The sequence below is a fragment of the Neolamprologus brichardi genome, chromosome 22 (genome assembly GCF_056152115.1).
Source record: "Neolamprologus brichardi isolate AB-2024 chromosome 22, ASM5615211v1, whole genome shotgun sequence".
NCBI classification, from domain to species: Eukaryota; Metazoa; Chordata; class Actinopteri; order Cichliformes; family Cichlidae; genus Neolamprologus; species Neolamprologus brichardi.
Window position 1 is genome coordinate 30,318,680 of NC_142124.1, and position 144,179 is coordinate 30,462,858.

Sequence of the window (144,179 nt, forward strand, 5' to 3'; positions counted from 1 at the left end):
AGTCAAGTCTAATAATTAGTCTGGATTGCTATTTTTTAAACTCATAAAACACTTTTACTAAGGAGAAGTTTTTTTAAATCTTTTTTTAATGGGTATTAAATGTTGGAACAGCTTATTGTTACTTTTAACCCATTTTAACTAATTATTTTATTAATTTTTAACAAAGCAAATATTCTGGTTTTATCCTCTTTTAGGAAATTGTTTTGGTTCTCCAAGTGATAGACCGAGCCGAGCTCCAACTAAGAGCTGAACATTGCACTGAGAAGCAGCAGCCTGCTTCTCTTTAACACGTCTAACAGCACACTGTCTGTCTGCAACAAGCAGATACAGCATAACTTTGTTCACTTTGTCACTTGCCCCTTTGGTTCTGTCAGTAGTGCTGTGCAATACTGCAAATTGTGTTATTAATCCAATAACAAATAAATACAAGGTCACTGTTGCCAATACCAATATTGATACTGGTGCTTTTAACCTGTAAAGGCAAATTATGTAGAGGAGACCAGTGTGTGATGATTTATGAGATGAGTCATCACACATTTTAATGGCCACTAAATCACTTTGATTTTACTTTCCACAATTATTAGTTAGCACAGTAATACACAAAGGCTAAAATGCCTAAAAAATAATCAGAAAAAAATAGTTTTTCATGTATTTAGAAAGTGGATTTTTTTAGAGACCTGGAACGTGAGTGTGCATGTCTCTGAAGCACTTTGGGTCGACTTTCGTTGCTTAAATGTTTAAGTGTGCTTTTGGCAATAAACAAAATAGACGTGACAGTCAACACTAAAAGGTTCAGACATTTTTCATAGTCCATGTTTGAGGTCTATTTGAACTTACAGGATAGAAACAATGTATCATATCGCATTAGTATTAATCTAATACCAATACCGGTATCGATACTATTAATATTGATACTCCCACCTCTTGTTAAGCTGATGAATTGGTGATTGTCAGCCACTTCCAAACCATGAGGTGGACATGATGTTTGACATTACAATTATTTAGAATAAACCCCACTAACCTGCTCCTGCAAAGGGTCCATTGCAGTTTTGTCTGCATTGTGTTGCAGCTTTTTAAAATGTATTTTATTTTATTTATTGATTTTTATTGAGGATGCTCAGTACACTGCCTAGGATGGCTTCCTCGCCTATTCTCCATTTCCATATGACGAAATATACTGTTTAAAGAAAACTATATATAAAAGACAGATGTAGCATCTGGCTCCAAAAAGTGATATTGGCATGTTTTGTATGGCCAGCAGGCAATGACTCCTCTGGATGCCAAAAAAGAAAAGATGGGAAAAAACAACCCGAGGGCTCAGTTGATCTGTGACCTCAGTAAATGCTTCTATAATTTATGCATCGATGGTTCTACCAAGCAGGTTATACTTAGCTTTTGTAAGTCACTACCATTTGAGCAGGCAGTGCTTCCCAGTTTATCATGTATCTAAAATACTACAATGATGATGATCAAGTTGTTAAGTCCAAGATTTCAAGATCTACAGCGGGTCTCATAGTCTAGGTCTGCCAATTACAACCACCTGCATTTTGACAAGCATCTCCTGTTGTAGTATGCGTGTCTGCCAAACCACTGGTACTTCCATATAAGTGAAGAAAAAAACTAATGCAAATGGAAGTTTGAAACCGTTATGTCCATGCACAAAGGAAAATGTTGGAAAAGTAGAATGTGGATGGTAACAAAGTTAACAAAATGCAAATGCTTAACTTTTATGTCCAGCGTGTCTAAACATTTTTCCAAGAGTAACATATTCATTCATGGAAAATCCCCCAGGGCCCAACAGTCCTTCTTGCTTTTTTTTTTTTTTTGAAACATAAACATTTATGGTACTGCCACCATGAGATGAAAAGAGAAATTACACTTTTTTAACAGGAGATAAATAATACATTTTAAGGTAGTGTATAGAGGCCATATAAAATCTGACCTAGGGCCACGATCAGCCCCTGGGCCGGACTTTGAACATTCCTGTTCTGTATGGTCTGGGCTGCTGGGTGGAATCTGGTGGTTTATAGAGTCACATAACAAGCAACAGATCCCAGTTCAGTCCATACAGGAGACACAAATGCCTCAGGGTTTGCTTCATGAAGGGCATCCAGTGTAAAAATCTGTCAGTATCAAACACAGATCGACCTGCTTTGCTGACTCTTTTGTGAGTGCAGCCAAAATGAACATTTTGTCTCACTAGCTTTAGGTACATGAAGGTGTTCAATGTAAAAGCCTTTGTTAATGTGATTACATATAAATCTGTAATTTTAGCTTTTTATTTTGGTAAGTGCCAAAAGTTTACATTTCCAACAAAAATGTTGGCATTAATTTGTGGAGTGTTTTCCTGAACGGTGGTTAGCACTGTTGCCGCACAGCAAGAAGGTCCTGAGTTCAATTCCAACATGTGTGGAGTTTGCATGTTCTCCCCGTGTTTGCGGGGGTTCCCTCCGGGTACTCCGGCTTCCTCCCACCATCCAAAGACATGCAGCTTGTGGGGATAGGTTAATTGGATAATCCAAATTGTCACTAGGTGTGAATGACTGGCGACCTGTCCAGGGTGTACCCCGCCTCTCGCCCTATTACAGCTGGGATAGGCTCCAGCGCCCCCCACGACCCTGAAAAGGATAAGCAGAAGCGAATGGATGGATGGATGGAACATGAAACCGAGCTTACAGATTTCAGAGCTTATTTTCTGAAATAATCCAAATGCCTTTGAGAAAAACCCACCAGTGTTGGGTTGGGGGGACCAGGGCTATGCTAACAAACTGTAGCACTTTATACACTTCCTACTTTGACTGGCTTTGCTAGGTTCTGCTTCCAGATCTACTGTAAACACTCACACCAGAATAATCAGAGAAAGCTTACCTGCTAATAAAATTCCTACTATATTTACAACATTCAGTATAGCATATTGCATATAATGCTAAAATGTATTAATTAGTATTAAATAGGGTTTATAGTTGAGGGGGATTGTATTGCAAAACGAAAAGACATAAAAAGGAAAGTGAGGCCTTCATGCCCAGATACTTCCAGTGTGTCCAGGGTCTGCCCTGGGGTCTCATCCCAATTGAACCTGGCTCGAGGCGCTAAGGAGGCACACTAGTCAGAGGCCCAAACCAACATAACTAGTTCCTTTTGATGTTGGAGAGTAGCGGCTCTACTCTGAGCCCCTCCCAGACAGTAAAGCTCTTCACTCTGTGCAAGACACCCTACAGAGGAAGTTCATTTCTGCTACGTGATCCAGTAACATGTGGTGAGTTTTACAGAAAGGCAAGCAGAGCCTATTCTATATGTAAAGAACACGTAACTACATCTACTTCTTGATTTTTTTTAACAATATAACAGTGTGTGATATGGCTAACTGTCAATATCTACAGGGGTGATTCAAAGTAATAATGAAAAATGAAGTTGGAGTGTTGGCAAAACAACTTGTAAAACATATCTGATTTATTTAATAGATGTCTTATTGGCGTCTGTCTCCTCTCCGTCGTCATCTGCTAATGTTCTAAAGGCGCGATTAAAAACTTTTTCACACTCTGTCTTCTCTACATCACATATGTTGGCCAAGGCTGTTAGCAAGATGCTAAATAACTGAAGCTCGTCGACTTGCTAATGCTAGCTGTGCAGTGAAAACAGGGCCACTCTCCTATCAGCTTACTGTCAAACAGCTGTGGTTTATCCACAATGCCATGCACAAACCAGAGACAAGCTGCTGGCCTCACTCACTATGTGTTAACAGACCTCTCTGTATTGAATCGTATCTGTTATTAATCTCTGTCTCTCTTCCACAGCATGTCTTTTATCCTGTCTTCCTTCTCTCACCCCAACCGGTCGCAGCAGATGGCCGCCCCTCCCTGAGCCTGGTTCTACCGGAGGTTTCTTCCTGTTAAAAGGGAGTTTTTCCTTCCCACTGTCGCCAAAGTGCTTGCTCATAGGGGGTCATATGATTGTTGGGTTTTTCTCTGTATCTATGAAGCGCCTTGAGGTGACTTTTGTTGTGATTTGGCGCTATATAAATAAAATTGAATTGAATTGAATTGGCCTCTCAGTTTGCCCAGTTCAAGTGATTATTAACAGGAGGCTGATAGAAGCTTTGTTACAACAAGGAAATAATCAAACAAACAAAACTTTTCTTGCTTTTTGTGATAAGTTTATATGTTGATAATGATGGTACCCTAGGATCACCAACCATAAAGTAAGTAGCAGGGGTCGGCAACCCTGGGCAAGCGTGCCACAGTTGGCACACGAAGGGTTAACTGATGGCACGACCATAGCTGGACTGGCCATCGGGCATACCGGGAATTTGCTCAGTATGCCTCGGTATGCTTCCACAGATTCAGTAACATTAGCAAGTGGTGGAGGCCAGCAGGTGGATGAGGGAAAGGTGAAGCAAGAGGAGAGACCCGAGGCGGCCGTCGGTGTTGTGCCAAAAAGTGATTTCCGGTATTTGCCAAAAACTGATTGCTTGTATTTAAACTGCTATAAGTAACTTGTTGGGCTATAATATGTGAAACATATGTCAAATGCATCCCTCATGGATCACTTAAAGTTATCTTGAGCCACAAACAACATTCGTGTAAGGTAGAAGCCGCAATCAGTTTTTGGCAGTGACTTTTATATAACCTTTATTTATGCAGTTAAAAAAAATCTCATTAACATTAAAAATGTCTTTTGTAAGAGTAAGTGGGCCAAGAGGACAGAAGAAATGGCAGCAAATATTACAATAGTTCTGTAAAAATATTTTAAGTGGGGACAAAGGACCGGATTGGTTATAATGTAAGTACAATAAAACAGAGTTATAAAGATACTTGAAACACAGATAATTTTTTTAATTGTATATATAACCCCTTTGTAAACCCTGTTCACCAAAGTCTATTTACCAACATACATAAAGATATTACACATAAAAAATGGACAGAAACATTGGAAATCCGTTTTTGGCACAACACCTGTCCGAGTGTCAGGTGAACTGAGCCTCAGGTAAGTTATGACCTGCAGTCTATCTGGGTCAGATATAAACCAAGTTTAGGTGGAGTTTATTTTCGTTGTGCTGACTTTTTACAGTCAGTTACAATAACTCGTACTGTGTGAGCTAGCATGACAGAGTTTCTATACAGCTGGGTGCTATGATGTTACTGATAGTGAACTTTATTTTATTCATAAGGTTAGTTAGTAGAGTTGCCAACCGTCCTGTAAAAAGACGGAATCGTCTCGTATTCAGAGAAAATATTCCGTGTTTCGTATTGAGCTGAAAAGGAACACAGTTTGACTTCAGCTAGAATGAAAAAAGACACAAAGCTGGAGTTATTCTGTGTCTTTGCTGCACAGCTGCCTCTTCTTCTCTCATTCTCCCCCCTCTCTCTCCTGTTTCTACTTCAATCATGAATCTGATCAATGATCAGCTGATCTCTCTTGTGTGTTTGTCGCCCACTTTGCGCCAGAAAGAGGAAACCAGCGGATGTCGCGCTAAACAACAGCAGCACGTTTAAGCTTGATCAGCTGTTGTTAAATTTATTTAATATTAATTTCTAGTATCAGCTGATGTTTTCTGGAGCCACAGCTGTAAAAAAGCTGCTGGTCATGATGTCGGTTTGGTTATCTGGTGAGAGGGAAACATGAAGATGAAACCAGGAGATTGAATCATCATCAGAGCTGAGCAGGTGATGGAGAAACAGGTTTACCTTTTAAGTGACATGAATGAGTTGAAGGGAAGTTATGAACTGTTTCTGAGAGACAAATAACACCAGGATCCTTTTTAGGTAGCTGACAGCTGGTAACTGTGCAGGGGCGGGTCTAGCAAAGTTTTGCCAGGGGGGCCATGTAGGGCATTAACAGGGAAAGGGGGCCACAAAGAAAGACTTTTTTATTTTCATTTAAAATGTCGAGCTTTTAATAAATAATTATCTGAAGCTTACAACCAAAGTTTTTATTTAAATTAAAAAATATTAAAAAAAATAAATTGCACCAGTGCACATCGCAGATTAGCTCGCATAGACACATTAGTTGTGCCGCTTCTTAATGACGGTATCTTAGCTAACAACCCTAACAATCAGATTCAACTTGTAATTGGGTTAAAATAACTTAGCCTACTGGTGAGAGGGACGTTGTTGGCTTTCCATATTCCGACGCTTCAAATGCTTCAGGAGCTTTCCGCTCAGCACAGCATCAGCACCACGGAAATACACGGATACATCCGTAGACTCGAGACACAATGCATTTTTGGGACTTTCAGGTGTTTGGACCAATGTTTTATTTCCTGAACAAAAAAGAAATCTTTAATGAGCAGCTAGATTTGTCTCACATTAACTGGCATTAACTGAGTTAATGCCAGTTAATGCAACATTGAAGCAGCTGGAATCCACAGCTGTGTGTTCATGGAGCTGCATTTTCACCTGCTGGACATCACTACCTGACAAGTTTAACTGTCTTCAGAACATTGCAGAGGCCTTATTGACAGTATTTGGCTCTACATATCTGTGTGAGCAGATTTTCTCTCACATGAGTCCTCAGGTAGCCTCTGAATGCTGGACACTCGGAGACCAGTGTCTCTGAGTGGGAGACCAGAGATCACATTAACATGTGTGTCTCTGTATTAACAAACCTGCCATATTGACCCAGTTTATTTTTCTTATCATTGTTGTGAGGAGGCCATAGATAGCATTTGCATTTTCTGTTGTACAGTTCATTTGCTGTTATGGATAAAAAGTCTTTTGTTGTTTCAAAATAGCTGATAACTATTCGCTGACAGCTGCCAACATCTGCAAACAAATATAATTCTATAAAGTGGTTCTATATAGTGTGTAACTGTTAATATAGAGCGTTATTAAATTTATTGCTAATGTAGTGATATGGCACACTGACCTCTGAGGAAATTTCAGCACTCGTCATCAGAAAGGTTGCCTATCCCTGGTATATAGTAAATTTTATCAATTGATTAGTAGAAAGAGTTAGGGAACATACATAAATATATTTATGTCCTATGATCATTACAGTAGGATATTGAAATGAGATTAAAATTTGGTGAAAAAGGCCAAGATTTTCGTGAAATACGCTGGATGTCAAAGTAACATTTTGAGTCACTTATGTCGTCAATGCTTTGCTTAGACATGAAGAACTCAAAATCAAGCTGAACTAGAAGAGGATCGCATCTTTAGTTAAATGCACATTACAAAAAGTGTTTATATAATCTTATTATAAGATGCTGTATTGAGATAGCTGTGAGTATGCGCAGGAGTGTGTTTGTGATAGTGAGAGAGAGAGTTGTGTTTATGCCCGTATGAGTACATCGTGTTACTTTGGCGAGATGAATCACAGCTGTGAGTGTGACTCATCTCGTCTCGCAAGTCACACAGCAACATGAAAGACACCTAATGTTCTCTGACCAAGACAGTACACACACACAGTGCAAACACACACAGTGCACATTCATTGTTGGTCACAAGTTGTTCTTATCATCATGTTTGTTCTGATCACATTTGGCTTTTAGTTTAGTTATTGTCTGATGTATGATTTTTTATTAATTTTTTGCATTTTATTGTCGGACTGCCACACTCATCATCCGACAATCTGCTCTTGATAAAATATAATATTTTGTTTTGTTTGTTTTGTTTTGGTGGCTCTGTTATAATGGTTACATTGACCACTGCGCTACAACACCTCTTGTATTCTAAGTTATAACCATAAATGAACTTTTTTTCTTTAAAAAAAAAAATAAAAGCAACTACAGGAATTGCATATTGCGTGTTATGTTTGAAGAATATCTCCCTTTCTTCCTTTCTTCCTGTGGCAAAATCATTAACACATCATGCCTGCATGTAACATCCGTGCCATCACGGGGACTATTTTCTCCCCCAGTTGTCAACATGCTCCTTACACCTTGAGCTCATGTTCTAGTGGCTGATTTGAGCATGCTAGGTTTATTAGCAAGTGCATGTATGTGCATAATGGGATAGAAAAGTGTGAGCTGCGCCAGCATTTCCTGTGAAGATGGTAGGCTGATACGCTCCACTGGCGGCGGAGCTCGGAGTGTGAGTCACACTGTTGTTACAGAGAGAACCATACAACCGAGGACTGGGTTGCAGGCCCATCCATCCCAGCGCTCGTGTGTGTGCGCTTTATCTCTACTTGTGAGTCTACAGATTTGATATGATAGTGTAGCATCTCATCTGCTATGGAGTACAAAGCTGGGATTTCTTTTGAATAGGGTGTTGGCAGAGCTTGGATCAAAGCAGCTTGCTTGGCATGAGAAGTAAATTTAATAAATTCTAATTTTATATTTCATCATAATTCTCCACAAGTAATAGTAAAAGAAATTCAGCATAAAAACAAGTAAAGTAACCATTATACAGAATAGTTCTTTTCAAAATCATAAATATTATATTACCAGATCACAATTATTGGTTCATTAATGTGTCTCGTCATCTGTAATAACACTGCATATTTTACTAATAGATTTATATTTTAAACCCAGAAAATCAGAAAGCTGTTTCTTTTACATAAATCATTTTAGATATATTTTTAAATGGGTCTAAAACATGTTCAGTGTCTTACACAGAAATAAAAACCAGGCTAGTTGCTCTGCAGGCTTCAAGCACAGAATAATGCTATTACTCGACATGTGGCATAATAGCACGTGGATGCAATCATAAAAGCATCCACGTGCTATATTAACATAACTATAATATTACCATGCTGATATTTTCACCATGCTGATATTTTCAGGCATGGACATTTTAGCAGCTTGAATTAGTGTGTTAGAATTCGCCCAGCTTTGCTAATCGTTCTGTTGATTATCGAATAAAACACGCTGAATTTTAAATATGCTAAACAAAAACGTAAGAAATCCCTAAAGTTGTAACAGTTTGCCCTGGGGCGATGATGAGTGTGTGCATCATGTTGGGTCGGTGTCCTTTTAGAAATTAGTGAAGCACAAAAGTAAACATGGAGCTAGATTTGAAAGGTTTTCTTTAAAGGTCCAGTCAATCATATTTTGAGGATGTTTAAGAGAAAAGAGACTTAATTAGACACAGAATAGTGTGTAATTATTTCTTACAATAAACTGATGGATTATGATAAAATTCTTATTAATCTATTAAAAATCTACACGAGCAGGCACCGGGTACTGGAATATGTGGCTAGAGACCAGCCACATGTATAGCACACTAAAGGCAGAGGAGAAGAGAAGTGGTAGGCATTCACGTGTCATCGACAGACATTTAAATTCGTGCTTGCACCTCCAGACTCAAGACGTGAAGGATGATACCTGTTTAATCATTAGAGAAGGGGTTCCCTGCACCAAAGAAATGAAAACACAAAGGAAAGAGACAACGCCACCAGCATCTTAATAAAATGTAATCCTCTACCTCCTTACCTCAAAAGCCTGATCTGCTAAACTGAAGTTGGGGTTTTAATACAAAAAACATGCATAAACATGCTCATTATTCCTGATATTGTCATAATTTGACATCAGCCTTCATCAGGAACCCAGTGGGGATTTGGCAAATGGCACTAGAGGCCAACTTCAATCCGATAGCACAGATCACCATCAAGTGTGGGATCTACCAAGGAGATGCTGTGTCCCAACTGCTGTTCTGGATCAGTCTGAACCCACTCAGTGAGATCATTGACAAGACTGTCTATGGAATGGAGCGGGTGAGCGGCTCCAGCAGATCCCAGAACAAATAACTCTGAGAACTCTGTCCAGAAGAGCACAGTTCAAGTCGTAGAGGACACGGGGTTGAAAGAAAGACTGCCCTGGGGGTGAGAGACCATCAGTGCAGTGAATATAGAAAAGCATGGCCTTGCCTCACCATTACCTATACAGCGCTGACCTTACAGACAGACTCCAGAAAGATGTGACCAATGTGAAAAACATAGAGCTGAGGATGGGGAATGGCATTCATGTGAATTTCAGCGGAGGGGGAAAAGACAGCAATGCAGCAGCAGATAGAGTCTCTCTTCCACTTTCATTTGTCATTACATGCCCTCAGGCTGAAATTAACATTTGCTTCTAAAAGTACCAAACATGCACAGGGCTCCATTACAAATGAAGCAACAGCAGGCAATCACATTGCCAATGAACCCATCAAAATTTTCGAAATGGTTACGGTTGACCACGCTCGTGTCTCACCCATCAGGACATAAAGAGATGTTATTTCCCTTCGCAACCACAACTCAATCTAAGCATTTGCAGTGGCCACATTCTTATCTGAGCAGCGCAATATACAGCCCATCATCACCATGAAATATTCAGCTGCAGCCCACTGTGTGCTGTATCCCTGCAGGAAGCTGACAGATTGCCCAGTATTATGAAGAAAGTCATGTCAGTCAAATGTTTCTCTTCACTTCATTTCTATTTTAGTGAAAGGAAAGTTTTGCTTTCTGGCAATATAGTACAGTGTGTACCAGTTTAGACAGAACTAGCCCTCACATGCACTCGCTGTACTTTCGAGATGTCCTCTTCCACCCCCAAACCACTCGACCTCAGCTCAGAGGCTCTGAAGATGCAACGAGGTCTGCTGGACAGTCCAACACCGCGTTTCATCAGCCAAAAGTCTTCGTTACCAGAGGCCGACCTGCGAAAGAAAATCCATAGAGAATATGAGGCAAAGGAAAGAAAACAAAGATGAGTAGAGGTATATTCTCCAATTAGACACTTAATTTACAAGATTCTGAGTGGAAATTGCAACAATTAAATCACAGAATACTGAATCGACTCAAAGCAAATGAACCAAAAAGCCAATGCTTAATAAGAAGCCTGATATATTCAATGAAAACAACCAAATTTAGAGAACATTAATGATCATTTGTCACATCGAGAGGTCTTAGGCTAACCCTAATCATCACTGTGGTTATTTCTGAAAGTGATGTTGCTATGGTGCTGAGGTAATTAAGTTTTCTTATTAGAAACGCTTGAGGTAGTATTGACAAGAAAAGAGAATGAGGCGTTCTTCTATTTATAAAGTTAACTGATGAATCTGAATAATTGAAGCTCAGTCAATCATTTTCTGAAACACTTCAGTGTTTTCTCTTCAGAAAAACTAAAGAATGTTTTTCTGAACAATTTCAGCTGATCACATGTGCTATTAAAAAAAAGAAGTATTTTTAGGGTAAGCACAATTTGTATGGTTAAAGACCTAATTGTTCATTATTGCAATAATGCCGAAAACACATGAGCTTCTTATATTTTAATTATTCTCATGTTTGGCTAATGTTGCTTTATCATTAGAGATTGCTTGCAGTCTTACATCACAGCCCTCTGAACACTTTGAAACAACTTTGAGTGCTGGCAGGAGGTTAACAGGAGCTTCTACTGGAAGAGAACTAAACTTTGAACTACAAAGTTTTATCAAGACTAGTTTTCAGTTGAAGCAGCGGGGATGTGAAATTCCAAACCAGTCAACCAGGAATTCTTTGCTGCTGAGTTTAGACACTTTGAACGAGTTTGAAAACATGGCTTGAGGCTACTATTGTAACTGTTGTGCAAGTAGGCGCTTAGCAAGCGCTAACTCAAACTTCAGTTCACACTTAGGTTTATAGTTCACACTTTAATTCTGAACAAAGTTTGCAGTCCTCAGAATGACTACACTAGAACATCCTGACCACCTGCACACAGAGCCTTTAGCCTGTATGGTGGAAGGTGGGGCCTCCATGGATCCATCTTTTTTGTTCAGCACATCCTACAGATGCTCAATTGGGTTAAAAGATAGAGGGAAAAAATGAAAATAGCAAACAAATCAGTGCATTTCATTTTTTGGATCAGGATTAGTTGCCCCCTGCTGAAAGAATGTAGGCTTAATGGTCTCTAATTTGACATGAAGTCATGTTCCACTTCGATCAATACTCTGCTGGTTGAAGCCTGCCCTCAGCTCCGGCCTTGAGCAGTACGAGTATTCTATTCAGATCAGTTCAGTTTTATTTATACAGCACCAAATCACAACAACAGGTCCTTTAAGGTGCTTTATATTGTATTAATAAATACAGAGAAAACCCAACAATCATATGACCCCCTATGAGCAAGCACTTTGGCAACAGTGGGAAGGAAAAACTTCCTTTTAACAGGAAGAAACCTCCAACAGAACCAGGCTGGAGGTTTCTAGTACACAAGTAGTACAGAAAACAACTCTGAGGACTAGGGATGGGTATTGATAAGATTTCCACGATTCCGATTCCATTTTCGATTCTGTTTAACGATTCGATTTTTTATCGATTCTCTTATCGATTCTTATTTTTTAAAAAGGAGAACACTAAGGTTGATTAGTTTAGAACTTTGTTTTATATCTTCTCTTTGAACAAGATAGAAATTTAGGAGTAACATGGCCTTACAAACCCAACAGTGAGATCTTAAGAGATCCACAGCCTACGGCTCTTCAATGGGGTGTCACAGGGTGCCCGGGGAAAAAAATTGTAAATGTAGCAATAACAAAGTATAACATCAATTCTTCTGTAGCAATTACACAAGAATATCCAGTAATGTCCCTGCCTACAATTAAACACATTCACTTACTGAAAATCATCTGCTGTGGCAAATGGGTTCAAGCCTTTGACCACAAACTTAGTCACTGCTCGGTGACATTCGTCTATCCTGGCCTGAAAGGAGACGCTACCGGTAGACTGCAGCGAGAACTGCCAGCATCTGAGCCAGACTCTGTCTCTCTCATCATGGTCACCTAAATGCACAGTAATGGCAGGTTTTGTAATAAGGCAGATCGCGCTAACATAACATGGAGCAGGGATAGCTCAGTAGGTAGAGCGGTGGCCCCATGATCGGAAGGTCGGGGGTTTGATTCGCAAGTTGCCCTGTTGTCATCCGTTCTCGTAAAGTATAACCAAAGTTTTGAGCGTTTGAGCCGCCATGTTTCCTGCCAGGTAAATGACGCTCCGCAACGTGGTGACGTCATTCGGGGCGACTGGAATCGATAAGGGAATCTTTTGAAAAAATGGCAAACAATTCCAAGGAATTGAAACAGTGGGAACCGGTTCTCAACAAGAACCGGTTTTCGATACCCATCCCTACTGAGGACCATGTAAGGGTTAAGAGTTTGCTGTGTTTGTTCACAGAATTTCTGTAGAGCTTAAGGTTTCACGCCCGGTAATAAGAATCCCCGAAACAGACAATTTATGCAAAAGTAACAGTTTACACAGACACGAGGTGTTTACTACTTTCATTTTAACAGAACTCATAAGACTGCAGAGGCACCGGAACAGAAAAATACGTACAAATCCAAAGCTTGTGGTCTTAAAAACACCCAAACGTCACATGAAATCTTATATTTATAATGTTGTAATATTAATACACCTGCACGCCCACTTTGATTGGAGCAACTACTCACTGCTTCCCTGGTGGCTGCTGCAAGTCCTTCATGCAAAAGCAGGAAATAACTGAGTGAAGAACGAGGACTGAAGAGCAGACAAGCTGAGGGGAGCAAAAAAAAAAATTAAAGCACTTCATCACAGGATAACTTCAGGAATACATTAAACATTAGATATTGGTGATATATAACTCTGTTAGGTGATTTTGGGCTGGATTTTAATTTCAGTTTTAATAACTTGCGAGAAAGAAAGAAAAAAAAGTCTTTCTTTCTTGCCCAACAATTTCATTTACCGTGTTGATCCATCTTGGTTAAGTATTTATGAGGGGAGGGTGATAATAAGGTGGCTAAATTCAAAGCTGCAGGTGTGCAAAGGCGGATCTTAATAAAGAGGTAAGTAGCATGTTGAATTATTATACTAGCTTAAGAATAATGTGCTGTGAAATAAGTGGGAATGTGTGGTGCACGCTGTCATAACAGCGCATCTCAATGAGAATTAAATCTGAGTTTAAATGTAAATGTGTATGTTTAAAGGAGGGGGCAGCATATAAGATTACCCGACTTAGTGAGGCAACTGTCATAGCTGATAAGAGTGATGAATGGCAAATAAGGATTTTTGTGTTTAGAAGGTATCGTGGTTGGACAGTGTTTTCTTAAAGATTATCTCTTTTTTTCCCTTCCCTACAATGTCAATTTAAAGTCAATTGACAGGAGAGTCCAAACACGTCGCTCGGGCTAATCAAAAGTTTGCATTGTGAAAAAATGACCCCCCCTCCCTCACACACACAGAGACCCGCCTTTGTCTGAAACCCATCAGGAGATTTGGCACAGTCAAACACCTCTGCGTATTTGCAGTCACCACTGGTTTGTTGAGCATTAAAAATGTTAATTGGAATTTTGAGAAAAAAAAAGGAAAGAAAGAAAGAAATATATCGCATTGCCATCCCACCTCCTCCAGTCACAGGCTGTCAAAATGCAATATTCCAAATTAGATTGTATTTGGATAATCTTTTGAACTGTAATAGGTTTCCAGCCTGCAGGCATATTACTATTGGCACATCATTATTAAACAAAAGTGACACCGAACCATCACTTTGCAGGCGGCGCCAGATAAACGCTCGACACCATGCAAATAATATTAGTTCTGCTTCCAGAGTCACTGGCTTATCTCTGGGATGCTATATTGGGTTCATATCCCTGTCGGCTGGCGAGGGCCTTCTGACGGAAGTGTCTAAATTTATGAGTAGCCCGTATGTGTGAGGTGCATGTATGAATAGGCTGCTGTGTGCGTGCGTGCCCGTTTGTGTAACGTGTGTATCCCACATTAAGGCTTTTATATGTAAATACTGTGTGTGTGTGTGTGGGTGTGTGTGCAAAAAGCAGCTCCATTCATATGTAAATAGGCAGTGTATGCGTGCCTGTATGTGCAGCGGCGACCCATATCATGGCGTAATGAGATCCGCCACTGTTGGTTACCCTCAGACAGCGGTAATTATGGCTGCAGTGAAAAGGAGTGATGCTGAAGGCAGGATGGACGCTTACACACTAACAGATTGAACCACACACAGGGCCCCGGTTCACACACTGACAGTCCGGCTCCAGGCAAAATGACGACCCGTCCCGTTTGGCACCGGGATGGCAATATGACTCGGTTAACCACGTATGATAAATTAGACGTGCGTCCGCTTTCTAATCAGCTTTCCAAAACCTGCATACCTGGTCGAATATTCAATTCCAGCGAGACAGAGGACATTCGCAGACATGTCGTGTCAGTAAAGAGTGGATAAGAGGAGACAGCGTGACGCGAAGAGCTGCCAATAAAAGACAAACCAGCAATACAAAAAAGAGAAAAGGCATTTGTCTTTTCATTCAGCCATATCGTGGAACTCCTTCAGTTTGAAAGTGCATCCAGGAACGCCAAATTGAACATTACACCTTTCTAACGGCGAGTGAAGTGCTCTATAGGTTTGGTGAAATGGGCCAAAAAAGCGCATTCTTTGTTGTAATGGGCGAAAACCTGGTTTGTAAAACAATGAGCGGTGCATTCCACAAAAAACATCATCGTTTCCATGGAGCTATTATACTCTACAATAAAATGTTAAAAATAATAACAGCAAGAGAGCGCAAACCTGCTCCGAGCAGCTCGCTCTCTGGGCAGCATTTACTTTTAAGGGAACAGCATTATATTTTGAATATATTCATGTTGGTTTCTTTTACATCATGACAGACGTTTACTTTGACAACACAAACATTATGTAGAAGTACGTCGTGGATAATATGTGTAGATTTCTAAATAAATGGACGTGAATAACTTGAGCTTATTATTTAATATCATACTGGAGGAGATTTCTGACTAACTGAGCAGCTCATTCTCTTTCTCTTGACAGGACTTTGTTAAAAGATGAAACACGTTTTGGGGACAACTTGAAAGAAAGGCAGATTTGAAAAGTGAGGTCAGAGGTCAAATGTGACATATTTGCAAACTATAATGCAGCATTTAGAATCCCCATATATCAAAATCATTTCCTAAATGCTGCAGATATAAACAAAGGCAACATAAATGTAAGCATAGTTTTAAAGTAAAAGACATTTTATGAAATTTGACCTTATTTGACCTTACTAATGCGATATTTAGAATATGTTGTCAATACAAACAAGACAATACAAACTGATATCATTGCATTCGTGTTGTTCTTGGATCACCAAGAACATTGGTTCAGGTTCAACACTGCAAGTGACCAACCACAATATAGTGATGTCATAGTTTTGAGCACCATCACACCCTGATCGACTGCAATGGTGATCTTGGAAAAATATTACTATGTTGATCCAAAAACAACAACCAAACAAGGATATCAGGTAGACCATCACCACATATAGTTTCATGCTTTCCATTTTAGAATTTGACTGGTTTGGGAACACTTTAGAATTAGATAGTTCAGATGGGAATTAACTTGGGTGGTGACTATCGTTTTTAAAGGCAATTTACAGGCTATATATATCCCCTATGCTATATACTACTGCCAACAATCATCAACACACCGTTCAGATTTACGATTTGTCCAGCTTCTAAAAAAAAAGAACTCCAGTAAAAACCCAATTCATAACTAAAGGTTTATTTAATCCAGGATAGCATTAATGCAGGCAAGCTAGAAAGCCAAGCTCAGCAGCAATCCTGGCAGATCAGCTGATCTTTATACCAGATCACATCAGCTCATGCACATGGCTCAGCTGACGTCCTTTCACACATTCAACTGGTAAATGTCATATAGGGTATGCCATTTAAGCTGCTTTAGCGTGCTTGCAGTTGCTGCACATCTGCAAACTGCTGACTTAAAGTCTGATCAATTGTTGTTGATGCCTGCTCTGCTCTGTGTTGGGTGTTTTCATGGTGGCTGCTTCTTTCCTGGATGCACATGGAAGGATCAGGCAGTCCCACATGGAATCATGCTGCTAGATATAAACTACATCTTCTTTTGACCACAGTGTGCCTGACTGAACGAGCTTTTTTTCCTCAGATTTTCAGTTCTCACAACAGCATTATGCTGTAAAAACTTTCAGCAAAAACTCCATAACTCACTTTGTAACAATCACTGGTATTTTCACAAAGAAAGCTTTTCATCTTGCTGTTCTACAAATATAGATGCAAATCCATCCAGTGGCATAAAACCCACAGGAAAGGTTTCTGTGTTGTGCTGTAACACTGCAAAGGAAATCCAAAAGAAAAGATATATATATATATATATATATATATTAAAAAGTTGTTAAAACTTATCTAACAAACAGCACAAAAAGGAGTTAAAAGAGCATGAACAGCTCTAACAGACATTACATATTGCAACCTCCTTTAGGTAAAGGAGTACACGTGTAGTGTATGGGTATATTTTACACAGCCAGCATTCTTCTCCTAACCGCACAGACGTGATAGAGCAGATGTTGAATATTGCTGATGCTCAGATCTGTTAATGACTGCAGCTGTGGCCATTCAAAATGCACATGCCCCTGGTCTTTGTGTGGGAGGGGCAGATGGGGGGTCTTTCCCTGACACCATGGTTAAAAGTAAATTTGCCTTTCTATTATAACTGTTTATGCTGCGCAGATAAAATCCCAGTTAAAGCAAAATGATTATTTACTGGATACATTTTTAATATTGAAATCAACAATTGGAGATTAAATGTGATGGGTCATCAAAGCTTATAGGAAATAAACCTGAAAACACTTTTCAGTGCGGTCAGCAGTAATGGAAAGAACTCATGATTGATGGTAACACTATAGAGAAAAAGGCGTGCTTCTCAAACAGCCTCACTCAAAGCTCCACAATGTCCCATCTTCCATTTGTAACATTTGTCATCACTGTAAATGTCCTTGTCCTACTCTTTCTCCTCCATAGAGCCCCGGCTCCGTGCTCCGATGCTGCTGACAGGCTGTTCTACCTGATAGGTGCTACATCCTGTTTACACATTGACAATCACGCTAGGCGAGCCCTGATTTATTCTCTTGGTACTTGCCTTGAACCTTTCAGCCACAGTCTCGTTGCATCTCTCCATCTCGTAATGCTTGTGTTTTGTCCCCGCTTGTCTAAATGCCTAATGGGCTCCATACAGACACGCGGTGTCTTTTATGGCGAGGGTCCCTCGATCAAGTGCACGTTTCCATGGCTCATATATGCAACACAGAGGGGGAAACATAAAGGATGCGGCAATACTCTATGGATGCAACCCATCGGCCATCAATATGTAGCACTCAGAGTAGCACACGCGCATTATCCACTTTCTACAGCTTTTTACTTCCATTAAATGGCAGATATATAAAAGGCTTTTTTTCCCTCCAAATTGCAAAAGCTTGTCAATACAGCTAGCTTAGCGGTCTGCAATCAAAAATAGATCTAATCACGGTAGCTATAATGTAAACCGAAAATGAAAAAGCAATGCAAAGTTCTTTAAAAAGCAGCACTGCCTGTGGTGCTCGCTTCTTGGCATGATGTGAATGTAACAGAATCACTGTGACTCAAACAGCAGGGTGCCTGTTCCTTTTTCTAAGAAATACATTTTATTCTTTTTTTAGCAGTTTGCTTCTGACATTTGACGTGTTAAAAACACACACGCACACTCACACACACCTTCGGATATAACATAGAGGATGAATGTTCAAAAGTGAGAAATTTGGACCATGAAAACATGAAAAGTGACTCAGAAGAATTTGCTGCATGCATCACTACTTCAACACCTACATCACTTTGTTTTTTTGGGAGCAGCCACGGCATGAAGCCCTCACGAGGCAGAAGAGGAGAGTACGAACTGTGGATGCCAAACAGGCCAAACGAGGAGAAGAGTGTTAAACCTCCACAGGCAGCCCACAGATGTCGTGCCGCTCCTTACACCCAACCGGCGTGAGTGGATCGAACTGGCAGCCAATCAAATAAAGCTGCAATGCTGCCTACTTTTATTAAATCCACAGTGCACCATTGACAAAACAATAGATAAAGAGAAATATGACACAAGGAGTGGAGGCATCCCAGCTCTGCAGCAGGCATAAGGTGTTTACACTGGAGATGCTCATTCACTATTTTCAATCAGCAGTGACTATCGAGTGATAGTTTTATTACATTCATAGTCCCCAGAAGACACTGTGCACTCTATATTGTACAAGTAATTGTTTGATATCTTCTATGTATTTCAACAGCTGCTGTCTGTCTCAGAAGACACTCCCAATTAGCTTGCAGTGTATGCTTTACTTAAGGGAAACCTATGCAAAGAGGTTGCTCCATATTATTAAGCACACCCACTTTTCGTGCAATAGAGAGAGAAAGATCTTGAGAAGATGAAAAGCGTGGAAAAGATCAGTGTCTCACAAGAGGCATGAAAGCTGAAGAGAAGATAACAGGACCGTGAAAACATTTGCGAGATGAATTTGGTGAGATAAAGGCTAATTAAGGAAAATCAACAGATGATAGTCCTGTGCACAGATGTGAGTTCATTCATCATCCCGGGCGCCAAGATAAAGCAGGAATAATGCAGCTTCACGAGGTTCACTCATCACACAAATGTCGCACCATGAGACTGGTTCGCTCACAGATTTGTAACCATGTATGACTTTTGATAAATGAAAGCCATCTAGACACTCTTGGGATGTCCTTGGATTTCTGTTGAACGCCTCTGTCTCTAAACTACTAAAGAAAGTTCCCATCAAGCAAATTAATCGACAGCTTTAAAAAAAGAAGAGAAGAAAAGAAAAGCAGCAACTTGTTGTTTGAGACTGCTGGTCTCAATCTCAACAACCTCTTCATGCACAATCCTCTAAAGCCTGGTAGCCACTGCTAACCAAAGCTTACAAAGATGTTTTCAGTATTGTGATGCTGTGCTTGGTGTTCCAGGTGGATGGACTTTGACTTGGTAAGTGAGCATAGACTGTATATGTATGCAGCCAACCTCATACATGCTATTTTGACTCCTAATTTTAAAGCCTTAATGCTAATCTCACAATGTTGGCTTTTTGAAGCTGTAATTGGAAGAAGAGGGTGACGTGCTATCAGCTAATAATGCTAACAAGTTTGGTCATGCACTAGCATTCATTTACAGGCATAAACTTGCTCATTTGTGCTAATTAGCAGGTGTGATCACCAAAACTTGAGCACAGACTTCATGAACACGGCTAATAAGTCACAATATTTGTCAGGTACATTCACAGAGATGCTCTAAAAGATACCAACGCCTTATTCCTAGTGTTGAGAATCTTGAGCAGAGAGAAAGCTGAGCAGATGGTGACTGTCACCTGTGTCATTAAACAAATAAACTTTAGTTTTTGGAACAAAGAATAAAACATGGATGCAACCTCAGGGATGGAAACATGAAGCCAATCCAGAAGTACCTTGAATCTGCATTCTATGTGAAGGTCACCAGATGGCGATAGTTACAGTTAACGTCTATTAGTCCAGTAGAAGGAAGATGGCTTCCGTTTTGACGTCTTTAAACATCTTCCAGGTGAGGTTTTGTGCTCATTTTAGGTCATAGTGATTAAAAAAAACTTGAGTCTGTTTTGTAAATCTTGGTTATGCCATATTTCAGAATTAAAGATTATCTGTGGTGTGAAACCACAAGGTCTTGAATAATCAGGCCTCATCATATCTTAATGACCTTTAAGTACCATATCGCCCCAATACAGCATTCAGCTCTTAGACTAAAGAAAAATAAAGAAAAACCATTAAATGAGAGGGTGCGTCCAAAAATATGTGTTGTAGGTCTTCAGAAATCAGTGGGCGAGGCCCATCTTTTATACTGCCCCAAATGGTCATCAGAGGAACTGCAGTTATTGACTCTTCTGCACTGGCTTCAATTTTCAGCCCTTGAGGTTTCCACTTAGTGTACCTTGCTCTACCAAGGTCAGGTGGGGAGGCAGAGTGGGGATGTGTGCAGAAATAATGGGGACCAAGATGGTCAGTCCCTTTAGGATCCTCAAGGGTCTCAAAATGACCTCTATGAGGTATGTGGAGTTCTTAACTGACCATTTCCTGAGAAATGAGCTATGTGGAAGGAAATCATTTCCATTCTGGGCAAAGCACCATCCCATGTTACACAGAAAGCCACTGACTCATAGGTTGCTATGGGAATAAAAAGAAAAAAAAATGTCATGGTGTGGCTGCCACTATACTCTGACCTTAAACCTATGAGAACCCGTGGAGACTCCCTAAAACAGAAACTATGAGGGTGGGCAGCAGTAGACCTCAAAACAGCAGGTCTGGGAGGCAGTGCTGACTATACATGAACCAAAACTTCCCGGGATGTTAGGAGGTGAGACAGACATTCAGAAACAATTAAGAGGAACTAGGAAAATTATCCTTTCATCTTAGTTTTAAACAACTTAGATATTTTTAAAAATGAGTCAACACTATAATGCTTTTTTCCCTGACAGGCCATTGTGTTTCTTTCTGTCGCTGCCAGCTAAGGCTACGCACTGAACTCTGTGCGAACAATTGAAAATGGGCAAACAATTGTGTAATTAGTTGTGACATACTCTATGTTTACTTTCTATACTTACGACTTCTTTCTTGAGCAGAGGAGCCAAACTGTAAGCTGGTGACGCCTCGGCAGAAAGAAAATTTCACTGGTGATGATTTCATTTATTATTTTTGTCAGTGAACTCCGTGGGCAGATAAGCATGATGAAACCAGCACGCGAAGCTGAGTGGCAGAAGCAGCTGACATGTTTGCTCAGATGTGTCACTGCCCCAAAAAACACATTTCACTTTAGCAGTGAATAGTTAAGCAGAATGAGGTCGCAACTAAACCCAGCTGAAATGCAGGGTATTTAATAATGCCAATTGAAGAGGAGCTCAAAAGTGAAATCAAAGCCAACACGTAGCTACAAATGCAGCTTCGATTATGAGAGTGGGAAAGACTGACTGACAGCAACAGAGATTATGCTACTTCTACTTGGACCTTAAGACAGAGATAACTATTTTTCAATGGCCTTCAGATGTGGCACATCAGTGGTTCCAAACAATTCTGTTTGATGCACCCCCACAGCTCATCAAGTATTTATCGAGTACATTTAACATGTACTCAATCCTTTTAGCTGCCAGACTTTAGTTCAACTGGATTTGTCCAATTGTTTTTGCGCAATGAAAAAGTATTCAAGTGCCTCCTGATTCTTTTTTTTCTCCAAACTACATTTTCAAGGATCTACTGTCCAAAAATCCAGAGAAAGACAGAAAATCTATAAAGTACTTTGAACCTCAGCCAACCTTTCCCTTCATTTCGATTAATTCAGTTTCATTTATATAGCTCGAAATCACAACGACCGTTGCCTCGAGGTGCTTTATATTGTAAGTTGTGCTGTCAGCGTTAATCTCGTTAAAATGACGTTAACACCACAACCGCATTAACGTGGCAAATCTCCGTTAGCGAGTTAGCACGGATCGCCCTGTGCGTGGGGCTGCACGGCGCTAGCACATTAATCAGCTAACCGTGCTAACGTGTTGACAATATCAGAGGAATCACTTGGCAGTGGGAAGGACAAACTCCTTTTTAACAGAAAAAAAACTCCAGCAGAACCAGGCTGATTGCACAGCAGGCTGTCCTTTATATCTGTGTAATGTTAGCAAAACTGGTGATGCTGAAAAACTCATTACTCCATGAAAACCTGCTCTTGAGTCTAAACACTGCATCGAGAGCACTAACAGGGAGTTTCTCCCATATTAGCTTCTCTTCACTGTCTTCCTTTGAAATCCAGAATTACATTTCAAATCTTTATATACCTTCCTCTCATGTACAAATGCTGAGTGATTAGACCCCATCTCATCTAACAGCCACTTTAACCTGGACCAAAAAAGAACCCCTATGTTAAGAGGGCCAACTCAGTACAAAGCAGGTTTTTAGCTGTTTAGCTGTATAGTGGGTGATTTTTTTCCTCCCCCTAATTAACTCACTCATTTGAATGTTGTTAAAGCTTAGAAATTGGGTCATGATCGCATTCAGTGCCAGGTGTGCCATTTCCTAAGCTTGACATCTGCTAAACCTGTGTTTGAGATGTTGATGGCTTCTAGTATCTAAGAAATATGGTGTATATTATGTGTTATTGGCTGAAAGTGCAGTAATTCATTACTCTTATTTAGCAGGTGTCCATGTCTGCACATTGGCCCTGTAAAAGCCCTAACCAAGCTTGCTAGCATTAGACCATAGCTTAGAACTACTGACAATCATCACTTCTGCCTTTAAAAAAAGAAAAACAACCAAAACAAAAAATGCTAACACTGATGTTTAAAAATTAACATGCAATTTTACATCTTTTATGTACAGGCTATGTCCTGAAGTATTTCCCAGCTTTCACATTGGCCTGGGACCTCTGATCGTGCAATGAGCAACTGTCTTTTTCCCTCTTTCCCTAACCATGTATTTATACACTATTGCACGTCATTAACTTTGTGTTTCCTCTCTATAATCTGCCTTTTGCTCCATTTGTTATCTCTATATACTTTTTTCCTTCTTCTCTTTTCCAATTCTCCCATCCAGTGGTGGCACTGGGCTGCCTTCGTTGCACTTGGTTTGCCAAAAGGGAGATTTTTCTCCCCACCCACACAGTTTATTCTCACAGATGATTGTTGGAACAGTGGGTTTCTGTCTCTATTTTGAGATAACCATTTCTATGACTCGTATAAAATAACTGGATATAAGAATGAATGCAGGAAGTCACCAAAATCTAACCTCTTTTCAAATATTTGCAGTCACACCTCCGCTGTGTGAAAGACACTGGAGGCTAACAAACCATTAAGGGCAAAAGTTACAGTTTTACTATTTTTATGTCCTATGAGAGGCACAGAACACACATGTAAGGTAAAAAAAAATCTATTAAATGTAAAGAAAAAAATCCAAATCATATATATCAGGCATCGGGGTCCTGTTATATTCCACAAAAAGCAGCAGCACAATGTTGTGGGGATGCTTTCCCGCTCCAGGGTTCAGGCAATAATTGAAGGAATCCCACTCTCTAACAGAGAGGTCTGGAGAGGAAAGCATCAGCCCATCAGTAGGTGTCAATTGAAGCTCAAGTGCCACTGCAGCATGACAATCATCCTCAAGCATATGAGTGAGTCCACCTGTGAACGGAATGAAAAATAAAAATGGAAACTGACAGAGAATAAAAAATAAAAAAAATTCAAAGTCTGGACCAGAACCCTGTTAAGATGCTGGGGAAGTGCCTGAGAAGAGGAGTTCACCCTCTGATGAGGCTGCAGTAAAGAACTTCTGAAAGAAGAATTGGATAAAATTTCATCACAGCGACGTCTGAACCACATCAAGATATTGGACGTGGCACTGTTCGCAGATGTTTTCTGAGGTGTGGGTAGCACAGCCAGGTTTGATTGATGATTCTCGTATTGGATAACCGCGTAGCTTCTTTAAATGCAAATACGATTTAAAATTTGTATTTTGTATTCGCTCAGGTTGCCTTTATGTTTCAGATAAAATGTAAAGAGAAACTTAATTTATCTCACATTTATCCATCACTTTATGCAAGTGGATAAATCGTGGCCTGTGATTGGTTTGGTTTGAATAGAGGAGCGGATAAATGCTTGTTTATTCAGATACAGATCCCAGAATCAAAAGATATCTGGGATATAGGAGTAAACTGGGCATTTTGCATCACAAAATCAAGCATTTAAAAAAAAAATTATTAAATAAAAAAGTCAAGTTCAAGAAAATGTCAGAAATGAATCCAAATCTAAACATCTTCCTTTATGCAGGAGCCCAGTTCATCCACGGTTTGTGGAGGAATTTTTAACCTCGGTGGATCTCTGCTCCATCAGCTGTACGTATCACCAGAATAAGGTACAGCATCCTTCCAAAACTGCATTCATTTTTCACTTCAAAGTTCTAAACACAATACCCCACAATGACAAAGTGGAAAAACTTTGCTTTCATCAACTTTATTAAAAATAAAACAAAAACATGTACAAAAGTATTCACAGCCTTTTCCATGACACTAAAATTTAACTCGGGTATATCTCGTTTCCAGTGATCATCCGTCATCTGCTTCTACAACTTGAGTGGAGCCCATCTGTGGTAAATCAGTCTATTGGGCATGATTTGGAAAGGCCACCTGCCTACATCAGCTGTAGTTGACAGTGTATGTCAGAGCACCAAACCGTGAAGTCCAAAGAACTCTGGTCTGTAGACCTCCGAGACAGGATTGTATCGAAGCACATCATCCGTAAATGGAAGAAGTTTGGAACGTCTACCTTCTTATTGAAGCAAGTGACCAACCACCCAGTTTTCACTCTGACAGAACTACAGTGTTGCTCTGGGGAGAGAGGAGAAGAACTTCTGCAGCTCTCCAACAGTCAGGGTTGCATGGTAGTGGCCAGACTGAAGCCACTCCTCAGTAAAAGGCACATGACAGCCCAGCTGGAGTTTGTCAAAAGGCACCTGAGGGACTCTCAGACCATGAGGGAAAAAAATCACCAATCTGATTAAACAATGATTGAGCTCTTTGGCCTGAATGCAAAGTGTCACGTCTGGAGGAAACCAGGTACCGCTCATCACCTGGCCAATACTGTCCCTACAGTGAAGCATGGTGGTGGCAGCATTGTGCTGGGGGATGTTTTTTGGCAGTGGGACACTAGTTGGGATCAAGGGAAAGATGAATGCAGGAATGTACAGAGTCATCCTGCTCCAGAGCACTCTGGTCCTCAGACTGTACCTACGAACATGATATATTTTTGTTTTTAATTTTTAAATACATTTCCAACAATTTCAAGCAAATGTTTCTTTCAATACTTTCAAGATGAACTGTGGACTTTTATTTTATTTATAAACCTTTGATTCTAAACATTATAGCTGGCAGTAGAGCCATCCACAACCTGAGTCAGAGGACCACGAGGATCATCCACTTTGTCTCTACGACAAAAATAATTAAATGTTATGTGAGCTTTGGCCCTGCAAAGGATACAAAGGATCTCCAGTGGATGCACTGTGATGTTTCCCTAGTCACCTGGATTAAATCCAGGGTTGTGTTTACTGTAGGGGGGATTTTTGCTTGGCCAGCATGAGGGCTGGTGATGGATCCCCAAATACGGTGAACAGATTCCAGCCCTGCTATGTGGTCGGCTGCTGCTGCTGTTGTCTTTCATGGCATATTCCTTTGAGGCAGGAGTATCTGAAGGAGTCTGCAGTGAGGCGCTGCTCAATGAGCAATTTATATGTCCTCAACAAAGCTTCTTCTCTAGACCCCGAAGGCAGGTCTTAATTGTTAGACGTGATATCTCCACTCTCCCTCTCTGCTTTCTTTGACTGTTTTTTCTTCTCTCTCCTCCCACCCACCCTCCCTCCCTGCAGCTATTAGGAATTGGATTTGGAGCAGAACGATCCATTTAGTTTCTCTCCTCCGTTTCTATCCCTCTCTCCCTGCTTCCACACCTCCTCTGTAGGTTTCTCTCATCAAAGCCCAGGCTTAATCTGTCTATTTTTACCTCAAGGAATGAAAGCAAGGGATGAGGTAATGCTTTTGCTGTCCATCAGGTGGGCAGTGGTGCATGAGCTCTCTGGTGTACATAGCATACGGAGCTAGTGCCACCACGTGGACCGAGATGAGAAGAGGTCTTACGAAAGCAATAGGATGAGCATGAACAGAACTGCCTTTTCATTAACTCGCTAATAATGATCAAAAGAAAAACACAGAACATGACAACAGATAAAGATGGACAAAAATCCACTGATGATAGCTTTAAGGTAAGCGTGACCCACTGCATTGATTCATACAAACACTGTCAGGCAGTTTTAGAGAACTCAAAGCATCTTAAGATACAACTATAAAAGCAGAGCTCCCCCTAGTGGGTAAACACAGTAAGTGACTATGACAAAACAGAAGGTTGTATTTATAAAATAAAAAGCAGAAAACTTTGAATTCTGCTTTGAATTTTAAAACATAATGGAAACTAGGCATAAGGCATGAAATGTGACCATCACAGGTCAACTTTCAAACTGCAGAAAAACAAACCAAAAAAAAAGAGATCGATGTGTGAAAGCGAAGACATGTTATTTATCAAGTTTTTAAAGATATGCTCATCCAAACACCGAGCCGTCATCCTTTGCAGTGTTTTACGAACTGTTTAACGCAGAGGTGGAGAAATTGTTTTGCTCATCATATAACTGTAGGTTCATGCACAAACGAAAGTATGAAGGTAGTTGCAGGCAGCAGTCTAACATCTGGGCCCACATTCATTAAGACTCTCGGAGCAGGAAATCAGACAGCTGTCACGCTGGCACCTCTTTAGTCGTGCTTTTGAAAAGCAGGAGTGAAAGCACTGAGGGAGTGTTTTAACTTCAGACTGGGTAAATGCAGACATTTCATCCAGATTCTCACTAATAACTAAAACTCCACATGAAAAATCATCTGAAATGTCATTTAAAGCTGAGAATTGTCAGTAATTTCAATCATGCTCTAATTTGTATATAGTTTTCTCTTATGGGGAACCTTTTGGATTCTAATCTCTAAGAGCAGTTTTTGAACCCGAGAGTACTCTGAAAACTTTTTTTATTGTGGAGGAAAAAAAGAAAAAGTAACAGATAATCCTGCTATTTACTAGTGGAACGCATCCAATCCTGCTGTCAGGAGAGCGGGCAAGAGCCGATGCATTGTGGAAGTTTCCATGTTATTTCTGCTGGGGAGAGAATCACTGAAGAGGCCCATGCAATCTAAACACAGCACCAAAACCCCAGTGGTGAGGCCCAACGAGGAGGAGGAGGAGGAGAACGATGCTGGTGCTACAGCTCAGAAACCACAGCTGTTATCTCTGACTTTGCATAAAGCGGACACGAAAATGAACAAGCTTGTTGTTGAATGTGTGGTGAGATGCAGTAACACCCTCAAAGGTACTTGTACAGTAAGCAACACACAGTCTGGATATTGTAATGCAAATGGTTATGCAAATGTACTGCAATATGCTGGTGACGCGTGAAACTTTAATGGCAGTAATCTGGGACTATAAACACATAAATATGGGCCGAGATGCAAAGTGTCAACACTTATTTTTTTTGCCTTTACCAACACGTAATGCTGGTTTGAAATGAAACCATACAGGTGCAACGACAGCAGGTATTGTGCTAGTGTCCATTAGCCTGAGATAACAACAGTGCTAACCTTCCAATACATAAGGATACATAAAATCCTCCTTTTTCCAATCTGTTCTTTATAAACATATATATAAATATTTGTGGAGCACACAAAATGTATCTTAATATTATAGTGGGCATTAAAAATAAAGGCAAAGAAAGAAATAAAAAAATAAAAACATTATCTGGATCAGGAATTCACACTCTTCCTAAAAGTTTTGCCCTTTCTCTACCTGCACTTGAAGGCACCGTTGTGACAGCATTGATGGGGTCTGATAGAGAAGGTAAAAAAGTAGCTTGAGTCTGTGAGTTAGTCGTCTTTGCTGCGGCTCTGGCCGTTGCAGCTCGGAGATCGGCCTGTGCAGAAATCCCGTGGATGGTCTTTAAAGTGGAGGCAGTCCAGAGCAAAGTGTGGAAACTGCTGGATGTAATGAAGAAGATCATCTGGCAGAGATGGAGTGTGAGATTAAAACAAACGTTAACTTTACATTTTTACTAATCAACACACTAAACTTAAATATAACATGTAATATGTGGCATCTAAACAGCATATGTAATTAGCTCTTTTGTTTAGCAGCATTAGCATAATTACTCTGATCATTCTAGATCGTTAGAGATCGGACTGAAAGTGGCTATTTTGTGCAGATGGGTTGTTTTATGGTAAAAATAAAAAGGTTCTTTTATTGGACAAGAAAAGAATGCTCACAGAGGCTTTGACAGTTTCTAGAAAAGGCAGATGGTGGATGTAAAATCTCGTCTAACAGATGGTATTTATTTTCTTCAGTAAAGCCGAGAAGAAATCAAATGTGACGGTGACAGCACAGACGAAGTGGGGAACACACTGACAGATGCTGTCAATCATCTCTAACGTGGGCTCATTACCACAATGGTCCTATAAATAATTTGACATCTCTGTCAATGTGTTAAAATGCTTAAAACATGTTACAAACAGAAACAGGGTCTTACCATAAGTGATCTTTCCTGTGTCGGGTCCGAGCGTTAAGCACACACTTGAAAGTCGCACTTCCTTCACTCCTAACATGATTTCCAAGATGCCGGCTAGCTCCTCCTCCAGGATTTCCCCGCTCTCCTCGCTCTCGTACATCTGCGAACCCGGCACGAAGCGTTAGCGCAATGCTAGGAAACCTACACTGGTACACCTGTTAAACTGGTTAATAAGCACAGGTTAATCATAGCGCAACAACTCCATGCATTTAGGCCTGTAGACACAGTCAAGGGGACCGTCTGGAATCAAACCAGCATGAGAATTATCAGGATGTCCAAAAAACTCACTGAAAAGCCTTCAGCTAATCCAAAGTGCTGCAGCAAGAGTCCTGACAGGGACTAGAAAGAGAGAGCAGATTTCTCCTGTTTTGGCTTCCCTTCATTGGCTTCCTGTTAAATCCAGAATTGAATTCAAAATCCTGCTCCTCACATACAAGGTCTTAAATAATCAGGCCCCATCTTATCTTAATGACCTTGTAGTACCATATCACCCTATTAGAGCACTTCGCTCCCGCTCTGCAGGCCTACTTGTTGTTCCTAGAGTATTTAAAAGTAGAATGGGAGGGAGAGCCTTCAGTTTTCAGGCCCCTCTTCTGTGGAACCAGCTTCCAGTTTGGATTCGAGAGACAGACACTATCTCTACTTTTAAGATTAGGCTTAAAACTTTCCTTTTTGCTAAAGCATATAGTTAGGGCTGGACCAGGTGACCCTGAATCCTCCCTTAGTTATGCTGCAATAGATGTAGGCTGCCGGGGATTCCCATGATGCATTGAGTTTTTCCTTTCTAGTCACCTTTCTCACTCACTATGTGTTAATAGACCTCTCTGCATTGAATCATATCTGTTATTAATCTCTGTCTCTCTTCCACAGCATGTCTTTATCCTGTCTTCCTTCTCTCACCCCAACCGGTCGCAGCAGATGGCCGCCCCTCCCTGAGCCTGGTTCTGCCGGAGGTTTCTTCCTGTTAAAAGGGAGTTTTTCCTTCCCACTGTCGCCAAAGTGCTTGCTCATAGGGGGTCATATGATTGTTGGGCTTTTCTCTGTATCTATGAAGCGCCTTGAGGCGACTTTTGTTGTGATTTGGCGCTATATAAATAAAATTGAATTGAAAAATTGAGAATGAGGAAGAAAGGTGGCTGCTGGTGCCAGTCAGGCTGATCTGAGAATTTCAGATTAGCTTCCAGTCAAACCATCTCAAACTGGTTTCTTGAACTTGACAATGAGTTCTCTGTACTCAAATGGCCTCCACAGTCATCAGATCTCAACCACGAGAACATGTTGTAATGTGGTGGAACAGCAGAGTCACACTGTGGATGTTCAGCTCACAAATCTGCATCATCATGTCACTATGGACCAAAGTGTCTGTGGAATGGTTCCAGCACCCTGTTAAATCTATGCCGTATAGAAGTAAGGCAGCTCTCAGGGTGAAAGCTGATACTAGCAAGGTGTACTTGCTCAGCTGTTGGTCAGTGTTTGTTAAACCGGAGTAAGCAGTATAAAAACTTACCTTAAAGGCCAGTTTGAGGGTTTCCATGGACTTTGTGGGTCGACGAACGGTCGACAGAGCGATAACGTAGCGCCTGACGTCTATCTGTCCATCTCCATGCTGGGAACAAAAACACATCGGTGAACAAAAGGAGCAGGTTAAGGCCCACACTTACAGCACAAGTATCCATTGATCTAACCATGTTATCGGTTGAAATGGAGGACTGTGGTGTACATATGAAGTCTCTAGTATATTCACCTACTAAGCACTAACCCTGATTTTAACTTTGTGGCGGTGTCATCGCTCCCATATAGACAAGGTTTCAAACTAAACATAGACCACTTTTAGCCCAAGCACTTTAATTATTTCATTTATTTAAATATAACATGTTTGTTGTGAGGCCATGGTCCTCAGCCGGAAAAGGGTGGAGTGCCCACTCCGGGTCAGGGACGAGACCCTGCCCCGAGTGGAGGAGTTTAAGTATCTCGGGGTCTTGTTCACGAGTGACGGGAGAAGAGAGCAGGAGATCGACAGGCGTATTGGTGCGGTGGCCGCAGTGATGCGGACGCTGCACCGGTCCGTTGTGGTGATGAGAGAGCTGAGTATAAAAGCGAGGCTCTCAATTTACCGGTCGATCTACGCCCCTACCCTCACCTATGGTCACGAGCTGTGGATAGTGACTGAAAGAACGAGATCGAGAATACAAGCAGCGGAAATGGGCTTCCTCCGAAGGGTGGCTGGCCTCTCCCTTTGAGATAGGGTGAGAAGTTCAGCTATTCAGCCGCTGCTCCTCCACATCGACAGGAGTCAGTTGAGGTGGTTCGGGCATCTGACAAGGATGCCTCCTGGGCGCCTCCTGGGTGAGGTGTTCTGGGCATGTCCCACCAGGAGGAGGCCCGGGGGCAGACCCAGGACACGCTGGAGAGATTATATCTCGCAACTGGCCTGGAAACACAAGCTGGAGGAGGTGGCTGGGGAGAGAGAGGTATGGGCTTCTTTGTTTGGGCTGCTGCCCCCGCGACCCGGCCCCGGATAAGCAGAAGAAAATGGATGGACGGATGTTTGTTGAGAGGTCAGCATAGACAGAATCTACCCCGCTAACTATCAAGCCCAACCAATTAAAGTATTTTATCAATATCAAATAATTTTTATTATTTTAAAGAGGCTATGATGGTATTTGACTGCATTTAGGACTAGATAGCCACACAAAGTTCAGTCTACGCACAAAGACGCCCAAGTTTTAAATTTAAAGTGGACTCATTACACTTTTCCAGCTGCATATTTTTATTCCTGAAGAATTTTACTAGAGAAGCTTTGGATGACTCATAGCTCATAATAATCCTTATTTAGCTTATACTGAGCCTGTGAAATAACTGTTTCGGTTGCCTTTCCCCTTCCTTTAAATTAGCTTCTTTATGGTTGGCTGCTTCTTACAAACAGATGAAGCTGCTGAGCTCACAACTAGCAAGAAAAACATCTATTTGTTGATGCCTGTGGACCATCACAACGCCTAATGTTCATGCCTCCATATTAACGTCAGACTGTAACTGTGTGATTGTTCACACAGTACAGAGAAAACCATCTAGTCTTAATTTAAGGATTCAGCTCATTTTTTTTAAGAGTTTCTGGAAAATTGTCGTGGAATGTTAAAGGCAGCAAATAAGACCTTTTGTGTGTCCTTGCAGATCTGGTTTTAAACTATGCTCAGTTTAAATGGTCACAACACTAAAAACAGATTCAATGACAAAAAGCTAAAACTCTACAACTAGTTTCTATCAAAAATACAGGAGAAGAAAACTTTGCAATTTCTTCCAAAAGCCTCCAAACTTCCAAACATTCTCCTCATATCCTAAACATTCCTGTGGCCCGTCAGTCCTGCTCAAAATGCCTCGCCGCTTCCCTTCACCCTGCAAACACATTAACTCTGAAGTAAAATTCATTAACTTTACCTTTTTTATTCTCTGCTATGAAAACTTTATTTTATTTTATTGTGACTTTCGTGAATTTCGAAACAAATTTTAAGAATTTTAATCGTTTTTATATTTTGCAGAAAGAAAGAAAATAACAGATTTTTATGCATTTTTCTGTGAAGCTCATTTTATAACTTTGTGTGATTATTTGAGCATAGCTGGATCTTTAAAAAATAATAATTTTATCAACTTTTCTTAACATCAAATCCACGTTTGTCCATTTCCCTTTGCTATATCTTGCACTTCCTTAATGTTTACCTCATCAAAGAAGCTGTGAACTTCTTTAAGTGTGTCTGTAACAGGGAGGTTGAGGAACTGGGCAAAGTCCTCCAAACCCAGTTTGTCTCCCTGCAGCTTCCTGGCTCTCCTGGCCTGCTCTTCAAGCACCCCGTCTGTTGTTGCTGCTCTCAGTCTGTTAGGACGAAGCAAAAAAAGGAAAAACCTCAAAGAAGCCAGATTAAATATGAGTAAGTCGTCCTGGAAACAACACTAAAAAAAGACAGCACAAAGTGTGGAGTTTCCTCAGCCTTTTTTAAAACAAATCCAGGGGGAAGAAAATTAAAAAAAAAAGAGGTCCAACATAGTTATAATTATACTCATAAATTGAAGTTCATTGGGGTTTTTTGTTTTGGCTTTTGGTTTTGGTGTGTGTGTTTCTGCTCAGCCACCAATAGGTGGCAGTGTTTACACACTTTTCCCAAAGTGTTGACTCAGCACCCATCAACCAAGCAGTTTAACTAGTCATTCCAGTCTCCCACCACTTACCCTAAACGACATATTAGCTGGTTGAACTCTAGGAGGCTGCGATAATCATATATGCCCAGAGGGCCGCGCGATAGGCTGATCTCAATGTCATCAAAGGACAGGTCTTTGAGCGGCAGGTCCAACGCCCTACGAGGACAGAGAGAAAGTTTTGAGTCAAGAACATCCAAAGCAAGCGTGCGTTGATCATCGCACACTTACTTGGCCATGAGCTTTCTGACGTTGCTGGCGAACAGCGCGGGGTTTTCTTTCTCCTCGTTCGATGGACTGTAAACAGGCAAGTACTAAAGAGAGAGTTCAACTCAGACTTGTCGTTGTGACACTGATCATGCTGCTCGGCAACATAATAAATGCTGAATTGCAATAAGTCAGTTTGCTGACTTCTGTCATACGAAACCGCTCACCTCAATCTCAATGGAGTTATGAGGCTGACACAGAGTGAGCCACAAAATGTGAAACCTGGAAGACAGAACAGCTTCATCTACACCCTGATGGAAACAAACAGCTTTTAACTTTAATAACACAGAGTGGGAGACTGTGCGTGTTGTTGTTTTGTGTATATTCTATGTAACCCTGGGAATGCGCTGGAGTCGATCACACCCGACGACGATGTTTGCTTTTAACCAGCCTGTTACACATGCACCTCTCTGCTCTGGTCGGCTAAAAAAACAGCACCTGGTCCCTTTTTTGGTGTGTTTTTTTGTTGCATGCTGTACAACAAAACGCTCCCTGACGGAACAAAAGTGTCCTGGACACACAGCCTCGCAGACATATCCCCAGCGTATTCCCACAGTGACTGCAAAGGTGTGTGAGAGAAAGAAACACTCACGCTCCGGGACCTTTCCACGTCCATGTAATGGTATCCTGTGGAGAGAGAAACAAACACCCCACGAAGCAGTTTTATACAAATCCACAAACTCTTTATGTATCCATAATCACTGTGAGGCACACTTATTACAGTGAAACATAGCAGAGATCCTCGCCTGTATAGAAAAACCACCTGTTGGTTTGCAGAATATTGTTTTTGAAGCCTCAACTTTGCTTTGTGAAAGCAAAACACCTCACTTTATATTTTATAAGATGGAAATAGTCTAATATATTGTTCAAGGCCATCACATTTAAAAGTCAGACACAACAGGCTGCAATTCAAAATTGCATTAACCAATAGCGATGCTCCCTTGAAGGAAGGACGACTGAAATAAAGCTGTGGACCCTCTGCTCACCCCCAACCGAGAGAAGAATAAAAAAAAACATAAAACCCCTTAATTCCACAACACTTCCTGCGTGCTGCTACTCCACACTCAGTCTCATAACGTGAGAGCTGCCAAACATGACCTGACTTGACCTCGCATCGAAGAAGGCGGCCATCACTAAATTAACAAATGCAAAGAGACTGAATGGACGCACATCTTGTGGTGCGCAGAGAAAAAACAAACTAAGAAGCAGTCACCCTGTCCTTTATTTTCACCTTCTCTGCCTCACTTAACTGTCTTGCGGTGCCACGGTGTCAAAGACGTCAGCGCGGTGAGTACACCGAGCACCACGGGAAACAGTGACAAAGGCTTTCGAGGGAATGAAAAGAAAAACGAGGTAACAGGAGCTGCATGTTTAATGAAAGAGCGGGGAGAGGTGCTGCGAGAGCGACATGACACCTCTGTGTGCATGTGTGCATGCGCACGTATGTACGATGCGTGTGTGCGTGAGAGACAAACAAAGGATGAAATATCATCCCACTACAACATGAGCTCATTCAACACAAGAGGAACACACTAATGCGAAGGAAAGAACTCACTGCATCACAGGCGTGTCAGTGTGGGTGTGTATAGTGTACGTGGAGTCACTATAGACGTGACCTACGTCTAAAGCTGCAGGTACGGGAGGAGCCACAGAATAGGATCAAAAGGAAGAGGACAGGATTTATGGTATATACCAGTTTGTTTGGGTAGCGTAGTATCACTGGCTGCACTGGGAGTCCTGGGATGAAAGCACCTGAGGAAGACAAGAGGAGGAGGAAGGTGATGAGAACAATCAAACAAACCCAGCTCAAAGCTTTTATTTGAATCCTGTTTCTTTGTCTTGTGTCAGGCACGTCAAATTTATTTGTTTTTATAGAGTCAAAGTAACTGTGAAATTAGCAGTATGTGATGGAAAATGATGGGGAGGGGGTTTCCAAATATATTTTATGAGTAAAGAAAAAGAATAGAGTTGGACTGCATCAACTGGTTTAGTCAGTGATGAGATCATAACCTCAAAATAACATCGGGAACAGGGACAGAGCGTTTCCATTGAATTCTATTATATCTTGCTGATGATGGGCAGGCTGATAAAAGCTACATACAATATTTATCACTGGACAAAGACCCACTCAAGCTATTCAGCAACTTATGAATGGATTGCAAAGGGTTACAAATATTACACATGAGCATCAGGCTCAGTTTACCAACTTTGTGTATCTGCTGTTTAACGCTGGCCACAGACCATACAATAGGTTTTTAGAGTTTTGATGAATAAAACATCTGCCTGATGCTGCTGTGAATGAAGCTGCTTATATCACAGCAAAACAGTGAACATGTAGCTCAAGCTGAAAGTCACCACCAGTAAGTAAGTAAAAGAAAACCAGATGCATGCATCATGAATCACCTAGCTCAGCGTGTATTTGAATAACAAGCCCTGGAGGCAGGGCGAGGAGGATTTTAATAGTTGTTTAATATCAGCGATGGAAAGGCTGATGAAACAGAGCTGGCATATTAACTCGGGTGTAAATCAACAAAGAGTCTCCTCCAACAAACACTGATGAGTGGCTGAGACCTGCATTTAAAATGAATAAAGTTATAATTAATCGGGTTTCTCGTGAGACTGTGAGAACGTGAAGAGGAGTGAAAGAGATCTGCAGCATCTGAATGATAGTGATGGACTATAGTAAGAGGAAAGAAACGCTCTATTAAGAGACTGAAACGAGAAAAGGACATAACTGCAGAGCACATTAACACACACACACACAGTTTATCTGTTGAGCTGGGAGCCAGTGATGAGATGTAACAAGAGGAGACACATCCAGAGAGGACCGGTAACACATCGCACAATGATCTAACCAGACACACACACACAGTGAGTGAAAGCAGGACAGAGTGTGACCCACAAGGCTCACTGCGAATGGCCGAATTATGGACTGGAAGCAAGGGGATTAGACAGAGCAGGCAGGGAACAATGGCTGACAACGTCACGCATCATATCCACACCCACACCCACACCCACGGGATGTGAGCAGAAATCAAGACCATAAAGAGATGAGTGCAACAGTTCTGTGTCCTGAAGCAAGTCACTGAACCTCCAGACTCACTGTGTCAAAAGAGAAATTCATTTAACCAGACACCTACACCTCGAGCTGACAGCCATGGAGTCAGCCTCATTCATAAATAATCGTTTACAAGTCCACGCACACTACGTGAAATGTATACCGAACAAAGCAAACACACCAAGTGTCTCCATTAACAGACACACCCACTATTAAGAACTATAACCAAACAGTCCTCAGGCAACAAAGGCAACAATGAACCTAATTGTCACAAATGTTTTAAATACATGAAGTTATTCATGTATTTGTTTCATCCTGTTAGAAAAAGTCTAAAGTAGAAAGATACAAAACAGTCTGATCACTTAAATGTTTATCAGAGAAGACAAGCAAAAGGAAAAAAAGGGGGGGGGGTTCAAACATAAGGTGCGGGGGCCAGAATCAGGCCGGCCAAGACTCCAATCTAGTCCACTAGACAGCTTTAGAAAATGTGAAGGAGCACACAGATTTTGAACTTAGCTGTATTTTCACTTCCACCCCCCAGTGCCATCCATACTACAACATGAGCAATGAGCTAACAGATAAACAATTACATGTGAAAAAAAACAAAAAACCCAAACATCGGATTTTAGCAACTATTTGGGGTGTTTTGTTTTTGTTTTTTTTATCGACTAAAAAAAAAAGATTTTTCTGTGAATTAACGACAACTTTCTATTTTGTGATTACACGATAGTCTGCGCAGTGAACTACCTGAACTTTTTCTGAAATTTTACACATTAAATCATGTAGTTTCACCGGTCGGTCCCACTTACGCTCAAAGTCGGCTGTAGGTAAAATGAGTTTACTCGACTACGCTGCTTGCAACTAGTCTGGAGGGGGAGATGGTGTATGTGGCGGGGCATGGTCTGTGGTGCCATGCCTGCCATAGTTCATTTAAAGTGGTGCCGAAACCCAGCAGGCGGCATGGTGAAACTGCAGCCGGCGGTGTCACGCTGCCAGCAAGAAGAACTCCCGGACTGGATTGAACATGGGAGGCAGAGGATTGAAAATCTGGCAGCTCTGATCGGGTTCTGGCCAGCACCGCTGCCACCCCCACCGGCATTCCCCGATAGCGAGGGAGTGGAGGAGGTCCAGACTGTTCTGGCGCCCATCCTGACCACCAGGGTGAGGCCAGGCAGGATGCAGCCAGCCTCCGCGCCCATACCCACTCCACGGGTGGGAGCGGCTGCTGCCAGGCAGGGGACTACACCCGTTCCTGCTCCCCCAGAGGAGAGCCTCTGAGCAACCTCCACCACTGACTCATGCACCTGCCCAGCCATAGGTGGAGGACGAGGTGTGTGAGAGATTGGCGCAGCCAGAGATGGAGGTTGAGGCGCGCGAGGCTCCGGCCAAACCAGAGGTCCACATGCTGTCCGGACTTCCACCAGAGGCTGGTGCATTGTGTGATCCTGTGCGGCAGCCGCCCGCCAAGCCGCTGCTGGACATGCAGGCGGTCCCCAGACCCACCTCGTCACCAGCCCCACTGGATACGTGGGTGGCCACCTGAATGGACACCTCCCGGTAGCTGGGCCGGGGGTGCCGATGGTCAGGGCTGATTCGGCCAGATGGCTCCCCGGCCTCAGTTGGGCAATGCGGGTATGTAGCGGGGCGTGGTCTGCAGTGCAGCTACAGGGAAGGCGGACACACCTGAGCATCATCCGCAATCACACCTCAGTGCCTTAAAAGTCTGTTTAATGTGTTTGTTGTTGCTGGTGTGTGTGAGGCTGGTGGCTGGAAAGCCGCAGCCTAACACTGCAGTGTTACAGCACCAACAACTGTGGAAATAAACGTAGATGCTGAAATGCAAGCAAACATGAACGGGTCTGCCGTGGTTCATTTACAGTGTAATAATGAGCCTTTTACCATCGAGTGAAAATTTCTGACAATTTCTGGGTCTAGATGGAAATGAATGAGATTTTATCAAAGTAGTTTCCATGCATGACGAGTTCAGAGCAGTTTTATTGAGAACCAGTAAGAATAAACTATCTTTACAGTCAGGCCAAAGCAGGAAGTGCAATGAATACATACCAGCCTTGAATAAGATTAGACCCGACCTGTTGGTGCAGGTCCCCTCCGGGAATATCATGATCTGCAACAGACACAAATCGCTCTTCATTTCTTGTTCGAATTTGCTCTCGCTTTTAATTCATCACCTTTAAATTCCCAGGTGTCAGCTGAGATCAGATCTCTGTGTCCTTATGCGTATATGCATGTAGTTTACCTGAGGCCACTTCCCTCCAGAGCACGCTCTCCGCCTGATTTCCTCGACAGTTTTTCGTCTCGAGTCTTGGTCTGACCGAAACACGAACACTGGCCTGATGTAGCTGATCAAAGCTGGGAGAGGACGATGAAGAGGTGGATTTTGGAAGAAAGCCACAACAAGAGAAATAATAATAAAAATAATAATAAGTGAATTAATGTTCAAAACACTGAATAAAAGAAAAGTGATGGAGAGTTGACTTAACAGAATGCACAGTCTCTGTCAGAAAGACAGAAAGAAAGAAAGAAAGAGCTCAGCTAAATAAATGTAGTTACCTGTCTGAATGCATTCTGTTACATTGTGCATATGCTGTACATTAGTATAGGAATTTCAGTAAATGTGCACTTACTACCCCAGACTGGGATGCTCCTGCTTTCCAGTTTGGTGACTATGGAGCACATGGTCATAGTGACTGGGATGGCATCAAAGTAAGAAGAATGTGGTGCCACAGTGAGGATGGGCGCTTCAGAGGGTTCTACCCGTTGTCCCTTCACTTTGATCCAGTGGAAACCTCCGCAAAACCACATGGCTCGCATGATCGCTCTTAGACACAGGTCTATAAACCTGACGAAGGACACACAGACAGATGCAATGCTCTATAGATCAGAGGTCGGCAACCCTGGGCCCTCGTGTCACAGCTGGCACACGAAGGGTTAACTGATGGCACGACATGCAGTGAATTAATCTGAGAAGGTGCATAAAAAAATAAATATCTACGGTCGGGCCACCAGTGCACATCGCAAATTAGCTCGCATAGACACATTAGTTGTGTTGTTTCTTAATGACGGTATCTTAGCTAACAACCCCAACTACCAGATTCAACTTGTAATTGGCTAAAAATCACTTCCCCTACCGGTCAGAGGGACGTTGCTAGCTGGCAGAGTTTTCAAGCGATGTTGAAATGTACACTTCCCGACACTTCGAATGCCTCAGGGAGCTGTCCGCTCAGCGCAGCATCAGCACCACGGTAGGGCTGTGCGATATGACCAAAATCTCATATCCCGATATAAGAATGCTATCGTCCCGATAACGATATAAATCACAAAAATGTAACATTTTCTGTAAATTCTGTGACTCTCGGGCAGCTCGACTTGCGGGAAGTGTTTCCAGCTGCACGTCATGTAGCTGGAGTCGAGTGTTTTAACTGATGCATGAAACGATACATTTTTAGACATAAGTTGTAACGGCCGCCGTTTTCTTTGTGAGGATTTATTACACGGCGTGCTGCGGGGAAAAGCCTGTTCTAACGTTTGAGTCTAAGGTTTATTTTTTGGCACCTGGCGGCTCTTTTTTTACTTCTCATCCGTAAATAATCTGCTCTTTCACGTGATTCCGTTTATTTTGAAAAGTCTCAACAGGATCTTGAGCTTTATTGTGAAAGGTTTATGTGGAACATAAACAAGCGGACACGTGATGCTGTTACCGTCGTTGTTGCTAACGACAACACATAAAAACAGGCGCTTGTCCGTCCGTAGTGTGGTTATATTAAATATAAGAGAAAGAGAGAACTTTAAGAAATGAATATAGCCACTACAGTGACCATCAAAACGATAAAAAAATATTGCCGTAACAGTTTATTTTGCGACACCATGAAACAAACGATAGCGTAAAATGAAACGATAGATGTTTTATATCGTCATCCGATATATATCGTTATATCGAACAGCCCCACACCACGGAAATACATGGATACATTCGAAGACTCGAGACAATTCACAATGAGCTTTTGTGACTTTCAGGTGTATGGATCAATGTTTTCTTTTCTGATCAAACCAGAAAGCTTTAATGAGCAGCTGGATTTGTCTCGCATTAACTGGACACAGAGGACATCGAAATGCAGCTGATTGAACTGAAAAGCTCGACTCTGTGGGGTCAAAGTTTGCAGAACTACGGACGCAGCTGGAATCCACAGCTGTGCGTGTTCACAGAGCTTTCATTTTCACCTGATGGACGTCACTACCTGACAAGTTTTACTGTCTTCAGAACACTGCAGAGGCCTTATTGACAGTATTTGGCTCGACATGTCTTTGTGAGCAGATTTTCTCTCACACGAGTCCTCAGGTAGCCCCTGAATGCTGGACACTCGGAGACCTGTGTCTCTGAGTGGGAGACCAGAGATCACATTAACATGTGTGTCTCTGTATTAACAAACATGCCATATTGGCCCAGTTTATTTTTCTTATCAGTGTTGTGAGGAGACCATAAATAGCATTTGTATTTTCTGTTGTACAGTTCATTTGCTGTTGGTGTTCTTGTTATTGATAAAAAGTGTTTGTTTGGAGTTTCTTTCAAAATAGCTGATTTGCCAACATCTGCAAACAAATATAATTCTATAAAGTTGTTCTGTATAGTGTGTAACTGTTGATATAGAGCGTTATTAAATGTATTGCTAATGCAATGGTTGATATGGCACTCATCATCAGACCCCTGCTATAGAACACATTTATCTTCAGATTGTGAGTGAGTGGCTAAATCTGTCCATGTTTTTAGCAACAATTTTTATTAATCCACAGTCTTTTTCACTAATGTTGTGTTTTCTGTGTTTTAAATACAACAATGGGCTCAATGTTTTATTTTTTAGAGGTTGTCAGTAACGAAGAACCTGTAAAAATGACAGAGCGCTGCATTCTAATTATTCACACAACTAACATTTGTATAAAAGCATACCAGCATGCTGATGTTATACTGAGCAGACAGAGGGCAACAGTCAGCATCTCAATTTATAATTATATATTGCAATACAATTTACAGGATGCTGAGATTTTTACACATTTCTCTCTAATCCCACAAGTCTTAGTAGCACACGGGTGCTTTCACACAAACCCACCTCCTCCACCACGACTGAGGCTCGATCGCAAACTCCGAACGTCCCAGAGAAGCAGTGAAGGCGAAGGGCCACGCCAGCAGCATGAGGAAAGAGACCAGCAGCAGCCGCACCGGAAAAACTGTAACTGACATGAGTCCTATCTGCAGGGACGAAACACACAGAGACACAAACAGTTACACTGCTGCTGCACTTCAACAACCTGCTGTTTACTGTAACATCCCTGCTGTGTTTTAGCCAACTGTCAAAAAAACAATAATTAGCATAGCATACATTCCTATAGAGCTGAGAAACATGCCATTACATTTTACAGTGTCAACACTCCATCTGTGCCTTTAGCAGAACACAAAACCACATAATTAACACTCACTGTGCTTGTCTAATCGCGCTTTAAAGGCCCAACGCAAATCAGCGGTTTGCACTATCAATGCCGATTACCTAGAGTAAGAATAAAGGGAGGATATAGGCTCAATTGTGTTTGCATCTAAACAATGTTTATTTCAATATATTAACAGCAAATCATCCTAAAATATACTCTTATTCACACACAGCCCTTTCTACAGCTGGTGTCGTTTGAAACCACAGACTATGTAAAAGATCCCATTATTTGTGTGTTTTTGGGTGTGGCAAGCCAGTGACTCGCAATTTGCTACTGAATGAGTATACACGGCATCCTCAGGTTCTCAGTCAGATCCAGCGTTTGCTTAATACATCTTTGTTCCTACAAAAAACCTCAACTCCAACAGCTACATTGCTAATATCAAAGCTTTGAAGAACAGCAGTCCACAAATCAACCGATTGAGCCATGCTGACTAAAGCCATCTTCTACTTGCAGTGAAGACTGAAGAATCATTCGGTATACAGGAGAGTTCATGGTCGACTCAATGATGACAAGGTGTCTAGATCGTGTGCTTTAAATCAAAACGATGTGCTTGACAGTTGGTGTGAGGTATTAGGTGTGCTGATATACTGTGTTTGATCTAAACCAATTGGTCTCATCTGTACAAGGACATGGTTGCAGAAGTCTTGTGGTTTGTCCAGTTGCATCTTTACAAACCTGAGATGTGCTGACATGTTTGTTTTTAACATGCCAACTGAGGCCTGTAGCCTGAGCACTCAACAGTCTGGTCTTTGAATGCGGTGGGATGTCCACTCCTGGAAAGATTGTGCCGCACATCCTTTTTCTGACAAAACCCCTGAAAAATTCTGTTTGTCCACCAGAGTTCATGACTACACATCAAATCTCCGGGATTACTCATGAACTACCTTAAATAAGCCTCAGATCTGACAGTTAGTTGCTACTTCTATTGCCTAATGTTATGACCATAAAGGATTCTGTTAGTGTTTCTGTTTAGTAAAGGTCACTCATGGTGACTGGATGACTCTCATTGGGTTTTGCCAACAAAAGTTCACGTGTGTTGGGTTTAGTTCGCAATAATTTTACATAAATGTGTAATGACAGAGATTTGGCGTGTTTGCACCAACAGCGTCACAAAGTCACGGCCTCAAGGTCAAATTCAAACTGTGTAACATTTACAAGCTCCTTCGTTTTGCTCGTATGACCTCTATTTAATCCCTTCATTCTACACATTTATTGCGCTCCCCCTCTCATTGAGCTCCAATGCCTTACAGTGATCTACAATCATGCTTCTCGCGTATCCATCCATCAGTCTCTCACTCTCTATTCCAAGTCGCTCAGCTGTACCTTCATTTATCTTGCTGTTCTTCCTTTTATAGTTTTCCTCCTACTTTGCACTGGTGTGTTTTTTGTCACCCCTCAAGGGAGTCATATGTAACCTCCCCCTCCCCTCCTGCTCCATCTTTCTCTTCTTCCCTGTGTAGTTGTCTATCTGGAGGAACCCAGGTGCACTCTTCAGGGCTGCATTAATAAATAAACAGCAATGGGGGTGATTTATAATGCTCGAACGCCTCTCTCCACCCATCAGAGCTTGTGCGTCACCATCAGAGCTTAACAAGTCCATCTGGGAGGATCTGCTGACATTTTCTCAAGAGGTGGCATAAGAAAACGCAGGGGCGGGGCAGAGGGGTGCAGTTTCCAGTGTTTTAGGAGAACGCCGGCTGATCCTTGGCTGAAGATTTGAAATTTGCAGTAGAAATGCACTTCAAGAGCGCTGAGCTCACTTACAGCACACTGAATAAAAGTGACTACAGATCAACAGATGTCGATTTTTTTTCTTATTGTACATTAACGCTCAATTTGTTCAATATTGAACATTTTAATCTTTCACCCACTAAAAATTAAAGCAGTCACTGAATTTCTTTGTCACGTCATAGTAACTGATGAGGTTGCTCTGTTGTACCTGATGCTAAAGAGATTCTAGGAATCTACAATCTTGACACACATACGTGTACATCTCTATGTATGGTTGCGTTAACACTTTCAGGAGACATTTAAGGAATGTAGTGACTCAGTCTATCTTACTTCTGACTACTTTCACTTTCTACACACACAAAGAAACAAAGCAAAACATCTGGCACGTACCTTAAATGTGACAAAAAACCACACAGGGGTCTGGCCAGGCAGCAGAAAGTTAGCTAGAAGTGATGGAACAGTATTCTCCCATAGGTGTTCACTTAGGTTAAGATCTGGTGAATGTGAAGGCTATAGCATATGATTCATGTCATTTCCATATTCATTAAACCAGTCAGTGACCTCTTATGCCCTATAGATCGGGAAAATGTCATCCTGGTAGAGACCACTGCCATCAAGATTGAACTATTTTATTATTTCTGACCTAAAGTCCCTCGACCCCTGGCTCTATAGATGCACAGCTACAATATTTATGTCTGCTTGCATGTGGCAAAACGTGTCATTTGTAGTTATTGGCTCCCCTTTGTACAAAGAAATATTAAAAATTATTTTGAGACCATGTTCTACAGGTTGTGCTGCACGAATTGACATGCAGAGCTGCAGATGTGCACATTTTGTCTGTACCTCACAGCGCCACACTTTTAAAAGTTTCACTACTAGTGGTTGTTAGCAAATATCTGCAGACCGGTCAGTGTCTTCGATGCAGACTAGTGGCATCCGCAGCAATCTGATAGTCCCTAAATCAATCACAAGCAACTTTTTGGTCTAGCACCCTCTTTGTGACCAACTTCACACAGTAGCCAGAAACCCCAAGACACCACTTGAGGGGAATATGCAATCTCAGGGCTCGGCCTCTGGGCCTGTATGATTGAGGCCATAGGAGTGACTGATACTGGGATATCATGATGGGTATTTCAATTTTTAGAGGTTCAACAAACCACCTATTTCAGAAAAAATAATCCTCAAATGGTAAACTTGATGACGATTACAACGGATCAAAATCCACTAAAATATTTTAACACTTCCGCTGACAAACCATTTTCCCAAGATACATTACTCCCCTGTGTATTGTGGCTCGCTACAGTTTTAACCCGTTAGGAAGGTAATTGCTCTTGGCTAATTGTTTTCATTGAGGCAGTGAATGCGTACCCAGGAAGCACTTAACCTGTCCTACCATTTGTCATATTTCGGCTGCCGTGCAGCAGGAACTGAAGCCAGGCAGTAGCAGATCAAAGCCAAAAGAAACACAACTTTATACACACACGCACTGTTAAAGCCGTGTCTGGTATTAATTCCCATCCATTCGCCGGACATCGCAGCTCTGTTTAATGTCACAGGCATTTTGTTTGTGACCTTGAGAGCTGGCAGCTGTTGGCCGTTCAGTAACGTGTGACTCAGCTGGAATGAGCTTCATTTGCTGACCTGGTTGGTTTACGGTGCTGTGATCGTGTTTGCTGGGAAGTTAGAAAAGACATTCCAGGAAGAGCAGCACCAATCTACAGTCTATAGCAAACAGATTCATAAGCATTAAGCAACCATGCAGCCATATCTCTAGAATCAAAAGCACTGAGGAAGTTGCGTTTTGTCGCTTTCCTTGTTTTCCTTCAGGCAAAACGTGTTTGTTTACACGAGCGTATAAACCCTTCACAGGTTCTGCAAGTGGAAAAGCGTCCCTCTGGAAGCAGAGCAGCAGGAGGTGTGAACCAGACACAGACACACACATGGTCATGTTTACCTTCGATGACCTGCTGCGGTCATATGGCACAGACACGCTTCCAACCTAAAGCACACGCCGACTGAAAAACTGACACACTCAGGCACTAATAAGAGGGGACGGTGGAGGTAAAAGCTTTCAGCAAGCCAATGTCAAGCGGTTGATAATAAACACACGCAGGACTTTTTTTTTTCAGTCATCTCGGTGGATTTGTTAATGGTTAGGCGGCAGTGAACCAAATTTCATACCCTTGTATGTTTTGTTGAGCATGAAAGCAGACACCTCTGGGCCCTGGAGCTATGGGAGAGGTAACCTGAGGGGGTCGATCAGGGCTCTCTTCATGTTTTCATATACCTTTAACTAGATAACATGATTTTCAGTTGATCAGTAACTTTTAGGACACTGGCATGCTGTCAGCAGACTCTAAATCACTTAAGTCAGAAAATCTGCTGAACCGCTTGATTAATAAGGAATCATTTCAGCCATACTGCTCTCCTCCAGCAGCGAGCCAACTGATGCAGGAATGAAGCCACAGCTGTCCTGCTGAAGAGTCTTTTCAACATTTCCATGCTTTAGAGCACATGCCTTATTTAAACTGTACTTTTCCCATCTTTGCTTTTCCTGCTGCTGTGCAGGCTTTCACCACTCCGGCAGCCTAATGAGGACTATCTGAGTACACATTAAACTTGTTTAGCTGTCAGCTTGTTTAGCCGTCGGCTAAAACTCAAGCGTGAACACAGCCCAACTGTGTGTGCACTCAGTGAAAGGAAGCAGCTGGAAATGCAGAACTGTGGCCTAACAGAAGTGAAGTGTATGTTGGGCTGATTAACATGTGTCACTGTGCCAGCTAATCAGGTCAATATGATAGTGAACGGGGTTTTGGTCTTGCAAGGTCTTCCCATCCACAGTAGGCGTGTCATTAAACAAAACATTAAATAAACAAACAATGCAAATTGTCTTTTGCATTGTTTTGCATGCAAAAGACAGTCAATTAAGATTCAAGACTGGCTTTACACACCCATCCAGGAAAATGTGAGGAAAGTGGCTGACTCCACAATGAACCCACAAAGCTTCAGATAACACCAACAATGCAGGAAATGGGTCTGCATGGCAGTTACTGCTGTGTGGGTAAGACTGAGCAGGTGCTGCTGTTTATCTCTGAGAAAATAGAGTTCATTCAAACGTTTTTTTTTTTAAAAAAAGACAAAAAAGGACTACGTTTTCTATTAGCAGCTCTTACTCTTGCATGATTTTCCTCAACACTGAATAAATTCACAGCATGTTTTTAAATCCGCTATGACACAACTTTTGCTTTTTAAAGGGGAACAGAAACTAGATTTGTCACCACACGGTTTTTGTCCTTTTAACCTGTTTGTCGTCATTTCAGCTGAGTGTCGGACCTGAACCAGAAAACAACTTTTTTCCTAGACAGTCACACAGCATTACCACACTGCTGTCGGTTATTGAAACCCTATCCGTGTTCTGTGTTTTCCTCGGCTGTTTTTATTCCAGTCAACATTACCGAATAAGAGTCATGAAAAACAGCGTCATTAAAGCGTCGGTAAAGTTTAGGTGTAGGAAAGTCACTAAACAAGCAGCACATTGTGGTACGAGGACAGAGGAAGATGTCTATCTAACATCATCTTAGACAAACACAGTTTATAACTTGTTATTACCTTTACTGTCTTACCTTTATTTTTTCTGTCATGGTCAATTTGAGCTCGTGCACGAAGGGGTTTTTACCCCCTTCTGAAGGGCGACTGTTTGAAGGCTCCATGGTGAACGACCTAACCCGCAAATAATAAAAGAAAAATGGTGCCTCAGTGTGTCCTGTTACTCTTTCGCTGATTTTATTCTGCTGGAGAAGTCTTCCTCCTCACTCTGTCACGGACACCGATGATGCTGACTGGGTGGAGAGGTGTGCCGCTCACCTCAGATGAAGCCAGCTAGATGAAACCGGAAGAAGCGACTGTGTTTGTGTTCCCGTTGTAGGTTTCAAAATAAAACGAACGCAATTCCTCCTCATTGCAATGACGCTAAAGTGAACAAAAAAAAACTGAACTGAGGTGAACACCATGCTATTTACCGCACATGAAAAAAATCATTGCTTTTTTTAGTCTTTTAAGCTGGAAGCTCACATCGAGCTTGTTATTTAAACCATCGTGTTGAAGCTTTTACTTTGAAAGCAACGACAGTGCAGGGCAATCAAATTTGAAATATCTGCCTTCTTATAATCGGTCTATAACAGAAGACTCTGAGTTGGGCCAAAAAACGTGATTGCAAAAATAATATATAAATATTTAAACTGTTGTAAATAGGCCTATAATCTGCCAAGCATATCTCACATGAATGAAAACAGTATTTTTCTTTAAACCAGTCTCACATTTAAAAAAAAACGTGAGATCTCGTTAAGAGGACAGCATAAATTGCAACAAATATGACGAAATAGTTCTATAAAGATATTTAACTTAAAGGACTGAATTGATTATAACGTAGTAACAAACACAAAGAGTCATAAATATACTTGCAAAAACATGTGATTTCTTTATTTCATATATAACACTTTCATAAGGCTCCTTACCAATATAACGAAAGATATTGCACGTTACCTCTACTAAAACTAATACAATACACCAACATGATTTTGATTAGAGGAGTATTGAGAATCAAAGCCACTGCTTCTTTGAGGCCCACCAACATGTCAGCCAGATTACAGCAATCGAGCGGCTGTTGCTTCAATAAAGAACTAAGAAATTAGTAGTATGATCTAGATGAAGTGATGTGCAAGTGATTGTAGCATATTAATTTATTTGGTCAGTTATCAAAATCAAATTGACAATCATAATCACAGTAGCGAAAGAAATCCAAGATCATCCTTTTCTATGAACCTGAACCTGCTGTGGGGACGTTTGAAACCGTCACTTGCTGATGCTCGCACACCGCACGGTCTCACTAGCTGTGGAATGCGCCTCTGAGATGCTTCGGGTGATTTGCCTTCAATGAAGTCCAGTAGGCGTTTGAAGTCCTGTTTCCTCCGTCTCTATTTGATCCACCCATCCATTTCTGCTGTCATTTATTTTCTACATGCCAGCAAATGCCCGTGTAAACAGACTCTGTTGATCTTCAAAGCCACAGATGGCTGATTTACATTGTATCCTGTGGCTGACGCTTTGCATTAAGACTCGTTTATTGACCCACAGCAATCACTAGCTGAGTCTGTCAGGTGAACTCAGACTTACCTATTTGATAACCTTCCACAGCTCACACAGAAACAAAGGAAACATTTAATCTGTGTTTCTTTGACCAAATGCTTCAGTGGAAAGCCATTGGTTCCAAACACTGGATCAAACCTTCCTGCCGTGCTTTTGAGAAATTAGAAGTGTTCAAATAATATACGTGCATGTACACACGTTTTCCGAATCCCTGATCCTCCATCAGCAAATATTAACCTTTAGTTTATTCGAGCAAAGCCAGCGTACACTCAGTGTTTGTTGCCAAACATCTTTCAACCAGTTTGGTTTCTTCGGCACTTGGGACTGAGTATTGCAGTCAGTCAGAGCGTTTCTCTGCATGGCCCTTTTTCTGGCCTTTAGTAAGCATACAGTGGCTGAGAATTTGCCCAAAGTTTTGAATGTGACTGGTTTTAAAAGTGACAGGGAGTTTGAAAAGCGACCATCCATGATTCACACTTTGGCTCCCTCTTGTGGAAGAATGATGGAACTCAGCCTGATGTTGTTAGAAACTTCAGTTCCACCAAAGGTGCTCTGTTGGTTGAGATCTGGTGACTGTGGAAGCTGTTTGAGTACATTGAACTCACTGTTCTAGAAACCAGTTTGACATGATTTGAGCTTTGTAACATGGTGTGTTATGCTGCTGGAAGCAACCATAAAGGTCATAAGAGGAGCGACATTGCAGTAGATTGGTCATAATCTTCCAGGATTGTTCAAAATGCAAGAAAAAAAGGCATGAACATTTGCATACTGACAGATTTGAAAAAAAAAATACTTTTCCATTTAAAAACATGACAAACAGTTTTGATCGAAAATCAAAGTCCCCATCTTCTTCCTGTTATTGGCCGCCATAAAAATAAAATTATTAATGTTGCATATTTGTCCAAACAAATACATGAAATATCTACATGTTGCTCACACACAGCGCTCCGACCTCTGGAGAGCCCTCACAGCTGAATAACCAGCATTGTTTGGCAGAGATTTTGATCACTTGCAGTTTGTCGGTTTGCACTGTTTTATATTTTATGTGTAAAGGCTGGGATGTGTGTAACGGATTTTAGTCCTTTGAAACATTTGTATTTTTCTTTTGGGGGGGTGCTAAATGTCAGTAAGTGTAACCATAAATGGGTTTTCAATGCCCCTGTAGGTGTTAACTGGTTAATTCTATTGCATTTAAAAAATAAATGATGATTTTAAATTGTATTCATAAAAATAAACCATGTTATCAGTAGGTCTATGCTGTGCAGTGTTCATTTTGTGTTTTTGTTTTAGAGATTTTTTAAAAGAAGACGGTGGTGGAAGTTTTGGTCAGTTCATTTGGGTCCTGATTTTAAAGAGCATAGAAAAACCTAGTGCACAAATCTTCCTGTTTTTTTTTTCCTTTTTGTTTGTATTTTTAATGATTTTACATAATGTACTGCCCTGGGTGGGTTGTGGTATTTATACTTAAGAGTCCAAGAAAACATATCTTACACCGTCACTGCCAGCTAGAACCAGGATGGAGCCATGGTTTTATTTTGTTTATGTTGAATTCTGACCCCACTATCCAAATGTTGCAGCAGAAATGGAGACTAACCAGACTTGGCAACATTTCAACACAATCTTCTGTTGTCTCATTTTCATGATTCGATGTGAACTGTAGTCTCTGTTTTCTGTTCTTAGATGAGGAATGGCACTTGATGTGGGCCTTTGCTGCTGTAGCCCATCTAGTTCAAGGTCAGACTTAAGGGAAATTGCTAGTGGACCGCAGTTTCTGAAATACCCGCCTGGGACCAACAACCAGGTCATCTTGACAATCTCTACATCGCTACTTGCCGCTATGTGATTTTCTGACCATTGTTACGGATTCAAATATTGGGGATGGATACAAGAGGAAAACCCAAAATAACAACACTGGTCCGGCCGGGTCAAGTCAAACAATGATTTAATGAACACACGCGTGGGAGATGGACACCATACAGCAGACAGCATCAGATCTCAAAATGGTGGAGCCTTGATCAAACTCTTATAGCCTCTAGTGGCCCCCACCTAATCATAAAAGCCTAAACATTCACATTCTTTCTCACACGCTACGACCTTGGCTCCCTGTTTATCTGCTCCTGCTGAGATGGGGCAGTATGCTCTGTTCTCTTCTAATCAGACAAATAAGGTGATGGCTTTCTGTGAACAGTATTTCTTATAACTCAGCAGTATAATGCATCATAAAACAATATCATTCATTCACAATAAATCAGCAGTCTAATGTAATGCAAATCAGTTTACCAAATGTAATAGTTATCACCTTCTTCTAATTCAGGAGAATAATGCAAACTAAAACTACATAATAATTCACAATCTTTAATTAGGGGTCTAACATGGCATAAAATAATATCATAATCCGACACCATCTACAGCTGAATCACTCTACCTAATAAAGTGGCCATTGAGTATGTATGTATGTATCTATCTATAGTACTGTGCAAATGTTTTGAGCAAACCCTCATTGATTTATATTTTCTTTGGAAAAAACAGGAAATAGGTTCAAAAATAAATGTAAATACAGTATATAAGGCAATAACATTGTTCAATTCTCACAAGCTTTAAAATCAATACTTGGCATGACCATGTTTATTCTTCAACAGAGCCTGAACTCTTTTAGGTCAGCTTTCTTGTCTTTCTTGCCTTTATTTAGTCATTAGGAATATTTCTCCAGGGTTCTTGAAGGACATTTAAAGCTCTTCTTTGGATGTTGGCTACGTTTCGTTCTATTCATCCATCAGGATGAGCCCACGCTGCTTCAGACCTTGTTGATGCAAAAATACTTTTCTGCTCCTATAAAACTTTGTTATCGTTGGCATTTTTTAATAGACTCAAGATGAGTTGAGTCAAGTTCAGACATAATTACTTCTCATTTCTTTAGTTGAGTCACGTACCCTAAAGAAGTGAGAATTATGTCTTTTGAGACGGGCTGCTAGTAACAAAGTGCCTAAAGACACAGTTTACAGTTTCTTTGCTAAGTTGTCTGCTATAGAAGCAACACTTGTGCGTTTTTAATGGTTGAATGATTGATAGGTCGGTGTTAAGTGTTTAAACAAATAAAATAATAATTCACCTAAAAATGGTCAGGTACAAGAACTGGACTGAAAATAAGTGAAAAACGAGGCCACTGTCTAAAGAAAAACTTTTGAAAGACCTTCAGAAAGTCTGATAACTATCGCTCAAGATCACATTTTCTTTTTACATGACAAAAAAAACCAAACAAAACAAACAACCCCCCAAAAACCCCACCTGGCTTTAGAATCAAAACATGCAGAAACAAAGGGCGGCTCAAGAGTTTTGCTCAGTATGCGTAAAAAATGTGTCTTTTTTGTTGTTAGGAGAGGAACTGTAGAGAGGTGAGAAGACTTCAAAGTATTTTTCAGCCAAACAATTTATTACTTCAGCACAGTTTTCGTAAATATCCACACCTTGGGTGCAGTCACCCCCACGCTCGTACAACACTTCAGCCCTGCCTCTGCTTGTGTCTTGGATTTGTCTTGCAGAACACAAACAATCGTCCCCTCCTTATAACAAAGAAGCAGTCCTTGCAGCGCCTCTTCAGGGCAGTTTTGGTTTTCATTCCCGCAGAGGGCTGAACGCAGGGAACATGCCGACACTGTCCCAACAGAGAGGTTTCACGCCGAGCCGGGAAGCCAAAAGAAGGGAGCTGGATGGAGCTGATGCTGGCCGATGATGGGAGAAATGCATGAGAACCGCCGGTGAGCGTAAAGAGAGATCTGTGAACAAAGGCTGCCGGTGAGGAGAAGGTCAGACGCCACTGGCTCATCTGGGCCACTTGCCTAGCTAAGGAGGTAGCCAGATGCTTCAGCAGGAGGGGGGCCATGGCGGAAAAGCTGCAAAGAGAATTCCAAAATGGATATTTTTTAGTTCCTCATGTTGTGATGCAGAGCTGAAAAGATTAGTTAAGTTTTTCACTAGGCAAGTATTAGCCATTCATCAAGCAAAAACTATTGAAAGTGTGACAGTTACTGAAGCTCCACGTTCTTAATTGGGTGGATTCACCAGCTGTTTAAAATAAGTGCATTAAAATCTTTTGGTCAGGTGAAACAGGGCATCCAGAGAGGTCATCTTAGTCTAGGAAGGTGACATTTCATTGGGAATCAAACTGTCACACAAAATCACAAAACATTAATTCATACGGACCTATCCTGGGGTTCTTAGTTTCTCATCTGTCTAAAACATCCTGTTTTGGCTCCCTCGCCCCTCCCTTTGAGCCCGCACTCTTCTAATTGGCTGCCCCTCACAAACCTAAAGTTTTGACAGGAGGCGGAGCTGCGTGCCTGACATGACCACATTTGGAATACCTGTCCTAACTGACATCATACAATGTTTAGAGTAGAAAAAAAAGTATCAAATTTGAGTTTTTTGGTCAGAGTAAATTCTTGCACATATGCCGACTTCTTTACTTAAAACCTCGGCCTTTATAACACAAGCATCACCCATTGCAACACGACATAAATGAGAGGAAATAACAAAAAGCACAATACACCGCCTTAAATAACGTTTTAATACTATTCGAGATGAACAAACTAGCCTGGGCTAACAAAGGTAATCATATTAACATGTTTTTTAAAATACAGTCAGCAACATATTGCAGAATAAGCACTACTCATGAGGCCTAGTACGTGAAACATTAACCAGCTACACACCAATTTAATAAAGTCTTCCATGGGCCTTTAAAAATGATATATTTAAAGGCTACTACCTTCCTTGTACAAAAAATCTCTGTACATGTAAAAATTACCACCCGGTGTCCACACAGCAGAGCTACGTAACGGCCAAGGAGACGAGCATGTCAGAGCTGACCTGCTAGCACTAGACCAAATAAGCATTCACACAGTCTTGCGCGGAAAACATTACAAAGTCAAACAACACAAACAAACCTTTCAGAAATCACTAGAAAGTTGAATTCATGAATTCATTAATGCCCCTGTAAGTACGTGTTAATCGCCACAACAAGAACCACACTGCTTTCTTGCTTCAAGTACATACAACAGCTTCCGGTGTATAGGAGGATAGTGAAGCCCTTATTTTTGCCTTTCAGGCAGTTTCCTCTCGCTAGTTTTGTGGGAGAACACATCCCCTCCTCCATACTAACAGTCTCGGATTCCGTCTTTTTAAATTTGAATTATTTTACATTTTATAATATATGTCAAAATAAATAAATGCACCTTGCTGACGCTTGCCGGTAAAGGTTCTTTGAGCCTGAAAAGCCAAACTCGGGGCGAAATTAAATTCGGTATAAGCGTCCTTTGCGAGGCAGTCTGGGAAAGCAAGTTGTTGTAAACATGGCGGCCACAGTGGGCAGAGTTCTGTCCTTCAGTAAAAATGTTAAGCTGCTTGTTTCGCCTTTGAAGCTTTCTGCTGTACCTGCTCACCGTTATAGTGTAGATGTTTCCACTACCGGCGAGCCCATCACTCACACCGGACAGGTGAGCTGAAAACTATCTGTCTGTTACTGTTATTTTACCCGATGGAGCAACGTTAGCTAACCTTAGCATAGTGTTACTGACGCCTGCAGCTCCATAGCTGTAGCTCCAAATTACTCTGCTTATAAGATGTTTGATATTTGAATGCTGGTCACTGATTATATTGCATACACAATATGCAATAAATCTAAATGTTTCATTTAGTTCCGCTCTTAAAACAGTTCTCATATTAGGACCACAATGTTAAATCACAGATAAACAAAATAACAGGATGCCTGTAAACTGCTGCGTGTAACTTGTGTTTTTCTCCTAGGTGTATGATGAGCATGATTACAGGAAAGCCAGATTTGTTGGCAAACAGAAAGAGGTAAGAAATAAGCACTTAAAAATTTGTTCATTTATGTATTTATTGGCTAAGCTTAGTGTAACCCCTGCTAACTGGGTTTAGGGCCTAGGTCTTTCAGATCCAAGGCCAAAACTGTGTGAATAACTTAACCAAATCAAGAATTGAGAAGTGTAGTCTCAAAGAAGACAAGCACTAGGATCCTGAATATACTGTGAGGTTGCAGACCAAGAAAAAACTTCAGTTTTTCAGAAGATACAACTTTAAACCAGACTGAAGTATGCTAAAGACAGCCTGGAGAAAGATTAATGCTTACTGGAAGCACGTCCTTTGGTCAGATGTGGGTCGTCGCTTTGTCTTCCAACATGACAACGAGTCAGAACATATGTTGCTCCTGGTGAAGAACTGCCCCCAAAATACCAAAGTGAATGTTATTGACTGGCCTGCACAAAGCCCTGATTTGAATCCCACTGAAGACAGAGGTCAATGCCAGTTTTTGTTTTTTGCAAAATAATTGTTTCTGTGTGCAAAGTAAATTAATGTAAGCATCCAAAATAAAACTACGATGTTTGGAAAAGCTGTTTTAAGTAGCACTTGGAAAATACTTAAACAACAACAACAACAATAACAACAACAATAAAAACATGCACATCAGTCCCCATACCACACTTAGCGACTTCCTCGCCGAGTTTTGGAAAGTACTTACACAATTGCTTTGTATTGTTGTTTAAAGGTGAATAAGAACTTTGCCATCAACCTGGTGGCAGAGGAGCCAGTGTCTGACATCGAAGCCAGAGTGGTATCTTGCGATGGGGGCGGAGGAGCGCTGGGACACCCCAAAGTCTATATCAACTTGGTAAGACCCTGCAGACACCATTAAGATAAAACTCAAGTGCTTGGTATTCATATTGCTGGGATAGGCATCAGATGGCATGAATCTCCTAAACCTAGCAGCTTTGTGCAGTGAGGGATCTCAGAAAACACAAAGGTGCTGTTGCACTGATGAAGCTGGCAGCATGATGGTTGGCACCATCGCCTCACAGCAAGAAGCTCCTAGCTCTGAATCCTCCTTTCTGTGTAGAGTTTGCCTGATGCCCCTGTGCCGCCTCTCACCCTCAGACAGCTAAGACAGCCTCCAGCCCAACCAAAACCCTGAACTAGATAAGAAAAAGAAAATAGACAGATGGAACGATGAAGTTTATTTAGCACTGAGGTTGAGTGATGACTCCAAAAGACTGTCAAACCCCGTTTCCCAAAATGTTGGGACGCTGTATAAAATGTAAATGAAATTCAGTTTAATATTTGGTTTAATATTTGATTCATGATTGTATACAAACCTGGGAAAAATATGATTTTATCTGAAAATAAAATTGATCAATTTCATTTTTCATGTTTTTTCTTTCTTTCTTTCTTTTTTTTTTGGGAACAAAGTTGAAAAAGGCCAAACAAAAGACTTGAAAGTTGCGTAATTCTAAAAGAACCAGAAACCATTATCTCACAATGGCTTTTACCTGATTGGCCATTTCTGTAGGCACAGGACGAGGCCATAAACTAATAGTGAAGATGGCTCCGTCTCTGGAAACAAAAATAAGCTACCGATGCTATCCAGACTTGTAAGCAGGACAAAGTGTACATGTATTCTAGCAGCATCGCTTTCTGAGTCTTTCTTACACTTACCCATTTCCTGGTTGGGGGGGCTGAATCCTATCCCAGCTGCTACAAGTAGAGCGGCGGGTACGCCCTGAACAGGTTGCAGGGGTCACACAAAGAGGCTGACAACCATTAGTGCTCACACACACACACACACCTATGGTCAATTTAAAATCACCAGTTAACCTAACCCCACTAACATGCCGCATGGATTGAGGGGGAAAAAAAACAAAGTAGGGCTCTTGAGCTGAAATCTTGTTTCAAGCAAGGATTTCAAAACTAGAACAGCTGCTCTCTTCACTTCTCGAATGTGTACAGTAGTGTGTTAAATAGGGTTTGAAAAATATGAAGATCTTCTTTTTTTTTTTTTTTTGCTTTATAAATCATTTGTATGTTCTGCAATGTCCCCACTTTTTACCAACAGTGTGGCATCATTGTTAAAATGGATAAACTCAGTGAATTCTATGATTTCATTTGGCTAACAGTAGGTTGGAGTAGAACAGTAGGAGAGATTATAGCCTGACTGCACATATAATCTGTAAAAAGATCATCTAAGATCTAGATCTAAGATCATTTGATGTAATGTTCCCAAACTGTAAATGCTCTTGTTTTTGTCTTCAGGATAAAGACACAAAAGTGGGAACGTGCGGCTACTGTGGACTGCAGTTCAAGCAGAAGCATCATCACTGAAACATTTCCTCTTTGCTTCTCTGTGTAAATCGCCATATTGCTCAATAAATTATATCTTGTCTGAGAGTTCATTCTTTGTAATTAAGCGTCCTGGAATAAAGACAAAGACTGCACTACACAAAGTTTTGTAGACAGTCAAATGTGTACAGGCAGTTTCTAATTATTGCTCTTGTAGATTTGAAGGCGAAGCTCTGAATAAGTTGCTGCTCTTACTGTAGATTCCCCGATGCTGCTGTACGTTTGGTTAATAGGATGCAGTTCCACCCTGTGACAGCCAGAGGTCAGCAGAGTCCTGCATATGTGTTTATTCTGAGGCTGGAGACAAAGACTGAAGGGCTTTCTTTCAGGAAATAAGACAAGTTTTACGTTTTCTTCTGTGGACACAGCAAAGTAAATTTTTTTCTAATATAATGCATTGAAAGGTGACGCAAACTTGTAATTAAAATCAATGAAAATACAAGTAGTGCACCAAAGTGTTATCTGCTTTAAAGTTATGATTATTTCTTTAGTACATGAAAGAGATGATAAATAGAGGACTTTTGTCAGTTGTTTACAATGAAGAGCGCTGAAAGGACCTTAACATTCCTCCGTCGGCTCCCGACGATCCGCGCTGGAAGGTCTTGCTCTGCCAGGATACTGTTGGGTGGGGGTGGAGGGGCAGTCTGATAGGACACAGCAGCGCGGAACAATACATGTTTGAAGAAGATCATATATATATTTCATCAGGCTTATTCTCCATAGACCTCTGCATGCCAAATTGGCCTGCGCTTGGCTCGGGCTCCAGACAGCACTAGCCTGTTCTGTCCCCAGTGATGCAGGCAGTGGAACTGCATTTTCCACACCATGGAGCTCAGGTTGGGAAGAGTTGTCAGGCTCATATAATTGGCCCTGGTGACTCCTGGAAGTGAGGCTTACGCTGTAGTTAACCTCATCTATAGTCAAGACCACAGTGGATGATTGAAGGGGAGAGAGGTGCACTGTTAAAATGAGGCAGGCGAGCCGGGTCAGTGTCAGAGAGCTGACTGGTTGGTCTTGCGGTTGGTAAGTCTGAGTGGTTCAGAGGCGGTGGTTGGATGGGTTGGAGGCATTGCCGGGGGCAAAATCTTCAGATGAAACTGAGCGTGTGAATCGCACAGTGTTTTAGTCCTGGGTTTGACTGCACTGCTTCATTATTCAGCGCCTTTAAATGCGCTGCTCCAGCATAATGTAATATTCTTCAGCATCATACATATATATATCAAGGAACTCCAGATTGCAAAGGTGGATTTAACCAATTTGCAGACTAGCTCATTCATAGGTGCTGTTTCCAACTGTCAAATCAGCGCGGGATTGAACGCTACATCTACTTACCTATTTTCCTTCTCCATAATATTAGATCGTAATTGGAAATATAACCCTTAAGCATATTATGACCTACAGTGTCGGGTCAGACCATGCAGACAAAGATAAGCTCAAATGAGACTGTAATCACACTGAAAATGTCCCCACCACCGAGCCTCACAGTAGATAATGGAGTTAAATGCCACAAAATTCCTTAGCACGGCGTCCTTCCACAACAATCACTCACTCCACACAAAACATCCTCCTCATCGCTGTAATTGCCCTATTAAAATATTTCTCCTTGAAGATGTGTCACATTACAGACCCCGCGGCTCATTAAGGAGCTCCCTGCAGCCAATTATCTGAGCCTCCATGTCTGGAAGCCAGTGTGACCAAAAGGGGCTCAGAGGCAGATCTGGGAGCAGCCTGTCCTCCTCAAATCTACACCTACTGTATGAGAGTCAAAACAGAAAACTGACCTTTGGTCATTGTCTCGGGGCGACTCCACTCAGCTCCACTTTAGAGTCAGGTGACAGAGCGTCTGACCTTTACCATGGAAATAATGACTTGTTCTTGTGCCAGGAGCTCAAAGGGTTACCGCAGGGAGCGAGACACCTCTGGCGACATGTGACAGTTTTTGGAGGAGAGAGTTTGCACTCAGCACTTTGATAGCCCCGGAAAACCAAAGTGTGTGTGACAAGACACAAGCGACTTAGAAGTGTGTGTATATCTATGCCTGCGTGTGTGTGTTTGAGTGCGCACCAGAGACATAGTGTTGAAAGGAAATAGGTGTCAGACAAGAGGTGCAGAGAGGAGTAATTTAAAGTTGTCAATACTTCCTGTGCAGACATTCCACCTGAAATTTTAAAAATAAAAGTGATTGTGAAAAAAGGGTCTGATTGTGAAGGGAAGAAGAAAAGAAATAGAATCTGAGCAAACAATACATGTTGATGAAATTCGGGCAAAACATTTGCAGCTTACTTTCCAAGGTCACAAAAAAAGCCCTTCGCACATGTCTCTGTGTCAACTATCCCTCGAGACACAAAGAGCCCAGAAACTCCCGGTGCTGTGAGACAGACAGGTAAACAGAGAGTCTAACATTCCCCGACCTGTGCAGCAACACACTGAGTCTTAATCACATTATATGGCCCAGGGAGCAGGCCTGCGTGTCAGACTGGCTGTTGAGTCGTTCGACTGTGTCGACAGCAGACAGAGGAGAGGTGAGACAAGTGGAGGGACAGAGGGAGGGAGAAGACGGAGGAGGGAATATGGAGAATGGGGGAATAAGTTCGGGAAGGAGGTAAGAGGAGACACGACATAGCTGGAGCAGTTAAAAGAGAAACGTGAAAAAAACAGGCTGTTAAAAAAGGGATACAAGAGAAATGTCACGAGGAAAAGATTCATGCTCAAAACTTTAGCTGCATTTCTAGTTTTAACATTTTTGACTGGGATTTCACTCAGTGTTAAGTTTACACACGATATCCTCCCCAAAAGCATTTATTTGAAAAGAATTTTGGTCTGATTTGATACTTTAACCATTAAAAGAAGTCTTCATCTTCAGTCATTCTTCTGACTAAAATGTTTCATTTTTGTAATAATTTAGGTGTTTAAATTCTTTTCATTACCATAAAATTAAAGAAGATTAAATCTAAAGCTGATTTATGTGGTTTTGCTGGTGAGAGTTGCGCCACATGGGTTACAAAACAGGGATCTGGTTGTACCGTTTCGCAAAAAAGTGATCCCGTTATCCCCTTCTGACTGGATCACTTACAAACTAGTCCCACCTCTCTACACAACTTAATTGGTTCTCATTGGATCTCATTTCTCCAGAATATCTTCATTTAATTTTTAATCGCTGTTGCAAGTTTCAACATCTTTAAGTCATAGTTTTTGCCCTTGTACCTTAGTTTTTAGTTAGTTATAAAATTGCTTTTATCAGGAAAAAAAGGTTGTTGATGAAAACTGTGACTTAAAATTATTGGTCAACAAAATGAGCACTGGTTAACAGCAAACTTATTGAAGTTCAAGCTGAGATTTTTAAAATGTCAATGTCATCAATGTCAACATTCATTGAGAACCTTTAGTTAGCTTTAGCTAACAACAATACATGTTAGCTGCAAATGTTTTGCCCAAATTTCATTAACATGTATTGTTTGTTCATATTCTATAAGTGAAGTTGTTTTCCTCTTTTTTATTTAAATGAAGCTAACATGGAAGTGTAAATAACTGCAGTTCCTTGGACAGGCACTTGAGGCTGGCTTAAAAAATTTAATTAGTCCAATAGACAGCATAAAAGATTGATGTAGCTACCTTGCTGATGTAACTACCTTGCTGATGTAGCTAACTTGCTTTCCTTTTGGAACCTCAAAAAGTGCGTTTTTTTCTTTTTTCTCTTTTTCTGACTGTGAAGCCGTTCCCTCATTGACAAGTTGTTAGCCAAAGAAGTTCCAGTTTCATATCACAAATAATTCTCCATTTTTTAAAAACATAGTATGAGTAAGATGTTGTCTGATTGTTACTCGGGTGACTCGGGAGTGACATCATTCCTGAGTTAGTGTGTCACAGAGGGCACAAAAACCTTTTTTACTTCTTAGCAAGGTAGACCAATTCAAGCATCACTAGCAAAGACAATAATATGTTTTTGAGGGTGGGGATTAAAAAGACTGCTGCAGCACATCCATGGATAGAGCCAAGTCAATGCTCTGCCTGTGGCACAAGTCACAGATCCACAACAGATTAAAGGTTCAACAGTTTTACTACTGTTTGCATCTGCTGCCTCCGTTTAGGAATGTAAACTTTAAGTTGCTGCTCCAACTTTCCAAACTGGAAATCCCATATCATTGAATGTTCCAGATGAAAATATTTACTTGGCACTTGGAACTCAATCTGGAACACATCAACAGAGCTGTTTGTCCGCTATTCAGAAGGTCGTTGACTGAATCCCTGAATCCTCTAGTTTGGATCCTGATGCATTTTTCGGGAGTAAATGTTAGAAAGTGCTTTGGAATATATAAAAGCACCGCATGAGTTTGTTTGTCACTGTGTGAATGAGAGTTGCCCTAGAAAGCCTGACTGTTCAGCTGAGTAGAAAGGTGCTATAAGTGGTGAGTGCTATATGGTGGTAAGTACCATTCCATTTACCATTTGCAGAATGTTAATTTTTAATTTTTATTTTTATTAAATCTGACCAAAAAAGAGTGAGCCCATAAGCTCCGCAGGAAAGTGTTTACCGAGATCAAGGCTGAAAGCTTTTTTCCCATAGATTCTGTAGGACCATTGCTATCAGAGAGAATGCAGATTTAAGGCACTTCTGCATTGGCTTCATTTTCCTAACTTGGAAGACACATCAGTGTTTTATGGTGTCTGTAGTCAGTCCTCATAGACTCCTTTTTTAAAATGTTCAGATATACCACATTAAAACTTTGCTTACATGTACAAAAAACAGTTTGTTCTCTATAGCTAATTCTTTTTCTAATAGCTAATTTGTTCTTTCTGGCCATTGTATGGGGGATGAATTTTCACAGTTCAGTCCTCTAACCCACAGGTGTCGAACTCCAGGCCTTGAGGTCCACTGTACTGCCCTTGTAGCTTCTTATTGGCAAAGCACACCTGATCTACGTATTCAGCAGCTGGTAGGGCAAAAACAAGCAGGATGTTGGCCCTTGAGGACTGGAGTATGACACCCCTGCTCTAACCTGTTTTATGCTTAAAGTTGTATCTTATCAGTTGTAACTGCATCTGAGTGACAGTTGTTTTTTCTTCAGCATTTAGTCATCGTAAGACACACTATGTTTGTTGTTCAGTCTCTCCAGTTCCTCATTTAGTTTGAAAGCTGTTTTCTGCTAGCCAAAATCAGACTGCCGTCCAATATGCTAGCACTGAATTACCGTAGTACCTTGCTAACCAAGCTAATGTTAGCTAATAGCTCTCCAGAGCTACTCTATCGTTCAAATGTGGGTGAAAATGTATTTAAATTAAAAGAAAAAAAACCCCAAACAATTAGAAAAAGAAATAAACTGGATTGTAACACCAAAATTACCAAAGGCTTAAAAAAGGCAGTCTAGAAACCAAAGTATGATGGCTTCAAGTCTTTTTTTTTTTTTTTTTGTACTAAGGTTATGCTAATGCAATCAACAGAGAATTATAACCAACAGATTGTTCACTTTCCAAGAGTTGGACTATTTGAAATGTTTTCCAGCTCTTTGATTTTGTTTTTTAAGATTATAGCTCTAACCTACTATTTTGGTTCTACTTTGAGTAACAAAGAAAAAAATGAGCAAATTGTAGTGAGGCAGACTTGCAAACAGCTAGTGAGTACAGTGGAGTGTTTATCAGCAAAATTGATTAATCATTTTCTCAGCAGTTATTTTAGACCACAATAGGAAATGAGTAATGCGCTCAGTTTCTGGTGGCCGTAAATTTCCACTGAGTGCTAACGTTGCACAGTGATTGAATGTGTAAGTAAGCAACCTTTAGCCATGTCAGTTTTAAGTGTACATGTCAGTACTGTGGTCACAGCTTCATGCTGCTGACCCTTAGTTGACAATAAATGTGTTGTTGCTTGTCTGAATTTTACAATAAGTATGTTATTATTCATGAAATTATATAATGAAAACACAGGCACAAACACTGTATTAAAAACAATTCCCAATTAACATATAAAGGGAAGCTGGACCTTTTCCTAACCAAAGCTAAGTCACGTTGACACAACTTGATAAAATGCATACTCCTCTCCCCGTACTCCCCGTTCTCTCTACCAGAGGAAAAACGTTTTTTCTCAAACAGCTAAGGGTGAGAGCAAGTATACCCTTATATCTCTTTCCCCACTTAGCACAAAGCCAACCTCTTATCTGGCTGTCATTCCGCGTCCTTCACAACACTAGTACTTCTTCTTTTGAAGTCAAATCTGCCTCAAGATTGTTTTTAAGCCAGAAACAAAATTGTACCTGTTCTGGTTCATTAAATTTGGATTGAAAAATGTAAAAATTTGAGAAAAAATATGAAAGATATATCTGCAGCCTACCAAAATAAGATCCCAGTCGCCAGCAAGCGGGAGAAAGAAAACTTTCCAGAAATAAAAAGTCAGATGTCATTATTTATCATCTTAGATCTTACTTATTTATGAAGCAGAAACAGAATGAAATTCTCGGTTGAATTCATCCTGAATTATTTAATTTGAAATGGTTAATTCCATACAAAGCCCAGGAAGATCCCTCCTCTGTTCTGATAAATACTTTATCACTGCTCCTAAATCGAAAACAGGATGAGCAGAAATATTGTTGGGGGGGTGAAGGAAAAAGACAACAGCTCTTCACTGTTTCTTGTTGTGCTTTATTTGTGAAATTTGTGGAGGTTCCTTTAATAATTAAAGTTGATGAAAACGCATTTTTTCTTGAAAAAAAAAAAGTTATTTAGGCTAATGATAACTGCCTGATTTCTGTTTATTATAGCAATCTTTTCTATTTATTGCCTGCATGAAAAAGAAATCACTAGAGGGGATAAAGACGTGACACTTAGTTAAAATTACTTAAGAGCTTTTATGAAGCATTTTGCTTGTGGTGGATTTTCTTGCAGTCCCAGGTTGACAAAGTCAAAAGCCGCCTAATGAAAAGAGACGCATCGCTGATTGCAGCTATATCTGGAGCCGAGGTGGAAGTGGCATCGATTTAACAATTTAGCAGCACCCTCCTCTGTGTGTTTCCATTAGTCACGGCTGAATACCACTCACATTCCCCCTTTCTTTCCTTCAAAACACACACAAATACCCTGTCTGTGGCACACACACACACACACACGCATCCAAAACTGCCGAGGTATATTCCCTTTCCCCTGAACTGGATTTATATCAGCTAACGTGATTCTACTATTGGTTCCAGACAGCGGGCAGCTAATGTAAGGGCACAGTCGGAGAACTTTGCCATGCTAAGGAACACGCCTTTTATTTCTGTGACTCAGTGCATGTGCAGGCTATAGTGCAAGTGTACAACACTGTATTTTTTCATGTGTGTGCATCATACAGCCTTGGAGCAGAGAAGTGTGCAGTGACAGTTGATCGTTGATGTAGTTTGCAACAGTCTGTAACTTGTAGGAGAGCATTGAGGATATCAAATTGCCACATTAGGATCATACACCGATAACTGACTTCACTAAATTCCTTCAATAAAATAAACTATTTTCCAATCATATCTTAGCAACTGTGACTATGCAGAGCGGGTCTGCCGGGCTTTGGATTTCCTGAAGCAGTGTGCATGGGCCTTTAGTAAAAGGAATGTCTTTTTTAAACCATTCTCTGAACGAGGAAAAACAGTGCAACGGGGGATGACACTGCTTTCACTTAAGCTTGTTAGCATGGCTCAATCTGGATTGTGAGCTGATAAAGATACTAAGATTTTACTCTAAGCATGACATTTTTACCCACTGTCTTCAAGCCCGCAAAAACAGTTGTTGAACTAGAACTGGCGGTCCTGCCTTAAAACAAAATGGAAACTTCAACAGGCAAACAGGGAGTGGCTCTTAGTGAACGGTCAGCTGATCAAGTCACACAGTCAAAATATCGACTTTCACTTTAAGTCGAGTTTAAGTCAGTCTCTCCCAACGATGGCTTGTTGATGGACTACAAAGCTGAAGCAGACCGTCCAATTTCAAAGGACTGTCCAGGTGTTCTGCTCTCTATCGTAGCTTCGTTTAGGCCTTTCCACACCTCAGCCGGTTTGGGCTGTTGGAAAGGAGGGCCGTGGAAAACGCCATCCACCCATTCTCTGAGTGTGGCGACTGGAGATTCCTGTTGCCTTTCTGTCTTGGTGAGTGCCATGTTGGTCGGATACCCGGGTGACGAGGAAGTACCGGTTGATGACAGCATACACGGCGGGTACTCGGACTGCAAGCTGGCATCCAAAGACACAGCAGTGTGAGCGATGGACCAGATTTTGGGTTTGGCGTCTGTGCTTCGAAGGTCTGCATTAAGATAGAAGGAGCTGCTTTGGTGCTGGACCGGTGTGAGTTTGGGGCAGTCAGGGGACAGTCTCTCTTTTCTGTGCAGTGTATCTGGGTTGTGTGCGAGATGCACGTGGGGTAGCTCTGTGTTTGGGTTCACTTCATTGTCCTCAGGTAGAAACTGTGGCTTCGGATCACAGTCAGAAGCATCAGACTCCAGCAGATCGAAGTCCTCAAGATCACTCTGCAGGTCTGCGCACTGTTGCTCTGAGAAAAAACAAATGACACCGACAGTAAAGAGTCTGTGCATAACAGTCAAAGCTTGGGAAACCATGAAACAAAGCAAACTTTGCTGGCAGACTGATTTAGGACTTGCATACCAGGAAGCTCCTTGTCACTTTTAAGTGGCTTCTCAGCTTCATCACTGTCATCTTCACAGCCTCGGTCATCTGAGCTTTTACAAGCCCGTGGTGACCACGTCACCTTGTTCTCCTTTTTCAATCTCCTGCGTGCATTTGCAAACCACGTAGACACCTGAGGGAAAGAAGGAGAAATCAGAAGCGAACGTAAAGTTAGAAAAGGAGGAGAAGGAAAGTCGAAATGTGGAAAAATGTACTATTTGTATGGAATTAGGAAAAGGTGAAAATCAGACACATTATCATGCAACAGAACCAAAAAATTTCCCGATAAACATCAAATATTTTACAAGAACCCACTTGCGTAAGCGTCATTCTGGTGATGATGGCAAGCATTATTTTCTCCCCTTTAGTGGGGTAGGGGTTCTTCTGGTGCTCCTGCAGCCAAGCCTTCAGGGTGCTGGTGGTCTCTCGGGTGGCGTTTTTACGACGCGAAGCGCCGTCTGAGCAGGAATAACTGAGCCAGATGATGAGAATCAAATAAACAGTTAGCTCATACCAAAAGTAAGTGAAAAACAGAGGAAAAGAAAACTCGATATTTGTAAGAATGTGGTATTATAAATTACAATTAAATTTGAGTAAATTACAATAAAACACTATAAATATAATAAATCTTATTATAGTATAACACTGACTCCATAAACCTGCTACAGACTGTTTTTTTCCCATCATTCTGAAGTAATGCTGACACCGATATTTTACAGTTATCATGTTAAAATATGTTTTAATTTAAGCATGAAAGCATTCTTGTTCACTTACCCATATCTGTCATAAGGATATTGTCCAAATGTGTATTCATAAGGATAATAGGCAGGAGTCTGAGATGTCCCCACATGCACAGATGCAGCTCCTTCTTTGTGATCTAGTGGCCCCTGAAAATATTGAAAAAATGAATGCCTAATCAAGGTTAAAACTTTTATTTATTTATGTGTTTTCAGAAATGTTCCTGCACAAGAGACAATCTTTACACGTTTTTACCGTAAGGGCAAAACGAATAAGAAAAAAAATCCGGAAGTGAACACTTTGAAAGCCGAGAATTAAAGAGTTAGAAGTGAAGTGTGACACTCACTCTGGAATAGAGAGCGGCGTCCGTAGCGCAGGTGTTGTAATAGCTCTGGCTCTTTGGATAAGGGCCGCTGTAGACGCCGATGCCTGCTCCTGGGGTGAGCTGGTGGCCCGGTGAGCGCAGCACCGGGTGGGACGGGGGGGTTCCCGGCTCCAAGCAACCGGCCAGGGAGCCTGAAGTCATCAGAAACTAAGGAAAAATGTATGAAACGAACTCAAAGATATCCATAAAGGAAAGGGAATCTGGTGTGTATAGAAACTCTGTTACGTACACTGGCGCTTAAATGTCTCCTTACTTTCACAAATGAGCAAATGTTTAATCTCAGTTATTTTCTCAAAAGCAAAGCAAAAGCTGATTTAAAACAGCACCGACGTGCTGATTTTGTCACATTTTCTCCATAGTGGAGTTGTTGATGGACTATTTTTTGACCAGTTAAAATCGATTTATCCTCCTTATTTAGCTCAGGTCCTCGTCAATAACATCAAAGACAAAACAAAATACTACCCGTACCTGTGGCGTGGTGGAGTAGGAGTATCCCAGCTGAGAGTAAGCCATGGTTCAAATGTGACCAAAGAGGAAATAAGTGGAGTGCAGATGTGGAGCGACTTCCAGCAGCATCCGTACCAAACGCAGATTTTAAAAAATTATTTTAAATTATTTTGCCCTGACACTAGTTCAGAGATACTTTCCGGTCAACTTTCCAGCTTTTTTTAAAATGAGAATTTCATCTACCATCTCGTCCAAAAGTGGACACGCGGACATTTACGCAGCGCTTTCATTTTACGCACAAGCGCTGACGGACTTTCAAAGTAACTTCTCGGCTTCACCCGCAGTTTCCACCTCATCCACTAGACTGCTCCTGCTCTTTAAAGTGTCCCTGCTCTCTTACAATCCAACGCCAGTTTGTGTGTGTGATCAAACCACGCATCTCTCCGTGATGCGCTCTTTGGTTTTTAAGGCGCGTCTGTCTGACGTCAGCCTGGACTCCGCGCGAGTATGTGTGTGTGTGTGTGTGTTACTCGGTGTTCATATCAAGATGAAGAAACTCACTCCTAATTAATTCCCTCCCAGTTTCCTTTCGCCTCTTATCCAAGAGAACAGCTCTGCGCAGCGATGCTCCCGAGAGTCCCCAGGCGTAAAGAGAGTTGTGATCAATTCTCCTCTCTCAATAAACACAGGCGCACAGCTGCACACGTCCACGCACGCATTTACACTGGCACACATGGCCAGAGGGGGTGGGATCGGGAACGTGATGCGTTGACACCACATTGACACGCGATGATTGATGACTACAACCTGATATTAGCATAATCGTTTTGCCCTGTTGTTTAGATAACTTGTCACCACGGAGAAATCTCGCTGTCACCCACATATTCATGAGTGGGGGAATTTCAGGTCTCCTCCAAGCAAATTAATCAAAGAATAAACATTCCATGCATTCCCTTGAGTAAGCACCTTTAGTGGCTGAATGGGTTGTCATGTTTTTAATAACAAACTCTTAAGCTGCCCCGACGAAGTGGAAACGTTTTTCCCCTTCCTCTCTCTTTCTCTCAACCCACTTTAAGGTTTTCATCATATGGGAGGAGGAAAAGGGCAGGTGTGAAAGGGCTGCGAGGATAACAGAGAGGCTTATTGTACCAAAATATGTGGGTACACATTTGTGGCACACCGGCAGAACAGAAGTTTTGTGATGTATAAGAAAGAAAAGAAGGACAGATATTAGGGACTGTATGCAAATTATTAGGATAGGACTAGGGGCAGAAAGAGTGGTGACTTTGTTTTCTGTTTTCTTCTTTTGTTTCTATAAAAGAAAATGTTGGAAATGATCATGCAGTGATATGAGACAGGTAGACATTTGATGTTGAATCTACCTTTAATAAATGCAACCAGTATAACCATCTCTGCAACTCTAGGACTTTACAGACATCACACATATAACATCTTCTTATGTAATTGATAAATACATTTTTATTTTAAAAATTGCAGAACCTGACTAATTTATAGGCAAGCAGATATTATTGGACATTTGCCAATCCACTGGTATCTGCATTTGTATCAGCCGATAAATTAAAAACGTAAAGAAGAGATGGAAGAAACACCCTTCAGCCATGTTAGTAATGATGATGTTGAATATTCCGGCCACCAGATGACCTCTTCAACTTCCCTGTTAGCAACACGTATTTGGAACGCTTTAATCACAACAACCAGCTGACCTGAACCGAGTCGGGGTAAGTGAGTAAATGGATAACTGCACATAACAAATATTAGGGTTTATTAGGTTTATGTTTTGTGTGTCTGAAAGAAAAGAAAAATATAATGGTGATTATATAGGATCATCAGCAACATCATCAACAAAATATAAATATATTTGCTGACATATCGGAACACTCAATTTTAAAATCACCAAATAATAGTATCAATACCAGCCTGAAAAAATATCACTCTACCCTCCTCACATAGTCCTATATAAGAGGGTAATCTTTACACAACCTTTCCAGGGATTTGTGTCCCCTCCCATTCTTGAACCAGGGATCTCTGGTGTGTTAGACAACTGTGCTAATCCATTTATCATCACATGAACGCCCAAGATTTTCACTGTGATGTACAAATTAGCATTGAACGAGTCCACAAACTGGTCAGGAAAGTGTTTGTGAAGGCTACATAACAAGATAGCTAGGTGTCACTTTCACATAGATGAATTTTGTGGTGACAGGTGTTGCCCCCTTCTGGCCATCAGAAAGAGTACAACGTAAAAGCAACTGCATTGGTTTTCAGACACAAAACTTATGTCCACTTTTTAAATACAGATTTTTACTTCTACCCACATTAACTGCTTTTAGCCAGACTGAAAATTTATAGCGACATTTTCAAGCTAGGAGATTGACATTCTCTAAAAAAAATGATTCAGTATATCACCTTGCTTAAACTGGGTCTAGAGTTCATAGCAACAATAACAGAAGCAGCTTTTCATACAAAGTTATGTCTCATTTTTACTTCCTTGTGGACGTACACATGCAGCTTTATGGTTTGCTTGGAGCTACTTTGAAGATTTGTTCTATGCATGCTGAAAATTATATCTTAGTAAATCAGGGTGAAAAATGTTGCAACAAGAGGGTCACAGATTCAGATACAGATTGCAAGAAATGTCAGCCTAAATCTAAGAAGAAGAAGAAATTGGATTCCCTTTAAAACATATTTGTTGTGCATATTGGTTGTATATGAACATATTTTCTGGATGTCAACATCTTTAGTGCCGATCTCAGGTTTTTCACCTTTTTTGTCTCTTTTCCCACAGTCTCTAACACCGGGAGAAATGAGAGGTTTTAAAAAAACAAAAACTTTCCGTGCAAAAATCCAACATGAAAAAATGGATGTGGAGAAGAGGAAAAGCCCGAGGAGGCAAACTTGGAGAGCTAAAGAAATCGTTAATAGTCAGGGGATCTGAAATGGAGCGAGGGGATGTGGAGGGGTAAAAGGACAAAATATTCCCAGTGCACCCAGAGTAAGGCTGGAACAACAGAGCCGCATCACCAGAAAGCATCTCAGTCCCCACAAGGGAGAAAGCATCTGTGTACCGGCTCTTGATTGACATTCCATTTGTCCCATGAAAGGTGCTCATATACTGAACACGGACTAACTGTCTCGCCCTCATCTGTGCTCAAAGCTCGGAAATGAAGTTATCTCCCTGCTCTGGCGTTGCACGTCTTCACACAAAACATACGTCACTCAAGGAAAATGGCAATTTGTTTATCCGCTGACAATGAACACGGGTGTGTTTAATGTTTGTTTGGGATGGTACACGAGGAAATAACTTGTACGTTTATTTGAATGAAGAGACTCTGCAGAGCCTGAATTAAACTTTCAAAGCTTTGTACCAGAGTATTCCACAAATAATGATTATAAAGCATAGCCTGCACATAGATAGATAGACACAACAGATTCTGTTATTTCAAACAGCTACTTATATATTAATATATGGTCTGTTTATAAATTCATGGCATTCCTGCGGTATACATTTCTTAAGGCTCTGCGTTCGTTAGACCGTGATTATATCTTTCTGATCTCGTTCCCCTCACATCAATCATTCATTCAAGATGCTCCGCAGGAAAAAAAAAAAGAAAGGAAACATTCTTATTTCCTCCCTCCTGCATGCAGCTCTAGCTATTATGCAGTAGGTGGGGCGTGGGGGTTAATGATAGAAGCATGTTAATGTGAGAGGAGGAGGGCTAAGTACAGCACAAAGTGTTTGCAGTGGAGGGCCAAACAACTACAATCACAACTTCTTTCAATCACAGCGCGTCCCATTTGAACATTTTCCACCTTAAAGTATGAAATCTATGCAATTTTAATCGCTGTTTAACATGTAGATGCTTTTTGAGCCTTCGACTTGGTTTTAGCTCTCAGTGGTTGGTGCTGAAGGTCCCAGAATGAAATCAGAATCCCTCTAATCCATTTTTTTACACCACAGTGAAAACTAAAATAATTAGTTTGCAGGGTCATGAAAATGCATGTAAATGCCACACCAATTTTCATCATTAATTTTCTGTGTTTATCTCAAAATATTATTCTAATATATATATTTTTTCCCTCTTTGTTTATGTGAATTTCTGCATCACAAACAAATTACTGATCCCAACGGTTTTTGTGTTTCTTTTACTTCAATGAAATGACAATAACGAAGTTACATGGTGTAGACATTACATGCAAAAATGTGCCAGTTGCCACCTGCAGCTACATAATTTCATCATATCCTTTAAGTACATCCTGCAAGTACACACACACTTTTTATAATCAAGGATTTTTACCAAAAATCAAAGATGTGACAGAAATGTAGACATTTTAAGTATAAATCTATTGAGTTTCCATATTTTTAATACATGGATCCTTTGCAGCCAATGAATGCCTAAACGCTAGAACTCATGGTCGTCACAACAAACTGTGTTTCCTCCCATGAGATGCTCTGTCAGACTATTTGTTGTTTGTGGAGCTCTCTGCCTTCCGTTTTGTATTTAATAACTGAAAAGCTGCTCTGTAAGTTTGGTATCAGGTGACTGACTTGCCTTCAGAAACACTCGGGTTGCTTTCGCGGTATCTGTTTGGACTGTGAAGTGCTGTTTAATCCGTTTTGCCATATTTGGCAGAATCTGAAGAGAGAATATTGCCCTGGTGTAATTACCTTTTTGTGTTATCAACAGTTAATGCACAATAATTTTAGCAACCAATCGAATTATTTTAATCAGCTCCAAGTTACATGAAAATGGTGTATATGAGTCTTTATAGTGTACATCAGTCATGCTTGCATGGCCAAACAATGAGAGTAAGTGACCACATGAACAATTTGCTACATAAACATGCTAAGTAGCTAGTTAGAAATGTACTTGTAGGCACATTTTTACCACTGGGCTGTGGACAGAGCAAGGTTAGCTGTTTCCCCATTTTATAGATTCTAGTGTTTTTGTTAGGCTAAGTTTACCAGCTTAATTGTTTTAGTTAATAGGCTAACATTTAAGGGGAAAAAAAACAACTCATTGAATGTTAGGCTGTTTATTTTAACGCCTTTTTCACAAGTTTGACAGAAAAATTGAATGTTTCTTTACATCAGTGACTTTTACAGAAAGGCAAGCAGAGATAATAACTTAAACAAACCTTTTTAATGATTTTGCACTGCATGTCTTTTATTTTTTTTCTTCACCTTGCTGCACTCCTTGGCTTATTTACAATTAGCTAACAATGGCAAGTGCTAAGGAAAAAAATCATTGAGTAAAAGTAACTACAAAACACAATGAAAGAATTCACACGAGCAGTGTGTGTGTGCATGTGTGTGTGTGTGTGTGTGTGTGTGTGCATGTGTGTGTGTGTGTGTTAGATTTTACTGGGCAAACGCTGCTGCCTTGCTTGCCCTGACAGAAGGCCACTGCTGCTTTACATACTGTTTGTATCATATGATATGTTTTATCTGAACCACTTTTAAAAAAGGAAAACTTGAGATACTGTAAGGTTAAGTAAAACATAATAAAAATAAAATAAATTTTCCTGTTAGACTTCTTTGTCTCACAGTGTTAAACCAGCAAGACCAATGAAAACCAGGGTAAAATGAGGTAACGTTTCCACCTCACGTTCATGCTACTGCTCTTTGAGAAAAAAGCAGGAATGTTCAGGGAGGAAGAAGAGGACAAAAGAGGATAAGCAATAAATGGATCATGAGGAAAGAAAATAGCCCTTTCTTTTCCACCACAAGACACTGTCTACAGAGGCTGCCTCTTGTTAAGCACGATGGCACCAACCAAGTACAAGTGCAAGCCAGGCTCGATCTGATCCACAAACAAGGCTGCCAACACCAAGTAACCTGTCTGACCACTGAGTAGCAGCCATGCTATCGCTGCGTGCTGCTTCTCTGCTCCTGTCTAATAAGAGCCTCATGGAAGATCTGGAGCTGCTGAACTCTGAGTGGGATACTATAAATGCCCTGGCCTTCCTCATCAATGATGTAAGACAGAGGAACAGAGACAAGCTAACCCTCTTAGCCAATGTGCAGTGTGTGTGTGTGTGTGTGTGTGTGTGTGTGTGTGTGTGTGTGTGAGAGAGAGAGAGAGAGAGTCTAAGAGGTAGACACGGACAGACACAGGCAGAGAGCGAGACAGGTTTAGGCTACAGGAAGCTCTTAAGAGTGTGTACAGTTTGCGTTGAGCCCTGGGAGGCCAGCCGTATTCCTCCCTATCACTTCCACTTCATTACTTCGGGAGCGGACATACATTATTCAACTCCGCAAGCCTCAGTCCACAGGGACCGATAGAGCCTTTAACAAACACTTTAACCTGCCTTAACTCGCCCATTGATCCTGTATTTATTTATCCATTATCTCTCGTGGACTGCTTTGGTTTGTCTTCATTTATATCCCCCTACTGGTCTCAAAACAATTACTCAACCTATGTGACCGACAGTATCATCTGAAATAAGCTTTGTATTTTCTAAAGACGGGCTTTACTCTCTCATTATTATTATTTGGTATTATCACAGATCTCATAGTCTGTATCAAAGTTGTGAAAAAAGCAAATATTTCAGTTTAAATATTTCGGTTCTCTTTCTTTCTTTTGAAGGAAAGATATTTCATGTGATTTTTTATCCAGCTGTGTGTTAGGTTGGTTCAAACCAAAGTGGGATAAACTTGAATAATTAAAATATTAGAAGCATTTTTGAGCTGCTACACAGAACCTGGGATATTGGTTATTATTCCAATGGTAAACAAGATAACCGAGGCTAAATTGCAGAATGAATCAGAACATCACAGAGTAATCAGTCTGCACCGATGTGCCCACCTTAGAATCACAGATGAGGGGGAATACCATGATAATAGATTCACTATTTCACATTTTCCCTGGTGTTTCGGCTTCTGTAGTTCCACAGCTTGGACCTCAGCTGCCATCCTCTGGCAGTCTAGAGAATTACACCCTTATGACAATGCTGGTGGTGCCTGTGTGTGTGTATTTGCTTGTGTGCGGTGGTGTAAGCCTGAGGGTGCAGCAGGCTCAGTTTGCAGTTGTTATTGACCAGGGTGAGGAGGTCAGCCACAACTGTGTGAGTGACTAAAGATGACACAGTAGATCTACTTGTCTGCATGCTGTTCACTTGGGTGTGGTTGCAGATTTCATGTTACATCCATGGATGGACCTCCCAAGAAATTTGACCACCAGCAGCTTCTACCCAGCTGAGCTCACACCAGTTTTTTTTATTATTATTATTTTTTGTCCAATTAGCATATCATGCTATTAAAGTGCAGGAGGCCAAACACAGTAAGGATAATATTAAAAAAATAGTCTTCTTCAGTAATGACACTATCTTAGGTTTTTATCCACATATCAAACAGAAATGTGGATTAAGGTAGACAAAAGATATTAACTAAGGCATCAATCTTCATTTCCACTATTTCCCAGCAAATGCTGCTAACTGTCTGATCTCTGCATTCCACATCTAGAGAGCTCAGCAGCTCCCGTGAGAGCCTACTGTGTGCCATGACTGATCACGTGTCATCAAACGCATTTCACTAGTATAAATCCACACCAAATGCCTCAAAAACCTATGCAATGCAGCCAACAGAGAAGTCGCATGTGATAGCAGTCGATTAAGTGCTTCTTTCTGGAGCGCTGACACTCCCCGGAGAGGAGCTGGGCAATAATTTCCTCAGATTGCCCCTATGGGAACAAGGCTGCTGGTTTTCTATGTCCACTCCAATCACATCTCTAATGGAGAGGCGGGTAAGCATCTGTGACAGTGGGAAACCAGATCTGTACTCCCCCAGTGTGTGTGTGTGTGTGTCTCTTGCAGATAAACAGTTGGCAGGTTTCCCCTTTCCCTGTGCATGTGCGTGAACACACACACACACACATCTGAGGAGGGGAAATGCAAGCTGGACAGGGTTAATACACTCCATTAAGCTCTATTACCCTAAACGACTTGGGCAAATGAATGAGGACTCACATTACTCTGCAACTGTTTGTGTGCGTTTTTGTGTGTGTGTGGTAGAATGATACAGTGTATGTACATGCACGTGCATGCATCTCAAGTGTAATTAATCTGTGAAGATATGTGACCCATGAGCCATCTATCATTATTCACAAAGTAAAGACAGCGGGGGGAGGGGGCTTCACCCTGTCTTAGTGTATCTTACCATATACCATGATATCATTCTATTATGAATTTAAATGTATTTTTAAGCTATTTTTTTAATATGTTGTTTAAAAATCTTTAGATACCTCCAATTTAGAGGTAATGGAAAGCTTTTCTATGCGTTTCCTTGGCAGTGCCGCAGTTTGAGGTAAAACATGCTAACATGTTCACAGTGACAATGCTAACAATGCTAACAATGCTAACGTCAATATCTTTATAACAGGTAACTTGTCTAAAAGCAGTCTGAACAAATATGACTGATATATGTTGCATTCAGTGCACCAACTACACTTGCTATGTTTCTTATGTTATGTTTGAGGGTTAGTTAGGGTTGTGGCAAGGGAGCAACCAGAATGTAGCTTTTTTTGGCTACAGGTTGGCTAAGGTTAGCTTAGCTGACTAATGCTGCTAGCATTAGTCAGCTAACCTTAATTAGCCATAAAGTGTGTTGATAAGCTGAGGCTGCTGTGTAGTGCTGTAGTCATTGAAAGGGATGTAAGTCACAGTAGATTATATTAAATCACTGGTTTTTCATGTTTAATTCCCATGGTAATAACACCTCTAATGCTAATGTTTGCCAGGTAAATATTTTACAGATTAGCGTGTTAGTAGAGTTTTTGTTTCTCTTTGATGCCAAGAGCTCCACTGGGAAAAATGAATGATTGTATAAAAATGCTGGCCACATTAGCATTGTCTTCTACAAATGTGCCACAGTAGTATGGCAAAAGCTGCCCAAGGTTGGTTGACATGGAAAGCAAAAAATCAATGTTCACCATACTCCAGGTTTCAATTATTTCACACACAGGTGAGTGCGCCACTGCTCTTATCAGTAACATTTATAAAAATCCAGCTAAAGAGGAAATTATGGTTCAGCTGTCTTAGCAGCTCATCTGTTCATTGGTAGCTACAGAGTGCCCATTTACCTGCAGAGAGTATATTGTCAGCTAGAGGCAGGGTTAAAAATATGTGGCACAACTGGTCTGTGGGGTACTCAATGCTCAACTCAACTCAAAAAATTAAAAAATCCCAAAACTTCACAAAACATAACAAAAGTGATTTCAGAGACAGAAAGCATGTCTCAGTACAAACCTTTGATTATTTTGGCCTCTGTCACTTCAGCTGTTCCATCACGTTGATGAATTTCCAAAAACACTTCTGTTTTATTCAACTTCTGTTGTGTTTTGTGTATTTTTCCAACATTTTTCTATTTTTGCTCATGTGCATTTGATCTGCCTGGGCCACCGAACTAATAGGTCCCTTTTAACCAAATATCTGGGTAATTAAAACTGATAAAGATGCCTTTTTTCTGTAGTTTAGTATTAGACCCATTTAAATTGATGCTGTGTCTAGAATATGATACACATAAGTTGTTTGTATTGGAATTTTTACTTTATTACTGTCTCTTATCAAGTACACAAGGCTTTCATGGCTTAATAAACAAAAACTGATTAGTATAGTTTTCTAACTGTTTCCATGCTACAAAAGTAATTTTTCACTAAAAAAGGTCAAATCATGGGTTAATGGTGTTCGCGATATCCAGTCAGTGAGTCCATAGACCCTCAACAAGCATTCGCGGAGTGCATTTCCCGCAACATTTTCCCAGATATTCTGAAAACGGTGGCACAAATTACAGAAATCCCCAAGATCTGATATTTGGGGCAGCTTCTCCGCCCCTCTCTAACACACCAGCATGCCTCAATGGATGCTGAACAAAGACGCAGTGAGTCCTCAGCCCGCCTTTAGGACTCTCCCAGCAGTAAACTAAGCTAAGTTTCGACGCTATAACAAACCCGTGGATAAACATTGTTTCAAAATGGCTGAAAAGAGCCATCGATGCGAACACCCTACCGCAAACCTCCCCTTCGCTCCTAATCGGCTTCCTCTCTCAGATTATTGCCGTGAATGGGTAGACAACAAGAGAAAAGACTTATCACTCCCACTCTTTCATAGCATTTGTTGTGTGTATTTTCCCCCTGTATATTAAATTTGTCTGCTTTTTAAAGGCAGTGGCGATGTTTGCTGTTTGTCTGTACCGTACTCGCAGCTGCAACGCGACAATAAAGCAGGCTAAGCAGCAGCACTCTGTAAACTCAGTATTGTGGAGCTTGTTGAATTACCCATGAGTTTTGATACTTTGCTTTTGTGCCTAATTCCACTAATCCCTGCGGAGGAACAGTGAATGGTCTAAATTCCCTATGATATCTTGTCTAGGCTAAACATTTGCTCACTTACGTATACACTGGGTACAGAAAATTATTCTTTTGACAACATTACAACAGATTTAACCCAGTGCCCCGCTTATCCTGCGATGACATGCATTAGCTTCATTGCATTGGGAGGTACATTTCCATTTCAAATTACAGCTCAGCAGTTAGCATCCAGACACACACACACCGTTTTGTTTTGTGTTGTTTTTTTCTGTAGCTTGGTCTTGAGCTGCAGTGTTAAAGAGTTTTACGTGCAGAAAGTCCATTAAAAATTCCACAAATATTAACTACCATGTTAATTATTACTTCTCCAGGGACTTTAACCGCGTGTCAGTCCTTTTCTTCTCCAAGCCCCTTGAGGTCAAGCTCTGTAAAGCCTATTTGGCAATCAAACACTGACCCTCCCTAACTCTCATTTCTCCCCCACACACCTCTCTTGCCCTCTTTTTCTTCCCATGGCCTTTTTCTCTGCCTCATCATCCCCCCTTTCTTTCTCCTCCCCTGCTCATGTCCCTTTCTGTCCGGCTGGCCCTCTCAGTGGGGCTATAGAGTCCTAACTTGTCTACATTTACCCCCTGCGTTGGATGACCAATGGGGCCGTTGAGCAGAGAGTCCCTCCTTCGGCGCTTCGCCATTCTCCGCAAGTCAGCTCATGCTCTCTGTTTTCACGACCTCTGACCCTAGGCCATGGCAACTGTGGCAGGAATGTCAGGAGTGATTGGCAGGATAAAGAGTGCAGGCCCTCTCTCCTGCACAAGCGGATTTGAGACACTTTGAGGGGTGAACAATGGCGGATTTGGGCTCGATTGGATCACTGATGAGCTGATGACTGTCAAAAGAGCACGTCGTCTTTACATAAGCCCGATTATCTCTGCGTGGCGGAGGAGCAGAGGGGTAACCGCTGTAGGAGGAAGGGGCAACCGGTGGGGATTTCACCCCCATGCCGAGTCCCTCGAAAAGGGGATAGACCTGCACACGAGGGCCAGGCTTCGAGGCTTGGACCTCTCTCATCCACTGGGGGCCTTTAACAAATCTATTCAGGCGACCGGGAGCCCTCATACATGTGGGCATAATCGCAGGAGGATGGCAAAAGAGTGATGACGGGGGGGCTGTGAGGGGGGATGACACATGGAGGCGATCATTGTTCAATCCCTGAACATCCCATCAAGACGACAGAGGAGCAGAGAGAAAGGAAACGCGAGGATATATATAGAGAGAGTGAGACGCTGACAGAAAAGAGCAGTGGGACACGCAAATCAAAGCCAAATCCCTTCCATAATCTGCCTTATTAATGGGGATTAGAACTCACCAAAGAGCCTATATCAGAATACCAAAGCACCAATAAAGACTCTGCTCACACTGAGAGTTTGAGGAGTTGATATGACTCTAAAAACTCCACACAGAGACTCTTGTGTTGTGTTGTGTTTCTTTTTATAAACTGTTGGATTCTACCAGTCGAAAAGTTTCAGGACAATTTGGACCCTAAACTCTGATGGAGTTTGCTTTGGCACAACAACAAAAAAGAGAGAAAAAAAGAAAAACCTAATCATATTTTGGATCTGCTCTGCTTTTTCCACTCCTTTCATAACGCAACATGTTTTGGACACGCCGTGTAACAGATATAAAAAGGCCATTTGATGTCATTTTCAGCCCCATCATGCTAAGCTCACTGATTTCCAACTCTGACAGAATAACATATTGTTCGAAAGAGTGAAGGGGTGCGAGCGAGAAGAGCGGCTGATATTCTCCTCAGCGGTGCTCATGGCAGTCTGTCAGAGCTGGCAGAGGAAATGAAAATGGCCTCAAGTGTCTGGCTCCCTTCCACGCCGCTCTCACATCAATGACAACCCTCGCTGCATCATCTCTCCCTCCCTTATTTGCCTTCTTTAGACTTAAATTTGCTCTTTTCGTCCCTCGTTTGCTGACACTCTGGGTACGTTTGTGGGAAAGCAGAGGGACAGACGAGCACCGTGCTGACTTTTGAGAAAGCGTCACCAGTCACGATGCTCCTCTTTTTTTCCCCACACCTCTTACGCACGTCAGATTTACGGCGAGGTTCCAACATCGTTATGAAACCACACTCGGCAGCCTTGTAGCTTACCTTAAAAAACAGGTTTAAAAGAATGTCCTGTCTTTGTCCAGGAGTGGCAAAATTTGCCTGCCAGCATCTCTTTGAGGGAAATAAGCACTTTATAATTTTGTCCACAGGAAAGCAAAATCAGGAAAGATGTTTTTTAAGGGAGATTTTGAGTCAGCTAACGGCTAACATATTCCTTTAAGACTGTTTATGGGGAAAATGCATAAATTTGCTACATGTCAGTTTAAAAAATGAAAGGTTTAGGTTTTTTTGTGTTTGTTATATACATATAAATTTGAGTGATTCTTATTGGAGGATTATGTGTGCTGTTTCATGTTGTTCTTTGTGGGGATGATTTGTCGGGAGCCAGCCCGAGAAAGCTTCTCGGCGGAGACAATAGAATAACTGAACTGGACTGGACCATTAATATAATGATAATTGTAAAAAAATTAATTATAAAAAGAGCTAATGTAAAATCTCAGATTTTCATCACTTGTGCCTATATTGTTTTTTTAAACGTGGATCAAATTTTTAGGATAATCGATTAAAAGTTAGACGAGACAAACTGTGATGTTTGAGCACAATAGATCAAATGTAGGATTTTAAAATTATAATGTGATTATAAAGTATTTTACTTGTTTTTTTTAAGACAGTCTGACTTCGAAAAACATATATATACCATGGCGATGGGCAATTTTGGTCTTTGTTCAGATTGTGGTCCTAAAGATGAAAAAACTATAGTGCTTGTGTTTTTGAACTGGAGTTCATAATAAGTAGTATTTGATGCCTGGCTTAGGGTTACTCCTCACTGCTTTGCATCTAAGTCCAGTGGAGAGTCAATTAAAAAGTGCATCTTCATATATTTTATATCTCAGATAAAACCTTTCCAGTTTATCAAAATAAAATTAAAAAATGACCAAATTAGTTCTTTTCGCCTCCGATTGGATGGCTGTCAGGATGTCAGCTCTTTGCAAACAACAGTTCCAGCAGCTGCTCGGCTTTCAAAACCTGATCCCGCAGCAAAGGTTTGCGTATCGTACCTGAGAGGTGGTGCAGACACCACCGTGGGGGCAGCCGTGCTCTTACTTTCTCTGAGAGTCAGGTGGCAGCATTGAGCCAATCTCCAGATTCACAAATCTGGTGGTTCTGATTTTATTCTCCTCTCCTTCCAGAGCATGATTTACATTCAGATCACCATCTAACTGTAGTTTTGCTCGATGCCCAATCTGGACCTCATTTAGATTAATTTCCATTCCACAAAACAGTTTAACAAAGAAATCAAAGTTAATGCACAAGCTGCTGTCCTGTTATCAACTGTTGATGTTAAGCTACTGGATGGCAGAAAGCAGCTATCTAACATATTGCCACATATAGATTTTTCCACCTTTGAATATATGTCATTTTTTAAAACCAAATTTACTCCCAAATTTGTACTTCTATAGACTTCAGCAGTACTTCACTGCTTAAACTTCATCACACACTTTACAGGCCACATTTTAACAGCACCTCGCTAAGGCCACTTCCCTTCTTCCATCTAACTAGTAAGTGTTAATAATTTTAAATATCAGACTTTCAAAGACTTTTAGCAAAGATTTCAACAAACACGTCAATCTAAATTTTATCTGCACGTAAACCTGGAGCTGTCTGGGCCCCTTGAGAGGCCCCAAACTGTGCCGCTAAACCAAGCACCGGACCACAGCTTTGAAAACAGTCGCCGTTAGCAGCTCTCAGACCCCCCACCATCTTCTCTCTCTCTCTCTTTTTCTCTCTATGCACCCCCCTGTCTTTGGGCCTGTGAACGTCAAGGATGCCACAAAGTGACACACAAGCCCACCACCACCGCCCCAACCCCTTCTCTCGCCTCCCCCGTGAGCTGCTGCCCCCATACTGGCTTGCTGGCCTTTCCTCTCCGTCTGATCCATATTTCAGAGGCGGCAGTGGTGGCACCGAGGGGTATAATCCAACATTAAAGCGAGGAGGCCTGGGCTGAAAGCACAAGCGCAGGTTCACAAGGTCCTGGAAATCTTCAATTTTCAATTTCCGCAGCGTTTGCAGTGGCTTCCAAGGCGCGGGCATAAGTCTTCGAGCTTTGTTGGCGAGAGTGCAGGTTTCAATAAAACTGACTTTCCTGGTAGTTTAAAAAAATAAAGGAGCTGACACTGCATGGTTCGTGTGAAACAAACTAGACACAGGGACGACGAGGTCAGCTGCAGATTAACTGCAATACTTGTATTATATGTATATTAATATAGATATATAATTACCTTTAAAATACCAAATCCACTTGAGCTCTTGAAGGAGAATTTCTCTGCATACATTAATTGCACTCTCTGTATTGTACTGGTTACTTATTGTTAATTAATATTATAAAAATCCTAAATTCAGGCACTAAAAAAAAATAATAACAATACTAATAATAATAATGGGTGCTTAGTTTAGGAAGTTTACAGTGCTTCTTAATCTGAATTCTGCCCTTTTTTCTTTGATTTCTTTGGCTGGAAATCGGTCCTCTCTTATTAAATACAGGTGGTGGGATTTTCTTCAGTAATAAAGCGCTATAATGACATTTATTTAGTTCCCAAAAAATATATTCTTTAAAGACAAATTCATATCCTGTATTTACAATTTTTTTTCCAAGGTTTCCATTCACAACAGAGGAACAGAGGGGGGACATAAGAGGACATAAAAGAGAAATACAAGTGATTCAGAGACTAAAAAAAACAAACAAACAAAAAACGCGAACATCTCTTTTTCATGTGGAAGCTAAACAGTAATACTACAACAGGCCTCCCAGTCCAAAAAATATCCTTCGTTAAACTGTTCTCCATTAAATAAAATTATTCCTCTTTTTCTTTCTCTTCTCATATTGTTGTTGTCAGAACTCGCTGTGCTGCTGTCCCGTGGTGAGGTCTGAGGAAAGAGAAGAAGAGGAAACTATTGCTCAGAGGTGAATAAAGTCTAGACATTATAATTATATTATCTGAAACAAATTTGGCAATTTTACTCATAAAAAGAAATCCTTCGTTTAAACTAACGAAGCAACTTTTTTAACACTTCGAGTTTGTTTCCTTCAAACGGTGTTAAGCTGTATTTATGCAAATTAAAAACCCCACTATAGGTAAATTGTTTTATGTCTTTTCACGCTCTGCTTCATTCATGATGTTGCCATCAGGGCTTTCTTTGACATACATTAGCTTCATTCACGGGTGGGGTGGGGGGTGGGGGGGGGGGGGCGTGAATAAATAGCGGCAGATTATTTAAATGACATAGGTGGCGATAGCTCATTGTTGGAGGATGGGGGGGCAGGCTGGGAGGGGAGAGAGGGAGGGAGAGGCGCAGAATATATCAGACTCCTGCCTGACGAGGCGTTAAAGTGGGGACTCAATCGTATGATTTATGTGCCGAGTTCTGCCTCCCCGACCAGTCAGGTGTAACAGTGTTTACCTCTTGCTGTAAGGTTCATTTAATCGAGGCTGATGGTGTTATAATGCCAAAATTGATTTGAAATCACCTGTCAGTGATCATCTGAAAGGGGGACTTCAGGGAATCGGGCCTGTGGTCGCTCTCTTCATCTGCGGAGGGAAAGAAAACAAACTAGTGAGTGACAAGGTGTTCGTGAAATTACCTTTGAAAATAAAGTGAAACTGCCCTGCAGGAAGGAGAGCTGCTGTTGTCGCCATTTGAGTAATTCAACGGAACAAGTCCTATGAATAATAATAATAATAATAATAATAATAATAATAATAATAATAATAATAATAAGAAGAAGAAGAAGAAGAAGAAGAAGAAGAAGAAGAAGTAGAAGAAAAAGAAGAAGAAGAAGAGACGTTGAAATCAGGCCCATACCATCTCTTTTTGGACTGAAGCTCCCTGATGACTCTACATCGCTGTCGTCTTCCGTACCCGACGTTCCCGTGCCGACCGCTGCCGGTCGTGCGTCACGACGCGCAGCCGGCACTGCGCCGTGGACGGGCAGGTGTCCGGCCGGCGCCCCTGCCAGGAGCGACCTCATGTTCAAAAGAGAGTTGGCATTCAGAAAAGCTGCGTTGGCCCAGTTGTGCAGCTTGCCAATCTGGCACGTATATATTCCGTGACCCGGGAGTAAGGCCGGGTGTCCGGTGGAGGCCAAAGCCGCGTGGTGCGCAAGGGCCGCGGGGGGAGATTTGTGAGAGCTGTCGGGCGCCGTGGCGGTCTCAGCCAGAGACCAGATTTTAGGTTTGCTCTGTGCTGGTCTTTGGCACTCCTGCCTGCCGGGCGAATGATCCGCGGGAAGCTTGACACTGGGCGATTTACCGAGAGAAACACCCGCCTCGGCTCCTCTCAGGGCCTCCGCAGAAAGCGTCCTGCTGCTCTCCGAGCTCTTCGACTCAGAGGCCTGCTCGGCGGCGGACAGGCAGGCCTCGGCCTCCCCCCTCGCGGAGCCACGCTCCCCTTCGCGCTGCTCCTCGGGTCTCTCGATATCGACGGTTTCCAAATCTATCTCCTCCTCTTCATCTTCGTCGTCGCTGCCGTTCTTGCCGTGCTCGTGCTCGTCCTCGTTGTCGCTGCTGAAGATGCGGCCGTCCCGGTCCTCAGCGCTGCGGCCCCAGGTGACCTTGTTCTCCTTCTTCAGGCGTCTGCGGGCGTTCGCGAACCACGTCGACACCTGTAAAAGAAAAGCGCGTTTTTAAGCATTATTACTCAGATGCTGTGGTTTGAAATCTGTAGATGGGGAATTATAAAACATTTAAAAAGACATCTGATTTTATTTATTATTCCTGAGCTCAGATTAAAAAAACTGAACTGGGTTTTTTTTTCTCTGCAGGTGTATTAAAAACAGTCATATGTGGGCCAACTGAGTTCTCATAACAAATAGCAGTGCTATTGAAGGACATTAAAATGAAGAATAAAACCTTTAAAATAATGATTAGTGATTTATTTTAAGTGGGCCTGGAGGCTGATGCCCACCAAATTGTGCTTGTAAGGTGCCAGAAAGACCACTGAACTGAAACATTTTATACAAATTGAGCTCTGAAAACATATCACGCTGCCCACCTGTGTGAGTGTCATTCTCGTAATGATAGCAAGCATGATCTTCTCTCCTTTGGTGGGGTAAGGGTTCTTCTGGTGTTCCTGCAGCCAGGCCTTCAGGGTGCTGGTGGTCTCCCTTGTGGCCGTTTTGGCCCTTGACGGGTCTCCGTACGGGTACTGGCCGTAGGGGTAGAAGCCTTGGGCGGTGTGAACAGGTAGAGAAGCTGGGTGGGACCCCGGGCTGTCCTTCAGCTCATACTGTGAGCCCTGGAATGTTGTTGGGAGAAAAAAAATGGGGGCAACTTGTTGAGCAACTCTAAAGATATTTGCGCCTCAAGTTCAGAAAATTTGTAAACAGGAAAATACAAATGGAAATTTGGAGCAAAAACTTTTTGCGTGACAAAACAAAACAAGTTTGAAAAAAATCAGTAATCAGACACAGATCACAACAAATATCCCTCATTTTAGATCGCTTGCAAAATTCTATGATCTAGGCCTACCATATTATTTTGTTTTGATTTTTATTTAATTCAATATTGATAAATGCCTTTATGCTAAAATGTGCAGCCTGTCACAGCAGACAGGTCCACATTTGTAGAAAAAAAGCAAAAAAACAAACAAAAACAACAACATTATGTTCAAGCTTTCAAAAACCATGACCTCAAATTAAATTTGAAACTGAAGTTTAGTGTCACGCTCCCAGAGATCGTTAATTTGTGTTATGTGGCTATTCAGTTCTTTGCAATTCACCCAAGTATTTATAGCTCCAACACACAGACAATTAAATATTAATTATTAATTATTAATTTATCTCAATACAATTCACAAAAATTCTCTTAAAAAACAAACAAAAACAAAGCGAACAACCCGCGCATTTAAATGGTTCAAGTTGTATTTACGCATTACAGTGAAAAGCTCAGCCTCACTATTTTCTTATGAACACCTGAACGTATATCATCTCTCACCATCTGGGATATGAGGGCGAGGTCTGTGGCTCCGCTGTACGGCAGAAAGGCACTGTAGTTATGAGCCGCCCATGGGCTTCCGTACATCCCCAGCATGGAGCCGACAGCCGCGGCGGTCGCTGATGAGCTCACACCGCCCTCGGTGGTTCCTTCCCGGGCAGAGCCCGGCCGCTCGCCTCCGTACACCTCATGGGAGGCGCTGAGGAACTGGGGATACCCCAGCTGAGGCAAAGACATGTCCGGAGTACGCGTGCAGTAAATCTCTCCCAAAGTCACAAGAGCGAAAAAAAGAAAGATGATGCAGGAAAAAAAAGAAAAGAAAGAAGGAATCCCCAAAAAAGAACAGCAAAAGCGGGACAGTTAAAAAACAAAACAAAACAGGATGACCCCCACTTAAAAAAAGAAGAATCTGTCAGCCTTCCCTTCCACCGAGTTGTGTCTCAGGAGCAGTTTGGCACTTTCGAGTGCGGAGTTGATGCGTATGTCTGGCCGCAGGAGCTTCTGGATGTGGAGCTGAGTGACTGATTGGCAGCCTACTTAAGCACCAAGCTCCTCCTATGCCCGGGGCAGGCGATTAGTGCATTGGTTAGCCCAGGTCGTCTGCGTGTGCGCGCGTGTGTATTGATGTGTGTGATTTAATTTCGACAGTCTTCACTGTGTCTACCGAAAAGGTAACCTGTGTGTGTGCGCGCATGTGTGCGCAGTGTATGTGTGTCTTGCGCAATGAATTCATTAATTACTACTACTACAATAATAACAATAATAATAATAATCTCTCCGTATTTTGGTGTCATTTTTCGGTGCTTTGACTGCTGACTCGTGGGGTATGCCCGGACATTCCTGGTCCAGCAGATGGGCCGGGAAGCATTGATATGGTCGGACAGATCCACGAGGAATGTCCGTGATTATCGACGGAAGTCAGTGGAGCATATTTTTTTAGAGCTGTGGAGATAAAGGAGAGTGGAGGTAATGACAGAGATCGAAGATGATAGGAGATGGCAGAGATACGGAGCGCACGGGAGCTGTGGAGTGGAAAATGACAGATGTTTGCTGAGAAGAATAGACTACTGTACTCTGCTAGGCCCTTGGTATCAGTTGCAGATGTCGCAGAAATGTTAAAGCTGCTATTTGAGGTATGAGATGAAAAGTGGTGGTGGTGGGGTTTTTTTTGGAGGGGGGGGGGGGGGACCATATTTACGTGGGAGAAAGTGTAAAAATGGACCCTCACGTGTGGGAGGAGGCAGGCTGATGTGTCCTCATTGACAGGCTTAACCATCAAAACACACAGCAACTGTGCTTCTTTGAACACACACACCTCCTTTCACACACTGTGTCACACACTCTATCACACACACGCACACTTGGGCAGTGCTAATGAGGTTGAGCACCCTGCACCCTGCTCTGTGGCCCTGTGGCCCTCCTGGGTCCCCTCAGAGGTTAGCGCTGTAATTACTCCATCCCTATAAATACAGATTCATCATTTCACACTCTGAGCTCCTGATGAGCTTGGCTGAGCCGAGAGAGAGAGAGGAGAGAGAGGAGAGAGAGGAGAGAGAGGAAGGGGAGGGAGAGGGGGAGGGAAGAGGGGTCTAATGATTTAATTACAGTGCTTAAAGCCCACTCTGGCTAAGTGATGGTCCTCTCTGTCTCTCTCTCTGCTCTCTTCCCTCCTCAGCGCTGGCACCTAGAGGGCTTTACTCATGAATCTCAAAGCTGTTTTTCCTAAACACATATTATGACGAGCCCCGCCGCCGCCACTGCTGCTGCTGCATATGTGTGTGTGAGAAACAGAGAGCGGGAGAGGGAGAGAGGATGCTTAATCTCCATGGCATTTTAAATGGCATTCATGGAGAGCGCCTCTATCCTCATTGCCAAGGTAAATGGAGCCAGGGGACTCTCCATTTCAGCTCGATAAAAGAGCAACGTTAAAGACCCTCACCATCTACCCCTCAGCCCCCCCACCCCCTCTCTCTTCCCCTCTCTCTCTCTCTCAGTCTTTGCCTCTCTCTCCCTCCCTTCCTCACTTAAAATTAATGTTTTTCTCATGACAGGGGAGGGAAACGAGACATATCCACCATCTAATAGGATAATATAGCCCCATTCACCACCACCATCACCCCTCCCTCCCTTCTCTCCCTCTTTCTCTCTCTCTCTCTCTCCCTCTCTGCCTTTGTAGCTGCCTGATTTCCATAGTGTCTCTGTGGAGAGGCAGTTAATGAATTCCTCTGAGCTGGAGAAAGGGGGAGAATGGTTTGGCGGTTTAGAGAGAGAGAGAGCGAGAGAGAAAGAGGGAGGGATAGGGGGAGGAAGGCTTTGAGCTATGCCATTCAACTTCACAGCCTCGGCCTGCTTGTGCATTCACCCCGTGCGTTTGTGTGCGCCGTGCATGTGCGTGTGTGTGTGTCTTTTAACATGAACCTGCTAAGACTACCAAATATTTAGACTGGCCTCAGACCTCTTTTTATGGCGACGGTGGATTGAGGGATCTCAGGAGGCAGCTTGACTCTATTTGAATCCCATTCCCTGCTATTAGCTCGGCCCAGACAAAGGAATAACTTACCGCAGGAAACAGACGAATAAAGTCCCCACAATCCACTCGCACTGGCCATTTCCTCTTGGGTAATTTGCAGCGGGGAAAATGAAGAAGCCTCCAAACATCACAAAGCTGTTTTTTTTCTGTGTGTTTGCTAACAGTTCAACAAAGGAGAGGTGGCAACAGTGATGCAGAAATGTTTGAATTATTAACTTGTTTGGCATTCGTAGATACTGTTTGACCTCAGATTTGCTGCTCACACAGTCCTACATTTGCAACAGTGACGGAAAATTAAAGGAAAATAATCTACAAAAGTCATCGGTCTACAAGTGTGGGGGAGCAGCAAAAACAAATGTACACACACTGAGTGTAATATCAGTGATTGCACTGCAGTATTTTACGCTCTGAGGATCTTTGGCAGTGGCACAAAGTTGACTTTTCATGCACTTTTGCAACTTCAATTTTTACTTAATTTTTAAAAAATGCTTTTTTAAACATATTTCTATGATATAATGACGAACAATCATGAGGATTTCACACTTTTCAAACACCATTATTGGCCAATTAGTCAATTTGGCAGTGAACCTGATGCCATGACTGTATGCTGTCATTACTCATGTTTGATGGTTAGTAACTTTGGCTGATCTACCAAAACAGGAGAAAGTCCAAATTTCTCTGTATGTGTGTCTTAAATTAGTACTTTAAACCTGTACATATCGGTATTATGATACAAAATCCACGTCACCATTTTATTTGGAGCAAAATGTCCTACAGTGGAATAAACTAGTAGTAAAATTATATTTACAGTATGTTTCAGCTAAAAACTCCACAGTGTTATTCTCTGCCTTTTATATAATCTGTATGTAAAAGTAAGTCGTCACTTCCTGGTGTCAAACCTGCATTCAGCCCCCTGCTTACCAGGATCTGGCAAGCAGGGGGCGACTCCTCGGCTTACAAACAGCGGTTCAGTTGAATAGAGGTCTATGGTAAAATGCCAGTTGAGCTCCCTTGCTCTATGACCTCATTAAATACATTTCTGATGGATTCATGGTCTCATTTGCTAGTTTTAAGTTTTTCCAAATAAAACTCCACAAGAGTAAACACAGATGAAATCAGAAATCCTGACTTTCCAGTTAGAATTTTAAACTGGAATGTTCCCTCAAATCAGATTTCCAACTCAGAATGTTTGAGAGGCTCCAGTAACCTCTGGTTTCCCAATACATGTTGCAGACAGTGTGCACAAAAAGCAGCAAAACTGTAGAATTTGTCATCTGTAGTATCACTGCTGTGTATTTGTAACGTGCTAAAAAAGCCACACACAAGAACACTGGCCAGCATGTCTGCAGGAACACGCGGTAGTGATGTGTTTGTATTGCTAGGGTTGCAGGTATAATGACAATACTTTGCTGAGTACCCAAACAAATCATGTTTTTCTTTGATTTTCCAACTACCAGTACTAGAACACAGCCAGCTCTGGACTGGCTGTGTCGCTGACACCTGACTTCCAGTGTAACGGTGGAGCACAACGTTATCGTGTGACTGACAAGTTGCTAGTCAGCTTGAAGATTTAGCTTGATGCTTCAAGACTTGAATGAACTAACCTGTATGTCACAATCCAGCGGCTAATTCCATCTTTTATAAGATAAATACACAAATTATAGATGTGTGACCGGAAATGGATGATTTATAAATATATAAGATCACAGTTTGTAGCTCACAGCATGGGGCGTGTTTATAGGCTGGTAAGATGTTCATATACTAACTACTTACATAATACAATCAAAGCTCATACATATTACACTGTATTTAATCTCAAACCCACATGTTAATACCAAGAATATTCCAGTACACGCAAGTTCTCCATAATCTACACAGAAAGTCAATAAAGATCTTATTGGCTTGTATGCTAAAGTTAGCCGCTGGTGAGCTTACATTGAAAATTTGCCTGGTTTTAGATAAGAAAAAGAAATAATTATAAGAAAAATTTCACAACAAATAAATTCCACTATGAATTACTAAGTGAAAAATTTTTTTCTTGTACACAATATTTACATTATTTATATATTTATGTATTTGAGTGTGAGTGTTAGATAGAAAGCACTTAAGCACAGAGAAAAGAGTTTGCATGAATGCTATATAAGAACCAGTCCACATGTCTGTTCACAGCTACAGAACACTGGTTTTTACTAACATTGGAACAACCAGCCTGTTCACAGCTAAACCTTTACAGTGTAGTTGACAATGTAAACACTGAAAAACCACAAACTGCACAGGCACAAGTATCAAAGTCTCAACACAACACAACTGGAATAATAACCCCAACAGAATTAATGATTTAAGGTTAAGCATTAACCATCCACTTGGCAACAGTGGGAAGGAAAAACTCCCTTTTAACAGGAAGAAACCCCTGGCAGAATCAGGCCCAGGGAGGCGCGTTTACAAAAATAAAATTAAAAAAACAGTGGAACTTCACTTTTATTATTTTTACTTTTGCTATGTTTTGTTGCAAAAATGAAAAACAAAGAAAACAGAACAAAAAAAAAGCACTACATGAAAGATAACCCATTCACCATTCGTGCAAAATGTAAATAAGAAACCTCTTTCCAGGGTTATCTTCTTTCAGTTCAATTCAATTTTATTTATACAGCGCCAAATCACAACAACAGTCGCCTCAAGGCGCTAGGCAAGGCTTTCAAGTAGATTTATTCCTTGAAGAAATGAGGAAGGATACACTCTCCAATCACATTTAAGCAAAAAAAAAAAAATGACACAATGAGGGATGATATGCTTTGGAAATAAATAAAAATCATGTTTTTCTTTTTTTCATCTGATTACATTTCTTCATTCGGCTTGTTAGTTTGGCTAATTAGTTAATCTTTTGCTGACTTCATAATCAGTTTTCAGGATGTCGGAGACTGCAGAGAATGAAGAGGGAAGGACAAGCTGCAGGTAGATAAAGAAAAACCTGTCCTCACCTACTTGACAGCAAAGATAAGCAGTGATAGATTCAGCTCTGACCTGATGTTAAAACAGATGGATCACTCTGATGCATAACAGATAAGCCTGCCAGCCTCGGGTAATACATCCAGCAGTCAAATGATCCCTCACACTGAGCTCGTACTTATTTTTTACTCTGTAACACTTTCCCCCCCCCCTCATAGCGGTGATATTTGACATACAGCACAGGAGATGTCATTTCTTAATGGCTTATATCACCTATTATATCAGTGGCAGTTTGACCTGACAGCAGCTCGCCTGGTGATTGAACATTTCGACCCACAGGGGAAAGCCACGACAAAAAGCCTATCATTAGCAATTAACGGGCGAGCCGGCGTTTGTTTGTTAACAGCTCCTTTAGAAGTCCAATGGGGCTCATTTACAGTGGATGGCACTGATAACAAACCCTGACCTAGAGCGGGCCGGGGTCACTTTGAATCCGTCAAAACTGTTGTCTGCTTGGGAAACTCAAACCTTGTTGTCTTTTTATTCGCTGAGAGCTGCCGTTAAAAACTGTTCCATCATTCCCTATAGAGAGTGCGATAAAAACAAGCCATGTTCAACAAGATTGCTGACTGAAAAAAAAGGTGAATTCCCTCCTCCTCCTCTTTACAGAAAGACTTAGCGGGGGGCTTTTCTCATGGCCGGGGATCTGATTGTTTTCTAAACGGATTATTAACTCTTTTGTTACAGTAGGGGTCACTTTAATGCTTCTTAGGGCCCATTAGCATTGCTTTAAAGCGTGCGCGCACGCACACACACACACACACACACACACACACACACACACACACACACACACACAGTTTGCTGTGTTCTAGGATTTGGCGTTTCTTGTCTTTGTTGTTCACGGTGGGAGAGGAATGATACCGTTATAATGCTGTTAAAGACAATACCTCAACTTAAAAGGGGGAGTTTGAGGGAAGGGATGTGTATGTGTGTGGGTTATGATGAAAAGGTGCCCTTAGGAAGACAAGTGAGCTTAATGCAATAGTGCTGACTTCAATGGATACCTCAAAGAGAAGTGGCATTACACAGTCTTCTCTGCTGAAAATCCCCTACAAGTCCTTGAGTGAAAGAAGGATCAGCCCAGTCTTCATTTAAGAACTGACAGATCACTGAGCTGGAGGAGTTAGGATCAACTCAAAGCACCCACAGCAGATATTGTTTATCCAGTTTTTTTTTTTATTCTTTGCAATATTTGCTTTATGCTCATCCAATAAGGATCTATTAATGGCAAAAATAAGCTACCCTCGGGAAAATCAAAGCTATTCAGTTGAGGTCAAAGCATCACAGGGCCACAGAGGTGTTTGCTCTTTGGCTCATATTGACCGTATGAATGTGAGATTGTGAGTTGGGAGGGAGGAGGGCTAGAGACCCTGGATCCTGGCTGGGTGCCTCCCCGAGCTTTGAGCTGCTGTTCTGGGGGAAGGATAAAGAGGGTATCTCTTACAGGCCTGACCTCCAGCCACCCTCTTCATCAGAGTTAGAGGTCAAAGATCAGATCAATTGGGTCCCTATGGCCCACACAGCAACACAGCTTAATCACCCATTAACTTCCAGCAAAGAAGGAAAGATGTTGGTCTGGCGTTATATTTAATCCATCTGATTTCAAATGTTTAGGCTTACATAATGTTGTATTATGTCGTGGTTCAAATGCATCACATGTCAGATATAGTGTCAAAGTCAGTTTGCAGATATAGCGACATATTAGATGTATTACAGTGTAATTACTGTGTAATTACACCAGCATTTGTGTGACAGGCTAATACTGGCCTATTAGTACAAGTTAGAATTGCTAAATATATTCAAAGATTTCTTAAGGATTCAAAAAAGATGTACCATGTGCCATGTTTTATTTTGTTTTGTAAATCATTTACTTTTTACGTTTGTAATTCAAAAGACTGAGAGCTAAATGTCAACTTTGCATCGTAGCTTGGGCTCATTCATGCTCACGGTTCTTGCCCTCATTATCGGCACATGCACACCAAAAGTGCTGTCAAGTGCTTGTGCAAGCTATGCTTTGGTGTCATTTCAGCTGGTTGTGTAACTCTCTTTTTCCAACCTTGTGTGGGTGTCACTGCTGCCAGGGTGAAGACTTACATGTCGGATTTTACCGCTAACATCGGTATCCACACCCTAAGTACTGGTATAAACGGTGACGGGACTGCGGTAACGTCATTGTTTTAGTGAGGGACATGACTAACGAAGTGACCATAATAAGCCCATTGGATGGTAAATTGATTGGTCCACTCATTGCAGGTTTGGCGCTTTGACCTCCTGGCTCCGCCAAATGCTAGTATGTCCTTGGGCAAGACACTGAATGCAAAATAGCTCCTGACAGCAAGCCAAAACCTTGCGTGGCAGCTCTGTCATTAGTTCGTTACTGAGTAAACACTGTAAATTGTTTGTAAACGCTATGCAAAAAAACCAAAAGGATAATATAGAAACCAGCACAGCCACAGCCTATTTACCAATACTTTTCTAATGAGCTCATTATTCTTAAAGGTAACTTTAACTTTGACTTTAAATCCTCTTCCTCCGTGCCCCATCTTCTAAATTAAAAAGAAAAATGTTTTAAAAAGGCGACCAAAAGCCATTCTAACCATTCTGGCTTTGAAATGGAGCAAAAAGTTGTACGCTGGCTACATTTCTCTTTTATATGGGTAAAAAATAACTTAAAAATGGCTCACCCCACCAGTTTACTTCTTTTATACAATCTAGTCATTGTTTTAAGCTAGCAAATACCAAACCACTTTGTCCACTAAACTCACACAGGCCAAACTGGTATTTACTGGTGATTAAATTTTTGGTTAACAGGACTGTTAATGCCCTGTTGTTATTTTTGGGCCATGGAAATGACTATAATTATTTCAGGTGAGATCAAGTTTTAATCCTAGCTAGCCACATAAATGAAAGATTTAGTCAGAAAGCAGTTTCAGCACGAACATGCTCTTCATTAGCTTCAAGTCTTATTAGAAAGGAAAATCCACCCTCAGTATCCACACCATCCATATCCTTGTCACAAATATCTGCACACTCCCTGAATAAACCAAAGGTACAGTAAAGCAAACAGATACATGATCTTGAACTAACTGCAGAGATGTGCCGCTGGGTGTGCTTCCTGCTTTTAAGCTCTATCAACTTCCTCCTAAACTCTACACCCTGCGAAACACCTCCACCCTGCAGTGAGGTTAGTCTAACCCTACTAGCTCAAAAAAAAAAGATACTATGCAGTGAATCGCTTGCAGCACACGAGATTTTCACATATTTAATAATAAGTTGCTTATTTGTAGAGGCAGCCCTCAGAATGGATCAACATATAAGTCATATTATTACACCATCATATCCATATAAAGGCATTTTTCCATAATCTCGATCAAGATTGATTGGTTCTAACGCAGACAAGAATGAAGGTTCAATCGGCAACATTTCATGTGTATAAATGTTTGTTTGCAAATAATATAATTCAGCTTATACCCACTTTATGAATCTTTGCACTTGCTAATCTAAACACCTGGCGTCTGGTAGGCTTTCCCGGGCGAAATCCTCTGGCACGCAGGGAAGTGATGGGCTTTATCTGTTTGTCCAGAATCAACAGAAGAAGAACTGGGTAGTTTGCATCGGTACATCTAAAGAGATGGCAAGAGCAGCACACCTGCACAATCACCTTGCTGAATTTTCAAAAGAAGGATGGCGACACGACTGAAATGCATGATTGACAAGTGCACACTGAATGGAGTGGTGATGATTTGAACCTGAAATATGAATGAAGTTATATATGAGAGTGAGGAAAAGAGAAACATCAAAGTGAGGCACGGGGGCTATACGGTGACTGTGGGGATGTACACAGTGGAGCCCAACACAAGGCCAGGCTGTCACATATCTGCGCAAAGACTCAATAACAGAGAGTCTGTATTGCTGCTGTCTGTCAAGCCTTTGAGAAGCAACAGTGGAGGTGGGGAGCATGCATTCCTCACAGCGGCTCCTTGCAGCTCGGCCAATTAGCAGCTGAGTGGTTTGTTTAAGTCCAAGTGATGATGAGATGTTGTGCTGGGAGGCAGCCCAGTTCATTAAGCACACCGTTGTCTCTGGTTTACTCAGCTTGCCGGCTTTAACAGCCTCTCAGTGCTTGTTTACCAGTCGCAAATATGACAGACTGTATGTCTATTTGACCGTCTGTTTGTGCGAGTGTGCATGTGCGGAGGTGACGGAGGAGGTGGTGTGTTTGCGTGGGGGAGTGCGTGTGGGGGTGCGTGCGGGGGTGCATCTGTGGCGCTTTACAGGAGGTGGACACTTGTGCGATATATGCAATTCAATGTAAAAACTCTGCGAAAACACCTCAAGCATCATCCAAAAAGTTTAACCAACAGTTTTGTGACAGTGTCAACAAAAATTAACATTTCAACTTAACTTAGGTGAGGAAATACACTCCTTCCACTCATTTGGAGTGCTGGATGGAAAAGATTGATGCAGAATTGTTTCTTTTTTCTTAATGACAGTTTTATATAGGTAGGTTCTTAAATATCTGGACAGTGACACAGTTTTGGAAATTGTGCTTCTGTACACCACAACAGTGCATTTTAAATCAAGCGGTCAGTATGTGAAAAAAGTACAGACTTTCATCTTTAATGCAAGGCTTTACAAAAGTATTCACTTTCAGTTATAGTGCCCAATAACAAGAACAGTTGCCTCAGTTCACTTTATCTAAATTAAAGACCCTACAACAATCCAGAGAATACCCCAACAATCAGATGACTTATGAGTAAGCACTTGGCAACAGTGGGAAAGAAAAAAACCCTTTTAACAGGAAGAAACCTCCAACGGAACCAGGCAACAAGGAGAGGTTGCAATTCCAGTTGGGAATGAAGGGAAGGAAACAGACCAAAAGACACGCTATGGAAGAGAGCCAGAGATTAAGAGGTAATGATTAAATGCAAAGTGCTGTATAAACACAAAAGAGGTGCATCATGGGTGATGCAATACACCTATTAAACTACTCAACCCCAACCAACTGATGTTTTTATCGCCCATTTTTAGAAACTCAAAAGCGATTGGACAAACGAACACAAATTTAAATTTAAGGATTGTTTAAATATTACATAAAATCTCCTTTGCAGGCAGTGACTTCCTTAAGTTTTAAATATCTGCAAATACTGCCATCCCATGTGATGCTCTGCCAGGGCTTTATTTTTTTGCTTATTTGTAGGTCTCTGTGTCGTCAGTTTTTGTATGTAATAACTGAAAAGCATGGTCTATTGGGATGAGATCAGGTGACTGAATTTGCGGTTGACTTGAGAAACTCTTGGCCTGCTTTTGCATTGTGTTTGGCTCACTATACGTTTGCACTATGAAGTGCTGTCTGGTCAGTTTGGCTGTTTTTTTGGTGAATCTGAGCAGAGAGTTTAGTCCTTCACACTTCTATCAGCAGTCACATCAACCAGAAACAGGAGTGGCCATAGATGCCCAGGCCATAACATTGCCTAAACCTTGCTTGACGGATAATGTGGCATGTTTTGGATCAGAAGCCCTTTCTGTCTCCATAATTTCTCTTTTCATCATTCTGGTCTGTTACTGATTTATTTGTCCAATTAATTTTTTCAGAACAGACTGCATTAGATTTTTTTCTGGTCTAATCTGGCCCTTTTGCTCTTGACTGTGAAACCAATGGTTTGCATCTTGCTGTAAACCTGTATTTCCATTCATTAAAGCGTGTCCTAAATTTAGACATTGACAGTGATACGCACACTTCCTCGCTAGTGTTCTTAATTAGGCTACATGTTGTGAAGGGGTTCTTCTTAATCAAGGAAATACATCTTAAGCAATAAGCCTCACCTGACCACAAAACTGCTTATTATTCAATCGTTCAAGCATCTTTAAGCTGCTAGGCTAACCTATAACTGGCACCAGTTCAGATTTAAAAGAGCTGTATGAAGGCGATATTACTTGTACACAGTTAACTTCACTTTAGGGTGTGGTTAAATAACACACCTTCTGCACTGCAACGAAACTCTTTGAGATGGAACAAAAGACCCTGTCTTGCACATTAAAGTGAGATATGTTACATCCACCTCCCAGCCCTCCACGCCCGTAAGGGCAACACACACTAGCAACATTCAAAGTTCAAGACCTATTGTTTTCTGTGTACATAAGGCAGCAGAGAGGCACCATCTCTGGGGTTCTAATTTCATGTTTATGCATGTTAACGTATCACATTATGCCACTGTTGTACAAAAAGGATTAGTGTGTAACACCTCGCCCTTGAGCTAGCATTGGGCACATCTTTTTTATGCATGTACCAAAAAGGTATTTGTTTACAGTGGAGCCACCTACTGGTACAGCGCTATTTGCTGCTGCCATAGTGTGCTGTATATTTACTTAATTACATTATTCACCAAGCAGTCTGTCTGTACTCGAGAAAATGATATCACACAAAATGATCATTCACTGGATAAGAGGGGCCTCGACTGTCACAGGCTAGCAACTGTGGCAAACAGCAACTGGGATACAAGTTTTGAAGACTTTAACACGGTTATGAAACTAATAATCACCCTTTAAATATTGACATTAGCCTTAAGAAAACTATTCATGTGTCTGATTACTGTTAGGAATTGGCTTTGCAATGTTATCCACGCAAGTAAGCAGAAGGCTCTCCTATTTGCCAACAGAGCAGCACAAAGCCACCCATTCATTTGTGAATGACCATATTAAAAACTCCAGGCTAGTTTCGTTTTAATCGACCTTAATTACTATCGCAATAGTCTAGCACTGGCTAGCTAGCTTAATTAACATGGTTAGTAATTCATTCTGATAATAATTCAGATGGTAATCGTGGTTAGTGAAAAACAACACATGCAAATGAAAACATGAAGATTGGACCAAATAAAACAGAATATTTTTCTCAAAACATGGATGCTCATAATAACGCATAACTCTATGCTACACTCAGACCATAGCCTTGTTGGCTTTGAAATGGTTGTTTCAAAGACAGGTACCAGGTCTGTGACCAGTTAGTCAGCTGCAGTCTTCAAAGTAACTTTGGTTTGTCAAGACGACAATAAAACAGAGTCGGTCTGCTATGAGTCTGCTGTAAGTTTGTGAATGATGGGGTAAAGATGGCAATTACAAGCAATCTATTTGTAATAAATCAGCAAAAATTCTATGCACAGAATTTACATTGACTACTTACCTTCAGAGTCTAGCCAGAACCTCATAAATTTGAAAAATTTCTCCTCAAAGTGAAGCAGTTGCTGCAGGATGGTGAGTTAACGGCACAATTACGTAGGTAATTATGAGACGAGTTCTCTCAGAAAGATACATCGCAAACAAGTTGTGCTCATTGATGCAGAATGACTCAGACTGATTGCAACATGTACTGTACTATACCGTCTGAACTATACAGCAGTTATTTGCAAATCCTCACCAATCCATCTGAGAGTGATTGCAGTCAGTCCAAGTTTGACCTTGATTTTTTGGAGACAGGTTGCTTCGACCAGGCAAACTGTTTAATTTCCTTGCAAAAGTTGTTGAAAGCGATTGAGGGAATTGCACACTCAACCTCTGTGCAACCAGTTGGTTGCCCTAATTGCTATCAGTCTGTGACAGCAAAAAATGAAATAAAAATCAACACAACCACTAGGCCACACCCATATTTCCAAGTCACAAGCGGGTAGGGATGGGTACCAGTATCCGGTGCTATGATGGCAATCATAGCCAATCATTTTATGTTTCCGAGGATAGTAGGCGGGTCCAGGTTTGTACGTTCTTTTAGAGCAGAGCTACAGATTAAAAATGCCCAAGGCGAAGCGGTCAAACATCTGGCTGTACTTCACAGCAAAATATGCAAACTCAGCAGCCTGCAACAAGTGCTTTAAGCTGATACTGTGATACTGTCAAAGGAGGTAACACCTCAAATCCGATGAAACACCTGGCGACACATAGCGTTTTTTTTTAAAAGCTGAGAAATGCGCCGTATTTGATAGCTTGCTGCGAGACCTCACACCGTGCACATCTACTGCGGGTGTAGCCGTAGCCCTGCCAGTGTAACAGAAATGATGACGGATGATGATGCAGCAGCAGCCGTTCTTCTCTGCGTGAGTAGCTTAATGTTGTTCGTGTGTAATTTACGCTGAGTAGGCTAACCACATTATTACATTAATGCATGTAAGGTGAACTAGCAAACATCATCATAGCTACATGCGGCTGTCTTCTTGTTTGATGGCAGATACTCCCTTCACCCTGGCCAAAAAGGCTAAAATGACCAAAGAAAAAGTGGAAAACAGTTAAACATGAGAGGTTTTCGGACAAAGTTTGTGTTTTTTCCATTGATTAAGCACTGCTTCCAGCCAAGAGTGATACCATATATGCCCTATAGTTGCAGAAAAGTCTAACATTGTTATTTTTACAAAAGAACAGCTGAACATGAGAGGTTTTTGGACCAATTTTGTGTTCTCCATTCTTTAAGCACCGGTTTGAGCACCGTTTAAGCACCGGCACCGTTTCAAAAGTACCGGTTTGGCACCGGTATCGGATAAAACCTAAACGATACCCATCCCTACAAGCGGGGTTGTATCCTATTTTTACTCTAGTCTGACAATACACCTATTATAATACTCCTCCCCATAGTATTATCAGTAAGGAGTAAATTAGATTTGAGAGAAAGAATTAATTTGCTTTTCTTTTGTGCTGGGCTCTATACATAATTATATTACTAACATTGGAGACTCTGGGCGATGACCTTCTTGTGGTTGAGTGTTAGTTAGAGGAACAACAGATCAGTCACCTTTATTCCCTGGTACTGAGGAAAAACCCAGCTATTTCACTGTTTACACAACTTTTCCACAAGAGTCTCTATTATTGCAGTAAAACATAGAAATAGGGTGTCACATACTGATAAAGCACTTAGAGTTAGATATGCAAATAAAGAATACAGTGATGCTGAATGCCCTTACTTGGTAAATATAAAGGTTTTATCATTCTATGCCCAACATTCATCCTGCATGTGTAGCCTTTTAGCTCAGCTTGCAACCACACTGTCCAGTAATCAATGTGACTGATGCCTCTTTGCACCACTTGGACAAATATTAGGCCAATAGTAGCAGTTAAAGTGCAATTATACCTCCCCTCCTCCCTTTGTTTTCTCATTCAACACAGTCCATCAACCAAGTCAAACAAGCAACAATATAAGACCAGAGGATGTTGACCTAATGAGACCCAAGCGCACTCTACTCTTACTGATAAAACAGAGTGAGAATCACCCACTTTTCTCGCCGCAACACTCTATTTCTGTGTAGACAAAGGCTGATTATGGATGATGGAAGAGAAGAAGAAGAAAGACTTGCAACTTCTCCTTTTCCATTTTCCCCCCTTCCCCCTGAAATTTTTTGAAGGGCGGTTTATTCAAGATGTCACAGCTGCCTGCGTTTTAGTTGGAGCGTTCAGGAGGGTCACGGCTTTCTGCCTGCCTGTGTGTGTTTGCGTGTGTGTGCGTGTGTGTGTGTGTGTGTGTGTGTTGGAGCAGTTCTTAAAGCAGTAATGCAGTGTCCGATGACAGATCACTTCATTCACGCAAGACGAGGGCAATTACTTCAACCATGACAGATTGCCTCAGCAGAACTGAGTTTAGGATAAAACCTCTCCCTCTCTCCCTTTATATCTCCCTCACCCCTCGTCTCCCCCTGTTCAATAAGGAATCTTGTGGTTTTCCCAGCTAATGACTTCCTCCTCACTGTTACACCATTGTGCGTGTGTGTATGTGTGTGTGTGAGCAGGGGGTGACAGTACCATCTGTCTGGCTGCTGTAGCCCTTGCCCCTGCCCAGCTGGTGGGCACTGAGTAATGGGAGAGGACTTCCTCATCTCACCCCCCTGAGACACACACTCTACATTAGTATGCAACACCTACTGTCAGAGTGAGCCAGAGAATAAGAGAGAAGAGACAGAGTTTTTTTTTCTGTTTTAGAATTGAAACCCGAGCTACTCAGAGTGTCAAGTGATGAGAACTGAATGCTCCGAGTCTTGAAAAATTGGCACATACAGCAACAATTTCACCGCGCGTGTTGGCTTGTGAGTGGCAGTTTGAGGAATGTAAATGAGCGCATACTCAAGCGCTGGATTGGCTGGAAGGTAGAGAAAAGGTGAGAGAAGTTAAAGAAAGAGGAGAGGTGTAATATAGGTCAAGGATAAGGGAAACAAGTGCTATGCTGCTTCATGTGTGCTATGATTACGAACATGCCAACATACCAGAGACTGTGATTCTTACCTTGAATCTAATGTACTGGAATCTACTAAGGTATGCTGTGACAGCCAGAAATGTCTAATTATTAAAGTATTCATTAGGGCAAACTAGGACAAAATAGTACATTTGTTGGTTCAACAAATGTATAACAGGTTTACGTTACACAAGTACAAAGTAACAGAGTCTGATCTGAGTTAGCTAATACTGAAACTATATTCATGTATTTAATTAACAGATGCAGACAAACGTTACATTTTGATGAGTGTAAAACAGTTTGGCTGGAATCCACATTTAAAATGAGCTGTTACTCAGCTGTTCAACTGCACGATAAGGCAAATATCTAATCAGCCAAACGCATGGCAGCAAGTTGACACGGCCAAGATGATGTGCTGACGCTCAAACTGAGCATCAGGACGCGAAAGACAGATGATTTAAGTGACTTTCAAGGTGACATGGTTGTTGGTGCCAGACGGACTGGTCTGAGTCAGAAACTGCTGATCTACTGGGATTCTCCCACACAAACACTTTACAGAGGATGGTCCAAAAAAGAGAAACTGTCCCGTAAGCAGCTGTTCTATGGGCCAAAAAACCTTGTTGATGCTATAGAACAGAAGACAATGGCCAGACTGCTTTAAGCTGATAGGAAGGCAACAGCAATTCAAATAACTACTCATTACAACCAAGGCATGCAGAAGAGTTTCTCTGAATGCACAAAAATGGATAACTCTGAAATAGCAGAAGACCACACAATCCAATAGAGCACCTTTGGGGTGTGGTGGATTGATGGAAAAGGAGATTCTCATCACGGATGTGCAGCTAACAAATGTGAAGCAATGGCCGATGCTGTCTTGTCAGCATAGTCCAAAATACAAAGAATGCCTTCAGCACCACGTTGACTCTATGCCATGAATAATTCATGTGGTTCTGACGGCAAAAGGAGGTAAAACCCACCAATGATGTGTAACTAATCAAATGACCAGTGAGTTTATAATGCACTTGTTTCATTAGTGACCCATGTGTTGGTGCACACTGCCAAGATGTTGACTGAACTGTAAGTGAACCATTTCATTTTTGACATGTTTTTTCGTGGGTGCAATCCGCATAGATATTGTCAAGAAGCATTGTTACAACAAAGAAATCATCGAACAAACACAAATTCCGTTACTTTTTGTGCTACATTTATTTAAAGCAAAACATAAAATTTACCTTTGGTGGAAAAGTTTGAACACATTTATTTTCTATATGGGTGAAAAAGTGAAAAAGACAAAGTCAGCAATGACTGACTTTAAGAAATTGGAAGCTGACATTATTTAACAAAAAGGAAATTCAATTAAAGGTTTATATATCTCAGGAAATTGCTGGAGTGGTTTGCAGTGCCTTCTGTGACTCTTTGGGGAAATAAAGCTCAAATCTGAGTGACAATGGCACTGATGATGTCTCAGCTTGAGCTTGGAGAGTTTTTAATCACACAATACCACATGAACAAGCTTTGGGCCAGAGATATTTTGAGAGAGCAAGATGGAGGGAGAGATGGCACTCAAAGAATTCTGAATTCAAACCTATGGGAGAATTCCTCAACAGGAAAAGTGGTGATAAAACTCCTGGGGGGAGGGTAATACCTTATTTATTAGATTTGACAGGTGACGGGCACTTCTCTATGTCCTGCTGACCAGTAATGTTAATGCTAGTCTTACATAATTTTACATGACGGTTCCAAATAATTCATGTGCACCTCACTAGAAATGCAAAGAGGGAGCATGCGTTGCTTTTAGTCGTATATATCTTTTTCCTTTGAAAAAAAAAAGAAGCTCACCACAACCTCAAGCGGGGACAGAGCCAATAGAAACACCGGGATATGACCACATGTTAATTAACATGTAATGCACCAGCACAAGCACAAATGCTGGCATTGGCCACTTAACGTAGGTTACATCATAGGCTCTGCAAATATTGCTTGCAGAAGTCAAAATCAGGCCTAAGGATCTTGGAGGACTGCACAGGAGCCCCCTCCCCAACGTTTGAACGGAAACGTGTATGCAGACGGACACATTTGCAGGACCATAAATTACGTTTCAGACTTGGACTGGATTTGATCCAGGAAGACACTGAGCATCCATCCATCCATTTTCTTATCCAGTTCAGGTTGGCGGTGAGGCTGGAGCCTATCCATGCTGTCGCACGTAAAAGGCAGAGTGCACCCTGGACAGGTTTGCCAGTCTGTTGCAGGGCTTGATAACGAACAAGACACACAAAAATAAATATAAGAGCAGCTGGAATTAAACATGTTAGTTTGGCATTTGACAGGAGGTTTAGACTCCTCCAACATGGCTGATTAATGTTGTTTCTTTATCTCCACACTGGCTTCATACACCGGCTTGGATCTGCTGTGTGTTGGCCAACAGAGTGTAATGCTGTCCCCCTCTTTCTAAATCTATCTCTCTCTGTTTCTATTTCCCTTCCTTGCACGCCATCCAGCCCTTTCTCTCGCTCTTCTCCTCCCCCATCCCTTTCTGTCTCAGTCTTTCTCTCTCTCTCGCTCTCTTTCTCTAACCCTCTCTCTGTCTCTGTTTCTTTCTCCTTTCAAGCGTGGAATCATTTAATTATCGCCTATAGCTCTTTTGGCAGGCTGTTGAATGCCCACCTCTCAAAGCCTGGAGGAAACAATTTACCCTGGGATATCACACACACACACATGCATGCGCGTGCACACACATGCAGACTTCAAGGAGAGGATTTATTACAGCAGGTCCATCCGCAGTTCACAGAAATCTATCACCAATCCCAGATTGAGGAAACATTTCAGGGAGGGAAAAAATAACACATTAGCCAGACCAAAAAAAATGTTTGGGGCACTGCGAGGATCCGGAGATACTTTTGCATATGTCCAGAAAGTATTTTATTTATTTATTTATTTATTTATTTATTTATTTATTTATTTATTTTTTACAGATGAGGGTTTCGGGCAACAGTTCACGTGTGGGGGACTGCGAGGTAATGATTAAATGTCGTAAAGCATTTAGAGCGTTTAACTCCCCATTATCAGAACAGTAGGAGGTGATTCATTTAGGACGCTTGCCTTGTTGTCCGGGTGTGTGTGCTTCTGTGTGTTTCAAATGGGAGCCTGGTTGGATGAAAGAGCCACATCGCCCATAGAGGAGAAGGTGAACAAAACGCAGAATGGAAAAAGAAAGGGCGGAAGACAGAAGAAGAGGGGAAAACAACTGGGAACTATTGAGAGGAAATTAATGGCCCATCTCAGACTGTCAGCATTGTTATTGTTTAAGGGGCTCTGGAGGGAGGGGAACGCTTTAAAATGATGTCTGCCGAGAAAAAGAGCACTAAAAAATCAAGACAAGGCTGAGAGAGGGATGAAAGGGAGAAGAGGGGCGAAAAGGCTGTAAATTTTCGACAGAGCTCTCAGTTCATTACAGGGTGATCAGAGATGAGGCAGGGCCAGACAAAGGGCTTCAGTGTTGTTAGCCAGCTCCGTCGGTGTTACACCGGGGTCAGCTCTTTAACTCGCGGGCAATGAATAACCGGGCTTTCAACTGGGACAATGGCATGCCAGCTTTCCCCAGCTCTGGGTAGGACCTGCCTATTGTTGAGGACTTGAACTGGGGAAGTCACCAATCTGTAGGAACGCTGACAAGCCAAATGACGCGACGGACAAGTCGAGGAAAGGAGCTGCAAAGGTTTAAGTTGTGTGTGTGCCTGTGTGCAAACCTGAAGGTCAAGAGTACTCCATCATCACCGTGTCATTAAAGATTAAAGTGTGCAGCGCACGGGGACCTCAAGAATTCCAAGGCCTCAGTGCGCTAGTGCTTACTGTGGTTTCTCTTACAGGTACCCGCTCAAAACTGGGACTGAAACAATCCCAAGAAACCCCATGAATGAGTCAGCTCCTGTTTAGGCCAATCAGTAACCACATTGTCCATTTACTAAACGTAATGACCTGTAGTAATACAGCTACAAATCCTGAGTAGCCAGTCAGCTGTCAACCAAGCAGTATAAAGTTAATTTTGCATGTGGTTAACTGGTGATTCTAAACTGCATGTAGTTACAGTGAATGGTTGCCTATCCCTATGTGTTAGCCCTGCAACAGATTGCCTGCCTGCCTCGTGACAGCTGGGATGAGTTCTGGCCCCCCATGAGCCTGAATTAGATAAGTGGAAGAAATGGATAAATTGACGGATTGACTTTCTAAAATCATTTGTGAAAGTGGGAAACTCAGGTATTTGACTTATGGATCCTTATATCCTGGTTTTTCATTTAAATACAATCCAAATTACTGAGGGGAGTTGTTGAGTATATCCTAAACTTTTCTGTCAGTTAGCGCTCCTGTTTTTGCCGCTGTTGGCTTCTGTTAGCTGTTGTTAGCCTCTGTTAGCTGCTGGTAGCCAGCATTAGCTGCTGTTAGCTGCCATTAGACTTAGACTTAGACTTAGAGCTTTTTATTGCCATTGTGCAAACTGCACAATTGCACGAAATTGGGTAGCTGAACCACAAAGGTGCTAAAGTAAGAAGAAGAGGAACCAATATACAACGAAGGCGGAAAATAAATAAATAATTAAATAAATAGAATAAAATAAAAAACAGTGCATATGTATACATATGTGAGTGGAACTATATACATGGTGTATGTGTAGGAAACATTGAAACAGACTGGGACCAAAATAATTGCACATGAGCCAAAAATATTGCACAGAACATGGAAAGACTGAGATATTGCACATAGATGATCAACAGCAGTGTCAGGGTGGATGTGTTGGGGAAGTCTTTACACACTCTTAGTTTGCATTAAGAGTTCTGACAGCCCACGGGAAGAAGCTGTTCTTTAGTCTGTTGGTTTTGCACCTGATGGATCTGAGCCTTTTTCCAGAGGGCAGGAAGAGGTGGTGGTTAGGATGGAGGTGGTCCTTTATAATTGCCCTGGCTCTGGAGAGACATCTTGAGCTGGCAATTAAGTCCAGGGAGGGGAGTGGACAGCCGATCACCTTCTCTGCAGTTCTGATGACCCTCTGTAGTGTGTTCTTGTCAGCTGTTGTGCAACCAGCAGGGATGGCGTGCACCAGCACACTCTCGATAGTGGCACGGTAGAAGGACACTAGGAGTTCAGTCTGCAGTCTGTTCCATCTCAGAACCCTCAAGAAATGGAGGCGCTGCTGGGCTTTCTTTACTAGGGCTGATGTGTTTGTGGACCAGGATAGGTCCTCGGATATGTGGGTGCCGAGGAACGTAAAGGAGGACACCCTCCTGCTGTTAGCCGGCGTTAGTGAAGCTTTCTTTGACGGGAATCAAACATTGTTCGTTTTCGATAATGAATAAACTCTCATTTGATTTTAAGAAAATGATTTGTTAGAGGAAGAGTGTGATTATTGGGACACTCAAGCCTAACATTAACTGGTATAACGTTCACTTGTAACCAGCTGTTCTTGTTGGTTAGCCAGCTCGTTGTCAGCTGTCTGGAGATGGAAGGGTTGCATGTCTAATCTGCTGACATTAACTAGCTGCAACAATATCAGGAATAAAGAAGCATGTTTATGCACGTCTTTGAGCCCTGACTTCCCTTCACGAGTTGTGCTTTGGGGTGAGAAGGAAGAAGTTGATGTTTTATCCAAAACCGGTCAAGTTATCTATTTCCTTCAAGTTTTTGCAACCATTTCCCAGATAATAAAACATGTATATTCCTTTATATGTTGAGACTAAACATGCAGAGACAAATTAAAATTTGCCTCCATATCAGGCAAGTTCTCTTCTCCTGCCATCAACAATGCCCATCTAAGCCACTGTTTTAAAGATGGTGGGGAAACAGTGGCTTTCACAAACCAAGGTCTGCTTCTGTGTATTTTAATAGACTAATTGTACGTTTTTGAGAATGTATCAATTTGTTGGAAGATGTAATTAAACACCAATTAAATACCCTCAAAAAACTACTGACTGCACCTTCAAGTACAATGCAAATCATTAAAGGACCCAGTCTTAATGAGGTTTTATCCAATATAACATCAGTGATATTCAGGAACGAAATATACAGAACACTTTTAAGGTTAACAGAGTAACCTGTTTTAAATCTAGATGCTGTTTTAGGCTGATTCAGTGATGTCAACTGTGGAATGGGAAAAACATTATTTCAACTAAATAAATAAATCACAAATCACATTGTTCAATCATACAAACACACACATACACATTCATCTTTTTAAAAAGTAGCCTAATGCGAAGCCTACAGCTTGAGTAAAACTGGATTCAGCACAAATTTTTCAATAACACATCGGCGAAGTTGTCCAGTCTTCCTTTATCCAATAACCCAAAATTAAATCAGTGCTCCCAAACTACAACCTGAAGACGCAATTAATATTTTTACCTTGTCAAGGCGAGATTGTTGCGATTCCTTTCTTTGTGGTATGAAGGAAAAGCACTCTCTCACCTACATCTACTGTAGTTTAGGATACATTATCTCAGCTCCTTACCAGTTTTAGGAGCCAGCAGCAAATAACCACAAACGTCTCTCCATTACCTCCCTGGTTTAGAATTGATTTTAAGATTTTACAAATCACTTTTGGTTCATCTGTGGGTCTGGTCCCACGCTACACAGCAAATAAACGGACGCCATGTGAGACACTTTGCACCTTAGATCCTCAGCTGGGGCCTTTCTGGCTTTTCTGAAATCAAGAGTTAAATCTAAAGGCCATCCTTTCCCCATCACGACCCCTTGGGTATTGCAGAATCACTTGAAAACGCTTTTAAAAACATGTTTTATAGATGTTTTCATGGGATGCTGTTTTTTTGCCCTTTTATTATTTTATTTGTTACTGTATTTTTGGTTCAGCTCATTTTTTCCTTACACTTGCTTTATTGGTCTTATTCTTTTGTTACTGTGCATTAAATATTTTGACATTTTGCATTTTTACTGCGATGTTTTCATCTGTCTCGATTGGCTTATTTTTCTATTTTCCTTGTTTTGTTTCTGGCACTAATCTCTGGCTTCATGTTTTAATATAACATTTTGGTTTTTGCTCATTTGTGATCTAAAGCTATTAAAGTTAGTATTGCTGCATTTTTATTATTGTCATTGTCATTTTAAAGTTTTGCTGCTTGCTTACATTTCCAAAAACACGTCTTTCCCTCTCAGTTTCAGCTCTAAGTCTCGACTAAAAGGACAATTTTTTTCCTCCTCTAAAATGGAGCTTTTCCAAAGCTGAAAATGCCTGCATGTGGTTTCAGTGTGTACGGGGTAAACAGAGCTTTTCCAAAATGATGATGTAAGCCAAGTCACTCAGGATCGGGGCCGTGTGCCACATTGTCAGTTAAGTAAAGAATACAACCTTTTATTGTTATTGTTCAGTTTAAATGTTAATTTAGTCAAATACACAGCAGAGAAGTTGCCATTAAACAGCAATTTTAGGTGATTCTGTCAAATATTGTTAGTTTCTTTAAAAAAAGAAAGAAAAAAAAGAAAAGGAAAGCACTGAGGAACATGCAGTGTTTACTGAAAATATATCAACATGAACAACAGTGCTGTGAATTTAGCTCAAATAAAACAGAGGGAACCATTAATGGGAGGAGAGAGTAGTAACAAGGCTAAGAAGACACATTTTTTCTTCAACTGTAGCTTTGTATACTTTAATTAAACTGTAACTGATATTTCAATTTAATATTATTAACTAAGATTTGGTGTTTATTTAGATTTACCAGTCCATCCACTCTTCAACTCTTATCAGTGGTCGTAAGGTCTCAGTAAGAACCGAAAGAGTAAGGTTGTGAATACAAGTGGCCGAAATGAGTTTCCCTCTGTAGGGTGGCTGGGCTCAGCCTTGGAGATACAGTGAGCAGCTTGGGCATCTGGAAGGATCTTATAGTAGAGCCGCTGCTCCTTTGTGTTGAAAGAAGCCAGCTGAAGTGGCTCAGGCATCTGGTATGGATGGCTCCTGGTCGCCTCCTCTTGGAGGTTCTCTGGCACACCCAACTGGGTGATGACCTGTGTGTAGACCGAGAACCCACTTGGGAGATTATACATGTTGTCTGGCCTGGAAATGCCTCAGGATTCTTCAGGAGGAAGAGGAAAGTGTTGCTGGAGGACATCTTGAATACTCTACTTACCCTGCTGCGACTGCAACCTGACTTTGGATGGTGTGTGGAGGTGATCCCAGTACTATTCCAAATCTACCTTAATTCATGCCTGGATTTTGAGTCTACTGCAAAAAAAAATTTCGGCACAAAAATTAAAGCTTAATAAAAAGAAATTAAAAGGTTTTTCACTCTCATATTCAACAGGGCACTCTCAAAAAATCCTAAATATATTTTTGCAGAGTTTCAGACATATGTCTGATCTTCTACATCAGAATCCCTCACGAAGGTGAGATCTGAAACATCATTTAACTTATTGAACTGCAGTCATGCACGGAGAACTACAAATCACAGCATTCTGCTAGAAAGCTTGATATGCAGGGCATCTCTGAAGAAGTGTTTTCTTGTGGCTTGTGGGCTTTGCAGCTGATGACACAGCTGCTGTAATTGGCTGATAGTCCTAAGTGAAAAGATCCTAACTTGACTGCAGCTCACTGCATGAATCAGAAATTAAAAGACAGTCCATGATGCTGTGAAACATAAGAAAGGTGAGCTGTTTCCAGATATTTATTGAAAGTCTGCTGTTCATATAGGTTTGCAGAGATGTGAGAACACACAGATGATGAACCCTTCACAAGAAAGCAGACAAAGCAGCCAAAAGTCCATCATCAACACAGGCTGTTTTCTTAGTTTGACAAGCAGAAATATACTGTAGCTGCCTGTTTATTTATTCATGTATTCGGTTGACAGCATTTTTGTGATGTTGCATTTCGAGATTATTGCATATTAAATATTTAAGTTGAGTGGCATGCCTCGCTGATGGTCTTATTCAAACTAGGGATTTATTTCTGGAATTAAAAAGAGGACTTGACCGTTTGCATATTGAACAAAACATGGAAATCTTGACCATTTTTTTATTATTTCAGAATGTTTTTAAATGTTCTTGTTGGTTAAAAATCAAAATAATTTAGTTTAAATTTGCAATAAATCTATAAACATCCTATTAACACAGTAACAGACTTCATGAATATAAGCCAACTTTGGTTCCTGAATTCTTTTCAGAAACATCTCCCTTTATGTATTTATTTTTGAAATTGATCACAGCCTGCAGGTCAGAAAACTTGCCTGTGCCTGAAAACACACAAAGCCTTTAAAAACTGCAAACCAAGGTCATCTTCTCAGGCGTGTCCAGAAAACCTTTAGCATCTACGTTCTCTTCAAAGTGATCGAGTTTTATCGAAAGGATAATAACTAGAGATGGGCGCCAGATCTCTGGCTACAAGGTTACCACTAGGGATTTTTCTGGCAACTAATTTGATCACTGTGGGCTATACTTTAAACAGACAACCAAAATTAATTTGTTCAAAATAAACTGATGTTAAATATGAAATTAAAACACAAAACAGCTAAAGATGTTCACATGTTTTTAAAATATAACAAATTAACATGTAAAAATAATAATAAACTGCGACTGAAAAGTGTAGCACATTGTGCTGCACATGATGAATGATGCACTACAGTTAATGACACCCAGCTCTATAAAAGTTATATAAAAGCTAAATGATAACAATACAATAAATCATCCATCCTTCTGGTTTCTTTTGCCCACCGAAGGCCTAAGCAGGAACCCCAGACATTCCTCTCCCCTGCCAGCTCATCCCGGGGAACACTGCAGCGTTGCAGGGCCAGCCGAGATATAACATCTGCAGCATGACCTGGTCTACCACGGGCAGTGTTGGGAAGGTTACTTTTAAAATGTATTCCATTACAGAATACAGAATACATGCCCCAAAATGTATTCTGTAATGTATTCCGTTACGTTACTCAATGAGAGTAACGTATTCTGAATACTTTGGATTACTTAATATATTATCATGCTGTTTACAACTACGTGAATGTGATTTATTACTGTTACTGAAGGTCCGCGGCTCCGAATCGTAGTAAAGGGACCTCTGGCTAATACGTAGGGTTCTGTGTCGGGCTCGTAGCCGAAAACTAGCCTTACTTTGTTGTTTGGGTCAACTTTGCTAGCGAGAGACAGAGAGAGGCGTTGAAAGGCTGCTCCAACTGAACTTATTGTTTTTGGAGGAAAACACGAACACGGTGTACAGTCGAGTCTTAATAGCTTACTTACAACTGGGCTCGTCAGGCACTCTTCTTGGCTGCAGTGGTTATTATTATATTTACATGCTTCCAGCTCCCGTTTTTGCTCGATGACAGCTTGTACTCGTACCCTCCCTCGCTCACAGACACATAACGTGTATGGCAGTCCATTCTCCCTGCAGCACGGACTACACTGCCTATGATGCTACATTCTTTAGAGCTATACCGGTAGCATTCTACCTATTAGCTTAGCACAACAACAACAAAAAGGCCTCTCTCACCCAGGAAACATGCAGAGAGAGAGCGTCACCCTGTAACCGTGGCAACTGCAACGCTGTCACCTGGAACAACAGAACGTAGCTGTCAAACAAAACCCAAACAGGCCTGACCCGCCACAATATGAAACAGGGAAGTACCGCCGTGTAATCCATTTATTTCAACAAAGTAACTGTATTCTAAATACCACCTTTTTAAACGGTAACTGTAACGGAATACAGTTACTCATATTTTGTATTTTAAATACGTAACGGCGGTACATGTATTCCGTTACTCCCCAACACTGACCACGGGCCTCCTCCCTATAGGACGTACCCAGAACACCTCAGGAGGTGACCACATCAGCTGCCTCCTTTCGATGTGTAGGAGTAGCGTCTCTACTCTGAGCCCCTCATCACCCTACGCTGAGGGAAAGTCCATCTAACCTTCGGAAGATGCCCATTTGCGCCCTTTAAATCTCATATCTCATTCTGCTGCCTTCAGAATAATTAACAGTAATAGGCCTGATAAACAGATCAGGCCTAGATTACCAGAATTATGATGTCTTTCTACAACAGTGTCAGGGCTGCAGCTCCATCTGGTGGAAGGACACAACAATTTCCCCGTATTGTGTATCAAATACAATGACTGTAAACCACCTTGTAGGTCTGGTGCCGACTAGTGACATTATCCACAATTAGTCAATCACACATCCCTAGCTACAACCAAGCAGTTTTTGGTTGAAGAGTTAGATTCATGTGAGGTACGGAGTGAGGGTCGCAGCTTGCTCGTCCAATATTTCTGGTGTTCCCTGGGCTGTGCACCATATACCATACAACTGCCAGGGTGAGAGTGTTGAGAGATCTAAAAACAGCAGCTAGAAGTGAACGAGAAGCCGATCTTCAACAAGAAATTGGCCCAATTTAAATTAAGTAAGCTTTTTACGAGCCGATTTTTCAGAACTTTTTGATTTGCACCTCGTGTGTCTTTCCAGTCTCAAGCTGGTTATGTTATCTATTGGTAAATAAAGAAAACATATCCCAGCTGCTTGTTTGTGTTTGAAATCTATTCAAACATGTCCTTCTGTCAATATTGTGTTCTGTTGGTGATGGACACCTGCCTGCTGATTATTAACTGTCATTCAGGCGGCGATATTTACAGCCCAGCATCGGCATCCCACACATAGACTCCAGTATATTAAAGAACTCTGTCGTAGTGCAGCCCTCTGACTGATTGACTGCACACTCCAGCCTTGCCTCTTAACACTTGATTCAGTCCATCATCTTAAACCCGGAGTGTTCAAAATGTATTCTTTTTTTTTTTTTTGCCAACAGCTGCGAGATCATTTAATTTGTTTCCTATGCAAATCGAGTCATGTGTGGGATACCACCTCAAATCTGAAACATTTGACGGACGGGTGGATGCACAATTACTTCACCCTCACTGGCAGAGGAATAAAAAAACTCTTAAGCTTGCAGTTAATGCACACACACACACACACACACACTACCCACAGACTCAGAGCAGCTGTCTGAGGCAGGCAGGGTCAAACGGTGGTTAATTAGTCCCGTCACCTGCTCAGGTCATCACACCTTCAGCTCGGCTCGACTGAATAATAATCCTGCAATATTAACACTGTCACATTGGCTGGGGTGCTGGAGTGAACCTGTTGTTGATATAATACATTACATCCTGCTGTCTCGCCTTCCTGACACAACACACACACACGCACACTTTCCCTATCTCTCCTGTGCTTCCCCAGCTGACTGAAGGGCCACCAGAAACTGTCACTTAGCACTAATGACTGCAACAATGGTGTGTGTGACAGGTCTCCTCTCCGTCTCTATCCTTGCAGCGGCATCACATGCGATTCCGTAATGTCTCGCTTCCTATCTGTTGCTGCTCTCTGTAAATTATATCAAATGTGTACCACTGTCGCGGTGGTCTGTCAAACTGCGAACCGGTTTTGAAATCTACTCTCTGAAATGTGTCTCATTAGCCCGATCTGTCTACATATTCGGCAATGGGAGTTAATGATGTATTGAGACTATTCTCTGGGTGGGAAACAGTAGGTTTCGGCATCAAAGCGTGCGCCAGGAGGCTGTTTAGTGTTTGTTTCTCCGGGAGAGTCACTCTGCATGGAAAACAGACAGGTGCTTCACGGACACGGGGGGAAGTGGGAATGATTTCCCATCTGTCTGCTCCATAGAGATTTAAGAGGGCCATCTTATATGAGGTGGAGCGCATCTCCTTGCAGTGTGAATGGGGCAGAAAACCTGCCTTCCGCTCCTCAAAGTCCAACTTGGAATTCTGGTTTCAAATAATCTGTGACTGCCGGTATTTCCAGGTCCGTCTGATATCCTTATTACTGACGTCCATTTATGCTTACAAATAAAGGGGAGGAAAGCTTCTTATGTTAATATGCATTTTTGATGCAGATAAATACAATAAATTTAGTCTAAGATACTTAATGTGCTTCCTCGCAAGCAAGTGTATGCACACACATGTGGGGGATAGAGTGCTGGATGAACGCCAGCCAAGCCTCATTAGCTCCGAGCTGCCTCTCTGGAAAGACAGGCACAGCGAGAAAGGAGAGGGGGGAGGCACAGGGGGGGTTAGATAAGAAGAGCAGCGTTGAAAGAGAGTGAGAGGAGGCAGAAGGAGAGGAAAATCAGGTTTACTGAGCCCAGCACGGTGACCTGTTGGATTAAGACTATTAGAAACCCATCTGGGGCTGCTTGACCACTTCACTGTCAGATCCTCCCCCAGCAGCCGCTCACCTGACCCCTACTGACACAATGCACCCCCGGGACACTCACAATAACACACACACACACACTGAAATGCTCATGTCACTCCTGAAATGCCGCATGTTATTATATCTGACAGATGGAGAGATGACCCCTAAGTCAAATATAGCTCAAATTTAGGGATTGTTTCGTACCGGGGTACAAATTTCATTTGGGCACGTGGACTATAAAACTGTGTTAGCTAGTCACCGTGGATGTTCTGGGTGACCCAGTTACTACTTGACCAAACAAGGGAAGAAAAAAATGAGCTGACTGCTTTATGAAGGTAGGAAAACTGTGCAGTTAAAATTGAGCGCTGGGGTCTAATGAATGAGGTTAAACATTTCAGATTTTAAAAGAACGCGTTTCATTTCACAGACTTGAGTTGGGAATGCTATCGCACACACAATGACAGGTTACTGTGGCTAATGTTAGCATTGCTAGCACCATCACCCTCCCTTTCTTGCAGGTTAACTTGTCCGCACCTGTGCAGGCAGAATAAAGGTTGCTTTGATTGAGTAGTGATGTGGCAGTTTACTGCATACACACAGTTGACAGTGCTGTTATCCATTGTTTTGATTTTTTCCACCTTAAAAATGAAGTTCTGGCCGTTCCTTGCCCAGACTGTGTTGTAATTATTAGATAAAGTTTTCATTAATTCACAGAAAATTTTGGGTTTTAAAAACAACAACAAGAAGAAAACACAGAAATTTCTTTAGCAAATAGATACTTTTCTGTCGTTTAATTGTTTATCTATTAATTAATGGGAGGTGGGGGTCTTTATCAATAAGAAAACTTGTGAAAATAGAGTTAAAAGTTCCAAATGTATGCGCACCTTCACATTTTATAAAGCCATCTAGTGAACTTATGTTTCTCACCCCTGGCTTAAGGCTACTGAAGATCAAGTTAGTTAAACTGTCAGCTTGTGTGCAAGCAGTATTGAGTTTAACTGGAGAAAGAGGTGTCACCTCAGGGAGAAAAGCACATCGGTGTCATCAATTAGTTCCATGGATTAACGAGTTCAGTCCCAGACGAGTAAACCTGCTACAAAGCCCGGCTTTTTCTGACAGGTTAAACTGTGAAATTCGCTTTTGTGAACAATACCAAACCTGACATTCACAGATGACCTTTTCAACTTAGTCAGACTTAATTTTCCGAACTATGTAAAACTTCATTACTAGACGTGTGTCATCATCCAGTTGTGCAGAATACTTGTCTAAACTGCTGCAAGTTGGTTTTCAAATGTATTCAGTTTTCTGGGCCTCCTCTTCCTGCTTGTATAAAGTAGGTGTTCCACTTACTTAGACAGGTGCTTGTAATAATGAATCAGACACTGTGCTTGATTTATCTGCGTAGGATAAAGTTCTGCAATACAGAAATGTAGTTGAACTATCTCAGTTTAAATGACTGCTAAAAGGAGACCAAAATCAAAACATATAAGCGATTAGCTATTACTTATAATCAGAGTTTGGTTAATAATTAGCTTTACTAGGGACACCAACAGCCCTCAGCCTAAGGGCATCATTTGTTAGGAGATGCTTGCTAATACTCAGGTGGTGCCAAGCAAGCTAATGACAAGCAAACATCTCTTCTTAATCAAAGAAGCAGTGGATCTAATGTGGTTTGTTGACATAAAGGAATTGGGTGGGAAATGAGTGCTTTTAATACACTATTGTCCTTTTAGCAACAAAACTAAGTATTTTGCTATTGTATGACTTTATTTTATATGTGTATTTTATTGTATTATGTGTTTATATAACTCAAAATCACAACAACCGTCACTTTGATGTGCTTAATATGTAAGACTAGGGATGGGTACCGGTATCCGGTGCCATCTGACATAAACGGTAGTAACCAGACCGAAAAGCAGCGCACATTTCGGTGCTTTTTTTTCCTGAGATGTCACACACTTTGGATTCCAGCCAATCATTTTACATTTGCAAGCGTAGTGGGCGGGGCCAGGTACGTACTTTCTTTTAGAGCAGAGCTACAGATTAAAAATGCCCAAGGCGAAGTGGTCAAAAGTCTGGCTGTATTTCACAGCAAATATGCAAACTCAGCAGCTGCAACAAGTGCTTTAAGCTGATACTGTGATACTGTCAAAGGAGGTAACACCTCAAATCTGATGAAACACCTGGCGACGCATAGCATTTTTTTTAAAAGCCGAGAAATGCGCCGTATTTGATAGCTTGCTGCGAGACCTCACACCGAGCACATCTACTGAGGGTGTGGTGCCTGTTATCGGACCCGGAGTTTGCAACATCCCCCAAAAACCCGAAGAGGAGAGTCCTGGCCCCTAGCCCTGCCAGTGTAGCAGAAATGATGAGGATGATGATGCAGCAGCAGCCGTTCTTCTCTGCGTGAGTAGCTTAATGTTGTCCGTGTGTAATTTACGGGCTAACCACATTATTACATTAATGCACGTAAGGTGAACTAGCAAACACCGTCGTAGTTACATGCGGCTGTCTTCTTGTTTGATGGCAGATACTCCCTTCACCCTGGCCAAAAAGGCTAAAATGACCAAAGAAAAAGTGGGAAACAGTTAAACATGAGAGGTTTTTGGACAAAGTTTGTGTTCTTCATTATTTAAGCACCGGCACCGTTTCAAAAGTACCGGTTTGGTACTGGTATCGGATACAACCTAAAAGATACCCATCCCTCTGTAAGACCATACAATTAGAGAGAGAAAACCCCAACAATCAACACCGGCCAAGCACGTGGTGACAGTGGGAAGGAAAAACTTCCTTTTAGCAGGAAAAACTCTTCCAGCAGAACCAGTCTCAGGGATGGTCAGCCATCTGCCATGACCGTTTGGGTTGAAGGATGGGAGACAAGACGAAAGATACAGTGGAACAAAGCCAGATACTGATGATTAAAGTGGATTATAAACACAAAGTCAAAGTTCACCACATTTTATACCTAATAAATCTTATTTGTTAATTAAAGCTGTATAAAAAAATTATAATGCCTATTGAATGTGCCTTTAAAACACTGTAAACACGTCCTTACAGGAAAGTGTTAAAAAGACTGAAACGTTCCCCACAGGTTTCTGTTCTGTCTTTGTTTTGTAAGTGCAATAATTTCAATATGGACCCACAGTTCCTCACCATCCTCTGTGTTTATCTCTCTCTTTCCTCTCACTCTCATCTCATTAGCCTATTTTGCTTTGCTGAAGGGTACCAGTCCCTTCTGGGAAACTTTTGTGGGTGGTTTCTTTGGTTTGAGTTCATCTTAGGCGGCTGAAAAATAATACTGCTGGCTTCACTTTCGGAGCGGGCAAGAGCCTCGCTACATGAGATTATGAGCTGTGAGGCTCAACGCAGACAGACGAGCTCCCAGCTGAATCACTCCACATCAAACCCTTCAATCACCCACCATTTACTGGGCTAAGCACAGTTGAGAGGGCTCCCCGTTGCTCCGTACACACACTTGTGTACACACAAACCTGCTGCACAAATGCTCACACAAAAGAGAATAATTGGTTTTGAAAAATGCTCTTGTACGCATGGACATGCACAGGCCAGCAAATGCATGCACACACACACACACACAATTAGATCACACATGCGAACACATACTAATGAGCAGCCATTTAAATATGCAGCGTGTCTTTGAAACGAGTTAAATGCAAAAGAGAAATATTTATTAGGTTGATATCACTGTTTCTGTGCAAAAGTGCGGTCTGTGCAGGGGAGAGTGCAATGTGCGGATGAGCGCATGTCCCGACGGTGGCACCACAGGGACAAAGTGATTAGTGATATCCATCCGGCAAATCATGCACAAGCACATCATTACCATGCTTCCCTCTACCCTTTTCCTCTCCCTCCTCTCCTCTCATCTCGGTCTCTCTCTGGGGTGCGTTCACTCCCTGCGCTCCTTAAGTGTTTTAACGTGTTAATAATCATTAGGCACTGTTCAGTCAAGTGGGAGAGGTGGTGATAGGATGGATCGGGGAGGAGGAGGGGTGGGGGTGTAATGATTGCCTGACCTCTGACCTGCACCCCTCGACCCCCACCCCCTCCCGCTCCCCACCTCTCCCCGCTCTGTGTTGTGCTGCTGGCCTCTCTCATCTCGGGGGTCCATCAGGGACCTATTAAGGGCTGTCTCACACTCCGCCACCTCACTTAACTCTGCCTTGTCAATATGCTACAGCATGTGTGTGAGGGACAGAGAGACATAGAGTTTGTGTTTATATTCACCTCCCTGTCTAGGAAGCCAGTTTCTTTCCTCCCCGTTTCCCCCCTCCCTCCCCCCTTTTTCTGTCGATCACTTATTTTCTGCCACGTTTTTTTTTCCCCTTTCTATTTTTTAACCCCTCTCACTTTCTCTCTCACTTTTTCTATTTCTCTGTGACTCTCCCTCTCTCTTTCTCTCCTCCCTCCCTCCGTCCCCCTTGCTGCGTCTGTCTTTGGAGATGCTAATTCCCGGTCCGGGGAGACTAGATGAAACAGAGCTGAGTTTCTCTCATTAGCTGACACAGATGCCGAGGCGTGTGGACCTGAATAACAACACCCTGGCAGGCTGCTGCCTCCCCTTCCCTTCCACATGCTCTGTTGACGATCTCACATTCCAGCCATATTCCCCACAAAGCTCAGAGTGTGAGTGTGAGTGTGCGCGTGCGTGTATCAGTCTGTTTGCTTATCTGTATTGCAAGTTTTCTTGAAATATTGCGTGTGCTGCAATGCCATTTTTTAAAAGATCTGGGGGATTTCTTCAGGGAGTCTGGCTAATTTTTAAAACACCTTGAGTGAGCTATGTAACTTCAACAAGAATTTTTTTTTTCAAGTTTTGAGACATCAGTAACATTACAACAAACAATCAAGACCATCGTAAGTGAAAAAGTTGGCAGCCTTCATGCAATACTTCACAGCGGTTGCATAGCCAGGACTGGAGTTCAGGACAGGCCGATTATTTCAGAGTGTAACAAAAAGAAAAGTTGTTTTTTTCTGACTGTGATTGCTACAACACCTATGGATAGTAAGAAAAACTGCACATACACACACAAACAGAGTAGTTTGCACTGCTTGTGCAGGTAAAATTAATCTCATTTGCACGTCAGCTCTCACATTCACAGTTTTCCGCTCTTTTCCGGACCTTCAGAATCCTTTCAGCTTTGTCACCTTTCACGACAGCCTGTTGTATTCTTGTCTTGGTGAGAACTCTAAATGCTTCTAAAATCTTATCAATCCTGGGACCAGCTGCAGCCCTCAGCTTCAGTTCACCAGCGCAGTAGCATTTGCAGGTGGCAGTGACCCTTCGTCCTCATCAGCCAAAGCACCTGAACCAAGAACAACAACCACAACACTAAAGTGCTTTGACTGACTCACGGTGTGTGACAGATCAGGTCAGGTCATATTTCTGTGAAACTGGGTTAATTGTTCTTCAGAGCAAAGTTGAAACAAGAGTAAGGGACCAAACACTATATTTTTAGCTTTACAAACGGCCTCAGTGGCTGGAGGATCTCCCCGCTTCTTTATGCAGGAACAACGATCTTTCTCTCCTGCACCTTGAGTGATGCAAGTATATGGTATTGTCCCATACACTGCAGTCATATTTATTTAACTTAGTCTTACTTAATATTTTCTCCTGGTTTTTCACCCCCAGGTACATTGACTCCATCCCCTTGTAGTTTAAGAAACACTGTGGTTTAGATGGAAGAGATGTTGCAGCACCAGAAACAATGCAACATTAACTTAAAAGCGACATTTTCTTTTATTTTCTTCTTGCTTCATTATTCATCCACGCTCGGTGTAACCACGTGGAGACAAAATGAAGACGCTGAAACAGGAAGGTAAAATGCCACATTGTATGTACGAGAAACTGAGATACAACTCCACTTTTCCTGTCTAAGCCACAAGAAGAGTAATAGTAGGTGTGTGGCCGACCATAGCTGCTGGTATTATCAACCTTTTGGACATGAAACACACGACACACCAAACAAAAAGCTTTCATAACACCATCATCTATGCTAAAGACTGGGTCTTTAGGATGCTTCACAAAGTTTGGTGCACTGTTGCATGACTACAGCGAGCAGGCTGCAAAACAGTGACATGAAATTCCAAATTTATCGTCTCTGAACCTGTTGTGTAACGTTATACACAATGAAAGCATTGTGTTTTTGCAGAAAATTCCTGCTCAACGGACACACTGTGAAAAAAATTTAAGTCGACATCAAACAATGAGTCCTGATGTTTCTAAAGAAGAAAAGGAAGAAACGGAGATTCTGGGTTCATCCGATTCTCAGGAGAAGGCAGCAGCAGGGCGAAGTTCACGGTTTGATCCAGGACTTGAAGCTGTGTGATGGCTGCTTTTGTGCATATTTCAGGATGTCAGTGGGGCAGTTTGAACTCTTGTTGGCAGAGTTTGGACCACATCAGAGAAATCATTTCAGAGAGCGGACTGACCCAAAGCAGCGTCTAGCTGTGTTAAACAGCAACATATCACTGTATATCCAGTACGTTTTAGCTACGAGCACACACACTTGGAGTGATCAGACTGAAAAAATCGGAAAGATCAAGCTTGGTTCGGAAAGAAAAATGGTGCAGAGTTGTCCTGCAAAATTACACAGTTGGTTTCCATTAAGAGCACTTAATGCATATTTTTAACACACAAAATATTTGCACAGATTTTACGTGTCCGGTGTGTAAAGGTCTTTAGTATCTGTTACTAATAAAAACTCCACTAACCTTAAGATGAGAAAATTTGGCGTTTGGCACTTACCCTCAGGGAGTCTTTTGAAGTCTTTGGTCCAAACTTCAGTTTTTCAGTCAAATTTCAGTCCAGTTTATATAGTCTAATAATTATATAGATATAATTTAATTTTCATTACTGTTACTTTATCAGCACATAGTGTATGGAGGCTTTTTAATGTAATGTTGAGTTATTAAGTACAGATGTGCGCTACAGTACCATGTGGTTGAAGTTGCCTCATGACAGCTTGTCTAAACTGTTAAATCACTTTAAATGAAATTTTAACAAGGCATTTTGAACAAACTCCACATAAATATGAATATATTTTAGTAATTAATTTTTAAGTAATCTCGGAATGAGCTTCAGCAGTGGGAGTCTACAAAACCTGAAAGCTGCTTAACAAAGTCAGAGCCAGTCATTAGTTGGGAGATTGCTCTGAACTAAAAAAACAAAAACAAGCCTTTCAGAAAATACTTGAAAACATGACAATGTTGAAGAATGAACACGGAACAGAGCAGAAACATTCGACATGTACTCCACGTAGAAGCCGAACAAAAACACACGAGCTCTGCGACAGGCAGTAATCCGGCGTTAAACCAGATCCACATGTTAGTCAGATGATACTTTCGGGCATTTCTGCGCTTCCCCGAGAGCCAGACATGACCTCACCGGCCAACGTATGTCATCATCACCGTCATGTCCTACCTGATCTCCACTTCTGATAGTCACCTCCCCGCATAGATCTGCCCTCTCACGCACATGCGGCCGTACATAATTCAACATTCATTTATTGAGGCCCGGCTCCTACCTTCTTGCATAATGAATCAAAGAATATTCTGGGTTTAGCTGCAAATTTGACTATTTTCCTACCCACTCACACACTGCTGCTCCTACACACACACACACACACACAGGACTCTTTAACTGAGAGATTGGTCTGAAGTGACAGTAATGTAATATTAATAGCCGGGGGGATGACAGTCTGTCCCCATTGTGTTGATACCCGCAGGCTTGACAGAGCTTTGGTCACACATCCCACTGCTGTACATCTGCTAACACTGGTACAATAAGTCCTCTCTGTCTCTTTCAATCTTCTCTCACTGCCTCTGTTGTTTTGCTTGCAGACTTGAAGATTCAGGGTCTTCTCTGCCCAAGATGTAAGAGCTCAGAAGGAACTTAGCCTGCAAATAGCAAAACACACGTGTTATGATAATTAAAATAAAGTATCTGTTGTTCCAATAACAGTTCAGTAATGTCAGATACAGTCATCTTGTTTAATAAAAAGCCTGAAATTGTTTTTTTTTTTAAGTCTCTGTGATCATAGCACTAACACAACAATATTTTCTATCAAACAACTATTAAAACACTCAGCTAACACACACTGGTGATGACTAAGTGGGGAGGGGGTATGTTTCTGCCACAGACTGTATTAAAAAGATGGCCTGTGAGTATGTGAAGTAAAGCAAATTAAAAGTGGTTTAACCCTGCATTCTTTCAAACAGCCAGCAGGGGGAAATGCCTCGGGTTTTAAATGTAAAACACCTCCAGGTGTGCTGTCATGGGCCTCTCGGGGGTCGGCAGCAGGGTCTGATTGCTGGTAAATAAAGATGGCTTAGGGCGTGGCTGTTTTGTGATTAACAAGTTGCTTCCATTTGAGCATCCAGTGCTTCAGATTTCCTCTTCATTTTATTCAAAATTGTTCTAAAGCATATGCTGTTCAGTTTTCTTTTCTTTAGCCAAAACATCACATTTCATATCGAAGTGAATAACAGGTTCACGTTGTTTACTAAGCTAGCTAGTACTAGCTTTATGGGCTCCAGGCTCTCGTGCAAATATGTAAAAGTCTGGTTTAAAAAAGGGATGCATGCAAGATAGCAACAGCTGAAATCCTCGAGCCTTTGAGACCTCACATTAACAGTTAATGTTTCTGTACGTGCATGTTAATTAGATGGAATATTTAAAATTGGCATTTGAGGTCACTTTTGCAATTATTTACCTCAAGGTTAATTTTAGAAACTCAAACAGAATAAGTCCGAATGCTTTAGGTCAGAGTTTACTTATCATATAAAAATACACATGGTTACAAATTTTATGGCGTCTGAATGAGAAGAAAAACACTTTATAGAAATGAAATCATTTTAATTTAAACAAAGCTTCATTCAATATTTTTTTCATGCCATCAACATCATCTCCCCGCAGCTATGATGTGATAATACACAATTTCATGTAACTGTCACGTCAATCAGCTGTATTAAGCTTATGGAAACATAATACGGGGATGTAAATTTGAGCCACCGCTTAACACTGTTAGTGTCCTCAGCTGCCCGAACACCTGCAGCTTAAATCTGCGTATGATACGAAGTTCATGTTGCATGTTTAAAAAGCTCTCATCATTGCTCTCTCTCATTGTTGCTCAGATACTTTGAACGGAGCATTTTCTGCCAAATCAAACTGGAAAAAACATTTGCTATAAATGTCACTTTCTTGATGTAAGTGTCCAGGGCCATTTCTGGACACTTTGGCGCCCTAGGCGAGACATCCACTGGCGCCTGAGGGGTCTGAATTTTTCACTAGAATGATTTATTTGTAACAAAGTCGTCCGAATTCAAATGTAACTTTATACAACTTCTGTCATACCATCAACATCGCCCGTCAGCGTCTTTACGCAAACATTCATATCACTGTGCTGGTTACAGGTGATTGTGATTCTTTCACACTGCAGTGTCTTGTTTATCTAACGAGGGGCTGAGCCACATATAAATGACAGGACCTGTTCTATAAAACAAGACCCAATTTAATTCATATTTTACATCATTATGGAGACTATTGAGCGCCATTTAGGCTGACACTAATAAAAGTTTTACATCTGCAGTAATAAGCATTCAGAAAATACGTGAATTGTTTTCTATATTATCATCAGGATTTTATAAAATCAGTGTACATGTATATCTTTAGCTTTTTGAACAAAATGTTCCCTCTACGCTGCTCAAACTTGAGTTTTGTGAAAAACCATCATTCATCACAAAAACATATCAAATTATCAACATTCTTGAAAGCATTTGCTAATGTATAAGCTCATATATACTTTACAAGCTCAATCTATGGTGTCATTCTGTCACTAATGCCTGCCTCGCTTCCTAATATTTCCACCTTTATCTTTTTGGCAAACCCATCAGTGTGCTTTATTTTGTAGGCACATTAGCATTTTGGGGATGTAGAAATTTAATTGACTTTATTATACTTTGATTAGTCTGTGAAATATGTCATTAAAAGGAAAAAAGTGTACAGGGATGTGGTTTGACTTGAACACGGTAATGAAGTGAAAGCTGTTCTCAGATTTCCTGGCCTTCAGTTATTCAGCGCACAGCCCTGACGTGCGCAGCCATGGCGCTCTGGCCTGAAGGATAAAGGCCCCTTTCCTTCAGAGAGAGGGGGGAAAAAAGGAGGGAAGACAGCGCCGCTTTGACTTAGCAGTTTTGTGCCCAGGACCAAAGAGAGACAGAAGAGACGGGGAGAAAGATCGGGTCTGTCTGCCTTCAATCACACGAGTCCAAGTCAAAATCCCCATCTGAGACACAGATGCAGACGAGCGGAGATGGAGAGAAGGGGGGAGGAGAGGGAAGAGTGGGGGGGAGAGAGGACGAGGAGGAGCAGCAGGGGAAGTCATTATCACTTCCTAACCTCACTCGCAGTCTAATGTATTCAAGGGGAAAGAGTTAGATTTGTTCCCTTTGGCAGCCGACCGTAAACAAATCGATTCGAATGGGAGAGATATAAAGAGCTGTTTATAGTGCCACCGCATCTGCGAACGTGTGTGCGCTCGTGTATTGTCACTGTGCTTTAGTGTGACACAGTATGGAAATGCCATTATGCACGCTCACTGTTCGGCTTTAGCTTCTGCTGCAGCTTTCAACTGTACGTCTCATGAAGAATAACCGCGAACCAGCCAGTGTGTGCGTGTGCACAAACTCGTGCACGGTCCCACGTGGCTTTTTTCCCCCCCTCTCCTTCTTCTTCTGTGCTTTATATTTTTTGGGTTTTGTTTTTCTACACCGTCATTGGTGGTCCGCTGTCGGCCGCGGCCTCTTGTTTGAGCTGCAGTTAGCCGGCGTCTGGTTTAATCGAAAGTTCGAAGAGTCCCAGCGCTGCTCCTGGATCCGGACTGAGGGGGATTATTGTAATGACTCGAGAGAATGGGTGTGTGCGCAAGTGTGTGTGGGCAAGGGTGTTGTCCCTTGTTGAGAGACGGTTCAACAGCCTCGAACTCATTCAGGTAGAAGGGGCTTTACCGGCCAAACATCCGCACAGGGCGCCACTTGTCCCGATTTGATTTTGGACATATTTGAGGATCCGTCAGAAAACTGATGAAAGGAAAATATAGAGCTAATCCTTGTTAAAATTAAAGTTTGTGTGGTGCATGCGCACACACACACACATATATATAAATACATACTCGGGCATGTGTAACCTAAGTCTGTTGTGATTCCTGTCCTGGTGAGGCCTGGAGGAGTCTAGGAGAGGTTAAAGAAACACTGTGCAGTGTGAAAACACACTCATGAGGTGTGCTGCTTGAAATAGGACACACACACACACACACACACCAGGCTTTGATTAGTTGGGTCAGCCTGTGCTTGCCAGTGAAACAGTATTCACTCAGGTTAGGGAGCCTTGCTTTAATAAAAGGTCATCTCAGCGAGGCGGCCATTTTGAGGATTACTCCTCCGGTTGGCCTCGGTTACCTCTGAGACGCTGCGGTTCAAAGGTCAGGGTTGTGACTGTTACAAAAGAAATGCAAAATGTCGGGCACGCTCGCTCGCTAATGAACAGAAAGTCTTGTGGATTTAAGTGATTAACTTAAAGGCATGAAGAGAGGCCGCTGAGGGGGATCCAGAAAATTGAGGGAACATTGAAATTATTTAGAGTTGTGTCTATTTCAGGTAATCCCACGAGGAAATGAATCGTTTCTCAATCGCTGACTTAATCACCACCAGCAAAATACAGCACATGGGGGAAGCCGACACCTGGAATCCAGATAAATAGTTTTTTTGATAAAAGGATAAGTTTCTTGAGCTTTTTTAACAAATTGCATCGAACAAAGGCCACAGTGGACTGACCCTGCACAGAGCCTTTTTGTCTGTGCCTACTAATATATCCCATTCCTCGGTGCTGCGAGACAGTGCTGACCTGCTTCTATAAATCGATATGAATTCATCCACAGCTAAAAAAAAAAAGTCCCAAATATATTCATAATTTTTAGCCACATTTTAACACAGAACTTTTATGATTTCCCCTTTTTTCTGTCGTGTAAAGTGACCAGTGCTCAGAAAAATGGTCGATAACAAGGGCAGCTTACGTACAAGTAAGTGAGCCAAAAGACTTCAGACTGCTCAAAATGCACTCTTTCTGAGCTTTTTTTTAACTCTTGGTTCTCTTTTATGTCAGTGAGAGAAGACATTCCTAATATGGTCATCTTAGGCACATTGGCTGCCCTTCTTGGTTAGTTTAAGCCAATCAAAATTTGAGTCATGCAAAGCTGCTCTAGTCCAAGAACAGAAACATGTTAATACTTATGAACTAATTTGTATCTAGTTACAAATGCATGGTACGGAAGTTGAAAGTGTTAGTAGTTAGCAGTGTTTGTCTTTTATTTTTGTCCCCTTTGACAACAATATAGAACAAAGAAAGTTTTACCCTTTGATGTGTGTTTGTTTTAGGTTATATAAAAACCACGAAAACTACACCTGAGATTACTGTTTTATTTATTTATTTATCTTTTTACTGTTGGAATATCTGGTCACTATAAGGTGGTAACGCAGCACAAAAAAGCCTTGGTTTCTGTGAACGACACTGTGCACACAAAGGTGTTATTTCTGTTCTATGTGATGTGATGATGGCACAGCTAATAATGGCTGCTCAGCTGCAGCCAATCCAGCGGGTGCATGTGACCTGTTTCGAAGAAGTGTCTCCTCGTCCTCTCACTCATCTCTCTTACACACACACACACACACACACACACACACACACACACCCCAGGATGGCTGACGCAAATGTTACTCCTCAATTATTCAGCCACTTTAAATGGCAACCCGCACGGGCAGAGCTGAAGCAGGAAAGAGCAAGAGCACCACTATAATACGTAAATACAAGTATATGTTGCACAAAGTGTACTGCGGTATTGTAAGAAACTTGATTTCATTTGAAAAAGCCAAAGATCAAAGAGCCAGCGCGCGACTGTAAACAACACGTGGCAGCACATATTTGTGCAGTGACGACAGCGCCGATGTGTCATTAGGTTGTCACTTTGTGATTTAAGGAGGCATATTGAACAGATTTAGGAAGACACGGACATCAGCAGATTTCCTGAGTGCGCAGCACTCACCCTCACATGTTCCTGATTCAGAAAGCAACGCGAGAGCGCTTCATATTCCTACCGTATGCATTCTTTGTTCCACACCGTGTGTTTGCTTGGGATGATAAACAATCAATCCCGGCGACGCTGAGCCATCAACAGATGAATAGTGATGAGGTCGGGGTAAATATTAGTCATGTGCTGATCGCTAGGATGATATATGCAGAGAATACAGACACACACACACATTTTCACCCGTCGCTCCGTAGCTGGGATCACTTAGTGGCTCTGCTTTGGGCCAGCGACACTTGGAAAGTGTGGCAGTGGTGTCAGCAGTGTTTTGTGAAAACTGAATTAATCAGCTCTGGATATTCCCTCTTGTGATTTCATGGCTAATTTCACCTTTATTTAAAACACACACACTGTAACGTGTTGAGGACGTATGAATAAACTGCAAAAACAAACGTTCCTTCAACCTGTAATAATAAAAGTAGAGACAAACAATTCCCTCCACACCAAGCTGGATCCAGAAAAATATCTTGGTTTCGATTAGTTTGTGATATTAACTTCAGAATAGCAAATTAGCTTATTTTAATATGATATGTATTTGTGAAGATCCCTCCATCCATCCGTTGTCTTCCATGGGCGAGGGGCAGCTGCACCAGTCTATTGTAGGCTTATTTGTGAAGAGTTAGTGCAAAATATCCAGTCTTTGCAAAAATCTCTAAATCTGGGCTCCAAATCTGGAAGTTAAACACTTCTGAGTCATTCAAATCCATCCATAACCTTTTGAGTAATCCTGCTACCAAACTGACAAACCAATCAGACAAGCTGAACCAATCCCTGACCTCTTTAGTGAAGGTGCTCAGATGCATATGTTCCTCTAACTGAAGCAGAATAATAATAATAGAATAATCTGAAAACGGTGTGCCGTGTGTATTTTGATAAAGCTTATAGTTAGGGCTGGATTAGGTGCCCCTCCGCCCTCCCTTAGGTCCACTGCAATAGGCCTAGGCTCCTGGAGGTTTCCCATGATGCACTCGCTCAGTGTTTATGCACCACTTTGCATTTAATCATTAGTTAATATCCATCTCTGGCTCTCTTCCACACTGTTTCTTTTGTCCTTCCTCACTCCCCTCACCCCTGATTCTGCTGGAGGTTTCTTCCTGTTAAAAAGGAGTTTTTCCTTCCCACTGTCACCGAGTGCATGCTCAGAAGGGGTCTGATTGTTTGGGTTTTCTCTGTATTATTCTATGGTCTTTACCTTACAATATAAAACCCCTTAAGGAGACTGTTGTAGCTATTTGGCGTTATATAATGTGAAAGTTTTGCTAAACGCTCACAACTAATTATATATGTTCTTATTAATAATAAAACAAACAAAAGAGAAAAATGAAAGACTTTCTAATAATAACTTAGATGTGTGATAGTCAAAAACAGTGAGGCAAAGCCAAAAGTGTCACAAACAACTATACCAGTAGTGTTTGAAGTCCGGTATGTAAAGAAGCGCCTATATTTTACATTATCTACATTATTAGCATTGTGATTTATATGCGCAAATACTCAAATACATATGCATTTGCCGGGGTCTGCATTCAGGTGTAGATTAATGCACACAACTAGGGTCTATATTTGTCACATGCTCCAGAGGAATGAGCTGTACAGTATCTGGTTTATTTATTAGTTACTGGGTAATATAGTGCATGCCTTATTAGAAAGTAGGAGGAAAAGATACAGTACAGTGACAGCGGATCACAATGTGTGTAGTGCAGCAGCGATGAGAGGGTTTTAAAAAGGGTGCCTGCTGTAGTAAAGGTGAAAGGTTGCAGTCAGGGTGGGTGCTGCAGCACCTGGTTAACTCCCTCCATCTTTGTATTTAATGCAGCGATGATGAGATAATCCGCCCACTTCTACACTGTAAAGATGTCTCTATCCCCTGGCCCTTATCACACACACAAAACACACACACGCCGCGACATCTAAGGCTCGGTCCGTGCGTTTGAGGTACCAATCTCATAGGAACAGCTGTAGCCTACAGCCTATATGGAGATAGAGGGGACCCAGTCACCCTGACCCCGTCACCCCGCACACACTGCACAAGCTCTCGCAGAACAAGAGGCGAATGCTGGGGGAGGCGGCGGTTCACTGGAGCTACTTCAAACAGCTTGCTATAGAGACCTAGAGAGCATTATCTGATTGAGGTGTCTGCACACAGAGGTGCTGAAACAGCTTAGTCCACTGCTGAGTAGGAGGTGAGAACAAAATAGATGGCTGTTGATGCAATATTAAGCTTCTGAAAATATCCATCCTAAAATGAATCAACGCTCGCACACACAGATGATGGGTAAAGTATTACAGAAATGGATTCGGAGACGATTGCACATCTTTTTCTCAAGATTGATTTGGTACATTTTTTTCTTAAGAAAAAAAGACAACATTTCCCACAACCCCCCAGTTTTATCCCGCTTGGTGGCAGTTGTCTCTCTTTGGCTTACTTTGATTTTCCGAGCGACTCGCTTTTCATTTTTTCCATCAAATCAGGTGAAAAAGGAAAATATTAAAACAACTTGTAAATTAACAAATATTATAGAAGTAGCTGAGAGTATTTTTTTAACTATTAATATTATTTCTAATGATTTTTAGTCAAAGAAACAAAAACCTTTTAGCCGCATTTGCTCAAAAGTAAGGGTTTCAAAAAAGCTTTTCTTTGACACGTTGGGGAGATCACAGGCAACTGTAACATTTTTGACTTTTCACTCACTCTCAATTTAAAATACAATATCAATCTTTTTAATAGAAGAACTCTGTGTGAATTAATTACTCATAAATTGGACACATTTTCACTAATAAGCAAATGACCAAATTCAGTCATTTTAAATTTAACACAAGAAGCCATCGTGTTACACGTGTCTTTACCAAGGGCTTGTGCTGTTGTACCGCTAAAAATACCTCTGTATCTTTAAAAAAAAAAGAAAGAAAATTTGTTCTGATCTCCTTGTGAAATCTGTGCAAGTGAATCTCTTCAGCCACTTAAAATCAGCCACACTGACGGTGAAAGGAGCCATGCTTTGCTGACATATTTAATATTAATACATCCTGTGAAAAATGATGTTTTTCACTACTTCAAAATGTCATGTAGTGGAACATGTGACAGGAGCAGTTGGAACATGATGTTTTAGCCGCCATCATAAAATCGTGTATGCTAGTAAGCAACAGCTTTGCACAAGTTGCACATCATTGATTTTGACTCAGAAAAGTTATGTTAATGCAATTTAAAGTTGCCTTTTTTTTTTCAATTTTAAGCAGAGACTTTTGTACGGACACACACTGACTAAGAAAAAAACCTCAACAAGATTATTTTTTAAAAATACTATAGAGGATATTTAGAGAAGCTTTTCTCTAAATGAACACAGCCTACACGTTTTAAAACAAAATGTTTTTGACTGTAGTCGAAACGATTTATTTTGCACCAAAATATTTATAACATAATCTTTTTTTTTCTTTTTTTCTTTCTTTTTTGGAAAATTTAACAACCATATAATATTTTCAATTATTATCACATTTACAATATAACAAGTGCAGGTCAAATTCTGATGTAATGTGCTGCAGCAGATTTACGTATTTTGACTGGTGAAATTTCACCCACTTACCTAATTTCAGCACAGTGAAAACTTCCATTTAACCCAATCCTACTAAAAAGACAAACTTAATTAAATCCACTGCTGGAGCAGGTGAATATATTCAATCAGTACCCAATAATGCAATTAAAAGTTTCCCCGGGAGCCCGCTGATCGCCTCAGATTTGAGTTGATTGTGTATCCTGGTGCGGTGATGTGGTGCGGAGAAGCTGATGTTAGCAGCAGGTGCTGGGTATCATGTACCTGAGCTGGGCTCCAGCTAGTGCGTATCACAGCAGAGCGGTGGCTGTTGATTATAAGGCTCTGCAGTAGGGATGCTCATTAATCACCTCGCTACTGATAATCTCATTTAGTGCCGCCAAATTACCTCAGGCTATTGCATGTGTGCTCGCCTGGTGTGTGTGCGACTGTGTCAACATTCACCCCTAATTATGCCCCATTACTCGCACTCAACCCCAAGTATTCGTTCCACCCTCGTTCTCACCACAAGCACATCCACTCTGCAACACACACACGGTGTCATTGATCTGCAGATAATAGTCAGCGGCGACAGCTGAGGGTGGATCTGTGAGCTTTAATGACTCTGTAATTACTAGCATAAACAGCGGTAGAAAGCGTTCTCTGGGTTACACTCAGATGTTGGTATCTGCTGCCACCTTCCAGTCAGAGTGAAAAGTGACAAAATGAAGATGTAATTTAATCTTACACACGGCAGATGGCAATACTAAATCCCAAATGTGGCATCGGCGGAAGAGGCACTCACGTCAGGGCCTTCAAACCAGTTTCAGCCCGGATACGACTCATTTTGATCTCAGATATTCCAGGGCAGTAGAAAGAGACAGGCGCTGACCTTTACACTACAAATCATTCTGTACACAAATGAGCTTAATGAGTTTTTATACCCACACCAAATTCACAGTCCTCAGCTAACCTAAACTGCCGGTCTTTGGACTGTGGGGGAGGTAACGGAAGCCTCTGTGGTGCATCCAAACAGATAAATGGATTTAAACCCAGGACCTTCTTGCTGTGATGCACTAGAGCTGATCATTGCACAGCGTTGCCTACCCACAAAATCCATTCCCTCCATCCATCCATTTGCTACCGCTTATCCTTTTCAGCCTATCCCAGCTGACATAGGGCGAGAGGCGTGTTTGTGTGGGTTCCCTCCGGGTACTCTGGCTTCCTCCCACTGTCCAAAATCCATTCCATAATCCCATAATCCATTTTTGTTTAATGTAAAGAAAGCTCACATTTAATGAACCTTTCATTCACCAGACATCACCATGATGCTGTGATCTGCATCAGACCAGCTGTGTCACGTTCTATGTTCTCGCTCTTACCTGTGTGGGTTTCCTCCAAGTACTCCGACTTCCTTCCACACTCCTAAAACAACCACGTCAGGTCAACTGGTCATTCTAACCAGCCGGTCGGTGTGAATGGTTGTGTGTCTCCCAATGTTCACCCTGATGACCTGTCCAGGGTTTTTCCCACCTCTCATTATATAACAGAAGCAGGACAAATTGGATGGATGGAATTTGTCTCCGTTTTTACGCATTCATCTGGCCCAGCAGCAGACTGGCTGCCAGAAGCACCAGAACATTTCCCAACAGCCTGTGGATCCTTTGGCCTGCTGGCAGTGGTCAGCCTCACCACCAATAAAATAATAAAAATTAATTAGATGACATGCATCTCAGAAATAACTCTTCAGGCAGGACCCTTTTGGAGCTGTCTGCTCAGTATGATATATTGGTGCAGCATAGACGTAAAACAGTCAGCTTAACTTAATAAGAAGTGCCAGTCAGAAACAGCAGCACACTTAGCCTGTTTGTACTGTTGTAGCATATGTTCAGCTTAAGTGAAATGTTTGTATAATTTCTTTTTTATACTTTTACTTGAATATAAAGACAATCCTGTGAACAGTTTCGTATCTTAAACTCATGCTTACACTTGTAAGCAAGTGTAGGCTGATTTAGATTATTCCCTCAGTTTTCACTGCTGTGCTCAGAGCCACAGCACACCGTAAAATCTCACATTTCAGAGCCACATTTCTGTATCGTGTAATCTGGATAGATTTGTCCCAGACTATCCAAATCCTTTATATCACATTAAGGGTATGGGATAGACTGTTACTGATAACACATTTTCACTTTTTTATTTTAAAGATGAAGCATAAATTTACCACAGTAACATCAATGACTTTCCCTTTTGCAAGTTTTTGTATAGTCATACTTAGAGGCTCTCTGTCCACCTCCCTTCACTCGTTTACCAAAACACATAATAAACAAAGTTAACGAAACATTTGACTGATGTGTTATTATTCTTCCAAATTATTCTATAGATACTGCAATAAATGTGGCCAGAGAGAGCTATCACTTATTTTTGGTTAAACACTGATTAGCTAGCATATTGCTGTAGTAGTGGCCAGATTTTTGTTTTTATATGGTGTAAATGACTCACGGGGAGAAAGCTGCTCTGCCTGGTTCTGTTATTTACTATTTGTCCATCATAGGTTATTAATTAGCCACAGGAGTTGGCTAATTCCTGATGCAGCAGGTGTAAAGCTGTTGCAGTGACGACGTGAGTGTGTATAATAGCGGTTTATAAAAAAGAATATATATATATATATATATATGCAGGGAGAGAGAGAGAGTTTGTATCTAATCTCTTTTTATGTATTTTTTGTATCACAGTAACCTATCTCGAATCTCACCTTCATTATAATTCTCATTCTGTGTGATCCAGGTCTGCCGAATATCATTACTGACTTCAAAGCGGGATACGGAGGCGGACTTTAATCAGGAGGTCCCAGCGATGGCGTGCCTCTGTCACCTCTGGGTAGTGTGGTGCAGCTGATTCCAGCCAAATGAATATGGAGATGAAGTGCAGTGCATGTGGGAAAGATGGAGGAGCAACAGCGCCGAAAGGGTCGTGTGTTTAGAGCCAGTCACTTACCGAGAAACACCTTAATGAAAATGTTAAAGCTGCCATTTCCTCCAGCTGCTGATGACCACCAGGGGGCAATCGTGTTACACCCAGCCCTTTTCCCACTGCGCTGATATTTTCAAGGTTGAATGAGGACTTAGAAGGAATTCTTGCTTTCTTTTCAAAAGGAATTTTTAATAAATGACAAAATGATAATTAAGGACATTTGAGGCTGATGTGCAAACAAGCTAAGAGGGTTGCTAGAGAAACAAATCCAAGCATGAATATTTTCAACAATGCAGAGCATCTCATTAGCCGTACAGCAAAATAAAAATCAAGGTGCCCTGATATTTAATGAAACTCGTAATACTGTTATGAAAATACATAATGTATGCAAAGGATTTTCTTTTTTTTTAATGAAGGCAGAAGGAGCTGTAGAAGTTCCACACTGGCTGCATAGAGGAGAAAGAAGTAAATTGAAAGAGGGAATAAAGAGAGATGATAAGGATAGAGAAGGAGCACAAAGGGACAAGATTATGTGATGAGGTGACAAGGTGTCCTTGAATGTTGAACTGTGTCTGCACCCTTCATCCATCCCCATGGCGACTCGGATGCAGACCTGATAAAAATGCACCGGGGCATCAGCCTGCCTCCCGTCTCTCCCCTCTCTTACTTGTGTGCCACATCGTTCCCTGCTCTTATCTGTTGTCATGCTTTACTCTAAAAACCAAGCACACACTCATCCTGCTTCCTCCCGCATTAGCCAGATAAACCCAACACACACACACACACACACACACACACCACTCTTTCTATTGTCTCCATTTTCTGCCGAAGAAGCTGAGGCTCTTCTCATCCACAGCTTCCTCTCAGCCTTCTCTTGAGGAATTATGACCCTGGGGACTTAATGAGTGATCTAATTTCTGCTGTGCAAACAACGCAAGTACTCTGTGGCCCACAGGCAGCTTTGAAGGCTACCTATGTGTGTGTGCGTGCATAATGGAGTGACAAATTGGCTATTTTGTTCTAATAATAACATATCGCAATGATTTTCCACACTCGCCTGATTGATTACCATGCCAACATCAGTCTGGCATCCACACAGCTTCCCTCATCTGTCCGAAAAATCACATGTGACAAGAATGTGCTTTGTGTGTTTAACCCTTGTTTTAACCAGAAACTAACTACAGACACAGAAATGGTAAGTCAATATCGCTCTCAGTCTAAGCAGGGCTCCAAGTGAGATGTCTGTCATTGCAAAAGCTAGGAATGCTTATGTGCATGTTATATTTATGTTTTTTATAAATTTGCAAGAATTTAGCTGTGTGCAGTTTGAGCACAAAGCCCTGACCCTGCTCTGAATGCTCCTTCCTCTTTGCATTCGTCTCTATATGAAAAAGCTACTTTCATCAGTAGCTTTGATTAGAGTCTTGCCTATTAAAGAATTAAACAGCTACCACCCACAGACTGTATTAAAAAGACAGATGCTGTCTCTGAGTCTGAACAGTGAAACCAATGTACAAGTTCCTTACACCTGCAAGTATTTTTCTTATGACCAGCAGGGGGCGACTCCTCTGGCTCCAAAATGAGCCGACTGTTTAGAGGCTTATGATAAATTCCCCCATTTTAGTATTTCCCTATTAATTATAAATGGACTTGCACTCAATACTCGCGTTGTGTTTATACACCACGCTGCATTTAATCATTCGCTTTTACTTCCTGTGAAAAGGGAGTTTTTCCTTCTCATTGTCACCAACTGTTTGCTCATAAGGGGTCAATTTATGGTTAAGGTTAGTCTTTGTTAATGTAAGTCTTTACCTTTCAATATAAAGCACCCTAAGGCAGCTGTTTTTGTGATTTGACTCCATAATCAATAATAATGAATTGAAAATTGAACTATCTTGAATTCTGATTGGTGGACAACCTGCTCTACATCCTGAGCCACAGCCTTCCCCATTTATGATCCTAACGGGTAGTTTCCAGTCTTAAACATACAGCATGATGTTTAATTATAAAGTTAGACAATAAAACAGGGTTTGCTTGGATCACTGTCTCACAATGTGATTGGTAAGTTAGGGTCTCACTCAGATACATCCCTTTCTGCAGAGCTATGTCAGCAGCAGCACAAAATATCCATGTCAGGTATTACAAAACCAAAATATACTTTTTGAAAGGTGAAGTTCCAACATCGAACTATGTTGTTTTGCATCGCACCACACATACACGAACACAAACACACACAAACACACACATATATATATATATCACCCGAGACAGACTCACACAGAGATGAAAAATCTCTAGCTGTCTCTCTTTGGTTGAAACTTTCAGGCGTGTTGCACTTTTCACCACATTCCTAATCAGTGATGTCACAGCAGGAGCTTTCCATCAGCTGTCAAAGGCAAAGCACCTGCTGTGACATCACTGATTGGAGTGAGAACTGAAGCGCTGGAAAGTTTCAACCTGCAAACACCGTCGAGGAGAAGCAGTTGTGATGATTTAGACATTAAAGCTGCCCCTCCGTCAAAAACTTTACAGTGCACGTATGTTTACAAGGCTCAGTCGGGATTGAATGCAAAGCAGCACAATTCTGAATTTTTAGCATCCTTAAATTCATCTGTTCGGTTTTACAGCCCACAGCTTTACTCTTTTGGACCAGTCTCAGTGCTTTCATGGACATGTTGTCATGCTAGCATGTAGGGCTGGGATATATCATACTGTTCACGGTAATACCGGTATTATGTTGGGCAACGATAAGAAAATGAAATATGGCGATAGAATATGGGTAAAACGCGCATGCGCAGTGCCTTTGTTTACATACGCACATGGTGTCGACGGAGAATGAGAAGAGCGAAAGCGGATCGTTGAATGAAACGGATGAACCAGAACTGGTTTGGTAAAATGCTGCAGCTTCACTGGTGTGGAACTGGTTTAGCTTTCGTCCGTCAGATACACAACAAAGCACTATTTTTGGTAGCGCATGCTAGCGGGCCGTCGTTATTACCATGTTGTTTGGAAAATACGACACACTTAAAATCAATCCTTTGATTTTTCTGAAAAGCGACAGTGCCCCTTATAATCCCGTGTGCCTTATGTATGAATTCTGGTTGTGTTTACTGACCTCGAAACGATTTTATGTGCACGACGCTCGAAAATCTGTCAAATGTTTCAGTGCGACTTTGCTAAGCTACGAAGCCGCACCGCTTGATGGATTGTCGGAGCATTACGGCTATCGTAGGCAGGAGCTTCGCGGAGTACTGTGCTTCAACATAATGTTACCGTATTGTGTGTGTATAACCTCTTTTTAAGTTTTGTGGATATTATACATGGTTATGCTGAGGATATGTCGGCCAGTTTCCACTTGGTTAAACTGTCAGCAAGGAATTTGAATTTGCACTGTTACATTTTTTTTATAACTTTAATGCACATAAAAAACAGCTGCTTGTTTAAGTAAAAATACATTGATGGGGTTTTTTGCACTAATAAAGTTGTGGAGTTGTAAAGTATTTTTTCTAGTGTCAATTATATCGTCACTTATATCGTTATCGCAAATTTTCAAATGTATATCGTGATAAATATTTTTGATCATATCGCCCTGCTCTACTAGCATGCTCCTTACCCAACACTAAAGAGCAGAACACAAAGGATGTAGTGGCAATAGTATCATGAATGAATAAAGTAAGAAAGATCGTAATACTCAGATTCACCTTCAAGTGTTGTCAAATGCTTTAACCAGTAAGTCAAATACAGCTCAGGGGTGGCTGACAGTTCTCCTGTTCAGAGCAGTGATCATCAGATGGTCGTTACCTGGTTTAAGTGCAGCAGAATCATCATGTGTGCTGTTAATTGGAGCCCACAGTCAGCAAATACTTTACATTATACTGTGGTATATTCAGGAAGGCAGCGACCCTGCCGAACAGTGAAAGCGTTTTAATTGATGTTATTGGAGGGGTATATTTAGCCAGCCTGCACAGCTCACAGCAATACATGAATATTACAATGGTTTTATCCCAATTATCTCCCCTGGCCATCGATCCTAGCTGTGAAAATCACCATCACTTCATGGCTAATGCAGCTAATCTGTTAAGATACGAGAGTGGCAGAAGGAAATGAGAGGACAAAAAGCGAGTGTAGGTCTGGATTCATTTTTTTTTCCTGTGCCACCTGTTAGCACTAATGTTTTATTGCAGGTGTGTGAGAACGTGTTGGATAATTGCACACGTAATGGGGTGAGCGAGACCCCGGTTCATCTGACAGGTTTGCTGCGCATTTGCTGTGTGACTCTAATGCCCTTGTCCTCGCTGGGAATAAATGGCCTTGCATCCTTGCTCTAGTCCACGGAGAGCAGAGTAGCATTCATTATGTGCTCGCTGCAGGGTACGTCATCAAGGTTGGGAGGAGAGGATCGAGGCTCAGGTTTGAAACGAGACTAGTAGAGGTGGCGGTGAAAGCACTCTCCACCCCCCACCCCTTCTCTCCTCCCATCTCTCTTCCCTCCCCTGCCTTTAACTGTGGTGTTTATCTTCACGTTTCCACCAGCCCCTTTCATCTTGTCTTCCTCCCCCGTCTCCTCCCTCCTCCTGCTCTTCTTCTCCTCCTCCTCTCTTTCCCCCTCCCACCCCACTCCTCTTCTTTGGTTTCTCTTCCCAGACAGACCAGAGACATAGAGAGATCCCCCCAGACACACTAGATCAATGGCGTTGATAGGAAGAGCATCTGAGAGCCAGGAGAGGAAATTATACGGCTGCGCTCACTGCCAGCAGATTTCTTATTTCCAAAAAAGCCTCTCATTCCGCCCTCTCATCTTGATTTCCAGAGCTCTGATAAGTTCCACTGATTCAAACTTAAAAGGAGAGCCTGGCTGGCAGCATGATGCCACCGCGCTCTCCCTCATTGTCTCCTGTGCTTTGTGTGAACAATACCTACTTAATCAAGCTTTTACTCTTGCCCTAAGCTAATGAGAGCAAAGCATGAGCGTGAGCTGCAAGGCAGCCACGACACTGCTGGGAATAACTGGGGAGTGCATTTGTTTTGTGCGGTAGCATACTGTCTCTGTCACGCCCTTGTGTGACCTCTGGACATATTCAGGATGTGTGAGTCTGTGCTGGAGAGCGAGGGGGGCGGGTAATGCTGGATGAGTGACAGAGGGGAGCATCTGTTAGGGAAGCGCACTGGTAGGCAACTCATACATTATTCAGTAAATGGAGGAATAATACAGGCAGGAGGCGTGTGCATACAAATGTGTGTGTGTCCATGGGCGACTCGTGCTTGTGTTTTTTATGGCTTCTGGTCAAGTGGAAATATGACCAAACGATCAATAAATGAGGCGACATATTTGTCATGTAGGCAAAAGCGCCTGCTGTGTGTGTACTAAAAGGTCAGAATCAGCTTTACTGGTTAAAGTCTGCGTTAGCGCTATGTGATACTGCAGGTTTTGGTGTTGACCCGATACCAAGTAAATACAGGGCCAGTTTGCTGTTACCAACTGCCAGTAATGGTACTTTTACTTCTAAAGACAGCTTTTATAAAGTAGAGCAGTGCACCATCATTTGAATCATCATCAATTTGCAAATTCTGAACACATTTTATTGACCGCTGAACCACTAAATGTGAGTTTAGCTTTTCACAGTAATGAGTTAACGCAACATTTTTTCACGTACTCGAGTATTTTGAAACTGTTTGTTTTTTTCTTTTTTCGAGATGTCTGTCTTTAAAGACATTTTCCATATATCGGCTGTATTTTTTTCCAGTACTGATACAATAACTGATTTTACATGAATGTAGCAGATATTTTGATGAGAGAGATTACAAGTAATAGCCCTGACCTTGATGATCCAACCCTACTAACATGGCACTCAAGTACCACTCCCTGCACTGCCTGGGAATTGAATCCAGGTCACGAGACCGGGAATTCCGCGTGATACCGCTACACTAGCAGTGCCGACAAGTCTGAGTATAGTCTATAGATAATCAGTCTGCTAAAACAAAATTTTTTTTTAAAAAAACCCTAGCTATGCTAATTACCAAAATGTAAATGTTAACCCATGCTTAAGATCTGGCCTGAGCCAAGACTGTGCTGGGGGTCTGGGACTGGGTAGCATGAATAGCATGAAATATAGGACCTGGGGTCGCTTGCAGAAGCAGCAGCAGCTGATTGCTGGCAGAAGCAGCTTAAACAGTGTGGCTTTTGTGAGATTTGCCAGCAGGATGCACAGGGAGTTATCCAAAAAGCTGGCTGAGTTTGACACCTCAGCTTGTGATAGCTAATGCTAGGCTTTACGATGAGTTTTTAAAGTGAGGTTTTGTACGAGGTTAACGTATTTCTCTTTGAGTCCAAGTTTGTTCTGACTTTATTCGCGAAAAAATGACACTCCCAATATCAATGATGTATCAATATCATGATCTGCTCTGCCCTCTGATCCCGCCATTCACTAAAAATCACAAGAAAGGAAAAATCACACACAAAGGAGACAGTGTTGGACTTCAGCTTGTGATCACCAGCTCACCAGACTCAGGTTCTCTTCGTCATTTATAAAGTGCTTAAAATAAAAGTGCACAAAATTCAGAACTTTTCCGAGGCAAATGTGTCACGTAATGCATGCACGCAGTGAAAGCTTCGTGATTTTCCAAAAAAGGGTGTTCTCAAAAAACGCATTGCAAAAAAGAGAGAAAATCAGAGAGCCGATTAACCTGGAGCAGAGTCTAGCTGTGTGTCTGTGGTAAAACTGTTTTATTTGACTATTTCTATATCATTGTGTTTTCAGTACCACTGTGTGTTTGTAGCTATGAGCAGTGTTGGGAAGGTTACTTTTAAAATGTATTCCATTACAGAATACAGAATACATGCCCCAAAATGTATTCTGTAACGTATTCCGTTACGTTACTCAATGAGAGTAACGTATTCTGAATACTTTGGATTACTTAATATATTATCATGCTGTTTACAACTACGTGAATGTACTATTGCTGTGATTTATTACTGTTACTGAAGGTCCGCGGCTCCAAACCGTAGCAAAGGGACCTCTGACTAATACGGTGGGTTCTGTGTCGGGCTCGTAGCCGAAAACTAGCTTTACTTTGTTGTCTGGGTCAACTCTGCTAGCGAGAGACAGAGAGAGGTGTTGAAAGGCTGCTCCAACAGAACTTATTGTTTTTGGAGGAAAACACGAACACGGTGTACAGTCGAGTCTTAATAGCTTACTTACAACTGGGCTCGTCAGGCTCTCTTCTTGGCTGCAGTGGTTGTTATTATATTTACATGCTTCCAGCTCCCGTTTTTGCTCGATGACAGCTCGTACTTTTCCTTTTTCTCCCTCCCTCGCTCACAGACACATAACGGGTATGGCAGTCCATTCTCCCTGCAGCACGGACTACACTGCCCATGATGCTACATTCTTTAGAGCTATACCGGAAGCATTCTGCCTGTTAGCTTAGCACAACAACAACAGGCGCTCTCTCACCCAGGAAACACGCAGAGAGAGAGCGTCACCCTGTAACCATGGCAACCGTAACGCTGCCGCCTGGAACAACAGAACGTAGCTGTCAAACAAAACCCAAACAGTCCTGACCCGCCACAATATGAAACAGGAAAGTACCGCCGTGTAATCCATTTATTTCAACAAAGTAACTGTATTCTAAATACCACCTTTTTAAACGGTAACTGTAACGGAATACAGTTACTCATATTTTGTATTTTAAATACGTAACGGCGGTACATGTATTCCGTTACTCCCCAACACTGGCTATGAGCACAGTTGTTGCTAACTGCAGTGATCTAATTGGTTAGATATGTTTATTTGCATGTAAAAAATGTGAAAATTGCGTAAACCCATCCTGCAAAATTGTGTGGTTGGTGTGAAAGGCTGCATGAAGAATATCCATCCATCCATCCATTTTCTTCCGCTTATCCAGGGCCGGGTCGTGGGGGCAGCAGCCCAAGCAGAGAAGCCCAGACCTCCCTCTCCCCAGCCACCTCCAGCTTGTCCGGGGGAACATCAAGGCGTTCCCAGACCAGCCAAGAGATATAATGTCTCCAACGTGTCCTGGGTCTGCCCCGGGGCCTCCTCCCTGTGGGACATGCCCGGAAAACCTCACCCAGGAGGCGCCCAGGAGGCATCCTTGTCAGATGCCCGAACCCCCTCAACTGGCTCCTGTTGATGTGGAGGAGCAGTGGCTCTACTCTGAGCCCCTCCCGGATGGATGAAGCCCACTTCCGCCGCTTGCATTCACAATCTCTTTCACTACCAACAGTTCATGACCATAGGTGAGGGTAGGCATGTAGATCGACCGGTAAATTGAGAGCTTCGCTTTACACTCAGCGCTCTCTTCACCACAATAGACCGGCACAAATCCGTCTGTCGATCTCCCGCTCCCATCACTCCTGAACAAGACCCCGAGATACTTAAACTCCTCCACTTGGAGCAGGAACTTGTCCCTGACCCAGAGTGGGCACTCCACCCTTTTCCGGCATGAAGAATAGGTGAGTGCAAAAAAATTTTTCAAATTATAGAACGCTAACATTCTGGCATTAACAAAAGGTATTCAAATTATTGCAAATGAATTACATGAAAATCCTATCAAAGTGTAGCTTAAGTATGCAAAAAGCTGAGTGTAACCTTCAATGTTTATAGCATGAAAGAGAATTTGTGCTAATTTGTTTAGATTTAAACAAAACAAAACAGTTATTTGAATTCAAAGTTTAATTCTTCCTATATTAGCAACAAACTTGTAAGTGTATTACCTCCTTCAGTGCACTTTGATGCTAACAGGCGACATCTCTGCTTGTCTTCAACCATCTGTCCTTTCCCTTTCTTTCATGGCCCCCTACCTCAGCATTCTTCAGACACCGCATCAGGGGGGTCGTGGTGACATTGTCACACCGACCTCTGACCTCGTCCAGTCACTGAGCACGTTTCCCCTTCTTCTTTCTAGCAGAGCAGCTCTCTAGCTTTTCTTCATGTGACTCCATCCCCCCACTTTTCATACCAGTGACCTTCCAGTCAGTGGCTCAGGAGTGCCACTTCCTGCCACAGTCCAATTAAATCTTTCCCACAGTGCATTGCTTTTTTCTTTCACTGGGAGATAATGCACACCCTTGATGTCTGCAAGTTAAGTTGATATTTTTAACTTTCTTATTTGCATTATTAATTTTTTTCCATTTTTTCTTTTTTCCACTGATCAGTACTCTCGTTGTGTCCGATCCAAATCAATTCAATTCAGTGTTATTTATACAGCTCCAAATCCAAACAACAGTCGCCTCAAGGTGCTTTAGATTGTAAGGTAGACCCTACAATAATACATACAGAGAAAAATCCAACAATCATATGACCTCCTAACAAATATGATTCAATGCAGAGAGGTCTGTTAACACATAGTGAATGAGAAAGGTGGCTTATGATGAAATACTCAATGCATCATGGGAATCACGCCGGAAGCCTCTGCCTATTGCAGCATAACTAAGGGAGGATTCAGGGTCGCCTGATCTAACCCAGCTATATTTTCTCTTTTATTCTACTCTATTTCCTCACTTTGCTGCTTTTCACCGCAGGGGTTATAGATATTCTTTGAATGTTAGGTATATTTCTTTGTTGTTTAAATTCAGAATGGATTTCACTCCCTCTCTCTCTTCTTTGCTCTCTGGAGTTAAAATCAGAAAAAACGGAAGAATAAAACAATGGCACGAGGACATGCTTTTGTGGTTGTAGGATTTCTCTAGAGGAGAAATCAGGTCTCTGTCTCAGACAGTAAGCTGCCCTGTTATAGCTCAGACTATGACTATGTGGTGCCTGTGAATTAGTGATGTGCGATACCACTGATTTACTTTCTGATCCAATACCAAGTAAAATTCAGGCTGGTATCGACGATACTGATCCGATACCGATACTTTGTACAAAAACTTAATGTTTTATTGTATTTCAAATAAAAGCTTCATAATGATTCAAGGACATCAGACTTGTTCTTAT

The 144,179-nt window shown here is 41.6% G+C and overlaps 5 protein-coding genes across 5 annotated transcripts; 1 reads left to right on the forward strand and 4 right to left on the reverse strand.

The window, feature by feature from the left end:
• Positions 1-26,138: 26,138 nt before the first annotated feature.
• Positions 26,139-47,529, reverse strand: lpcat1 (lysophosphatidylcholine acyltransferase 1). Its single transcript, XM_087835259.1, has 14 exons — positions 47,290-47,529; positions 41,557-41,696; positions 39,079-39,293; positions 38,691-38,803; positions 38,498-38,558; positions 35,069-35,127; positions 33,968-34,002; positions 33,543-33,597; positions 33,340-33,422; positions 33,142-33,267; positions 32,635-32,788; positions 30,428-30,526; positions 28,882-29,020; positions 26,139-28,359 (listed from the first exon to the last, which is right to left on the reverse strand). The coding sequence occupies exons 1-14, from the start codon at positions 47,374-47,376 to the stop codon at positions 28,226-28,228; spliced, it is 1,500 nt and encodes a 499-aa protein (XP_087691385.1). The 5' UTR covers positions 47,377-47,529; the 3' UTR covers positions 26,139-28,225.
• Positions 47,530-51,407: 3,878 nt separating this feature from the next.
• Positions 51,408-53,891, reverse strand: mrpl36 (mitochondrial ribosomal protein L36). Its single transcript, XM_087835258.1, has 2 exons — positions 53,752-53,891; positions 51,408-52,701 (listed from the first exon to the last, which is right to left on the reverse strand). The coding sequence occupies exon 2, from the start codon at positions 52,689-52,691 to the stop codon at positions 52,311-52,313; it is 381 nt and encodes a 126-aa protein (XP_087691384.1). The 5' UTR covers positions 52,692-52,701; positions 53,752-53,891; the 3' UTR covers positions 51,408-52,310.
• A 223-nt stretch (positions 53,892-54,114) lies between these two features.
• On the forward strand, positions 54,115-57,044 carry ndufs6 (NADH:ubiquinone oxidoreductase subunit S6). The gene is made up of 4 exons (XM_006806653.3): positions 54,115-54,300; positions 54,611-54,664; positions 55,374-55,496; positions 56,912-57,044. The coding sequence occupies exons 1-4, from the start codon at positions 54,157-54,159 to the stop codon at positions 56,978-56,980; spliced, it is 390 nt and encodes a 129-aa protein (XP_006806716.1). The 5' UTR covers positions 54,115-54,156; the 3' UTR covers positions 56,981-57,044.
• Positions 57,045-63,632: 6,588 nt separating this feature from the next.
• Positions 63,633-67,625, reverse strand: irx4b (iroquois homeobox 4b). Its single transcript, XM_087835003.1, has 6 exons — positions 67,226-67,625; positions 66,719-66,904; positions 66,409-66,521; positions 65,950-66,106; positions 65,614-65,767; positions 63,633-65,500 (listed from the first exon to the last, which is right to left on the reverse strand). Exons 1-6 carry the CDS (start codon positions 67,268-67,270, stop codon positions 64,914-64,916), a joined length of 1,242 nt encoding a protein of 413 aa, XP_087691129.1. The 5' UTR covers positions 67,271-67,625; the 3' UTR covers positions 63,633-64,913.
• A 14,383-nt stretch (positions 67,626-82,008) lies between these two features.
• On the reverse strand, positions 82,009-86,137 carry irx1b (iroquois homeobox 1b). The gene is made up of 5 exons (XM_006806654.3): positions 85,639-86,137; positions 84,698-84,940; positions 83,510-84,308; positions 83,175-83,235; positions 82,009-82,573 (listed from the first exon to the last, which is right to left on the reverse strand). Exons 1-5 carry the CDS (start codon positions 85,873-85,875, stop codon positions 82,525-82,527), a joined length of 1,389 nt encoding a protein of 462 aa, XP_006806717.2. The 5' UTR covers positions 85,876-86,137; the 3' UTR covers positions 82,009-82,524.
• Between the last annotated feature and the right edge of the window lie 58,042 nt (positions 86,138-144,179).

Excerpts from the sequence above, each read along its gene's own strand:
- mrpl36 (XM_087835258.1), bottom strand. The coding sequence starts at position 52,691 with ATGGCCCCCCTCCTGCTGAAGCATCTGGCTACCTCCTTAGCTAGGCAA.
- lpcat1 (XM_087835259.1), bottom strand. The coding sequence starts at position 47,376 with ATGGAGCCTTCAAACAGTCGCCCTTCAGAAGGGGGTAAAAACCCCTTC. Across the intron at positions 38,559-38,690 it reads CTGGAGGGAAGTGGCCTCAG|ATCATGATATTCCCGGAGGG; the intron begins GTAAACTACATG and ends TGTCTGTTGCAG. Across the intron at positions 30,527-32,634 it reads TTCACAGCTTCTTTGATGAG|CATGGAGATGGACAGATAGA; the intron begins GTAAACATTAAG and ends TTTTGTTCCCAG.
- ndufs6 (XM_006806653.3), top strand. The coding sequence starts at position 54,157 with ATGGCGGCCACAGTGGGCAGAGTTCTGTCCTTCAGTAAAAATGTTAAG. Across the intron at positions 54,665-55,373 it reads TTGTTGGCAAACAGAAAGAG|GTGAATAAGAACTTTGCCAT; the intron begins GTAAGAAATAAG and ends TGTTGTTTAAAG. Across the intron at positions 55,497-56,911 it reads CCAAAGTCTATATCAACTTG|GATAAAGACACAAAAGTGGG; the intron begins GTAAGACCCTGC and ends TTTTGTCTTCAG.
- irx4b (XM_087835003.1), bottom strand. The coding sequence starts at position 67,270 with ATGGCTTACTCTCAGCTGGGATACTCCTACTCCACCACGCCACAG. Across the intron at positions 66,522-66,718 it reads ACGCCGCTCTCTATTCCAGA|GGGCCACTAGATCACAAAGA; the intron begins GTGAGTGTCACA and ends CAATATTTTCAG. Across the intron at positions 65,501-65,613 it reads AAGTGACAAGGAGCTTCCTG|AGCAACAGTGCGCAGACCTG; the intron begins GTATGCAAGTCC and ends GTTTTTTCTCAG.
- irx1b (XM_006806654.3), bottom strand. The coding sequence starts at position 85,875 with ATGTCTTTGCCTCAGCTGGGGTATCCCCAGTTCCTCAGCGCCTCCCAT. Across the intron at positions 84,309-84,697 it reads CGAGAATGACACTCACACAG|GTGTCGACGTGGTTCGCGAA; the intron begins GTGGGCAGCGTG and ends TTTCTTTTACAG. Across the intron at positions 83,236-83,509 it reads CTTCAGTCCAAAAAGAGATG|ATGAAGAGAGCGACCACAGG; the intron begins GTATGGGCCTGA and ends TTCCCTCCGCAG.